Source organism: Bos indicus x Bos taurus, chromosome 7, assembly GCF_003369695.1.
Source record: "Bos indicus x Bos taurus breed Angus x Brahman F1 hybrid chromosome 7, Bos_hybrid_MaternalHap_v2.0, whole genome shotgun sequence".
Taxonomy (NCBI): Eukaryota; Metazoa; Chordata; class Mammalia; order Artiodactyla; family Bovidae; genus Bos; species Bos indicus x Bos taurus.
In genome coordinates, this window is record NC_040082.1 from 22,813,291 (window position 1) to 22,957,469 (window position 144,179).

At 37.6% G+C, this 144,179-nt stretch overlaps 1 protein-coding gene across 3 annotated transcripts; it reads left to right on the plus strand.

Moving 5' to 3' along the window:
- The first annotated feature begins 40,596 nt into the window (after positions 1–40,596).
- TMEM161B (transmembrane protein 161B) lies at positions 40,597–119,067 on the plus strand. 3 transcript variants are annotated; one of them, XM_027545654.1, is made up of 12 exons: positions 40,597–40,737; positions 65,013–65,116; positions 79,501–79,584; positions 81,685–81,782; positions 85,211–85,367; positions 107,781–107,932; positions 108,353–108,413; positions 108,916–109,056; positions 111,760–111,873; positions 115,077–115,251; positions 116,503–116,599; positions 117,777–119,067. In XM_027545654.1, the coding sequence occupies exons 1-12, from the start codon at positions 40,735–40,737 to the stop codon at positions 118,052–118,054; spliced, it is 1,464 nt and encodes a 487-aa protein (XP_027401455.1). In that variant the 5' UTR covers positions 40,597–40,734; the 3' UTR covers positions 118,055–119,067. The 3 variants fall into 3 exon arrangements, with proteins under 3 accessions (XP_027401455.1, XP_027401457.1, XP_027401458.1); XM_027545656.1 differs by lacking the exons at positions 40,597–40,737; positions 81,685–81,782 and adding an exon at positions 75,762–75,827 and having other exon boundaries at positions 65,044–65,116; XM_027545657.1 differs by lacking the exons at positions 40,597–40,737; positions 65,013–65,116; positions 79,501–79,584; positions 81,685–81,782 and having other exon boundaries at positions 85,287–85,367; positions 107,819–107,932.
- Positions 119,068–144,179: the final 25,112 nt, after the last annotated feature.

Below are 144,179 nucleotides of genomic sequence, written 5' to 3' on the forward strand. Positions count from 1 at the left end.
TGTGATTTTTTTTTTTCTTCTTCTTCTCTGTTTCTTTCTCTTCTTCTTTTATATAACATTGTATATCTGAAATTCCAAACTTTACTCTAGATTTTCAATTTATGCTTTTTGGTATTTGATATCAATTTTGTACCTGTATTTTCTTTATAATTTTTGTGACATTGTTCGTATTTGTTTGTTTGTTTTCTCTCTTTATTTTTCTTCTTTTTTTTTTTTTTTAACATTGTATTTTTGAAATTCCAAACTCTACTCTAGATTTTTAATTTTTGCTTTCTGGTATTAGTTATCAATTTTGTACCTGTACTTTCTTTATAATTTTCGCGACCTTGTTTGTTTTTGTTTGTTCATTTTTTCTCTCTTTCTTTTCCTTCTTCTTTTCTTTAACATCGTATTTTTGAAATTCCAAACTCTACTCTAGATTTTTAATTTTTGCTCTCTGGTATTAGTTATCAATTTTGTACCTGTACTTTCTTTATAATTTTCACGACCTTGTTTGTTTTTGTTTGTTCGTTCTTTCTCTCTTTCTTTTCCTTCTTCTTTTCTTTAACATCGTATTTTTGAAATTCCAAACTCTACTCTAGATTTTTAATTTTCACTTTTATGTATTTGTTACCAATTTTGTACCTTTAAGGACCCAATCTTCAGGACCCATTTTTCACTAGGGAGTGAGATTACTGGCTTGACTGCTCTCTCTCCCTTTGGACCCTCCTTTTTCTCCACCAGGTCGCCTGTGTCTCCTCCCTAACCCCTCTCTACGCTACCCAACTCTGTGAATTTCTGTGTGTTCCAGACGGTGGAGAACACTTAGGGAACTGATTACTGGCTGGATCTGTCTCGCTCCTTTTCATTCCCCCCTTTTATCCTTCTGGCCACCTCTGTTACCTTCCTCCTTCTTCTCTTCTCTGTATAACCCCGTGAACATCTCTGAGTGGTCCAGTTGTGGAGTGCACATAAGGAAGTGACTACTGGCTAGCCCACTCTCTCCACTATTGATTCACCTCATCTCATTTGGGTCACCTCTAACTCCCTCCTCCCTCTTCTCTTCTCCATGTAACCCTGTGAACCTCTCTGAGTGACCCTCACTGTAGAGAAACTTATCATCTTTAATGTAGATGTTTTATCAATGGTGCTGTATAGAAGGAGAAGTTTTGAAACTACTGTAAAAATAAGACCGATAATCGGAAGCAGGAGACTTAAGTCCAAACCCTGACTCCAGGGAACTCCTGACTCCAAGGAACATTCATTGACAGGAGCTCATCAAATGCCTCCATACCGACACTGAAACCAAGCACCACACAAGGGCCAATAAGTTCCAGGGCAAGACATACCAAGCAAATTCTCCAGCAACAAAGGAACACAGTCCTGAGCTTCAAGATACAGGCTGCCCAAAGTCACCCCAAAACTATAGACATCTCATAACTCATTACTGGACATTTCATTGCACTCCAGAGAGAAGAAATACAGCTCCACCCACCAGAACACCGACACAAGCTTCCCTAACCAGGAAACCTTGACAAGCCACCTGTACAAACCCACACACAGTGAGGAAACGCCATAATAAAGAGAACTCCACAAACTGCCAGAATACAGAAAGGACACCCCAAACTCAGCAATTTAAACAAGATGAAGAGACAGAGGAATACTCAGCAGATAAAGGAACAGGATAAATGCCCACCAAACCAAACAAAAGAGGAAGAGATAGGGAATCTACCTGATAAAGAATTCCGAATAATGATAGTGAAATTGATCCAAAATCTTGAAACTAAAATGGAATCTCAGATAAATAGCCGGGAGACAAGGATTGAGAAGATGCAAGAAAGGTTTAACAAGGACCTAGAAGAAATAAAAAAGAGTCAATATATAATGAATAATGCAATAAGTGAAATTAAAAACACTCTGGAGGCAACAAATAGTAGAATAACAGAGGCAGAAGACAGGATTAGTGAATTAGAAGATAGAATGGTAGAAATAAATGAATCAGAGAGGATAAAAGAAAAACGAATTAAAAGAAATGAGGACAATCTCAGAGACCTCCAGGACAATATTAAACGCTACAACATTCGAATCATAGGGGTTCCAGAAGAAGAAGACAAAAAGAAAGACCATGAGAAAATACTTGAGGAGATAATAGTGGAAAACTTCCCTAAAATGGGGAAGGAAATAATCACCCAAGTCCAAGAAACCCAGAGAGTACCAAACAGGATAAACCCAAGGAGAAACACCCCAAGACACATATTAATCAAATTAACAAAGATCAAACACAAAGAACAAATATTAAAAGCAGCAAGGGAAAAACAACAAATAACACACAAGGGAATTCCCATAAGGATAACAGCTGATCTTTCAATAGAAACTCTTCAAGCCAGGAGGGAATGGCAAGACATACTTAAAATGATGAAAGAAAATAACCTACAGCCCAGATTATTGTACCCAGCAAGGATCTCATTCAAGTATGAAGGAGAAATCAAAAGCTTTTCAGACAAGCAAAAGCTGAGAGAATTCTGCACCACCAAACCAGCTCTCCAACAAATACTAAAGGATATTCTCTAGACAGGAAACACAAAAACGGTGTATAAACTCGAACCCCAAACAATCAAGTAAATGGCAACGGGAACATACTTATCAGTAATTACCTTAAATGTAAATGGGTTGAATGCCCCAACCAAAAGACAAAGACTGGCTGAATGGATACAAAAACAAGACCCCTACATATGTTGTCTACAAGAGACCCACCTCAAAACAGGGGACACATACAGACTGAAAGTGAAGGGCTGGAAAAAGATTTTCCATGCAAATAGGGACCAAAAGAAAGCAGGAGTAGCAATACTCATATCAGATAAAATAGACTTTAAAACAAAGGCGGTGAAAAGAGACAAAGAAGGTCACTACATAATGATCAAAGGATCAATCCAAGAAGAAGATATAACAATTATAAACATATATGCACCCAACATGGGAGCACCACAGTACGTAAGACAAATGCTAACAAGTATGAAAGGAGAAATTAACAATAACACAATAATAGTGGGAGACTTTAATACCCCACTTACACCTATGGATAGATCAACTAAACAGAAAATTAACAAGGAAACACAAACTTTAAACGATACAATAGACCAGTTAGACCTAATTGATATCTATAGGTCATTTCATCCCAAAACAATGAATTTCACCTTTTTCTCAAGCGCACATGGAACCTTCTCCAGGATAGATCACATCCTGGGCCATAAAGCTAGCCTTGGTAAATTCAAAAAAATAGAAATCATTCCAAGCATTTTTTCTGACCACAATGCAGTAAGATTAGATCTCAATTACAGGAGAAAAACTATTAAAAATTCCAACATATGGAGGCTGAACAACACGCTGCTGAATAACCAACAAATCACAGAAGAAATCAAAAAAGAAATCAAAATTTGCATAGAAACGAATGAAAATGAAAACACAACAACCCAAAACCTGTGGGACACGGTAAAAGCAGTCCTAAGGGGAAAGTTCATAGCAATACAGGCACACCTCAAGAAACAAGAAAAAAGTCAAATAAATAACCTAACTCTACACCTAAAGCAACTAGAAAAGGAAGAAATGAAGAACCCCAGGGTTAGTAGAAGGAAAGAAATCTTAAAAATTAGAGCAGAAATAAATGCAAAAGAAACAAAAGAGACCATAGCAAAAATCAACAAAACCAAAAGCTGGTTCTTTGAACGGATAAATAAAATTGACAAACCATTAGCCAGACTCATCAAGAAACAAAGGGAGAAAAATCAAATCAACAAAATTAGAAACGAAAATGGAGAGATCACAACAGACAACACAGAAATACAAAGGATCATAAGAGACTACTATCAACAATTATATGCCAATAAAATGGACAACGTGGAAGAAATGGACAAATTCTTAGAAAAGTACAACTTTCCAAAACTCGACCAGGAAGAAATAGAAAATCTTAACAGACCCATCACAAGCATGGAAATTGAAACTGTAATCAAAAATCTTCCAGCAAACAAAAGCCCCGGTCCAGATGGCTTCACAGCTGAATTCTACCAAAAATTTAGAGAAGAGCTAACACCTATCCTGCTCAAACTCTTCCAGAAAATTGCAGAGGAAGGTAAACTTCCAAACTCATTCTATGAGGCCACCATCACCCTAATACCAAAACCTGACAAAGATCCCACAAAAAAAGAAAACTACAGGCCAATATCACTGATGAACATAGATGCAAAAATCCTTAACAAAATTCTAGCAATCAGAATCCAACAACACATTAAAAAGATCATACACCATGATCAAGTGGGCTTTATCCCAGGGATGCAAGGATTCTTCAATATCCGCAAATCAATCAATGTAATACACCACATTAACAAATTGAAAAATAAAAACCATATGATTATCTCAATAGATGCAGAGAAAGCCTTTGACAAAATTCAACATCCATTTATGATAAAAACTCTCCAGAAAGCAGGAATAGAAGGAACATACCTCAACATAATAAAAGCTATATATGACAAACCCACTGCAAACATTATCCTCAATGGTGAAAAATTGAAAGCATTTCCTCTAAAGTCAGGAACAAGACAAGGGTGCCCACTTTCACCATTACTATTCAACATAGTTTTGGAAGTTTTGGCCACAGCAATCAGAGCAGAAAAAGAAATAAAAGGAATCCAAATTGGAAAAGAAGAAGTAAAACTCTCACTATTTGCAGATGACATGATCCTCTACATAGAAAACCCTAAAGAGTCCACCAGAAAATTACTAGAAATAATCAATGACTACAGTAAAGTTGCAGGATATAAAATCAACACACAGAAATCCCTTGCATTCTTATACACTAATAATGAGAAAACAGAAAGAGAAATTAAGGAAACAATTCCATTCACCATTGCAACGGAAAGAATAAAATACTTAGGAATATATCTACCTAAAGAAACTAAAGACCTATATATAGAAAACTATAAAACACTGGTGAAAGAAATCAAAGAGGACACTAATAGATGGAGAAATATACCATGTTCATGGATTGGAAGAATCAATATAGTGAAAATGAGTATACTACCCAAAGCAATTTATAGATTCAACGCAATCCCTATCAAGCTACCAACAGTATTCTTCACAGAGCTAGAACAAATAATTTCACAATTTGTATGGAAATACAAAAAACCTCGAATAGCCAAAGCGATCTTGAGAAAGAAGAATGGAACTGGAGGAATCAACTTACCTGACTTCAGGCTCTACTACAAAGCCACAGTTATCAAGACAGTATGGTACTGGCACAAAGACAGAAATATTGATCAATGGAATAAAATAGAAAGCCCAGAGATAAATCCACGCACATATGGACACCTTATCTTCGACAAAGGAGGCAAGAATATACAATGGATTAAAGACAATCTCTTTAACAAGTGGTGCTGGGAAATCTGGTCAACCACTTGTAAAAGAATGAAACTGGACCACTTTCTAACACCATACACAAAAATAAACTCAAAATGGATTAAAGATCTAAACGTAAGACCAGAAACTATAAAACTCCTAGAGGAGAACATAGGCAAAACACTCTCCGACATACATCACAGCAGGATCCTCTATGACCCACCTCCCAGAATATTGGAAATAAAAGCAAAAATAAACAAATGGGACCTAATTAACCTTAAAAGCTTCTGCACATCAAAGGAAACTATTAGCAAGGTGAAAAGACAGTCTTCAGAATGGGAGAAAATAATAGCAAATGAAGCAACCGACAAACAACTAATCTCAAAAATATACAAGCAACTCCTACAGCTCAACTCCAGAAAAATAAACGACCCAATCAAAAAATGGGCCAAAGAACTAAATAGATATTTCTCCAAAAAAGACATACAGATGGCTAACAAACACATGAAAAGATGCTCAACATCACTCATTATCAGAGAAATGCAAATCAAAACCACTATGAGGTACCATTTCACACCAGTCAGAATGGCTGCGATCCAAAAGTCTACAAATAATAAATGCTGGAGAGGGTGTGGAGAAAAGGGAACCCTCTTACACTGTTGGTGGGAATGCAAACTAGTACAGCCACTATGGAGAACAGTGTGGAGATTCCTTAAAAAACTGGAAATAGAACTGCCTTATGATCCAGCAATCCCACTGCTGGGCATACACACTGAGGAAACCAGAAGGGAAAGAGACACGTGTACCCCAATGTTCATCGCAGCACTGTTTGTAATAGCCAAGACGTGGAAGCAACCTAGATGTCCATCAGCAGATGAATGGATAAGAAAGCTGTGGTACATATACACAATGGAGTATTACTCAGCCATTAAAAAGAATACATTTGAATCAGTTCTAATGAGGTGGATGAAACTGGAGCCTATTATACAGAGTGAAGTAAGCCAGAAGGAAAAACATAAATACAGTATACTAACGCATATATATGGAATTTAGAAAGATGGTAACAATAACCCGGTGTACGAGACAGCAAAAGAGACACTGATGTATAGAACAGTCTTATGGACTCTGTGGGAGAGGGAGAGGGTGGGAAGATGTGGGAGAATGGCAGTGAAACATGTAAAATATCATGTAGGAAACGAGTTGCCAGTCCAGGTTCGATGCATGATGCTGGATGCTTGGGGCTGGTGCACTGGGACGGCCCAGAGGGATGGTATGGGGAGGGAGGAGGGAGGAGGGTTCGGGATGGGGAACACATGTATACCTGTGGCGGATTCATTTTGATATTTGGCAAAACTAATACAATTATGTAAAGTTTAAAAATAAAATAAAATTGGAAGAATAAAAAAAAAAAAGATTGCTGGGAGAAATATCAATAACCTCAGATATGCAGATGACACCACCCTTATGGCAGAAAGTGAAGAGGAACTCAAAAGCCTCTTGATGAAAGTGAAAGAGGAGAGTGAAAAAGTGGGCTTAAAGCTCAACATTCAGAAAACGAAGATCATGGCATCCGGTCCCACCACTTCATGGGAAATAGATGGGGAAACAGTGGAAACAGTGTCAGACTTTATTTTTCTGGGCTCCAAAATCACTGCAGATGGTGACTGCAGTCATGAAATTAAAAGCTGCTTACTCCTTGGAAGGAAAGTTATGACCAACCTAGATAACATATTGAAAAGCAGAGACACTACTTTGCCAACAAAGGTCCATCTAGTCAAGGCTATGGTTTTTCCAGTCATGTATGGATGTGAGAGTTGGACTGTGAAGAAAGCTGAGCGCAGAAATTCTTCTGAACTTCTAATGCTTTTGATCTGTAGTGTTGGTGAAGACTCTTGAGAGTCCCTTGGACTGCAAGGAGGTCCAACCAGTCCATTCTAAAGGACATCAGTCCTGGGTGTTCTTTGGAAGGAATGACGCTAAAGCTGAAACTCCAGTACTTTGGCCACCTCATGTGAAGAGTTGACTCATTGGAAAAGACTCTGATGCTAGGAGGGATTGGGGTCAGGAGGAGAAGGGAACAACAGAGGATGAGATGGCTGGATGGCACCACTGACTCGATGGACGTGAGTCTGAGTGAACTCCAGGAGCTGGTGATGGACAGGGAGGCCTGGCATGCTATGATTCATGGGGTTGCAAAGAGTTGGACACGACTGAGCAACTGAACTGAACTGAACTGAACTGAAGAGAAAATGTAGGGGGAAAGCACTATAGAACTACCCTAGGCAGTTAATAGAAATATTATGTTATTTTCTGGATTCTGTTATGTTTTTGAAACTATCATCCGTTAAAGATTTGTGCCTATGCATACTTAATTGCCCAGTCGCGTCTGACTCTTTGTGACCCTTTGGACTGTATCCTGCCAGGCTCCTCTGTCCAAAGGATTTTTCAGGCCAGAATACTGGAGTGGGTTGCTTTTCCTTCTCCAAGGGATCTTCCCAATGCAGGGATCAAAACTGTATTTCCTGTGCCTCCTTCATTGCAGATGGATTCTTTAACCACTAAGCCACCAGAGAAGCCCATGCTTTTGTAAATTTGTAAAATCCAAAAATTTACATTCTAAATCTTTTCTCATTCTAAATACACATTCACTTTCTGACTCAATTTTTAAATTTAGAATTTAAAATTATTTTAAAGAGCATCCCCAGATTGTATAAGCTTCTGGCTCTACAAAAAACCCTGTATCTTTCCCTATTTGAGTTGTAAGAGGAAGTGTGAGAGAAGGGCAGGATCAAGGGCAGGATACAGATGCTGCTTAATTCTACACTTTAAGACCAAATATATGTTAAATAAAGGTTAAAATAAAAATATCTAGGAGCAGAATAAAAAGTAAGATGTATACTATCTAAACTACCAAAATAAGAAAAAAGCAAGCTTCATTAATTCCACAAAAGGCAAAAAAGAAAAAAAAGTACTATAAATAAAATGGCAGGAATAAACACAATCACAATAACGATAAGTACGTTGAACCCCTATAATAAAATAAAGTGTTTGTCTTTAATTGGGCTTTAAAAAATCTAATCATATGCTTTTTAAGAGTAAAGGGAAATAGAATTTTAAATTATATTAGAACAAACTTGTATCAGAACTACCTAGAAACAATATCAGAATCACCTAGAGATGCCATTTCATTAGAATCAGGGAGGTAGACTGTGGGATAAGGGGTTTCTCTATTTAGTACCCTAGAAAGTCACGCACTATTGTTTGCATATCTGAGCACTGACACTTGTCATTGCTTCTAGAGAAAGAGTATGGAAGAACAGGATAGAAGGTACATTGTCTTCTGCTCTTCAGCATTTGCATTTTTGTACCCCTTTGAATTTAGTTTCTTCATTAATTTGTTTTGATTTTCTTATCAATTGAATGTATTGTTTACCCAAATAATATATTTAATAGAATATTTAGGTTAAATCATCACACATTAAGAATTGTGTGATTTATGACAGACGTGCGATCAGTGGAGGAAAGGATAATCTTTTCAATAAATGGTTCTGGATCAATTGAATATGTAAAAATTTTAACCCTGACCCCTTCTTCTCATTATACACAATATTAACTCAAAATGGGCTAAAGATCTAAAGTGAAGGGTAAAGCAATGAAACTTCTAGAAGAAAACATGGGGAACTATCTTCATGAATTTAAGATAGGCAATGTTTTCTTAAATACAAAAGAACAAACCGTGAAAAAAAGAAACTGATAAAATAGACTTCATTAAGTGAATAACTTTCATTTATCAAAAGATATTTTTAAGAGAATTAGAAAATAATACACAGAATAAGAAAATAAAAATATGAAACAACTATTGACAAAGATTGTACACCCAAAATATATAAGGCACCACTATATATCAATAAGAGAGAGAAAAACTACTCAGTTTTTTGAAAACAGGCAAAAGATTTGAATATACATTTCATAAATCTAGATATATAAATGATCAATAAGCATATGACAATGATTCTGTATCATTATTTATGGGGGAAATGTAGATTAAAACCATAATCAGATACCACTACACCCTAAAATTTTTGAAAACAGATAGTACTACTTCTTGTCCAGTGCTGGTATAAATTAGGACAACTCCTTTGCTACCATTTCCATCTTTCCTACACCCACCAGCAAACGTTTCAGTTCAGTTCAGTTCAGTCGCTCAGTCATGTCCAACTCTTTGAGACCCCATGAATCACAGCACGCCAGGCCTCCCTGTCCATCACCAACTCCCGGAGTTCACTCAGACTCACGTCCATCCAGTCAGTGATGCCATCCACCCATCTCATCCTCTGTCGTCCCCTTCTCCTCCTGCCCCCAATCCCTCCCAGCATAAGAGTCTTTTCCAATGATCCTGCCACAAACTCTTTGCTCATCACAAGGAGACAGATTTTCTCCCACGTAGTTTTTCCTTTCTAGTTCAACTGGCAAATATCAAGCACATAATAATAGTTAATGTATAAATGTGTACCAGCCTCCTTCCTTATCTATTCGTCTTACCTTTACTTTTTGTATATTACTTGGTTCCTTGTTATAAGACAAAGGTACATGTATTTCCTCACTTATTAGTGACCAGGGTCTCAATCTAACATGCACAGCTTAACAGGTAAACAGTTTATGCACTGGTGATGAATTACCGGAGAGAGGACACGTGGAGAGCTTCTTAAAGAAAACTTAGGAAAACTTCTTTAAGAAAACTTAAAATTTTTATACTACCCTCAAGGTGCTCTGTATATACTAATCACTCTATAAGTGAGGGATGAATTTAGCATGATTATGGTCAAAAAAAAGCTAAAGATCTGGGTATTTTAAAAATTTATTTATTTTTTAATTGAAGGATAATTGCTTTACAGAATTTTGTTGTTTTCTGTCAAAACTCAACACGAATCAGCCATAGGTATATATATATATCCCCTCCCTTTTGAACCTCCCTCCCATCTCCCTCTCCACCCCACCCCTCCAGGTTGATACAGAGCCCCTGTTTGAGTTTCCTGAGCCATACAGCAAATTCCCGTTGGCTATCTATTTTACATGTGGTAAAGACCAGGATATTTAAGAAAGTGGAGTTGTCATCACATGCTAGGCATGACAGGACTCTCCTATGTTGTCTGTGTCATTTTCATTGTATTATATCATACTGTGATGTATTTTCTTTCTTCTATTGTAGATGCTCAGAGTAACAAATGAAAAAATGTGCTCTTCCAACCTTTTCTCTTCATACCATCCTACAGTCAAATCAGAGCTTTTAGGAGCTAGTGTTACCTCTCTCGGTGCTTGCAAAATTCACTTTCAGGAAAAAGAATTGATAGGGAATTAACTTTTTTTCCACAGTTAACTGCTTGAAGGAATTACTGTTTAAAATGCAAACAAATGAATTTCTAATGGTGGAATTTTAAGTTCTGACAAGGTGGCAGAGAAATGGAGGTTGGTTTTTTAGGCTAGTAACCACTCTAACCTTTCCTCTGCTCCTTATAACTCTAACACATAATAATCTCTTTTCCAATAAAGCTTGCTCTGTTTTCAACAGACTACAAAGTATAGCTATCTGATCCACCCTTAGTCCCATGTAACTTTGATCTATTTTCTTTCAGAGGTACCGCCTTCTCAAAAAGCCAGGAGGAACTGGCAAGGAGTTGAAAAGAATTCTTTTCTTTTCCCTCCCAAGCTAAAATGACCTAAGTTGCAAGGACTGGGTGATCTCAATTTCTCTGGAAAGAACAAGTGTTGTTTTTCATGGTTGTTAGTAAACAAAGAACAGAACACATCATTTGCAACACTTACCTAAAACAACCCCTCAGTTTATGACCTAGTCTCCAAATGAATGACCGCTTACAAAGACCTATCTGTAGGTGGGGACCCTGAATATAATAAAATGCAAACATTCACAACTTCTGTAAGCAGTATTTGCTAAACAAAATCCAACCATTGCTGCCTTTGCACTGAGTGTCAATATTTCCATTGTCAAGTAAGTGGACACCATTTCAATTGCTTATAACATACGGTGTTGAAAAGTTATAAACCTGCAGCTTTAACATTTTAAAGTCAGTGCTTCAAAGTATGGAAGGTTTATAATCCAAAGAGATTGGTAGTATTATTATACATATTATGTTAATATCTTGCCCTTATTTGAAGTACAAGGAGGTAATCAATGCAAAAAACTCAAAGAGATGGTAGGCTCAACTTTTTTTTGGTGCGTTAACTATGCCCTAGTAAAAGATAGCTATAGAACTCTTTGAAATTCTCATAATCCAAACCCTGCTTTGTCTTTTCGTATAAATAGTATACTACCAAAGAAGCACCGTGATATGAGGATTAATATGAGTGTCCTTATACCTCAGTCAAAACAGGACAATCAAAAAAGTTTAGAGACTCTGCCCTCAATTTCTGTGTTTGATATATCTTGTTTTTACACAGACACTTGGGATTTGTTATCTATAAAAAAAGAATGAATTTATCCAAGGAAGTAGTAGCCATGGCCTAAAGGAACTAGCATGACAAAATGACTAAGCATGTTAATAACAACAGTAATAAAGATTGCACTTGCTGTACAGTGCTCATTTATTCCTTGCGATACCCTTCACGGTAATTATTATTCCCAGTTTAGAGAGGACAGCGAGGCGATGTAATTTTAACCTCACACAGTCAGGAACTGCCAGAATCTGAGCCTAGGCGCTCTGGCTCTGGAGCAATATTTACACCCACCTGAGTTCATTCAATGAGTCAGTTACTCGGTTTTTTAATCAAATATCTACCAAATATGCAGTGTGTTCTTGGGCTCCAAGGCATACATAAATGAGTTAAAGTAGATATGGTGTGTGCTCTTACAGAATGTACAGCAGTAAGCCAAACATCAGTCAACTAGTTAACAAACCAATGTAAAACTGCAGTGTGACAGGTACGCAAAGGAGGCAATGGGTGAGGCCGAGCGAATCAGGGAGGTGGCGGAGTTTTGACTTCCGCACCAGATACGAAGGATAGGTAGACGTGAACTAGACAAAGAGGAAAAGGAAGAGACTTCAAGGTAGAGGAAACACCACAGGCAAATCCCCTGCTGTGAGTGGGAACAGGAAAAGAATAATTGAAGGCAGGCCAGTGATGGGCAATCAAAGAGAGCGAGAGTGAGAAGAGTTCAAGGCAACACTCAGTCAATAGGACCGGATCAGCCAGGAGTTCGGTAGGGCTATGTTAGGCTGTATCTCTGCCCTATGATCTTTTCTGAGTCCTAAAAGATTTTAAATAAAGGAAGAGGTGGTGGTGGAATTACTTGAATAGATGTGTGTTTTAAAAGGGCCACTCTAACGCTAATATTGGAGAAGGCGATGGCACCCCACTCCAGTACTCTTGCCTGGAAAATCCCATGGATTGAGGAGCCTGGTAGGCTGCAGTCCATGGGGTTGCTAAGAGTCGGACACGACTGAGTGACTTCACTTTCACTTTTCCCTTTCATGCATTGGAGAAGGAAATGGCAACCCACTCCAGTGTTCTTGCCTGGAGAATCCCAGGGACGGGGGAGCCTGGTGGGCTGCCGTCTATGGGGTCGCACAGAGGGACACGACTGAAGCGACTTAGCAGCAGCAACGCTAATATTGATAATGGGATAGAAGAGGACTTTGTGGTGATAAAGAGAAATGGAAAGAGCCAAGCTGTAGTAGACAGAAAAATCAATAGGCCTGTCTTGAAAAATTATCTAAGTCAATTTGGTCACGTACGTTATTTCTTTCTTTTTGACAGTTAGAAGTAGTCACCAATTTTTGATGTAAGTGAAGAGGGTGGTTACTCTGACATATAGCTCTGCTACTCAGTTACAGTGAAAGCAAGTATTTGACCAAATTCTATCATATAAACAGACCTTTTAAAATAAATAGTTATTAGCAAGGAGGCTTAGGTACAATAGTTCATCCAGTCTCTTCTATAAATTCAGTTAGGTTCCACCTTTCTCTTATGTCCTTTTATGTATCAGTAGTATGATGTACTGTATCACTGCATAACACATTACCCCAAAACTTCCTGACCTAAAGTAACAATAAATATTTATTAACTCATAGTTTCTTTAGATCAGGGATAAATCAAGTTGGCTGGGTAGTTTTGTTTTGGGGTCTCTCATGAGTCCAGATGCTGGCTGGGGCCCTTGTTAGCTGAAGGCTTGACTAGACCTGAAGGATCTGCTTCCACAATGGCTCACCCTACAGCTGGCAAGATAGTGTTGACCACCAGCAGAGGACCAAGCTCCTCCCCATGTGGGTGGCTCTGTAAGTTTCACAGCATGGTGCCTGTCTTCCTCAAGAATAGATAATCCAAGAGAGAAAAAGGCAGAGTCTGCAATATCTTTTAAGACTTAGCCTTGGAAGGCACTATCTTCCTTTCCAGAATATCTTAATCACACAGGTCATCTCTCTTCAGTGTGAGGGTGGAGAGAACTATACAAAGGGATAAATACTAACAATCACTAATATTAAGGGCATTAAGGATCAATTTGAAGACTGTCTACCACAAATGAGGGCTTCCCCAGTGGCTCAGCAATAAAGAATCTTCCTATCATCTCCTGCAGGAGATGCAGGAGACGTGGGTTCTATCCCTGGATCAGGAAGATCCCCTGGAAAAGCAAACGGCAACCCACTCCAGTATTCTTACTGGGAAAGTCCTACGGACAGAGGAGGTGGGCTACAGTCCACGGGGTCACAAAGAGTCAGACACAACTGAGCATGCATGTATCACATATGACTACAACATGCATGAAAAGTTCTCTTAAGGTAGATGCAGTAATATTTGGAGGCAGGATGCAGACAACCAGAATCCAATGAATCAATAGCTAGATACAGGTTGGTACCTTTCCTAGAGATACAGATTATGGTGCTTGCTAGATTGTTATACTCCATTCAGCAAAGGTGGAATGTCTAAAATACATGAGCCAAACCATATACCTTGAACAACACTAATTTCACCAGTGAAAACTGTTAATATTTCACTATGCTAATTAGCAAAATTCTGGTGTTGGTCAAGGTAAGTATGATGAAAGCACTTGCAGTAGCTTCCTCTGGAGTGTGGCTTTGTGGGTAAATATCAGCTGACCATACCTGGGAGTGTGAATTCCTAATTATGGCAAGCAATAGCGCTTATGACATAGCCTAAATCAACACACATATATATTCACACATAGTGTCACATTATCCGCGCTCAATTACTTTAAAGTAAATTACAAACATCATGATACCATCCGGGATTTAGATGGTATAGCCCATGAAAAGAGTAACTATCCTGGCCCATGACAGTTCCTGAATGATACTGCTCATACTGGATACAGTAACTTAAAATGGAAATGACTGGTCATTAGTGATGCATTTCTGAGATTAGAGTATGTTGCATAAAGCACCTATATTGATTTTTAATTTTGAAGACAAAAGGCATTTAAGATTATATTGTAGGGTTATCTGGGGAATTACAGGAGTTATTACAGGGTTATTTGGGGAATTATGTAAGTTAACAGTTTCAAAGTCCTTAAGACATGTGCCTGGGCATGTAGTAAAACTTAGTAATTGGACAATGATGACGGTGGTGGTGATCGTCTAACAACGTCAGATAGATAAATGCCTCTTCATGATTATGAGGTATACTGTACGCTGGGGTAGATTCCCCTGACACCATATTACTCTTCAGGACTGAAGGACTTGTCTGTCTAGCTGCTGGGAATGCTGTGGCTCATCGCTCTCAAGATGTCAGCTCTATCGAGAAACTGTCTTACCCAAGGTCACACGCACTTCCTGGGGGCAGTCTTTTATCCAGTGTCTGATCATTGGAGGGTATACCAGGGCCCAGCATGCTTGCCTCAACTTGGAACACTGCTGAGGGTCACCCTAGCTTCAAAGCCACCCATAGCTTTCGTTTAGGAATTATTATAACCTTTCACAGCCCAGCTTCCCCCTCTATCCAATTCTGCATATCACCAGAAGTGTTATTGCCAAGAGAACCTCCTGATAAATCTTCCTGCATGCAAATCTGTCTCAGGGCCTGCTTCCCAGGGAACATGACTAAAAGCATTGATGGTTATTTAATGAATTAAAATACTGCATAAGCAAATGTATCCTTTTTTATTGGTTGATAATCTTTAGCCCAAGGTGTAAGTTTGAGATATGTGCTGAGCTTAGTAGCTTGGTCGTGTCTGACTCTTTGTGACCCCATGGACTGTAGCCCACCAGGCTCTACTGTCCATGGGGATTCTCTAGGCTAGAATACTGGAGTGGGTTGCCATGCCCTCCTCCAGGGGATCTTCCCAACCCAGGGATTGAACCCAGGTCTCCTGCATTGCAGGCAGATTCTTTACCGTCTGAGCCACCAGGGAAGCACAAGAATACTTGATGGGTAGCCTATCCCTTCTCCAGGGGAACTTCCCGACCCAAGAATCTAACGGGTCTCCTGCATTGCAGGCGGATTCTTCACCAGCTGAGTAGGTATGTATAATTTAAAACATTGTTCATTTAGATTTGAAATTTGTGATCTTAGGTTGGTAGTGTTAGTCACTCAATCGTGTCTGATGCCATGCAACACCATGAACTGTAGCCCACCAGGCTCCTCTGTCCATGAAATTCTCCAGGCAAGAATACTGAAGTGAGTTGCCATTCCCTTCTCCAGCGGATCTTCCCAAGCCAGAGATCGAACCCAAGTCTTCCACATTGCAGGCAGATTCTTTACCATCTGAGCCATTAAGTTGGTGGTAGAGACTAATAGAATAAGTTTTTAATTAAAAGCCTAATTATATTAAATATTATTAGAAAAGCTGTAACTTATAACTATTATCCGACGTATGGAAAACAGAAAAGGCCATGACAACCTTTGATATAGGCAAAGCTAGTATACAGATTCAACTTTTTAGTTTAGGCTAGGGAATGCTGCAGTAGTAAACTATGCCAGAATCTCAGAGGCATTTCACATAAAAGTTTCTTACTTGGGCAAATCTGCTAAGAGTCCAGGAGTTTCTCTAGGGCAGTGCTTTATGCAGTGGCTCAACATTCCAGACTGCTTCCTTTCTCTGGTAACTCCTTCTTAATGATGCCTCAGGGTTCTTTGTGCCAGGAATGACAGCATGGTGAATCATGTGCTGACTTGTAAATGTTTTGGTCTAGAAGTAACGTACCACCTCTGGCCACTGTTCATTGATAGAACTAGTCACACAGTTCCGCCTCACTTGCAGAACTAAGAAATATAAACTCTTACATATCCAGAAAAAAAATTGAAAATATTGAACACTGGTAATTTTAGCCACAAGAACACACTTACACTATGTGAGAGAGACTAACATTTTAGTATCCATAAGGATCATTGTATAAGAGACATTTAGTCTTTTTTATTGTTTTTATGTTATATTAAAACGTATTTGTATGTAAACAAATAATTATACATGTACATGCTGTCACAGCATACATAATTTTTAGGTCCTTTAAAAAATTTTGTTTATACTTTTTGTTCATTTTTTTTTAATTGGAGTATAGTTGCTCCTCAATGTTGTGTTAGTTTCTTCTGTACAACGAAGTGAATCTATTTGTGTACGTATATCCTCTCCCTCGTGAGTCTCCCTGTCACTCACTCCCCCATTCCACCCCTCCAGGTCATCACAAAGCACCGAGCTGAGTTCCCTGGGATAGACATCAGCTCCCCACTAGCTCTCTTTTCCCCCTGGTCGTGTATATATGTCGATGCTCCTCTCCCAGTTTGGCCCACCCTCCCCTTCCCCACTGTGCCCACAAGTCCATTCTCTACATCTGGTCTCTATACCCGCCCTGCAAGGAGATTCATTTGTACCATTTTCCCACATATGTGCATTAATATACGATATATATTTTTCTTTTTCTGACTTACTTCATTCTGTTTGACAGACATCCACAAGAAATTCACTCTTGGGACAAACTCTCTGTGTAGATCTTATCCTAGGAGAGGAATTAATTTTAAGTTTCTGTGTTTATTTGATTGGAATTCTGTGTACAATTTGATTGGAAGTAAATTTAGTTCAGTATTAACAGAATTAGCAGCTAAAGTAGAACCCAGCAAGGTGTAAACGGTCTCTCAAATCATAAGATAAATAGTTTAAATACAGATCACATTTGAGTGAGCTGTGAAAATTTATGTAAAAATATTTTTTCAGAGGCTTCCTTAAAAACGAGATAGTAAAATTTTAAAATAAGAATGAAATATAAATAAAAGTGAGCTTTACTTGAATTTACTTTCATGTTCGACCATTTATTCTTTCAAATAAAAAGAATAAAAGTACTATTAAGAAAATAAATAATTAATTTACTTAATACCATGGGGTCAAAAAGTCAGACAGACTGAGCGACTGAACTGAACAGAAATACACCTCACACCTTTATTTCTATGCTGCTAAGTTGCTTCATTCGTGTCCAACTCTGTGCGACCCCATAGACGGCAGCCCACCAGGCTCCCCCATCCCTGGGATTCTCCAGGCAAGAACACTGGAGTGGGTTGCCATTTCCTTCTCCAATGCAGGAAGGTGAAAAGTGAAAGTGAAGTTGCTCAGTCATGTCTGACTCTTCGCGACCCCATGGACTGCAGCCCACGAGCCTCCTCTGTCCATGGGATTTTCCAGGCAAGAGTACTGGAGTGGTTATTTCTATGGCACGAGTCAATAAAAAAAAAAATTTCACATGAAAACCATTTCATATTATTGGTTATGAGACAGTCCAAAGCTAAACATAAAAAATCAGTTTAAACAAAAAGTGGAAAATGAAACAAATTTTCTTGCTTTCTAGAACTGTGAAGATAAACATAATTCTCTTTTCAGTGTATAGTTGTATCAAATTTTATCATGTGTAATAGATTAGCATAGTGATCACCACAATTAGGATATGAAATTCTTAAAATTATTCTGCTTCCCCAAAGTAACTTCCTCATGCTACCCCTTTATAGTCATACCCTCCCCCAACCCTAAATCCTGGCACCACTTACTTGTTCTCCATCACTGCACTTTTGCCATCTTGAGAATGTTATATAAATGGGGTCATACCATATGTAACTTTTTGAGACTGATTTCTCATCAGCACAATGGCCTTGAGATCCCTGAAAATTGTTGCATGTACCAAATTTGTTCTTTTTATAGCTGAATAGTGTTCCATGATATGGATGTACCATAGTTTATTAATTCACCCATTGCAGAGTATTGGGTGGTTTCCAGTTTTTAGCTGTAACAAATAAGACTGATTTGAACATTTATGTACAGATTTTTGAGTGAATGTAAGTTTTCATTTCTCTAGAGTAATATCCAGTAATTGGATTACTGGGTTTTATGATAAGTATATATTTAACTTTGTAAAAAAACTGCCAACTGTTTCTAGAGTGGCTGTCCCATTTTACATTTCCCTCAGCAAAGTATGAGAGACATAGTTAGTCCATGTCTTGTCAGCACTTGGTATAATCAGTATTTTTTATTTTAGCCATTCTAATAGGTATGTAGCATTAGTTCATTGTGGTGTTAATATGCATTTTCCTACTGGCCAATGATGTTGAACTACAATAATGTCTTACAGAAAGTTTTGCATTTTTGTAATTTTTTTTAAACATCTAAACTAATTCTCATAGGAAAGTGTGATGTATTTCAAGTGATAAGAGGCTGATATAAAGTAAATCTGGAAAAATCAGTCAAATGTAATTACCCCAATGCAGAATCAAAACAATTTAAAACTCAAAAGGAACATGGAGATAATTTAGTCAAACTTCTCCATTTTACAGAGAACTGTCCCAGAAAGGTTAAATGACTTCTCACACAGTTGGAATTTTACCAAAAGCCACACTTCTGATACTTGAATCTCTTCCATAATGTCCAGTCAAGTAGGTGACAATGTATGCTTGAATCCTGCAAGTGACTGGAAATTCACTCATTTTTTGCCCCATTCCGTTAGTAAGTGTTTCTTGACATTGAGCTGAAATGGCCTATAAACAAATAAAGAAGTTTGTTCCTTTTTGACATTGACCCGAAATGGCTCACTATAGCTCTTGTCAGTGGGTCTAGTTTCATCCTCTGAGACATTCCTAAGGAAGTATGAACCCTTTTCCTTATGACAGTACTTCAGGTACTTGAAGACAGCCATCATGCTCTCACACATAAACTCCAGGCCAAACATTCACATTTTCCTCCAGTCCTTCTTAGATGAGCTTGTTTACCAACCTTGCTTGTGTGGAAACTGGTCCTAGATCTCCTAGGGTGAAAAATACTGAACAAAACGTTTCTAGTCACACAGCCAGAATTATATAGGCATTTTCCAATTATATGAATTCGCTACAGGACTTAATAAATTTTTCTTGCTTTTCACTTAGTGTATTTCCTTCCATCATTAGAAATATTTGTAAGTGTAGTTTTAAAATTTTAGGCTAAATATTTTTATTTTTAAACGGTTTCTTTTTTGGATGTGTTACATTCATAGGGCACAAAATTCAAAAATTTAAGGAGGTTTATGGGCTTCTCAGGTGGTGCTAGTGGTAAAGAACTCATTTGCCAGTGCAGGAGACATAAAAGATGCAGATTCAATCCCTGGGTCTGGAAGATCCCCTGGAGGAGGGCACGACAATGTACTCCAGCGTTCTTGCCTGGAGAATCCCATGGACAGAGGAGCCTGGTGGGCTACAGTCCATAGGGTCACAAAGAGTTGGACATGACTGAAGCGACTTAGCACACAAGAAGGTTTGCAATGAAAAGTCATGATCCCTAGCCTCCTAGTTGAATATAATGTAATATTGATATTATATAAAACAACATAATATCAATATTATATTCTCATAAGACACATGATTCTAATTATGACATTCCATTTTAAGACTATACATTAAAATTTTTTATCTTAATTTTTTATTAATATTATTGTGGGCTTCCTTATGTATATTTTATGTATATATTTCATATTATTTCTTAAAGTAGACTCCTAGAAGAAAATAGCTGCATTACATAGTATGACTTGTCTTACTATAACTTTCCACAGAGTTGCCATTTTATATACTTAAAATGTTTATAAATGTACACCAGCAGTTTATGTGTCCATTTCACCACACCTTTACAAGCATGGAATGCTATCATTTATTGATTTTTTCAAATTTGTTGTCCTGATTTGCTTTTAATTGAGAATGAATTTTTTAATGTTTTTATATCTCTATTGACTTCCTAGTGGTAAACATATCCTAGTGATAAAGAACCTGCCTGCTAATGCAGGAAACATAAGACATGCAGGTTTGATAATTGGGTTGGGAAAATCTCTAGCAGTAGGAAATGGCAACCCACTCCAGTATTCTTGCCTGGAGAATCCCATGGACAGAGAAGCCTGGTGGGCCACAGTCCATTGGTTCACAAAAAGTCACGCACGACGGAAGCGACTCAGCATGCATGCACACATTTCTATTGGCTATTTGTATTTCCTCCTTAGGGTATTTAAGTCATCGCTAATTTTTAGAAGATAAACTTGTATGAGGTAGAATGAGTATCAGCCCATTGATACTTAAAAAATACTGTTTCGTCCATCGTATTAAACTATTAGATGTGTTTTACAGGTGCTAATGCCAGTCTATCCCAAACAATTAAATGTAGTTAACTTAAAAACTTTTTTTCCTAAATATCAGGCCTTACAATGCACATTTATATTGTAATATATCTTATCTCTTTACAAGTCTGTTTCGCCTACCAGATTTCAAACTAGTGTAATCCGAGGGCAATACCCTAATCAGCTTTCTAAAGCCTGACGGAGACATATACAGAGAATAGACATTCCCTAAATGTATTTACTTGGCTGCACTGGATCTTAGCTGTGGCATGCAGGATCTTTAGTTGCAGCCATGCAGGATCTTTCAGTTGTAGCATGTGAACTCTCAGTTATGGCATGTGGGATCTAGTTCCTTGGCCAGGGATCGAACCTGGGCCCTCTGTATGGGAGCACTGAGTCTTAGCTACTGGACAGCTTAGCCATTGAGTCTTAGCCACTTCACACACTAGAAGTCCCAGATGTTTCCTAATTTTATGATATCTAAATGAGTAAATTAACTTAAAATTTTTCTGTTAGTTTGCTGGGTCTGTATGGTTACAGATTCCCCCAATTTTTAAAATTCTAATTATGACTATCTAGAATTTAGCCCAGAGTCAACATCAAGCTGTTCTAAAGTTTGTTAAATCCCCTACCCTTCCCAACTTTGAATCGGATAAAAATTTGATAAGTATGGGTTTTCTCAAGTCAGTGAAATACAGTGTTGAGCCATAAAGGGACAGTAGTTCTATACTGAAAACCTCTGAGAGGCTGAGTGCCTCCAGGAGTCAGTGCCCTTTGGGTATTAGCCACTATCTGAAGGCGCTATCTTGTAGCCCTGCTTCCTCCCCAATTTACTTGTGAGTTTATGATGAAAAATGTCAATAATGTTTGTTGGGTACAGATAAATATTGTGTACTGCATTTTATTGGTGCACGGGTCTAGAAACCCTGTCAGGAAGAAAATAAAATTAGAGAAAGTCTGGTTGATAAACCCATACTGTATTTGATTGACTGTGGCTTTCTCTTATGGGCTTCCCTGATAGCTCAGTTGGTAAAGAATCCACCTATGATGTAGGCGACCCCAGTTTGATTCCTGGGTCGGGAAGATCCACTGGAGAAGGGATAGGCTACCCACTCCAGTATTCTATTCTTGGGCTTCCCCTGTGGTTCAGCTAGTAAAGAATCCACCTGCAATGAGGGAGACCTGGGTTCAGTTCCTGGGTTGGGAAGATCCCCTGGAGAAGGGAAAGGCTATCCACTTCAGTATTCTGGCCTTTGCGATCCCATGGACTGCATAGATCCAAAAGATCGCATAGATCGCAAAGAGTTGGACAAGTCTGACTCAGCGACTTTCACTTTCACTTTTTTCTCTTATAGATGCTCCTGGAGCATCCTGTTAATTCCTTTTAGATTCTTGCCTAAGATCAGAGTACTCCTGGTGGAGGGTTAGAGGTGTTAGAGACTCTCAACTGAATGAATAAAATCCCAATCAGGTCAAGATTGAAGGCAGGGTTTCCAAATGAAGTGGATTTCCATTCTATATCCCTGGAACTCCTTTAGTTGTCCATGATCTTTTCTCTATTTCTGAGGGTTTGAGACTGCCAGCGACTATTGAAAAGTACCTTTTCCTATGAATAGTTTGTACATGATTATGAAAAGTATTGGCATACAGACAGCTGTAATTCCTGCAACAGATCAAGAGAGTGGGAAGCATTTGTCAGTCCAACAAACTGTCTGAGGACATGAAATACTCTTTGAATATTAGAATATTCTGCCACATGGTTTTCTGGTCTATTCAAGCATGGTAACCCTGTCAGGTCTCTTCCAAACTCTGACACACACTGTCAAAGCAGACTGTGGGATCTGTGATTTGCTAACTCCATCCTGCCTCATGTATTTCCTCCAAGGAGTCCGTTAGACCTTCACCCTCCAGCATCCATTTCACAACCCCCTATTCCCTCCAATCCAGGGAAGACTAATATTGAGATTCCCTTTAAACTCTTTGTATTAACTTCATAGGGTTGCTGTACCAGATTACCACACACTGATGGCTTAAAACCATAGAAACGTATTCTCTTACCGTTCTGAGGCCAGAAATCTGAAACTAAAGTGTCAGCAGGGATGCACTTTTGGAGGACTTAGAAGAGAATCTGCTTTTTGCCCCTCCCAGTGCCTGGGAGGCGCCAGCACTTTTTCACTTGTGGCTGTGTTACTCCCATCTCAGCCTCGCTGTCACATGGCCGCCTCTTCCCTGTGTCTCCTTTTCAGTCTGTCACATAAAGATGCTTGTCATTGAAGTTACAGCCGATCAGACAGTCCAGGGTGACTGATCTCTTCATCTCCAGATCCTTCACTTAATTACATCTGCAAAGACCCTTTTTCTAAATAAGGTAACATTCACACCGTTCCAGGGCTTGAGACATGGGCATTATCTTTTTGGGTGCTACTATTCAACCCACTGGAGAAGGCAATGGCACCCCACTCCAGTACTCTTGCCTGGGAAATCCCATGGACGGAGGAGCCTGGTAGGCTGCAATCCATGGGGTCTCGAAGAGTCAGACACGACTGAGGGACTTCACTTTCACTTTCATGCATTGGAGAAGGAAATGGCAACCCACTCCAGTGTTCTTGCCTGGAGAATCCCAGGGACAGGGGAGCCTGGTGGGCTGCCGTCTATGGGGTCGCACAGAGTCGGACACGATTAAAGTGACTTAGCAGCAGCAGCAGCATTCAACCCACTACATCTTGCTTAAGGATACAATTTTTTTCTTCTTAAGTTTTACCTCTGGAAGTTTTGAGGAAATTCAAGAAATCTGTTCTTTCTTCATCACCTTAGCTTTGAAGACTGTGCCTTCACATTGTGCTCTTCTTTGGAAAATTCAATCTACTCCTTTGTTTCAGCTTTTTTTTTTTTTTTAATTCCCCCTTCCCTGGGCAAATGAATATTACACTAACGGGAAGAAACAGCCCCCCAAATTCCAGGTTTTAGATTTCCACGTGTCACCCTTAAAGCAGACATTTGCCCATGTCATTCTAGCAATATTCTGTTTTCCATAATTCCTCAAAGATGGGAAAAATTCTCAGGTCTTATTTGTACCCCTCGCCCTTCCATCCCCCAAATCTGCAGTACAAGCACTTCATATTAGATGATGGATTCTAAATTGGCACTGTTAGGTACTTTATTACGATTCCTTCTGTTTGGGAAGAGTACTGTTTCCTGTCACTATGTATACTACTCTTTTGAGTAATATTAGTAAGTTCCTATTTACTTGAGTCACTACTAGGAGCCTGGCTCAGTGTTTTGAATGCATTACTTCCATTACTCAGAACAATCCTATGAGAAAGAAATACTTTTCTCCATTTTACAGATGGGGACAAGGAGACCCAGGTTAATATAACTGAGTATTGAAACAGAAAATTATATCCAAGTTTGCCTGACCTCACAAATACACAGAGTTTTGTCTACTATGTCAACCTGCTTCTCAAGTTTCCTTTGTAGAGAATGAAGAAAACAATATTTAGGAAGTCTGCTTTCTCTCTCAGCTCTAACCTTACAACAGAAGCTGTAAGTGGGCTTTCCCTTTCTTGATCTTCTGCCTTTGAATAGAATTTTAAAAAGCCCCTTCTTTGCCTTCTCTTAGCAATTTTTTTTTTGTTGTTTTGCAAGTCTCACTTCATTTGGGAGCTTCAGGTTTCTTGACACTATATTTTAAGGCCCATGTTACCTTCTTATAATTATCCTTGGTATGTGGTTGTTCACTCCCAAGGTTTCTGTCACTTCCAATTAGCCAAACAATTCTTCCTTGTTGGTCAGAATTAGGCTCCCCAGTTGTTCTGCTGGGACATCAAATCATGAGAAAGGCAAATCAAAAAGTTGTCAGATGTTTTACTTTTAGGCAATGAAACTTTCAGGTATCCAGCTATTTGAATTTTCTTTTGGATTGTTGCATTGCTGCAGGTATTGACAAATAGTATACTGTAGGGTATGGTGGTACCAATAATGAATTCTTTATGAATAACTGCACGTGGCAGTACATGTTTGGAATCACTGTTGAACCTCTTAAATAAAACACTCTAAAGCAGTTCTGAGATTCCCATTGTCTGTGTGTATACCTAGTCATTCTAACATATTCCCCATTCAAGTTCATCACATAGAGAAATATTATTTTATTTCTAGTAAACTAGTTCTTGTATCTCATTTTGAGTGTAATCCCAAACCAGAAAGCGAGAGGCTAAGGAATATGACCTCTCTGAAGTAAAACAGATGTCAGGAAGTCTATGAATTGAGGTCTTAAACAGAGTTCTGTGAATTTTGATGACAAAAATATTATAACTTAATTTTTGCACACCTCTAAGTGAAATTTAGCATTTCTTTCAATTGTGAACATAGGCAACAAACCAGTGTTATCAGAAGTAACAATGATTTTTTTTACCAATAAAAATCACAAATATTTCCCCATTGCATTACTATAGCTGTAAACATCTCAAGAAGTAATTAACATTCAGTACTTTAAAACTGGGTATTATTTGACCCTCTGCTAGATTTTGTTTTTCAATGTGTTAATAAAGAAGCACATTTACAGGACATTTTTGTTGAATAACTTGATTACTATATTTTATATGATTGGGCAGAAGCATAGCAGCTGCGACAGAGAAGCTCTATACAGTCAGCAAAAACAAACTGGGAGCTGACTGTGGCTCAGATCATGAACTCCTTATTGCCAAATTCAGACTGAAATTGAAGAAAGTGGAGAAAACCACTACACCATTCAGGTATGACCTAAACCAAATCCCTTATGACTATACAGTGGAAGTGAGAAAGATTTAAGGGACTAGATCTGACAGACAGAGTGCCTGGTGAACTATGGACGGAGATTCATGACATTGTACAGGAGACAGTAATCAAGACCATCCCCAAGAAAAAGAAATCAAAAAAAGCAAAATAGCTGTCTGAGGAGGCCTTACAAATAGCTGTGAAAAGAAGAGAAGCAAAAAGCAAAGGAGAAAAGGAAAGATATACCCATTTGAATGCAGAGTTCCAAAGAACAGCACGGAGAGATAAGAAAGGCTTCCTCAGGATCAGTGCAAAGAAACAGAGGAAAACAATAGAGTGGGAAAGACTACAGAGATCTTCAAGATAATTAGAGATACCAAGGGAACATTTCATGCAAAGATGGGCTCAATAAAGGACAGAAATGGTATGGACCTAACAGAAGCAGAAGATATTAAGAAGAGGTGGCAAGAATACACAGAAGAACTGTACAAAAAAGATCTTCATGACCCAGATAATCACAATGGTGTGATCATTCTCCTAGAGCCAGACATCCTGGAATGTGAAGTCAAGTGGGCCTTAGAAAGCATCACTTTGAACAAAGCTAGTGGAGGTGATGGAATTCCAGTTGAGCTACTTCAAATCCTGGAAGATGATGCCATGAAAGAGCTGCACTCAATATGCCAGCAAATTTGGAAAACTCAGCAGTGGCCACAGGACTGGAAAAGGTCAGTTTTCACTCCAATCCCAAAGAAAGGCAATGTCAAAGATTGCTCAAACTTCTGCACAATTGCACTCATCTCAAATGCTAGTAAAGTAATGCTCAAAATTCTCCAAGCCAGCCTTCAGCAATATGTGAACCGTGAACTTCCAGATGTTCAAGGTGGTTTTAGAAAAGGCAGAGGAACCAGAGATCAAATTGCCAATATCCATTGGATCATCGAGAAAGCAAGAGAGTTCCAGAAAAACATCTATTTCTGCTTTATTGACTATGCCAAAGCCTTTGACTGTATGGATCACAGTAAACTGTGGAAAATTCTGAAAGAGATGGGAATACCAGACCACCTGACCTGCCTCTTGAGAAACCTATATGCAGGTCAGGAAGCAACAGTTAGAACTGGACATGGAATAACAGACTGGTTCCAAATAGGAAAAGGGGTACGTCAAGGCTGTATATTGCCACACTGCTTATTTAACTTATATGCAGAGTACATCATGAGAAACGCAGGACTGGAAGAAGCACAAGCTGGAATCAAGATTGCCAGGAGAAATATCAATAACCTCAGATATGCAGATGACACCACCCTTATGGCAGAAAGTGATGAAGAACTAAAGAGCCTCTTGATGAAAGTGAAAGAGGAGAGTGAAAAAGTTGGCTTAAAGCTCAACATTCAGAAAACTAAGATCCTGGCATCCAGTCCCATCACTTCATGGGAAATAGATGGGGAAACAGTGGAAACAGTGTCAGACTTTATTTTTCTGGGCTCCAAAATCACTGCAGATGGTGACTGCAGCCATGAAATTAAAATATGCTTACTCCTTGGAAGGAAAGTTATGACCAACCTAGATAGCATATTCAAAAGCAGAGACATTACTTTGCCAACAAAGGTCCATCTAGTCAAGGCTATGGTTTTTCTGGTAGTCATGTATGGATGTGAGAGTTGGACTATAAAGAAAGCTGAGTACCAAAGAATTGATGCTTTTGAACTGTGGTGTTGGAGAAGACTCTTGAGAGTCCCTTGGACTGCAAGGAGATCCAACCAGTGCATTCTAAAGGACATCAGTCCTGGGTGTTCATTGGAAGGACTGATGTTGAAGCTGAAACTCCAATACTTTGGCCACCTCATGCCAAGAGCTGACTCATTGGAAAAGACCCTGATGCTGGGAAAGATTGAGGGAAGGAGGAGAAGGGGACAACAGAGGATGAGATGGCTGGATGGCATCACCAACTCAATCGACATGGTTTTGGGTGAACTCCCAGAGTTAGTGATGGACAGGGAGGCCTGGAGTGCTGCGGTTCATGGGGTCACAAAGAGTCGGACACGACTGAGCAACTGAACTGAACTGAACTGAACTTATATTATAAGGAAGAATTATACAATACCCTCCATCTAGGTTAAAGGGAAAAAAGATATTTTAAAAATGATGAACATATATTTTATTTTCCAAACTAGGACACTTTTGAGAGTGAAAGAGGGCTATTAGTTATTACACCAGGAAAATAGGCAAACAGGTCTGTTATGAGTAAATCAGCATGTATAATCACACTACTTTTATATTCCTTGTATTCCCCTGCCTTAGTCCATTCCTTTCTTTCTGTAGCAAGAGACGATCACTACCTTGATTTTGTGGTTATCATTCTGTTGCTTTATAGATTTACTTCTTATGCTAGTACTCAAAATATTATTTACTTTTATTGATTCTTTCATTTATAGAAGTGAAAGCCTACTGTACTATTCTTTTGTGAGTTGCTTTTTTATTCAACACTGTTAGACAGTCATCCATGTCCATGGATTTGTGATACATTTTCCTCACTGTTGTAGTCTACTGTATATGTAATATATTTAACCACTCTACTACTGATAGACAGTTGGGTTGTTTACATTTTTTACTGTTATAATACTGTTAGGAATTTTCTTGCTCATATACCCTGATACACATTTCTCCTGAGTCATAAAAAACACTTGTTTTTTTAATGTTTACTGGATAATGCCAAATTGTTTTCCAAATGGATATACCAATTTGTTCTCCAACCAGTAATGTATAAATGTTCTGTTAATATTGTCAGACTTTAAAATTTTTATGTGGTGGGTGTGAAATAATAATGAGCATGTGGCTGAGCATGTCTTCAGGTTTCCTCCTTTATGAGTTATGTTTATAGTGTGGTAGTTAAGAGCATTATCTATTTTTTTAAAATTTACATTGTAATAATTCTTTACACAATTTGAGTATTAATTCCTTTCCTAGTAATATGGGTTATAAAGATGACAAAGCCTATGTCTTGTCTTCTACTCTACTTAGGATGTCTTAAAATGTTTTTTTATTGTGGAAAACTTTAAGCATATATAATAGTATAAAAGTATGTAGAACAATCATCTCTGATTTATCTACCACCCTGCATCAATAGTTATCAACTGATAACCAATTCAGCTTCATTTATACTACTACTCACTTTCTCTCTAACATTTTAAAGTATATCCCAAATATTATACTGTTACATCTCTAAATATTTCCATATACATCTCTAAAAAATAGGGATCTTTAAAAATTACTATAACACAAAAAATTTACAATACTTCCCTAGTATCATCTAGTATTCACTAAGCCTCCAAATTTCCAGTTATCTTAAGTGTGTGTGTGTGTGTGTGTTAAACTTTGTTTGAATCATGATCCAGATAAAGTCCTGTGGTAGCAGGCTTCGAAAATGGTACCCAATGATTCCTTCAATGTAGAAGGCATGGTGGCTTCTGTCTCTTTCTTTTGGATTTCTTGCTTAATGGGGAGCCAGGCTGTTCTGTGGAGAGGTATATGGTGAGAAACTGAGGCATTTTGCCAAATAACTAATAAAGAACTGAAGCATCCTACCAATGAGAATAAGCCATTGTGGACATCTAGCATTATTTAAGCCATTAAATGATTGTTGCCCCAGCTGACAGCTGGACTGTTACATCATAAGAGACAGTGAGCCAGAACCACTCAGCTAAGCCACTCCTGGATTTCTGACCCTCAGACACTGTATGAGACAGAAATGTTTTTTGCTTTAAAAGTTATGTTTTGTGGATAGTTTGGCTATAAAGTGATACAAAACTAACAAAGATTTGGGTACCTGAAAGTGAAGTTCCGACATAACAAAAACCTAAGATATAATAGTGACTGGGACTTCTATGGTTCGATGGTTAAGACCCTGCGCTTCCACTGCAAGGGACATAGGTTTGATCCCTGGTTGGAGAAATATGATCCTGCATGCCATTGGTGGAGACGAAAAAAAAAGGGAGTGGATTTAAAGTACAGTGGGCAAAAGGTGGAGGGACTTGGAAAGCATTAGTGAAAGTTTGAAGAGGTTTGAAGAAATTATTTATAAGTGCATAATAACTTTGAGGAGGCTGCAGATGAGGTCTTAACAAATTAAAAAAATCTTATTGGAAATTAGAGCAAAGTGGCAGAAGGTTTAGCAGATTTGTCATCTGTGGTTATGTGCAAAATAGAAAATATGCCTAATGAACAGGGTGACTTGGTTAAGGCAATTTCCAGCCAGAGTAGTGTTTAAGATGTTACTTGGTTTTTCATTGTTGCTTTTAGTAAAATGTGAGAGGGGAGAGATAAGTTAAAGGAAGACCGTTAAACAAAAAGGAGCCAGAACTTTGGGGATTTGAAGATTCCCAGTCTCTGTAGGTGACAAATGATGTTAAAATTAGTAAATGGCTCAGAACAAGAACAAATGCAAAGCACTAACAGGAAAATATGAAGTTGGGGATGTAGTTTTAAAGCCCTTTAAGAGCTCAGAAAGATCTAGTGTGGGGCTTCAGTGTTTTATTCAACATAAAGAGTGTGCCTGACAAAATCTCTCAAATTACAGGGCTTCTAAGAATTTTAAGGGTGTGGTGCATCAAAAGCCCAAAGTAGAGAAGGGTTTATATGGAAGATATTTACGGGCATTGTTTTGTCTAATGGCGAGAATTCAAATAAAATTCACAGAAGATCCACAATGTTTATAAAGGGATTATATCAGCAGAATATAATGTTTTAAAAGAGACTTTTAAAAGAGAACTATATTAGTAGGCTGTTTGCCAGCCTGAACTGGAAAGGATAGAGCACCAAATTAAGAGACTTTCGGACATACAAGCTTCTACAGGCACACAAGTATATAGCTGTAAATATGGAAAACCGAGGATAATTCAGTGGGTGGATCTGAGGACCAGAAAGTAGTTAAGAGCCCTGAAGATTTACTCTGACATTTTGAATCTTAATCAGGAAACTGCCAACCTGTTCCCCGGTGGATTTCAGAATTTCTGTGAATCTGTGGACCTAACTTCTGCACCTAACTTCCCTCCTTTTAAACACACATCTGTAGTGGTTACCCTATTTTATGTTAAGTTGTGGAGGCAGATACTGTGTGTCTTATTCCCTGATGGCTCAGATGGTAAAGAATCTGCCTGTAATGCAGGAGACTTGGGTTCGATCCCTGGGTCAGGAAGATCCCCTGGAGAAGGCAGTCTACTCCAGTATTCTTGCCTGGAGAATCCCATGGACAGAGGAGCCTTGGCGGGCTAGTCCATGGGGTTGCAAAGAGTTGGATATGACTAAGGAACTAACACTTTCACTTTCAGATCAAAAGGAACTCTAAAGATCAGTGTTCAATGAAGTGTACCTGAAAATCCTCATCCACACCTAGACTTTACCTTTCTAGACTTTGAGTTAATGCTGTCATAGGATGAAAGTTTGGGGGAGCTCTGGTGGAGGTTGAGTGTATTTGGCATACTGGAAGAATGTGACTCTTTGGAGGTCAAATTTGGTAGACAGCTTCTAGGTAGGCATGCTGTTGCATAATTTCCTCCCACACTGTTTCAGGGATCATCTGACAAGAATGGTACACCATTCTGAGTGATTTTTAGCTTGTCTTGGATCACTCTCTCTTGGATTACTTGCTTTGGGGACGGCCAGGTGCCATATTATAAGAACACTCAGGTAGCCTTGTGAATGAACCATCTTGGAGGTGAATCCTCTATGAACAGTCTTCAGAAGACTGCAGCCCAGTTAACAGCTTGACTGCAAACTCATGAGACCCTGGGTCATGAGACCCAGCTAAACCACTCCTGGCTTCCTAATCCTCAGACTCTGTGATACATCTTTTCAGTTTTAAGCTGTTAAATCTTGGGGTAACTTGGTACACAGCAATAGTTAACTAACACAAGTTCACACATCGCTTCATATGTCTTTTAGGGTGTGTCTCTTTTAATCTACATTTTTTTTCCATCTTCTCTCCCTCTGGCAACATATTTGTTGAAGTTAGTTTGTCCCCTGACTTCTATAGATGAAATTTTTCTGATTGCACATTCACTGTGTTTAACATTCTCTGTATTTCCTAATGATCAGGTTTGATTTTTTGGGGCAAAAATTCTTAATAGGTGATGGTGTGTTTTTCCATTAAGAGGGTTATAGTTTCTTTATTTGTCACGTTAGTAGCTGTTGATATATTGATACAATGAATAAACCTGTTTATTCATTAGGAATCTTAAAATGTTACAATTTTATCATTCATTCTTCACTTATTAATATATTTATGTAGAAAAACTTCCCCTCATTTACTATTTGCTTACCTGTGGTACAGTTCATATAGGAAAGATAGGACAAATAATTGACTTTTTAAAAATTTGTTTTCAAAATAATGAATGATTCTATAACATCCTTCAATGTTGACCAATTAGATGCTTTTTGTTGGTTTTATTATTAAGAACTCATGAATTTGAGGACATTAGATAATTACAGATATTCCAATCCACTGCATTTGGTATGTTCCAGTGTGCACTCGAGGGGATTTCAGGATTCCTATAAACCTGCGTGTCCTTATTGATACTCATTCATTCCATCTCTGGCCAGAGGAATGCTTTTCAGTTGGCTCCTGAATCGTTTGATGTGATCCTGGTAGACTATGACAGTTTCCTTCCTAAATAGAACAACAAAATGTTTCAGGCTCATTGTGTACATTTCCTATACCTAACTGAAATTAACTACTACTCCAAGGGCTTATGAGGTCTTCTGAACAGAGTTTTAAAAATGTTCAGTTCAGTTCAGTTGCTCTGTTGTGTCCGACTCTTTGCGACCCCATGAATCGCAGCACGCCAGGCCTCCCTGTCCATCACCATCTCCCGGATTTCACTCAAACTCACGTCCATCGAGTCGGTGATGCCATCCAGCCATCTCATCCTCTGTCGTCCCCTTTTCCTCCTGCCCCCAATCCCTCCCAGCATCAGAGTCTTTTCCAATGAGTCAACTCTTCGCATGAGGTAGCCAAAGTACTGGAGTTTCAGCTTTAGCATCAGTCCTTCCAAAGAACACCCAGGACTGATCTCCTTTAGAATGGACTGGTTGGATCTCCTTGCAGTGCAAGGGACTCTCAAGAGTCTTCTCCAACACCACAGTTCAAAAGCATCAATTCTTTGGCGCTCAGCTTTCTTCACAGTCCAACTCTCGCATCCATACATGACCACTGGAAAAACCATAGCCTTGACTAAAAGGACCTTTGTTGGCAAAGTAATGTATCTGAATGTAATTTTTTAAAATAGATTTTGCATTTACCTAGTATAAAGGCACGGCTTTTGAACTGTGGTGTTAGAGAAGACTCTTGAGAGTCCCTTGGACTGCAATATCAAACCAGTCAATCCTAAAGAAAATCAGTCCTGAATATTCATTGGAAGGACTGATGCTGAAGCTGAAACTCCAATACTTTGGCCACCTGATGAGAAGAACTGACTCATTGGAAAAGACACTGATGCTGGGAAAGATTGAAGGTGTGAGGAGAAGGGGACGACAGAGGATGAGATGGTTCGATGCCATCACATACTCAAAGGACATGAGTTTGAGTAAACTCTGGGAGTTAGCGATGGACAGGGAAGCCTGGCGTGCTGCAGTCCATGGGGTCACAAAGAGTTGGACACGACTGAAGGGCATGGTGCTTTCCTGGTGGCTCAGTGGTAAAGAACCCACGTGCCAATGCAGGAGATGGTTTGATCTCTGGGTTGGGAAGATCCCTTGAAGAAGAAAATGGCAAGCCATCCAAAATTCTTGCCTGGGAAATTCCATGGACAGAGGAGCGTGGCAGGCTGCAGTCCATGGAGTCAGACACGACTTAGCGACTGAGCACATACACACACACCACAAGGGCATACAGATATCTCACCATCTTGTCTTCTAAAGGTTTAATAGGTTTTCTTTTCACATTTAAATCTTTTAACTCACCTGGAACCGATTTTTTCTGTATAGTGTTAAGTGTGTGCACGTGCTCAGTCGTGTTTGACACTTTGGGACCCCATGGACTGTAGCCTGTCAGGCTCCTCTGTCCATGGGATTATCCAGGCAAGAATAAGGGAGCGGGTTGCCATTTCCTCCTCCAAGGGATCTTCCTGACCCATAGACTGAAGCCATACTTTCTATGTCTCTTGCATTGGCAGGCAGATTCTTTTCCACTGATTCTTTGTTGTGCTTTACAGATACTATGTTTTGTTTTGTTTTTTTTTTTTACAAATGGAAGGTTTGTGTCAATGTTGCATTGAGCAAGTCTCTTGGTACCATTATTCCAAAAGCATTTGCTCACTTCATGTCTGTGTGTCAAATTTGAGAATTCTCAAAATATTTCAAACCCTCCACCAGCCAAATGATTACAACTCACTGAAGACTCAGATGAAGATTAGCATTTTTTGGCAATAGAGTATTTTTAAAGGGATAGTAATATTCCTTTAAATATTAATAATGCTTATTAATATTATGACTAAATATAAATAATCTAAGGACTGTAGATTATTTTTTAAGACATAATGCTATTTCACACTTAATACAGTATAGTGTAAACATAAATTTTAAGCCACTGAGAAACAAATAATGTGACTCATTTTATTGTGGTATTTGCTTTATTGCGACCTGGAACCGAACCCACAATATCTTCAAGGTATACCTGTGGTCCTTCTTCTGAGAACTCAAAAAGCTGGACAAAATATAAAACACATATCTGAAGGCATCAGAGAGAGCTAATGAGGTAGTAGAAAATCCAGAGAAAGAAAATCCCAGAGTTGTTGAACCCAGCATTTATAATAGCTTATCTGGGGTACCTGCTGATTCTTGAGAAGATGGTTGAGAAGCTGAACAGAGCTTCTGATTAACTCAGTGAGTTACACAAAGACTGGATTTCAGAGACTGCCCTGGTTAACTCTACAGGCTTCAAGTTGCAATCTCAAACGTCTATACTGAGGCAAAAGTTTGAACTAGAAGCAGACCTTCCAATCGTCTAACCACACTAGGGTGATTCTGGATTACTAGTGGCCAGAACCTCTGCCAGGAGACATAAATCCTTCCTATCAACATCCTAAACCTCAAAGTATAGTTTCCTTCACTAGTTCTGGCATTTAAACAAAAATAACATAACATAAATTAACAAAACTTTATAAACAAAAAGATATAAAATAAACAAAAATACATAAAAGTAAATAAGATAATATGATAACACACACAATGAAGAAATAAGAAGTTTCTGGTAACAGCAGATCCCAATGCCACTCAACGTGAGTTTTAAAGTAGTTATGCTTAATATGTTTGAGAAAATAAAAGACCAGAATGAGATAGATTACTGGATAGCTAACAGGAAAACTATAAAACAGAACCAAAGAGAAATGCTTGAACTGATAACAACCAAAAACATAATAACTGAAGTCAATGTTTCAATAAATTAAGTTTAATAGTTTAGAGACTATTAGAGAAGAATGAAATGACAGGTAAGAATTATCTAAAATGAACCACAGTGACAAATAAGTGGAACATAAGGGATAAACTGAAATGATCGAATATATTATACATTTAAGTGGAGTACCAGGAGAGGAGAGGGCAAAGAAGTAGGGCAGAAACAATAACCGATGAGAGCTGACAACTTTCCAAAGCAGGAAAGACATGAGACCCCAGTTTCAAAAAGCACTACAAACTCAAAAAGAAAACAAATTCTATTTAAAAAAAATACAAAAACATTTGCTGCTAAGTCACTTCAGTTGTGTCCGACTCTGTGGGACCCCATAGACAGCAGCCCACCAGGCTCCCCCATCCCTGGGATTCTCCAGGCAAGAACACTGGAGCGGGTTGCCATTTCCTTCTCCTGCATGAAAGTGAAAAGTGAAAGTGAAAGTGAAGTCGTGTCCGACTCTTCATGACCCCATGGAATGCAGCCCACCAGGCTCCTCCACCCATGGGATTTTCCAGGCAAGAGTACTGGAGTGGGGTGCCATCGCCTTCTCCGACAAAAACGTTTAGTTACATTGTAATAAAACTGCTTCAATTTTAAGATGGACATCTTATAAACAGCCAAAGGGAAAAAGATTAAAAGGGCAAAAATAAAACCAACATTATTTCTCAAAAAAATTTTTTGGAAGCCAAAAGCAATGGAATATATCTTTGAAATGATAAAATACAGTAGCTGCTAATTCAGCAAAAATGTTATTTGAAAATGAGGTGAAATAAATAAGTTTCAGGATACAAAAACGGAATTTATCTCCAGCCCATGTACAAAGGAGATACTAAAACTTGTTCTTCAGGAAGAAGAAATAAGATGCCAGATAGAAGCTTAGAAACTCAAGGAGTCATAAAGTACAACAAAGTAAATATTTGAGTAAATATAAACACATATTAATCATATAATGCCTTAAGGAAATATATATTAAGTAGACACAATGTATATAACATGCAGTGAGGCAGTAAATGATGTGTTCTTGAGTCCTTACATTGTCTAGGAAGATGTGTCATATAAATTACTAAATAATACATAAGCTTATGGTGTGGAAGAAATGGAATAACAAAAGATAATCTAAAAGAAGGCAAAAAAAGGAGAAACTCAATAAAAGAGAGATGGGACAAATAGCAAATAATGATACATTTAATTCCATGTATATTAATAGTATTGCATATAAGTCAACTAAACCCTTTAATTACAAAAATATTATCAAATTAGATTTAAAAAATAAATTTGTGCATATAACGCAAGTAAAAATGTAAAAACACTTAGAATAAAATCTAAATTATGGTTGCTTTCAATTGCTTTTAACTTTGCTCTTTCCTACCTGCAAACTTACTCTTCTTGTAGTCACTATGCTTCAACCAGGCAGGCCTTTTTTTGATCCCTAAGATATTCCAAGATAGTTCATGCCTCTGGGTTTTGCATTTTTGTCCCCTCTGCAAGCATTTGTTTCCCCAATTTCTGCAAAGCTGGATTCTCCTGTCAAATAGAAGTTTAAATAACAGTCTTTTAGAGGTTTTCTTTAGTCACCTATTCTAAATTATTCACCCATTTTAACTCCCTACCTAGCACGATCTTATTGGAGAAGGCAATGGCACCCACTCCAGTACTCTTGCCGGGAAAATCCCATGGATGGAGGAGCCTGGTAGGCTGCAGTCCATGGGGTTGCTAAGAGTCGGACACGACTGAGCGACTTCAATTTCTTTCTTTCTATAGCTCCTTTCCTTGCAGTCAATTGATCACCTGGAGAGGCTGCTAAGGAGGGACTGCTCTGATTCAATGGAGAAGGAAATGGCAACCCACTCCAGTATTCTTGCCTGGAGAATCCCAGGGACGGGGGAGCCTCGTGGGCTGCCGTCTATGGGGTCCCACAGAGTCGGACACGACTGAAGTGACTTAGCAGCAGCAGCACAATCTTATAGTTTATTTATGGTCTATTATCACTAAAATGTAGTAGGGAACATGTCTGCTCTATTTACCACAGTTTCCCCAAGTCTAGAACAGTGACTGGGACACAGTAGATACTCAATAAATATTTAAAGAATGAATAAAATGAGTTTAGGTTTTAAACCTTTCTTACAGTTTTATTGGTCTTGGTGGTGGCTGTTCAAAGAGTGAAAGTGTTAGTCACTCAGTCGTGTCCGACTCTCTGCGACCCCATGAACCAGAGCCTGTCAGGCTCCTCTGTCCATGGAATTCTCCAGGCAAGAGTACTGGAGTGGGTTGCCATTTACTTCTCCAGGGAATCTTCCTGACCCAGGAATCGAACCTCAGTCTCCTGCATTGCAGGCGGATTCTTCACCATCTGAGCCACCAGGGAAGCCCCTGGCTGTTTAAAGACTTTCCTGATCCCAAAAGTACCAAATGATATCAAGATCCCATTTATGTATGGTAGTGACCCCTGAAAGTACGCACTATGTAATGTGTAAAATTTGTAGGAGTTTTTCCACCAGTAAGTCAGACATGTAGTATAGTCTTAGATATAACTATAAAAACAAGTAAATAAAAGCTTCAAAGGAAGGCTACTGAACTACTAAAAAGTTGCAATACACTTCTGAAGAACATGTTTGTTTGTATGTTTTTCCCACATTAGAAAGCTGAGAGTAATATAGGTGAATGTTATAAAACATAAGTTTTTTATGGGGGAAGGGGGAGAGGCCCCTTTCATCCACTCCTAAGTAAAAACTTGAATTAAAAAAAAATTACCTTCTTACAGTTGTTTTAGAGTGGTTATTCCAGTAATGATGATTTATATATTTTGGTTACTTCCTTTTTTACTCTTTGTTTTATACTCAGTTTTTCACATCAAAGCAATCACACCGGTCACATTTTCCATTAGAAAGACTAGCTTAATGGCTTTTAAAAAATAGCTAGATAATACACCACTAAGTGCATATGACAGAACTGACCAATCTCTAATTGTTACAGATTGTTCCTACTTTTTAAAAATCATGATTAGTATTCCTACAACTAACATTTTTGTTCATAAATCATTTTAAGCGCAGTTTAACTGAAGTGATTTTGGTCTACAACATTCATTTAAATGGTATTTCTCAAGGGGAAGAGGGTGGGCAACACAAAACGGTCCCAGGCCTTTATCTCTAATTAGGAAAACAGTATACGTTGCAGGGAGGTGTGGAGATTACAAAGGCACTGACTGCATAAGCATAAGTCATTACATTTATTAAAGAAAAAGCAGCAGAAATTTCTTACAGGAGCTAATCTGGAAAACATTTTGCAAAGAGTATGGAGCTGGACTTTGAAAAAAGGATAGGTCTTAATGTTTGGAAATGTTCCAGACAGGTGGAGGTGTTGGAGGAGATAACTATTTGTTGGTGTTCTTAAATATCGGAGAACAGTCCTTACTCAGGACAACTCATCACAAAGCCTGAATAGTGAGCAACTTTGATTTTTTATCAAAGATTGGACTCCTAACTTCCTTGCCAGAAATGACCAAATTTCTTCTTAATCTCCATCATCCACATCTTTGTTCCTCTTTCATCCTTCCCTTTTTTGTTCCTCTGTCAAAGACTCATCTATTTTAAGTAACGGAAGTAGGTAAATTCCTCTTCTCCAAGGCTTGCAACCTTACGCAACATTATAACTGTTGCAACCTTAAAACATGCATGCCTTTTAATCTTATAAAAAAAAACACTGCTTGTAACAGATTTTTCACACTAAGAGAATTAGGAACATTCAAGGATATTAACTAAGAGTTATTTATCAACTTGCTCTACACCAAATAAGGAACATAGAGTCACATGATCTATTAAAAATGATTAGCAGATAATGAATAATGACTGTGATTTTCTTTCCTGGTTTTATTCTGGCAGCAATAAATTCCACCCTAATAATTTCAGTCTTATTGCCACATAGGTGATGCTTTGTGAACCTCAACGAGGCTGCCAGGTCTAGCACAGTAAAACTCACGGCGTCAGAAATGAGAGTAAGACTTCATGGGATGTGTTGTCAGTGATAGACTTATAGCCATTTCCCTTCTCCACCTTTCCCTCCCTAAGGATAGCAGCTGCTTTCCACAGACACCCCAGTCGACAGACTCCAATTCCTCTCTCCCACAGTTACCATCTGCAGATCCCCAGGGGCTTGTCTGTTTACAACCTTGTCCCAAACAGCAGAAGAGGAACCCTCCGAGAAGTTCTGGATTCGTCCTCAATAGGACCTGTTTCACAAAATATTTCCCAGCCACCTTCACCTGTTTCCAATGTTAGTACTTAGGATTTCTGTATCTTGTCACACTATACATTCCCCAATAAATAAAATTTAAAGTGAAAACTAATATAAAGCAACTGCCCTGTGCATGTTTCTTTCAGATGGCTCAGAACTCTCAAGATTCCCAGGATCTTTCGACCATGTTTAGGTTGGGTATCATGTTCTTCAGGGACTTTGGTAAGAGGGTGAAACTTAACGTCTCTAACTACCCTTGCCAACCCAACTTTGAGTTCTTCTGAAGCCTCCTAGATTCCTGTTCCAATTCCAGCTTTTCCAACAAAACTAGACCCTAAGGCAAAAAGACATCCCATAGATGAAACTGCAGATACAGTCAGGACTTAAGCAAGGACCCCTAAGTGGTGAGATGAATTTCTGGGTTAACAGTACTCCTCTGTAAGTCTGTCACTAACCAAACAAAAGGAGAGAGTTGACAGGTACACTTAACAACACAACATTTTGAAGGTATATGGAAGTTGTCTTTGGGGGAGGGGGGAACACAATATTACATGGAATTCGAAAGTTTGGTGATGGATATTTTTTAATCTAAAAGGAAATCGTCCATATTGGAATATATTAAATAGGCAGAATTCTCTTGCCAGTTTCTCTGCTCTTGGTAGATGTAGTTCTGACTTCGGCTGGTATCTGAACAGTGCAGAAACGTCTCACGATCAAATTCCACTGCCCTGAGGAAGGATAGAGATGGAGGACCCACAAAGCAGAGAGCAGAGTCGACACAGAGACGGGTCTGTAAGGATTCGGAGTCTCCCAGAAAGGACGGCCAGAAAAATGAGAAGGTAGAAAGAGAAAGAAAGGGCGTGGCTGAACTAAGGCACTTTCCACGTCGTCTCAGCAAGAGCGCGGCTTAACCGGGGTTTTCTTCCGAGCGAAATCCGGTGGGTCTGGAGTCGACTCTCCCCGTGTCCACGAACCTGTATCTCCATCACCTAGTAGGGCCCACACCACCCAATCTACCTCCGGATCCTCGCAGGCGCCGCACAAGCGCGCCGCCCACCCACCTACCTGCGCTGCGCCTGCGCCTCCCCCAACCCCGTGCTCTCAAGGTCAGCACCGCCCCCGGCCTCTAACCTAGCACCCACGGAAGTGGCAATAGAGGACGTCCTGCGTCGCCTCACATCTGCGTGGCGTGGGGTCGCCGGCGTTCGGCAGAGGGGAGGGACTTCCTGTCCCGCCGAGCAGAACTTCCGGCCGAGCCGGAAGATTCTCTCCCTCGCGGTGTCGAGTGGCTCCCGGCTGCAGGGTTGGGAGGGGAGGTCCAGGACGACCCCGGTGTACTCCTGGGCGTCGGGTCCACGATCTTTCCTTGGCGCCATGGTGAGTCCTCCTGTGAGGGCTAGAGTGAGAGCAGTGCGGGGGAAGACGGGGCCAGGAGGTCCTGTGCAGGGAAGCCGGCCGGGTGGCCAGCTGAGGATGGAGCGGGCGGGAGCAATGAGATGAGCGGTAGGGCAGAACCTTACCACCTTCTCCGGGGCGCTGGGGCCCCCGAGGAAGCGACGTCAGCCCAGCCCAGCCGCTGGATCTGTCCAGGAGTTCGAAATAGGTGGTCAGAATATTCATGGCCCCGTTCACTGTGGACGGCCGTGGGGTCAGGTGGTCCCAGAGTTGACCTTGCCCGGTTGATCACCTCCTCCCTCCTCTCAGCTGTAGGGCAGTGGCCAAGAACTTCAGATCTCAGAAATCCTCCTGGCCTTTCCGGGTGGACCCAATACCTCCCCTTCTTATAAAGGATCAACACGTGTCACTAAAGAAACGGCCAAGTCAGTTTATCTTTCAGACTTGGCCCTTGGGAAATTGGAAAAGGTCTCAAAGATAAAAAAAAGGTCTGGACTGAATAAGGAGGGTCTTGATTGGAAAGGAATGTTGCAGGGGCGTGGGCGAGGGAACTGTTGGAGTAGGGAGAGTACCCTGACCATAAGATCTGTAAGAGCCTCAAATATTAGGCAAAAGGGGTTTTCTTTTATGAGGAGGAGGAAACAAGGCTAGAAAGAACTGAGTGTGGGGAAGTGAGATGAAAGGGTAGTATGATTGGACTATATATCAGAGAAAGTTTTACCCCCTAGACCAGACTTCTGAGGAAAAACTGTTGGAGGTGTATCCTGTTTCAGAGTTTGGGTAATATCTTGCTCCAGTTGCTCTATGGGGACAAGCGGTTCAGCTAGTCATTTTTAAAGCAAAGAATGGTAATTTGCAGGTGCTATGTCTGGCCTTGTTACAGGGCTTCCCAAGTGGCTCAGTGGTAAAAGAATCTTCTTGGCAGTGCAGGGAATGCAGGTTGGATCCCTAGGTCAGGAAGATCCCCTGGAGGAGGAAATGGCAACCCACTCCAGTATTGCCTGGAAAATCACATGTATAGAGGAGCCCTGTGGGCTCTAGTCCGTGGAACCGCAAAGACTCAAATGCCACGGAGCACACAGGCAGCCAATTCCTGCATCTTGCTTCCCTAAGTCTTATGGAGACTGTTGGTTCTTTGCAGTAAGCTGTTACCAGAAAGGTGGCGGTGGAAGGATTTCTTAACCTTTGTTGTTTTTCAGTATCACAGGGGTCGGGTTCAAAATTGTCACGTTACTTCAAATCCTCGTCTGGAGGACGTTCTGCCTTGGAATTTGGAGTTTGCCGTATTTTTTTTCAGGGTCAAATGTTGACACTGTTCAGTTGTGTATGATAATTCACTTTTGAATGACTTACAGAAATGTAATGGATTGTGAAACAAAGGAACTTCAAAATAATGTGGTTCCTAATTATATCAGCCAACCTCTTGACTCTTGAGGCAGTAGTGGGTGTGTATTCTTTAAACCTCAGTGAATAGTATAATTTGTAATTATTAAGAGTTTTTTCTTTTTTCTTCCCTTTGTACAGTGAAATTAGACAAAGATAAGGAACAGAAGGACTAGAATGACCCAAAGATAATGACTAGCCTAACCACCTTCCTCTCTCTCCCCAACCCCCAATTTTACAGAGGGAAAAATCTGAGGTTTAGAAAGAGGCAGTGATTTACCTAAAGTAGCAGTAGTTTGGCACTTTTTCATTTTTTAACATATCAAGTAGGTAATACTTAGAATCTTTTGTCAGTATGTTTGGCCAAATCACAGAATGGAAAGCAGAGCCTTTTTTATTTTACATCTTGATTTTTTTGTTTTAATCAATATAAACTCATGATCCAGATCAAAAATACTGAGTATTGACTCGTAATTTTTTTTTCATGTTGTGAAAATGAATTGTTGTTCAGTCGCCTCATATGTCCAACTCTTTGTGACCCCCAGGGACTGCAGCATACTAGGTCTCTCTGTCCTTCACCATCTCTCAAAGTTTGCCCAAGTTCATGTTGATTGCATCGGTGATGCCATCCAGCCGTCTCATCCTCTGATAGCCTCTTCTCTTGCCCTCAGTCTTAGCATCAGGGCCTTTTCCAGTCAGCTATTCACATCAAATGACCAAAATACTGGAGTTTCAACTTCAGCATCAGTCCTTCCAATGAGTATTCAAGGTTGATCTCTCTTAAGATTGACTGATTTGATCTCCTTTCTGTCCAAGGGACTCTCAGGAGCCTTTTTCCAACACCATAGTTTGAAGGCATCAGTTCTTCAGTGTTCCACTTTCTTTACAGTCCAGCTCTCACAACTGAACGTGACCGTTAGGAGACCATAGCCTTGGCTGTATGGACCTTTGTTGGCAGAGTAATGCCTCTGCTTTTCAACACACTGTCTAGGCGAGTAGGCCTGTTGCAGCTTTCTTGCCAAGAAGCAAACATCTTCTGACTGCATGGCCGCAGTTAGCATCCACAGTGATTTTAGAGCCCAAGAAGAGTAAATCTGTCACTAGGAGTAGTGTGTAGTGTAGTGTGTAGTGTTAGTCGCTCAGCCATGTCCAACTCTTTGCAACCCCATAGACTGGCCTGCCAGGGTCCTCTGTCTAAGAGATTCTCCAGGCAAGAGTACTAAAGTGGGTTGCCATTCCCTACTCCAGAGGATCTTCCCGACCCAGAGATTGAACCCCGGTCTGCTGCATTCTGGGCAGATTCTTTACTGTCTGAGCTACAGAGAAGTCCTGTAATCTGTCATTGCTTCCACCTTTTCCCCTTCTATTTGCCATGAAATAATGGGGCCAGATGCCATGATCTTAGTTTTTTTAATGTTTAGTTTTAAGCTGGCTCTTTCACTCTCCTTCACCCTCATCAAGAGGCTCTTTAGTTGCTGTTCACTTTCTGCCATTAGGGTGGTATCATCCATATATCTGAGGTTGTTGATGTTTCTCCTGCCTATCTTAATTCCAGCTTGTAACTCACTAATCATGATGTGTTCTGCTGCTGCTGCTAAGTCGCTTCAGTCATGTCCGACTCTGTGCAATCCCATAGACGGCAGCTCACCAGGCTCCCCTGTCCCTGGGATTCTCCAGGCAAGAGTACTGGAGTGGGTTGCCATTTCCTTCTCCAATGCATGAAAGTGAAAAGTGAAAGTGAAGTCGCTGTCGCGTCCGACTCTTAGCGACCCCATGGACTGCAGCCCACCAGGCTCCTCTGTCCATGGGATTTTCCAGGCAAGAGTACTGGAGTGGGGTGCCATCAGCATATAGATTAACCAAGCAGCTGACAGCAGACAGCCCCATCGTACTCCTTTATCAGTCTTGAACCAGTCAGTTGTTCTATATAGCGTTCTGACTTGCTTCTTGACCCGCATACAGGTTTCTCAGGAGACAGGTAAGATGGTCTGGTATTCCCATCTCTTTAAGAGCTTTCCACAGTTCTTTATGATCCACACAGTCAATGGCTTTGGCGTGGTCGATAAAACAGAGGTAGATGTTTTTCTGAAATTCTCTAGCTTTCTCTGTGATCCAGTGAATGTTGGAATTTGATCTCTGGTTCCTCTTCCTTTTCTAAACCCAGCTTGGGTATCTGGAAGTTCTTGGTTTGCATAATGGTGAAGAGTCCATAGAAAATTTACTAAAGGAATGAAGCTATGTTTTTACTATACTTTTTGAATATTACAGACCAACTTTAATTAAATAGATTTTTACACCATTTAGGTTGATTGTGGGGGAAAAGTAGATCAAACTCCTAGAATTGTAGGAATCCTCATGGCTTATTTTATCTATGTAGCATCCTGTTGTAACTTTACTGCTGGGATTCTGCTCAGTATGTTGGTTGTTAAAAAAAAAAGTTGTGAATCTCTGCCTTAATTGGAGTTAATGAGAGTTTTCTTTTTGGGAAATGGAGAAGGCTGTTGGGAAGAGATAATGTTTTAAAAGTTACAAATACATGACTAACACAGGGGAAAGAAATTCTGATGGGGGGATGGACACACATAATAGGTGGCTTCAACTGAGTTTTGAAAAGTTAAATTAGGACACTGAGTTCAGTTCAGTTACTCAGTCGTGTCTGACTCTTTGTGACTCCATGAACCATAGCACTCCAGGCCTCCTTGCTGCTGCTGCTGCTGCTGCTGCTAAGTCGCTTCAGTCGTGTCCGACTCTGTTCGATGCCATAGATGGCAGCCCACCAGGCTCCCCCGTCCCTGGGATTCTCCAGGCAAGAAGAACACTGGAGTGGGTTGCCATTTCCTTCTCCAGCGCATGAAAGTGAGAAGTGAAAGTGAAGTCGCTCAGACGTGTCTGACTCTTAGCGACCCCATGGACTGCAGCCCACCAGGCTCCTCCGTCCACCGTCCATGGGATTCTCCAGGCAAGAACACTGGAGTGGGGTGCCATTACCTTCTCCGGCCTTCTCCCTATCTATCACCAACTCCCAGAGTTTACCCAAACTCATGTCCATTGAGTCAGTGATGCCATCCAACCATCTCATCCTCTGTCGTCTCCTCCTCCTGCCCTCAATCTTTCCCAGCATCAGGGTCTTTTCCAATGAGTCAGCTCTTCACATCAGGTGACCAAAGTATTGGAGTTTCAGCTTCAACATCAGTCCTTCCAATGAACAGCCAGGACTATTCTCCTTTAGGATGGACTGGTTGAATCTCCTTGCTGTCCAAGGGACTCTCAAGAGTCTTCTCCAACACCACAGTTCAAAAGCGTCAATTCTTTTGTGCTCAGCTTTCTTTATAGTCCAACTCTCACATCCATACATGACTACCAGAAAAACCATAGCCTTGACTAGACAGACCTTTGTTGGCAAAGTAATGTCTCTGCTTTTGAATATGCTGTCTAGGTTGGTCATAACTTTCCTTCCAAGGAGTAAGGACACTAATTCTTAATAATTAGGACACTAACTCTCAATTTAAGTTCACATAGGATTCACCTGTGATGCTTGATATAAATGCTTATCTGGGCTGCCTTATTGAGGGAGTGGAGTCTCATAATTTAATTTTTAATGAGTTTTACAATTAAGTCTCAAACTTGTGGTCCTGAAAGCACTTTGAAGGAACTCTAATGCAGCCATTAGAAACTTTGATAGGGATATTGAGGTTTTTGTGCTGAGTGATAATCATACGTGTGGTTTGTTGATGTGTTAGATTACTTTAATGGATTTTGGATTGTTGAACTATCCTCAAATACTTGGAATAAATTCCACTTTGTTGCAGTGTATAATTCTTCTCATACATTGTGGATTTTGATTTCTTGGTCTTTTGTTTAGGGTTTTTGCATCTATGTTCATGAGAGATATTGGTCTGTAGCTTTTTGTTTTTCCTTGTAATCCTTTGCTTGATTTTAGTATTGGGGTACTGCTCTTAGAATGAGTTAGGAAGTGTTCTCTCTGCTTCTATCCTCTGATGAAAGAGATCGTAGAGACTTGGTATAATTTCTTCCTTAAATGTTTGATAAAAGCAGCAGTGTACCCTACTGGGCCTGATGCTTTTTGTTTAGGAAGGTTATTATTGATTTAGTTTCTTAGTAGATATAGGCCTGTTCACATTGTCTGTTTCTTGTATAAGTTTGGACAAATTGTATCTTTCAGAAATTGGTTCATTTCATCTAGGTTATAAAATTTGTGAGCATAAACTTGTTCATAGTGCTTCTTTATTATCCTTTTAAATGTCTGTGGATCTATAGTGATATCCCCCCTGTCATTTCTGATATTAATAATTTATGTCCTCTGTTTTTTCCTTACTTGATAGGGCTAGAAATTTACTGATTTTATAGATCTTTTCAAAGAACCAGCTTTTGGTTTCATTGATTTTTCTCTGTTGATTTCTTCTTTTCAGTTCCATTGAAGATAATTCATACTATTTCTTTTCTTTTGCGTACTTTGGATCTAATTTGCCCTTTTTCTTGCTTCATAAGGTGATGCCTTAAGTGATTTAAAATCCCTTCTAATACATGTATTCAGTGCTATAAATTTCCCTTTAAGCACAGCTTTTGCTGCATCCCATAAAATTTGATAAGTTGTGTTTTCATTTTCATTTAGTTCATATATTTTCTCTTGATTTCTTCTTTGATTCATGTGTTACCTAGAAATGTGTTGTTGGGGCTCTGTGTGTTTTGAGATTTTCTAGTTATTTTCTCTTATTGGAGCAGACATTGTATGATTTCTATCCTTTTACATTTGTTAAATGTTTTATGGCTCAGAATGTGCAATTTGAAGGGTGGTTTCTGGTCAGGTTTCATCAGTTTGCCACATGGTGGCAGAGATTTGGGTCTCTTCTCAATTCTCCGACTTTTCCTCCACTTCACTCCTTTCCAAAAGAGGCTTAGTTCAAATAATAGTAGATACTGTTCTCTTGATTAGCATTTAGTTGGTTGAAGGTTGATTCTTGAGACTGATTTATGCTTTGGTCTCTGTCCACTTTTTAGATAATTTGTTTGCTCTGGGATAAAAACTTAAAGCAAATATAGTTGATTTTAGAAACTCAGAACATATTCTAAAGTGTTCGTTTTTTAAGAGAGAATTTATTATTTTCCTGTTATGATTTTTGAACACCAACTTGCCCTGTTCTTGTTTACTCACTCAGTCATGTCTGACTCTTTGCAACCCATGGACTGCAGCACACCAGGCTTTCCTGTCTTTTGTCCTCTCCCAAGCTTGCTCAAACTCATATCCTTTAAGTCGGTGATGCCATCCAACCATCTCATCCACTGTCATCCCCTTGTCCTCCTGCCTTCAATCTTTCCCAGCATCAGGGTCTCTTCTAATGAGTTAGGTCTTCGCTTCAGGTGGCTAAAGTATTGGAGTTTCAGTTTCAGCATCAGTCCTTCCAATGATTATTCAGGACTGATTTCCTTTAAGATTGACTGGTTTGATCTTGCAGTCCAAGGAACTCTCAAAAGTCTTCTCCAGCCCTACAGTTCAAAAGCATCAATTCTTCAGTGCTCAGCCTTCTTTGTGGTCCAATTCTCACATCCATGCATGACTACTGGAAAAACTATAGCTAGAGGAACTTTGAAGAAATAAACCTGATTTGTAAATTTCGCTGCTACTCTTTGTATACTACCTACTCTTGAGTTACAGGAAAAGAAAATTTCTAGAGTCCCGGTAAAATGAACATTCTCTTGGTTTTAACTGAAATGATTGTCCCTTTTGTTTCACCGAACACTTAAAATTCATGCTCTTACCTCAAAAGTATTTGTTTAATCATTCCTTCATTGTCTGTTAAGCAGTATCTGTATGTCACATGCTGTTCCTGGCAACAGAGACATAACTTTATAAAACAGAGACTTTCTTGTCTTTATGGATCTTAGGTTATATTGAGAGTCTGATGATAATCAGTTGAGATATAATGTTCGTTAGTCGTGGTAAATACAATAAGAAAAGATAGAACAGAGTTAAGGGAATGATCGGGGTGGTGATTTTAGATAGGGCCTGCAGGGAAAGCACAGTGAGAAGGTGGCACTGGGACACCTTTGAGTTCAATATACCTGCTGTCTTTGAAAATCTGTTTATGATTGCACCCAAAGAAGTGTTGTAGTATTAGGTGCAAAGTTCATAGTGTCTTTAACTATAGTGTGAATCTTTCAGTAAAGTCATGTATGATTACCTTTCCATATAGTGAACAGAAAAATGATAGAAATCTGTTTTAAATATCTTACGTTAGTAGGTGATACTACATTTTACTTAATAGATTGCATTTTTTATGCCACATACTTTTAGTCTTTTACGTTATTACAGATCTTGAGAGAATACAACTTGTTCACTCATAAGTATTCTGAGCTTACAGAGTATCTTTTACTTACATTAAATAGACTTAGTAATTCTGTTGTTAGATTAAATATATTTTGTGTTTTGACCATAAACAAAAAATTTAGAAAAACCTGAAATAATTTCAGCTTTTGATACTTCAGTATTGAAGTTCAGAGTCTTGATAGCTGATTATAGTGTTTTATTTATTTTTTAAAAGTTGTGTTAAAACCAACTGCTCAAACATTCATATCTTTAAAAGTGACTTTGGGAAGAGTACAATAAGTGTATGGCATTGAAAGTCTACTTGAACCAGAACTAAATGACCTCTATAGTTTGTTTCAAGGTCTGTGACTCTCAATATGTGGATTTGTGAATATTATTGATGTACTTTTAGTTGAATGTACATTGAGGGGATCAAGGAGGGAATATTCAATTTGTATGGAGTTTAAGAAGGATTTAACAAAGGATTGATTAGTCTTGGTCTTTAAGTGTAAGTAGAAGTATGTTTGAAGAAGGCAATGGCACCCCACTCCAGTACTCTTGCCTGGAAAATCCCATGGATGGAGGACCCTGGTGGGCCGAAGTCCATGGGGTCGCTAAGAGTCGGACAGGACTGAGCGACTTCACTTTCACTTTTCACTTTTATGCATTGGAGAAGGAAATGGCAACCCACTCCAGTGTTCTTGCCTGGAGAATCCCAGGAACGGGGGAGCCTGGTGGGCTTCTGTCTATTGGGGTCGCACAGAGTCGGACATGACTGAAGCGACTTAGCAGCAGCAGAAGTATGTTGGGTGGATAAGAAAGTGAATTTTAAGTACTTTTCCTTAATAGCAGTAGTAGCTACATTTATTTAGAGTTAATATTTATCTGCTCTACTTAACTAAACACTTATGAAGTAATCACTCTTGGGCTCCTACTATTTTTTTTAATCTCTATATTTTACCTACTTTTTTTTTTTAACCTCTGTTTTACAGATACAGAAATGGAGGCACAGTGAGATTAGAATAGCTCACCCAAAATTGTATATCCAGCGGTGGTGAAATTTGACTTCTAAATCAGGCTATTTGACCACTGTACTGTTGTGCCAATCTTACTGTTTACCTTTGATAAATTTTAGCTTAATGAAAGGATTGAATTTCAAAAACATTCTCCTATAGAAGTAATACTATAATTAGTAATTATATTTCTAGAAAATCCTTCTAACCTATTTACTATCCAGTATCACATCTCATGGTATTAGAGAAATTAATTATTACTGTCATGAAAGCTGTAATGATTGGCATTTCTAACTCAGATGCTAAATACATCTGACTCTGCTGTAGTAAGTCACAATGAGGATTCCTTCATATTCCTTTTATCTTAACTGGCACTCCTTCACACTAGAGCATGAATTTCCCTTAGGCCTGGGGATGAACTTCCAGTAACACTGATAAAGTGAGGAACAATTAGAGAACTGGGGATAAGGACCTTTGGTGAATTGGGATTTCTTCAGTGTAAGCCTGCAGTGTTTCTTCCAGGTGTATCTCGTGTGTCACAGCCCACTTTTCCTGAGGGCTCTCAGGACTGGCTTGCTCCTTTTCTTTTCACTTGGATTACCTGCTGCTTACACCTAGAACTGGGTTTCCCCCCAGAGTTGCAGAGAAGAACGTAGTCTTGTAGAGTATCTTGCCTTCCTTCCCAGACGTTCAGCACACTCTAGTAAACGTTTTTATTGCTAGTAGAATTTGCAGAAGTCACCTCCCCATGTAACTTCGGACTAACCATAAACTAGTTAGCTAGCTAGCTATTTATTACAAAGATTCTTTAGGGGAAAAAATGGAAGTCCTTGATGATAGTGATCAATCTTTGCAATAAGTTCTTGGGAGTAAGGAGGTTTGAATTGTGAAGGGGTGACATGGAAATACTTAGGGGCCTTGGGAGACTTTTCTCCAACAATAGAAATTACTTATGAAGAAGAAAGTTCAATAAGCTCCATAGTATAAATATATGATTATAGACTGCCATCAGTTAATGTCACAGATAAGGCACTTCAAAGGCTATGGCTGTTTTTCCTTTTTAAATAACCTTAATACTTTTAATCTTTTTGATAAGTAATACAACCCTTTGAAATAGCAGTCTTGAATTGCTTATTTTTATGTATAGTTTTTAATGTCTGCCCTTTACACAGTGGTTTGCTGATTGTTGTTATCTTTGACCTGTTGATTGCCACTGTTTGCCTTCATGCAGTGATCTGCTTAGAAAAAGCAGTGCTGGAGTTTCTGCTTTCTTTTCCTAAAAGGAAAAGTCATAGTGAGGATTCTGCTCAACCAGAACTTCATTAACTTGAGTGTTTGTTAAGTATTTTTAAGTATTTTTCTCATTTCGGAAGATTTTGGCTATTTTTATGGTGAGTATAAATGACTGACTAGAAAACAGTTCTAGTTCTTTATGGTTTATGGGCATACGTATGTAAGTGTTCCATGATTACAATCATTTGCTTCTGGTTACAGGCTTGTTTAAAAGAGAAGCCATGCCTTTTTTTCCTCAAAAGTTTTGCTTTTATTAATAGCTAATTCATTAGTAGAATTTTACTTCCATTTAAGTTCGTGCCTGCTGCCTTCCTGCTCTGTTCCCTATTTTCTTAATTAACATTAAGACAGTGAAGCCTCACTGTATCATTTATTCCCAGACAGTTTCGTTGTTTGGATAGGTCAGTTGTTTCATGTTGAATATACTAATCTTTCCCTAATCCAATTTTTAAGACAGAAAGGAAGTTGAAAGGAATCTAGAATAGCTGCAATTAGAATTAAATGTCAAAGAAATAAATTTTCAGTCAGGAGGGACAGAAAAGAAAGCTTTGGTTAAAATTTGTTGTAGTATATGTAGTAAGTTTAACTGTGATATTTGTTCTTTAAAACTATTTTTTTATTTGAACTAACACTTATTTTTGATTTTGATAGTTTCTCAGTCATTCCCATCAGAAGTTGTTAAGATCATCATAGTTCCTAAAAATGTTTTCAGGTCATAAAGAAAACATTTAATAAAAGAGAATTGACCACATAGCTGAGATAAATTTAAAAAAAAGAGAGAGACTGAACTTTTGACATTCACAAGTCTCGTAAGAGAAATACTGCAAACCACTTGTTGAGATAAGAATGTTGGGCAGTGGGCTAGGTGTACGTCTTTACATTAACTTGGATGGAGCTCTGATTTCCTTTCAGCGCTCTTACAAATAGTAGCTCATTTAATTCTTAATGAGGAAAGAATAGTTATTCTTTCCCATTGGGAATGACTGCCTATCACAGGGTTTGATGGTGACTTAGTAATGGTAAATATGTAACTGCAAACAATCTGTTGTTTATTTAATTGAAGTAATTGCAGTCATCATCAGTAAGCTCTTTCAGTATTTTGGAGATCATTTGCCAACTTGTCTTTTTGTAGATAAGGAATGAGTCCCAGAGAAGGTTTGTCTTGTTGCTGTGCTATCACCACTTAGTGACAGAACTATCTTGATTGTGATGTTTTATTACTCAACATATTAAAATATTCACAATGAAACCATTTTCTAACAGTTAACATTAAAGATGTTTTAAGTTTTCTTGACTGTTTTTTCTGCTTAAAACTTAGAGATAAGCTGAAATTTTTATTTTAAATTTGTTTAATAAAGCTTTATTAGTGTATTTACAAAAGTTTGAAAGGAAGTATTTGCAACACATATTGCATTAAATTGAGAGGATTATCTTGTAAAACTTGCTACAAATCTTACTCTGAGGTATGCAGAAAACATGATATCTTTCAATCTTAAATAATTTTCTTCTTTATTGAAAATAAAGTTCAGTATTTGGCACGTATAGGAACATATGAATGTAGTGAAGAACTGTGGGCAAATTATGCTTTATCCTCTTATTTCATCTAAAAAGTAAATATTCTACTTTCTTTCCTAGGATTGGAGTTTGGGGCTGAAGAAGTGAAAATGAGATAAATGTAGTTCTAGAAGGGGAGAGACTGTTAGAAGGGGACAGCTGAGCACGATAAAGGCTGTTTTGGAATTACGCGTATGTTTTTTTGTAGCAAGGAAGGTTTTATGGAGGAAATGAATGTGAGGAATGAGAAATAATTAGTTTGAATAAGCAAGATGATTTGTAAATGTCAAATGTAAATTTATTAGTTTTGACTAATAGCTCTTTTGAATATAGATTATAGGGATATTGTTTATATTGTCAGAAAATATTCTTACAGTTATGGAAGAGTTAGCAGAATTTAGGGATGTCTTCTTCTATTGAACCTTTTGTTTGTTACTTATCAGTATTATAATAAAACATTTATGCCTTCTTTGGCTAGAGATAAAGTTGTTAACATCTTTAAAAATACTTCATTTTTCATCAACATTTTAATGACTATATGGCATTACTTTATATGAAATATTGCATAATTTATTCAACCTACTATAACTGGAAAATGATCTTTTAAGATAAACAACTGTTAATTTAAACTCTAATACATTAAGATGTTTTCTAAATTATGTTTAATTAGAGTGTCCTCTGTTCTTGTGAAAAAGTATTTTTATCCTTGCCCTCTCTTTGTTGTTGATCTTCCACTTTGCCTTATCAGTTTATATCTTGGGGAAATATCTGAAGTTTTTTTCTAAGTTTAATCAAATTCTGAAAAATGGCTTTATATCATCACCTTTAGCAGAAAGTCTGGAGCTGCTGTTGTTGAATATAGTTATGTGAAATTCATGCATTCTACTATGTGGTTCTCACTAAGATATTTAGGGTGATATTTACCTAGGCATTTTATTGGTTTGTGGGTTTTGACCTTAGTTTTAAAGTACATTAGACATCTTATTCTGAATTGGGAGACAAAAATTTCTGCTTCTACTTTTTTACTTTAAGGAAATTTAAAAGATATTTTGTGGCACAAAACATTGATGTTTTGCAAACTGAACTTACTCTGTAAATGTTTAAATTTGAAAACCTGTGTTGAGTCCAAATCACAGTTGTTGATAACTGTGGTTTTCAACTCCCTTTCTGTCATTTTACCTTTACCTATATATTATGTATATATAATTCTGTTTGTAGTAACAGTTTGAACTATATGAAATTGCTGTTTTGTAGGTCAAAACAGCTAAGTATCTGATTTCATATGATTCAATCAATAAATCTGTATTAAATATCAATAGGTGACTTTATTCAGATTCTTCAGCCACTTTTTAAAGTCTCTGAACCTTCCCCGCAGTCACATTGCCAAGATCCTGACCTTGGTGTGGTCATTTTTCAAGATCTCTCAAATTTTGTCCACTTTGGTGATTTTCTTTGGCTCTTTTGACCAGCTACTTAATTATCCTGCAGATTTAACCTTTAACTCCAGATCTTTTATTTCTCTGATGTTGTACCTAAAGCTTCATCTTTTAGACAAAGTTGTTTGGCAATTATTCATTCAATTCTCCCATTACATTTCTGTCAAAATTCTCAAGACTTTTGAATTTCTCACAAAATTCCCTCCCTTCTTTTGTTTTATAGATCAGCTCCCCATCCCATCATGGTTTTTAGGGAATGATCTAAGGACTTTGAAATGATATATAGTGAGTTTTCCAAAATGACTATATCCAGTGGAAAGCAGGGCATCAGGAATTCTTGACCTGGTTTCCACCCCCTCCCCCAAGTTATGTAAACTCTAAAGACCTTGGTTTTTAAATTTAATACATCTCTTTACTTTTTTGTGTGCTTCTATTAGGTAAAACAAGGTCTCATGAAGTTTTACTTTCAGCTTAGGCCTTTGGTCTCACCTATTTCTGATTCTTAAACAGTATTCACAGTTAACTCTTGATTAGAATATTTAGCAGTCCCCTTATATTGGTTCCTTCCCTCTTGCCTTATGCATGTATATTAGCAGTCCCCTTATATTGGTTCCTTCCCTCTTGCCTTATGCATGTATATTTCCCCCACTACATATATATATATATATATATATATATATATATATATATGAGCCATTCTTGTAACTGTCAGATTCTCCTCTTATTGCTTAATTTCTCCAAAGAATAATTATGCCCATTATTTGCATTTTATCCTTATGTAACCACTTAAGTGTAATCTTTACCTGCTTGCAGAGATGATTATTAATCTCATGCCTATTTCCTTTTTTTTCCCCTCTAAAAATGTTAATTTTGCTCTTGTTTTTGAAGTTGTTTTAGTTTAGGCTTTCATGATGTTTGTTGGACTCTTTCAGTGGATTTGTAATTTAGCTCTTTGCCTCCAGTTACTTTTACTCAACGTCTTTACTTTTCCATGGTAGTAGCAGATTTATTCTTCCAAAATATATTAGATTTAGTTGCTTCCAGGCTCAGGATCCGGGACTTCTAAGTACCTACAGGAGAATCCTTTGTGTGCAGCCCATACCACAATCTAGCCATGTGTAGCTCAGCTCATGCCATGTACATTCTTGGTACAAATTTGTTGTTGTTGTTTAGTCACTCAGTCATGTCCAACTCTTTGAGACCCCACAGACTGCAGCACACCAGGCTTCCCCTGTCCTTCATTATCTCTCGGAGCTTGCTCAAATTCATGTCCATCGAGTCTGTGATGCCGTCCAAACATCTCGTCCTTGGTTGTCCCCTTCTCCTCCTGCCTTCAATCTTTCTTAGCATCAGGGTCTTTTCCAATGAGTTGGCTCTTCACATTAGGTGCCAGAGTATTGGAACTTCAGCTTCAGCGTCAGTCCTTTCAATGAATATTCAGGATTGATTTCCTATAGGATTGACTGGTTTGGTCTTCTTGCAGTCCAAGGAACTCTCAAAAGTCTCCTCCAGCACCACAGTTCAAAAGCATCAGTTCGTCGGCGCTCAGCCTTCTTTATGATCCAACTCTCATATCCGTACATGACTACTGGAAAAACCATAGCTTTGACTAGACGGACCTTTGTCAGCAAGTAATGTCTCTACTTTTTAATACACTGTCTAAGTTTGTCATTGCTTTTCTTCCAAGAGCAAGCATCTTTTAATTTCATGGCTGCAGTCACCATCTGCAGTGATTTTGGATCCTAAAAAATAAAGTCTGTCACTGTTTCCATTGTTTCCCTACCTGTTTACCATGGAGTGATGGGACCGGATGCCATGATCTTTGTTTTTTGAATGTTGAGTTTTAAGCCAACTTTTTCGCTCTCCTCTTTCACTTTCATCAAGAGGCTCTTTATTTCCTTTTCTCTTTCTGCCATAAGGGTATCACCTGCATATCTGAGGTTATTGATCTTTCTCCTGGCAATCTTGATTCCAGCTTGTGCTTCATCCAGCCTGGCATTTTGCATCATGTACTCTGCATATAAGTTAAATAAGCAGAGTGACAATATACAACCTTGACATACTCCTTTCCCAATTTGGAACCTGTCCGTTGTTCCATATCTGGTTTTAACTGTTGTTTCTTGACCTGCATACAGGCTTCTCAGGAGGCAGGTAAGGTAGTCTTGTATTCCATCTCTGGAAGAATTTTCCACAGTTTGTTGTGATCCACACAATCATAGGCTTTAACGTAGTCAATGAAGCAGAAGTAGATGTTCTTCTGGGATTCTCTTTGCTTTTTCTGTGATCCAGCAGATGTTGGCAATTTGATCTCTGGTTTCTCTGTCTTTTCTAAATCCAGCTTGAACATCTGGAAGTTTTCAGTTCCCACACTGTTCAAGTCTAGCTTAGAGGATTTTGAGTATTACTTTGCTTGCATGGGAAATGAGTGCAATTGTGTGGTCGTTTGAACATTCTTTGGCATTGCCCTTCTTTGAGATTGAAATGAAAACTGACCTTTTCCAGGCTTGTGGCCACTGCTAATTTTTTCAAATTTGCTGGCATATTGAGTGCAACACTTTAACAGCATCGTGTTTTAGGATTTGAAATAGCTCAGCTGGAATTCCATCACCTCTGCTAGCTTTGGTACAGATAGATGTATCTGAACTTGTATTTCTTTTCTTTCTGACAGTGGATACTACAAGTCTTTCCTACCTCCCATGTAGATTTATTCACCCCCTTCGTTGGAATGTATCCATATAATACTGGGCACTGACCTCTACCATATCACTTATCACATATTATTTGTAGGTGGCAGTGAAGGGTGGTTAACATTTTAAGAGTTTGATAAGATCAACATGTGATGGAAGAAGTTGTCCTCTCACCTTGAACTTAAATATGGATTGTTTGCAAGACTTAAGCTAGACTAGATTGTGGCCAAATCAATCATATTCACATGTCAAAAGATAAAGACAAATTTTTAGATAGGGTTTTGTCTAAAGAAGTAGGATTGGAAAGTAGTTTTGTCATTTGAAAGTCTAGAAAAACATGCTTTAAGAATCAGAATTGAACATAACTTACCCAGAACTGTTTAGGGTTGAGAGTATCTTATGCTCTAGACAACTGTTGTGTGTTTGTCAGACTTTATCCCTGCCTGAGTGAAGTGTCCCTCAGTGCTGCCTTTTGCTCTCAATCACTCCTTCCCAAGCAGCCTGCCTGTTATTTGACTTCCAGTGTATCATTAAGACAGTAATGGAATGGCGCAGTTAGTGAACTTGAACATCTGATCCACTTGGTAACTTATGTTTCACTGTATATTAATTGTTAGAACTCTTACAAACCTGATTATTGCCAGTCTGTCTGATGTAGATCGATTGTGCCAGAGAAACATGTTTTGTGTGTGTTCTGAATGGCTGAGGGCACAGCCTCAGTGGGAGGCCTATGGGAAGCTTGTCAATCCACTTCCTTGAGTTTCCTTCAGTCTGCACCTTTCCTGTCAGTGAGTCCAGGGTTCTACCAGTCACCAAAACTAAAATATTTTTGTAAATACCCTTTGAAACATTCCTGTTTTATTCTGTAGTTGTTTTCCTTTTTCATGTTTGGTCATACTCAAAGTTGATTGGTTTCCTACTAACATACTTTTTAATTTTGTTCTTTCCTTCCTAGTTTCAACTGTTTCTACCTTATTAGTCTTAGGGTTGCTCAATATATTGTTATGTCTAATTTTCCTTCTATGTTACTTGAATTGTTTTATTCTCCTACCCTTGATTGTTTAAAAGCCTTCCAGTGCGATATTTGCAAATACCTCAGATCAATGCATCCTCTTGATTTTAAAGATTTTTAACAATCTAAAATTCTGTCTTCATCTGATTTCTCACAGTTCTTTGTAACATATTGATGTCTGCTTTGGTTGAACTAAGTTCTTAGTGGTCCCATGGTTACTCTCTTCCCATTTGTCATTTAACCTGGAATTCCCTTTCTTGGTTTCATTTTAATCATCTACTCTGAAACTTTTCTGTACAATTTTTTGAATTTATATAACCCTGAACCCTTGTTCATAGTACTATGCAATTTTATGTTCCAAAATTGTCTTTAATATATTTGTTGTTACACTACCCTTAATGGCAGAAAGTGAAGAGGAACTAAATTAGCCTCTTGATGAAAGTGAAAGTGGAGAGTGAAAAAGTTGGCTTAAAGCTCAATATTCAGAAAACGAAGATCATGGCATCCGGTCCCATCACTTCATGGGAAATAGATGGGGAAACAGTGGAAACAGTGTCACACTTTACTTTTTGGGGCTCCAAAAATCGCTGCAGATGTGACTGCAGCCATGAAATTAAAAGATGCTTACTCCTTGGAAGGAAAGTTATGACCAACCTAGATAGCATATTGAAAAGCAGAGACATTACTTTGCCAACAAAGGTCCATCTAGTCAAGGCTATGGTTTTTCCTCTGGTCATGTATGGATGTGAGAATTGGACTGTGAAGAAAGCTGAGCGCTGAAGAATGGATGCTTTTGAACTGTGGTGTTGGAGAAGACTCTTGAGAGTCCCTTGGACTGCAAGGAGATCCAACCAGTCCATTCTGAAGGAGATCAGCCCTGGGATTTCTTTGGAAGGAATGATGCTAAAGCTGAAACTCCAGTACTTTGGCCACCTCAGGCAAAGGGTTGACTCATTGGAAAAGACTCTGATGCTGGGAGGGATTGGGGGCAGGAGAAGGGGACGACAGAGGATGAGATGGCTGGATGGCATCACCAACTCGATGGATGTGACTTAAGGTGAACTCCGGGAGTTGGTGATGGACAGGGAGGCCTGGCGTGCTGTGATTCATGGGGTCGCAGAGTCGGACACAACTGAGCAACTGAACTGAACTGAACTGAATATGATAATCTTGGGTTTTAAGTTCTGTCAAGACGGTTTGTTTTGTAGTAGTGTCATTCATTCATTCAGCCATGCTGTGTTCCTTAGAATTATTCTAAATGTCATTGCTCTGAGTATTTGAGATACTTTTCTGTCAGAGGGACAGAAAAGTCCTCTGGCAAGTTTCTAATACTAGCCGGCAAGATATTGGATTAGGCAGACAGCCTGTATTTGTTAATTAAAGTTTTGTTTGCTTTTCCTGTTTATAGATATAAATAATTTCTGTAGTGATGTAATTTGAATTTATAGATTTTTAACATTGTTGGATTGAGACCCTAACTCACTTGTTACATGATGAATAGTGGTTGCTGCCTTTAGTGCAGGCCCTTCTTTCATACCTGAGCAGCTGTCTTAGTGCCACTGGCCTAGCCCTCATCTAGTGTTTACAAGGAATCCAGAGTGACTTTTCTTAGGTTCTGATGTGGTCGTATGACTTTTCATGGGTTTCTTTATTGTTTTCAGGTTGAACTTAAGTCTGTAGGTTTTGCCCTTCAGTATCTGGTTTTGGCCTACTTGTCATCCTGTGTGAAGCAGATAGCACTGGTGGTTCACCAAGCTGAGTCCACGGAGTCTTAACTTAGCCTTTACTTTCCATGACACCCTTTCACAGCTCTTGTCCCTTAGTATGCACGCTGCATTCTGGTAGAATCCTCTGCCTGTGCTCTCATCACTTTGTATTAAGAGTTTGAGCAAACTCCAGGAGATAGTGAAGGATAGAGAAGCTTGGCGTGCTGCAGTCCACGGAATTGCAGAGTCAGACACGACTGAGCAACTGACCAACAGCTATTTACTCTCCTGTTGGCCTGACTTCTCACTGGTGACAGGGACTGTGCTGTTTCTCCCTATTGTGTGCAAGTGGTTCAGTGCATGTAGTTTATTGCCCAGTAAATGTTCATTGAATGCCCTGAAACAGAGGAAAAAACATTAGGTTGGATTAGGAATCTGGGTTCTAGATAAGTTTGTGACTGGGTAGTTCTATGGGGTTTGCTATTTGGACCCTGATAACCTCATTTGTAAATTGTTGGGAGATGGTTTGCTTAAATGCTCAATGTGTGAATTCTAAGTTTTATGTAAATCTAGATTGAAATAATGAAGTTCACACCTTCTTTTGTAGTATAAATTATTTGGGTGTCTCTAAGAAGTCTGTCTCAATATGTCTAGCTATCACTAAAATATGTAAAAAGTTAAAAAACCAAAAATGGGAAGGTCATTGGGTAATAGCCTCTTTTTTTTTTTTTTTTTCCCTGTCTCATTTATTGGAGGGTGAGTGATAATTAAAACCATTTGGGGTGGTTTGAGTTCAAGTATGTTGCTGATATGCCTTCTGATTGTAAACAGTGTATACTTTGCTTTCAGTCTGTTTGTCAACAGGAGAGCAAGTTTAGTGAAATGAAACAAAATATCAACTCCACTGAGGTTGACATAATATTGTTCCAAGTTTGAATTTTAAAATTACAATATGTTTTTCTTTAGGTTGGGGGTTTTATTGTCAGTATTGTCAAGCAAGATAAAATACTGGTATTTGATATATTTTATTTCTCAGAGAATTGGCTAATTTTCCTTGGTAAGAATTTTTTTAACCTACCCAGAAATGATTACTAACAAAAATTGAAATGATCATTCTTCTATAAACTAAAGGCAAATAACTTTTTCTTGCTCTTCATGGCCTCAGGTTAATAGATGTGGAAAGGTTGAAACCTAAGTTGCCCCAATGTTTCACCCTTCTTGGGAGCTTACGAGCTATTTCATAAATGACTTTTCCCAGTTCCAGTTATCAAGAGAATTGGAGCCTAGGGCAACCAATCTGGACAGAAGCCATCTCTTTGGTCAAGTTATTGTTTTGAGGCCCTAATAAAACCATTAAGGCCACTTGGCCAATGACCCATAAGGTCGTGCGCTTGAAACTTCAGCCATGATGGACTTTATTGTATCGGTGCATATCTACTCAGTTTAGTAGTTTTTTTGTGTGAAGTTTATGTTTGTTTATGGTTAAATTTACTTAAGCATTAGCTTTTAACTAAAAATAATGAAAGATATTCAGGGAATTTGGTTTTTACACTAAACATTTCAAAAATTCTGTTTTGTACAAACTTAGATATACATGGGCACTTAAGCTGGTCAGTGAAGGCAGGTTATTAGAATTTGTTTTTCAATTTCACATAATTGTGTCTCAATTAATGAGTTGAATGTATTTTAATATGTTGATCCCTGACATGTACACTGTGATTGTCAGTTGTATAGCAATGTCTCAAAAGTTGATCTAAGTTTAGTACTAACAACATATTAAGTTGATAATATATAATTCTGTAAAATGGTTGTCATTTTGAAAATGTATTCCAAGGACTCTTTTCCAAATAAATATGAAAAGGATTAACTTTGGGGACATATTCCCCACATAATTTAAAAATTATTTCTCAAAAAAATTAGGTGGATTCTTCTATTGGGAAAAAACAACATTTTCTTTTAATCCACATATACAGTTACCCAGTGGCACCCCACTCCAGTACTCTTGCCTGGAAGATCCCATGGGTGGAGGAGCCTGGTAGGCTGCAGTCCATGGGGTCGCTAAGAGTCGGATACGACTGAGCAACTTCACTTTCACTTTTCACTTTCATGCACTGGAGAAGGAAATGGCAACCCACTCCAGTGTTCTTGCCTGGAGAATCCCAGGGACGGGGGAGCCTGGTGGGCTTCTGTCTATTGGGGTCGCACAGAGTCGGACACGACTGAAGCGACTTAGCAGCAGTAGCAGCAGCAACAGCTGATTCATTCTTGGAAGGGTTTATTGACTTCTGTTAGAAAGTTGGAAGAAAACTTATATATTTCACAGTAAACAGATGAGGTTTTGAGAAAGTACTTTCAACTTTATTTTAAAAAGATGGAAATGGCATAGTAAGATAAGTGAATAGAGTAAAGTTACATTTTTTAATGTTTTTTAGTCAAACATTAGCTACAACATTGAGAATGATGTTTGCCTTTCATGAGGTTGATCTCTTTAGTTCCTCATTTGCTTCAGTATACCATCATCCTGTGAATTCTTCAACAATATCTTTAGCATACATTTTTCTTCTTACAACCAGAGATACCATTGTAATTTAAATCATTACCTTTTTTGGTGTGGATCATTGCAGAAGCCTAGTTGCTATTATGCTAGTCAATCCGGTTTGCTGATTTTTATTTGTTTTGGTCTTCACATGGTTTACATTCTTTAGTCCTGGTTTTATCAGCAGTATTTTATTATGCTCAGTGATTTGGAATAAGAGGAGAGAATTTGATAAGATGACTTTTTTCCCCAGTTCATCACAGTCCATCATATATATATACACACACACACACACACACACACACACACACACACATATCTTGCAGATCAGTCTTTCTGAAATGCCATTTAATACCTGTAACATTTATTAGATATGACTAAGATACGGTTTCTGCTATTAAGGAGCTTGCTGCTGCTGCTGCTAAGTTGCTTCAGTCGTGTCTGACTCTGTGCGACCCCACAGATGGCAGCCCACCAGGCTCCGCCGTCCCTGGGATTCTCCAGGCAAGAGTACTGGAGTGGATTGCCATTGCCTTCTCCATTAAGGAGCTTACACTCTAATAAATTGTTACATATGTTTGTGAGAGATTGTACTAGATGACCTTGAAGATTCTCTGATACTATCAGATTTCTTTCAAGGCTAGATGGAGGTTCACTTTGTCCACAAAACTTTCCCTGATTCCGACTAAAAAAATTATCTTTTGCTTTTACGTCTGTAATCTCAAATAGACTAACCTTCTGACACACTTGCTAATATATTTCTTGGCCTTGTTCTGCCTGAAAGCGTTCTTTGTAATGGCATTCACTGTATGGAGATTGCAGAACTTCTATCACAAACTATATAGAAAATAAGATAGTAAAAGCAAGTGATAGGAAATATGAAAGAAAAAAAGACAAAAATGTAACCTTTGATATTAGGAGAATATAAAAATGGTCTGAACCTTAACCCAATTGGTAGAATTTAAGGCATTAAAATATCCACATTGAAACCAGAATTGAGGCAGGTTTCAAAGGCATTTTAAAAACAGTCCTGTTTAAGAGCCATTTTGCTCCCTTTTTTAAAGAACTCTGTGTACATACGAAAGAAGGCATTTGTTCCTTTAGTAATTGACTTGTAAGAACTCTATATAATACCTAACAAGTAAATAATACCTTTGGGCTTCCCAAGTAGCTCAGTGGTAAAGAATCCGCCTGCCACTGCAGGACACACTAGTTTGATCTCTGGGTCGGGAAAGTCCCCTGGGGAGGAAATGGCAACCCACTCTGATATTCTGGCCTGGGAAATCCCATGGACAGAGGATCCTGGTGCACTACAGTCCAGGGAGTTGCGAAAGAGTCTAAGCAACAATAAATTATCCCTTTATGATATGAGTTACAAATGTCTTTTCCAGTTATTTTGACATTACTTACACTGTTTCTCTATGAATACATTTGATTTGATTTTTCTTAAAACCTCATGTTTTTAGAGCACTTTTAGGTTTGCAGCAAGATGGATCAGAGTAGAGAGTTCCATATCTCCTGTCCTGGCACGTGCACGACCTCCCACACTTTCAGCATCCGCATCATGATAGTCCATTTGTTACAGTGATGGACGGTTGATGGAACAGTTTGTTAAAATCACTGAAATCTAATTTTTTCAAAATTTTTAGTGTTCTTTTATCACTTAGGAGATTAATGTTATTTTTTTTGGTATGATTCCATTTATTTTGTTTTCTCAATTTATTTCTTATAGAAGTAATGGTTATTTTTTGAAAAGCCTTCTTTTCTTGAAATTAAAAAAAAAAACAAACTTATCCCTTAATAGGAATGATAATTAGGACAATAACAAGTATTGGCTGCATTCTCTGAAACAGGCACAATTATTAACCACAGCTTGATTAGTAGGTTGGTTGAATTATTAGCTTCATTTTATAGAAGAGAAAATAAAGAATAAGGGGAAATTATTGTTATTTTTTTAGGAAGGTGAAAGGTATTAAAATACTAATAGGAAGGATTTAAATAGAGAAGAGATCTGATGCGAAGAGCCAACTCATTGGAAAGGACCCTGATGCTGGGAAGGATTGAAGACAAAAGGAGAAGGGGGCGGCAGAGAATGAGATGGTTAGATAGCATCACTGACTCTATGGACATGAGTCTGAACAAACTCCGGGAGATAGTGAAGGAGAGAGGAGCCTTGTGTGCTGCAGTCCGTGGGGTGGCAAAGAGTTGATCATGATTTAGCAACCGAACAGCAACAGGAGCTGTTCAGTGGTTGAGGTTCCTGAAAATCCGTGAGAGGATGGGCTCTGAAGCACCGAGGGATTTGCTTTACACCGAAGATACTCTGTTGTTATATTTCTAGAGGGTGTATAAGAAGACAGGTGCAGATACCAGTGATTGTGAGCTTGTTGGTGTCAAATGAGAGTTCTCATTTGATGCTGTTGTTTTGTTCTCTGTGAACGGGAACCTGTCCTCTACTGAATCGAGAGAAGTTCGGAGGGAGTGGATAAATTAGGAGCTTGGGATTAGCAGATGCAAATTGCTATATGTAAAATAGGTAAAAACAAGGTCCTACGGTATAGCAGAGGGAACTGTATTCAATATCTTGTAATAACCTGTAATGGAAAAGAATATGTGTGGAAAGTACATGTATATGTATGTGTGTGAAACTGAATCACTTTGCTAGGATTGAATTTTTTTTTTTTTTAAGAAGGAAGAAGTTTGAGGGAGGTTGGAGGTGTGGGGAGATGGGAGAAGGTTTGAATTAGGTATTGCAGAGAACAAGAGAGGGATTGATGAGAACAAACTGGGCATGTTTGGACCTTGTTAAAACCCACCCATTGAAAGTTTGTGATGATAAGATGAATTAAATTTTTTTTTCTAGTGACTTTCCACCATCACATTTAGTGTAGTTAATGCTCTTGAGTTGTTCATTGCCACCCTAGAATTAAAAAACAGGCATACTGCTTTTAGAGCTAGCCAAGCTGGTGTTGTAAGTGTGTTGAATAGAGTAAATCTGGAAAAGGATGGGGGAAAAAAATCACTATTTTCCGCTTCATTTTGGTACACTCAGGTAATGGAGAAGATTTCTTGGAAATAGATTTTGAATGTGTATGTTCCCTAATTTAACTTTTGTTAATATGGATGTGACCCTTGGATAACTTGTAGAGGATTATGAGGTGAGATCCCATATGGCAGAATAATAGGTGTTTTGATAGTAAACCCATTTTTCTTACAAAGTATAATTTTCGAAATGTATAGAAAGCTTTTCAGTGGTGTCCTTAAATCTAAATTCATTCATTGTTAAACTCATCTGTTTGTTTCTTTACACAGGGTGTGATAGGTATACAGCTGGTTGTTACCATGGTGATGGCTAGTGCCATGCAGAAGATTCTACCTCACTATTCTCTTGCTCGGTGGCTACTCTGTAATGGCAGGTAAGGCAAGGACAGGCTGATTCTGACTAGTACTTTCTTCTCTGTTTACCAGGCTGATTAACCTCCTAGAAGTTAAGTGCTAATTCCAGTTTTCTAAAAACATGAAAAAGGAAAATTACAAGAAAAATCCAGCTTCCTTATTTCTCTTACTTGAGATAGTAGTAGTTTGTTGAGTACAAAGATAATAGGATGATCATTGTCATGAATTTAGTCTCTTCTTTCTCTATCCCTTTTTGAACATGGCCACTGGAATTAGCACATGACTTTTCTAGTTACCTTTTTTAAAAAAAGTTGGTCAATAAGAGGAAGTGACTATAAATTGAAGTGCTTAAATTTTCACCATTGTTGGAAAAAATGACTCAAAGCACCTGCCCTATTACTGGTGACTTAGTTGAGAGTATTATGAGAGTTAGGAGTTCTTTGTTTTACTGTTAATAAATAATTTTAAACTTTAATTTAGCAAAGAGGGGGTGAAGTTGTTTTGTAGGCTTTTAATTTTGTTTAGTGCACTATAAGCTTACTACTACTACTGGCCCCTGATGGAGAAGAACTAAGTTACCTTGCTGAAAGTTAAAGAATAAAATAAACAGTCCAGAAGTTAAATACAGATATCAGGAGGCAAAAGCAGTAAAACCCTGCATACAGAAATACATGTCACAATCTTGTGTAATTATGAAAGGCAGATTACAGGTTTGGTACCATGACTATAGTTTTTTTACTACAGTTATTTGTCTCTAATAAATAGATTTTATTATTGATTTGTGTATCAGTTTTCTATTGTTTAGACCTTTTAAGTTAGAACCCTGGAGAAGGGAAAGGCTACCCACTCCAGTATTCTGGCCTGGAGAACTCCATGGACTGCATAGTCCATGGGGTCGCAAAAAGTCAGACATGACTGAGCGACTTTCCCTTCACTTTAAGTTAGAAAGCAATGGACAGCTATTATCTTCCTAATGATTTCATATACTGCAAGACCAATAATAAGCCATTCTATCCACAAAGCTTAATTTATTTTTCAGTTTTAAGTATATTCTTTGTGCTTTATGCTTGTTCTGTATCAGTGTTTAAATATAGGAAAATACTATTTAGATTGTCCAAAAAGGTTTTTTGAACACTGATATGTGCACACACACATGTGTATGGAAAGCGTGAGAGAACAGTGGTTTAAAAATATATATTTTTTATTAGCAAAGTAAATAATGACTAAAGTTTTAGCAAAGTTAAAACTTCATCAAAGATATTTATAAGTGAAAAAAGTAAATCATCAGTGACTGGTTTTTAACCATGTAGGTTTATACTCTGTGTAGTCTTGCTTACTTGTTTTGCTTAGCAACAACCCTTTTTTGTAGATCATGAAAGGGTGAATATCTGCTGGGCAAATACCATTAATTCTAAATAAATAGAATCTGAATTAATAAACTAGATAAAATACATATTAAGGTAGCTTATTTTCTATTGAGAATTGCACATTTCTGGTTTTGTTTCCAGTGAGTCTCCAGGGAGCCTTCCTATCCTTTTTGGCTTTAAAGATCTTGGCAGTCTTATCCCTTTTTAGGGAGTTTCTATTTTCTAATAGGTAATCTGCAGCCCATTTGTTTCTATAAAACTAAGACTTCCAGAGATTGAAAACTGATTCTCTTTGTTAATTTTGAAACAATATATTATATTTAAAATTGCTTCTCTTTTGACAATTTATCTGTCATGTAAGTATACATATTGCTAATTTGAAGAGGAGCTCAACCTTCAAAAATAAACATGAAGTTGATAAATTTTGTGATCTTGATTTGCTTTTGTAAATAGATTAACTTTAGTGTTAATGCTGTCCCTAATTCCAAATCAGGTTCCAAGGAATACCAATCAGGATTTTCTAGCGATTCTTTTCTGCTACTTTGATTTCCTCTTTGTTTGTTTTGCTCTTTATTCTTAAGATCATCTATTGATATTTTTCTTTAAAATTTTTAAGTCATGAAGCTATATTCTGACTGTTGTTGCCTAATTCTGTTGAATAAGAATGTTGATTTTATCATTTTGAAATAATTACTGTTTTACAAACCTTTTGTGACATGAAATGACACCTTTTTAATATTAAGAAAATCTAAAATATCTTCTAAATTGCTCATGTAAAAATATTGATGAGAAATGACAGTTTATATTTTAAACCATGTGTTGTTGCTGAGTTGAAGAAAGAGAAAGGGAAGAAGATCTGAGGGCGTTCTTTGTCGTTTGTAAAATGCTTGAAGAAATTTAAAGGGAGAAGCTTATGAGAGAACTTTCAAAATTACAGATAGTGTAGGATGGTTTGGGAGTGGCTGTAGTGAAGAGATTTAAGTGAATAGATGGTGTAGATACCACGATAGTTTAATCACAAGTATGACAGAAGAAACTTTAGTTTTGGTATCTGTTGACTTAATATTTTATCATATATTCAGATTGTAAGTATTCATGTTTTTCTTAAAAGTTATGGCTTCTCTTTTTATCACGTTAATTAGCTTCTGTCCATATCTCTCATCAACTTCTGTCTCTTTTAGAATGGAAGGTGTGAAGTGGCACCTGTTTCTATTATGTTGACTTAACAAGTAAGCCTGCTAATTTCCTGAAGTCAGCATCTTGAAGAAATTCGCAGTTTTTGCTTATATATTAGCCTGTTGATTTTTTTATATTAAAAAATTGACTAGTTTTCTGACTCTTGGTTGAATAACATTTTTATTTTGTAATTAATATTGTAGATATCTAGGTGTTTTTTTATTAAGTACATAATCTTTAGCCTGGTTCATTTCCGTTAATATTACCTTTACAACGTTAAAGAAACTTTGTATTGGTAGAATTTTTATTTCTGTTACCCCATTTGCATCTGTACACTCTGAACTTGGAAGAAGACATGTATTGGGGTATTTTATGACCTCCGAAATCTCAGTGTCTGAACTTAATAAAAGTTTGTCAGTCACAGACAGGACAGGAATCAAGGTCAAATTAGGGTACCTGAGAGGGGTAGGGCAACTCTCTGTGTAGCTCCTTCACAAAATGATGATTCAAGTGTTACTTAGGGATTCTAGGCTCCTGCTTCTGTTTGTGGCTCGTCTGTTCCTTCTGCTACTTTGGAGTCCTTTTTGTTAGATGCTGTGCCAGTTGAAAAGACCCTGATGGGAAAGATTGAAGGCGAGAGGAGAAGGGGACGACAGAGCATGAGATGGCTGGATGGCGTCACTGACTCAATGGACATGAGTTTGAGTAAACTCCAGGAGTTGGTGATGGACAGGGAGGCCTGGCATGCTGCAGTCCATGGGGTCACAAAGAGTCGGACACGACTGAGCAACTGAACTGAACTGAACTGTGCCAGTTGGCAAGTAAAGAGAGAATGGGCTCTGGTTTTTTCAGGAGATTCTAGGGTCCAGGCTTAGAAGTAGATACATCATTTCTGCCCACATTGTATAGTCTGGAGCCCTGTGACTGGTTCAGACCAAAAGTGCATGGCAGGCTGGGAAATATACTTTTCCTTGTGCTTGGGAAGTAAAAGCAGGATTGGTGAGTGCCTAGTCCTTATGTTGTAGGTAATATTGTCTCCATTTTTAGATGAGAAATTGTAGCTTTACTCATGTTCACGTACTGAAAAGTGAAACAGATCCAGCCTCTTACCCTGGAAATCTGACTCATCGTCTAGTAATTATTTGATGTATGGTTATTCATCAAACTCCAGACCCTTGTCCTGGAATGTACTTAAACCGAATTTTGAATTTGGTGGAGGTAAACTTTTCTACAATCACTGTGACTTCTGCTGGTGGTTTACAGAGTAATTTATTTCAGGTTTTCTTTTTTCTACCTTTTTTCCTAGTGTGCTTAGCCTTCTAGAAGATATCCTCAGATTATAGGAAGTGTATGGTTTCTCTTTACTTACTCTTCTGGCTTCTCTAGGACTATAGTCATCTTTTATTCTAAATTTAAAGGCACATCAGGATTTTTCTAATTACCAAAAGCATGCTAAGTGTGAAGTAGAGTTTAAGAAATATCATCTGTTAAAATTATACCTCTCCTCACCATTTGAGATTAAATGTGTTCCACATTACTAAGTCATAATTATTTTGTATTCCATCCTTCTACTTTTTTATAGTAGAAAAATGTTTTTCTCCTAGAAAATGTTATTCTCCTTTTTTTACATGCCTTTTTATTAGACTGTTGAGGCATTCCTGCTTTAATAAGAATTTATGAAACAAGATCTTGCTGTTACCTGTGAGCAAATTACTAACCTTGAAGAACTCAGATGTGGCGTCTAGTGCTCAGGTTGCCCTTCCCATCTCTTCCTCTCCAAAGGAAAGAAGGATTGTGGGAAGTTGGTTTCTCTGTACCTTTACTCTGATCATTTGTTATAACCATTGCTCAGATCACCTACAGATGTTAGTTCTTTATCGTGTCCAGCATACCACTGCTTCGTAGCCAGAGTATTCTCTACTTTCTGTTGTAATTAAAGTTCCTTTTTGTTTTGAAGTTTGCTTGGCCCCTCTTTTCATGGAGAGGTAAGTGGTAGGTTACATTCTTTGTACATTTGAATAGTGGGTTTTGCATGAGGAGCAAGATTTGGCTTTTTGTCCTTTATAGCTTCCTTGCTGAACCTGCTTTCTGTGATTGTTCAGCTTAAACCTTATGCATTTTTCTCTCCCCCTTCATCCCCCTAGGCTCTCACTTTGGTCTGATACTTCCCTTCATATGTCCCTGACTCAAAATATATTATGGTTGGATTTATTCTGATTTTGTCTCATCCTGTATTGGGTAAAGAGGATGTGACAACACCCTGTTCATTTGTTTTTAATTCTTTTTGCCTGTTCTTTTTCGCATGTTGCCTGATCCAAGAATTTGCAAATTCCCTTTGGTGAGAGAAACCTACTATTCAAATGCACAGTAGGTGGGACCTATGACCTAAGGGAAAGGTTCAAACCTTCAGCTACTACCCTTACGGAATGCCTGAGTCCTTGCTCTCCTGCCTTAGCTGTCTTAATCCGTTCCAGAATGTCATGATATTCTAGTAAAGTTTCCAATAAGTAACAAGAGAATGTATTAATATATATGTAATAAACAATATTTTAGTTACTTGTACTGAAAGATTTCCTAGGTTTTAGGTGGTGTTTGTTTTCTCTCAAGTTTTTTTTCATGTCTAAATTATTACTTTGAGATTTAGAATAGAGACCAAAACTGTGTTATGACCTATCTTGTGAAAGAGTTTTGTATGATTATTTATGTATTAAAGCTGTTTTTAGCTTTCTCTCAGTACCCAGCTTTTCCATATTTGTTCATGTTATGATTTTCATTTTAAACTTCTGAAATTTTTACTTCTAAAATTTTTTTAAGTAGTTCACTTTAAATAGCATTACTGTTTAATTTTTTTTTTTTTAATGAATCTAGGTCAATGCATTCTGTATTTTGTAGTATTTTTTTTTTTAGTGGTCTTTGAAACTGCCTGATTTGTTTGTAGCCTGATATTATTTTATAAAAGAGGTTTATGTAAGAAAATTACTGAAAAATTATTTCAGTGATTTAGTGGAGTTTAACACAGTTGGCTTTGTTATCTGAGACACTGTTTACTGAATTAAAGTGAAAGTAGCCAAAGTAAATGTCAGAAGATACAGTTTAACTTAAATGCAAAAGGTTCAGTTTTGTTGTAAATTCTATTAATACTTACTTTTTAAAAAAATTATTATTATTAGCATAATACGTGCTTGTGATGTAGAAAAAGACAATAAATTAATAAGGAAAAAATAAGAGATAACAAACTGTATTCCTTTCAGCTAAAGACAGTCTCTGTGTAAATTTTGTTGTATTTCCTTCTAATCTTTTCATATTTCCCCCTCATGGATGTGATTATTTTATGTGTAATTTTACATCATGCTTCTTTTAATTAACATGAAGCATTTGTCTTTAATTGTATTTTTGTAACCATTATTCTTAATATCACGTATAAGACTAATAAACTTTTATATCTGTCTTCTAAGCCCATATTTGAAAGGCCTAGTGCATCAGGCCAATTATTGCAAAATTCAGGCTCAGATTGAAGAAAGTAGGGAAAACCACTAGGTCATTCAGGTATGACCTAAATCAAATCCCTTATGATTTATATTTTTATTTTCTAGTGTTCCCCTTACAAATTGTTGATATGGAGATGATCTGTGATGTATATGTGAAAATAAATCTTGAATAATGTTGATAATGCCATTTATCATGTTTTAAAAATAGTCCACAGAAATGTTGTTGCCTTACGACATTTAACCTCTCATACAGAGAGTGACTATATGCAGCTTTTTTTAGTTGGATGCCACATCCAAAGACTCATGGCAATATGTTACGTGACAGGTTAAAGCAAAATAAAACAAACAAGAAAACCTGTGAATTTACTTTGGAACTATATATGGTGTTATATATTTACAGGAATTTGATATTTGGAGAGAAGAAAGTACATTCAGCCCTTTGTATCTGCATATCCATGAATTCAACCAAAGGATGGAAAATATTTGAAAAAAAAAAAAATTCTGTGAAGTTCCAGAAAACAAACTTGAATTTTCCATTCTTCTTCAATTATTTACATAGCACTTACATTATACCTGGGCTTCCGTGGTGGCTCAGACAGTAAAGAATCTGACTGCAATGCATGAGACATGGGTTTGATCCCTGGGTCAGGAAGATCCCCTGGAGAAGGAAGTGGCCACCCATTTCAGTATTCTTGCCTGGAGAATCCCATGGACAGAGGGGCCTGGTGGGCTCCAGTCCATGGGATCGCAAAAAATTGAACGCGACTGAGTGACTAACACTATGATTATACAGTGGAGGTGAGGAATAGATTCAAGGGATTACATCTGGTAGACAGAGTGCCTGCAGAACTATGGACGGAGTTTCATAACATTGTACAGGAAGTGGTGGCCAAAACCATCCCAAAGAAAAAGAAATGCAAGAAGGCAAAGTGGTTGTCTCTGGAGGGCTTACAAATAGCTAAGAAAAGAGAAGCGAAAGGCAAAGGAGAAAAGGAAAGATACACTCATCTTAATGCAAGTTTTAGAGAATAGCAAGAAGAGATCAGAAAGCCATCTTAAGTGAATAATGCAGATAAATAGAGGTAAACAATAGAATGGGGAAGACTCTAGAGATCTCTTTAAGAAAATTGGAGATACCAAGGGAAGACATTTCATGCAAAGATAGGCACAGTAAAGGACAAAAACCGGCAAGGACCTAACAGAAGCAGAAGAGATTGAGAGGTGGCAAGAATACACAGAAGAACTATACAAAAAAGATCTTAGTGACCCAGATAACCACGATGGGGTGATTGCTCACCTAGAGCCAGACATCCTGGAGTGCGAAGTCAAGTGGGCCTTAGGAAGTGTTACTATGAACAAAGCTAGCAGAGGTGATGGAATTCCAGCTGAGCTATTCCAAATCCTGAAAGATGATGTTGTACTTAATATGCCAGCAAATTTGGAAAACTCAGCAGTGGCCACAGAACTGGAAAAGGTCTGTTTTCATTCCAATCCCAAAGAAAGGCAATGCCAAAGAATGTTCAAATTACCATACAGTTGCACTCATTTCACATACTAGCAAGATTATGCTCAAAATCCTTCAAGCTAGGCTTCAGCAGTGCATGAACTGAGAACTTCCAGATGCACAACCTGGATTTAGAAAAGGCAAAGGAACCAGAGATCAAAGCGGCAATATATGCCGTATCGTAGAAAAAGCAAGGGAATTCCAAAAAAGCATCTGCTTCTCCTTTGACTGTGTGGATGACAACAAACTGTGGAATATTCTTAATAAGATGGGGATGCCAGGCCACCTTACCTGACTCCTGAGAAATCTGTATGCAGGACAAGAAGTAACGAAAAACTGGACATGGAACAACGGACTGGTTCAAAATTGGGAAAGGAGTACATCAAGGCTGTATATTGTCACCCTGCTTATTTAAGTTGTATGCAGAATTCAGTTCAGTTCAGTTGCTCAGTCGTGTTGACTCTTTGTGATCCCATGGACTGCAGCACACCAGGCCACCCTGTCCATCACCAACTCCTGGAGTTTACTCAAACTCATGTCTGTTGAGTCGGTGATACATGAAATGCTGGGGTGTATGACTCACAAGCTGGAATCAAGATTCCTGAGAGAAATATCAACAACCTCAGATATGCAGATGATACCTCTCTAATGGCAGAAAGTGAAGAGGAACTAAAGAGCCTCTTGATGAAAGTGAAAGAGGAGAGTGAAAAAGCTGCCTTAAAAGTCAACATTCGAAAAACTAAGATCATGGCATCTGGTCTCATCACTCATGCCACATAAAAGGGGAAATATTGGAAGCAGTGACATTTTATTTTCTTGGGTTTCAAAATCACTGCGGACAATAGAGACTGCAGCCATGAAATTAAAAGATACTTGCTCCTTGGAAGAAAAACTATGACAAAACTAGATAATATATTAAAAAGGAAAAACATTACTTTGCCAACAAAGGTCCATATAGCCAAAACTATGGTTTTTCCAGTAATCACATCCAGTGTGGATATGAATTGTACCATAAAGAAAGCTGAGCACCAAAGAATTGATGCTTTTGAACCTTGGTGTTGGAGAAGACTCCTGCAAGTCCCTTGGATTGCAAAGAGATCAAACCAGTCAATCCTAAAGGAAATCAACCCTGAATATTCATTGGAAGGACTGGTGTTGAAGCTGAAGCTCCACTACTTTGGCCACCTGATGCGAAGAGGAAAAGACCCTAATGCTAGAAAAGATTCAGGGAGAGAGGAGAAGGGGGCAACAGGACAAGATGGTTGGATGGCGTCACTGACTCAGTGGACATGATATTGAGCCAACTCAGGGAGATGATGAGGAACAGGGAAGCCTGGCATGCTGCAGTTCATGGGATCACAAAGAGTCTGACACGACTTCCCGACTGATGAATGACGACAAATTGCATCATGGGAAGCAGGTTCCAAGTCATTTTGCAAAGGAAAAGACCAAAAATTTAGGTCAAAACTTTAAGTATGCTAGATAGGAATCATATGAAATCAAATTCTATGAAGCAGTGGCTATTGAAGAAAAGTGTGTAACTATACTTTTATTAATAGGTTTTCCTTTGTTTTCACATCCTTCGATGGCTCCTCCATGCAGCCTGGAAGTCTTGTGTGTTGTACTTCTCAGCCAGCTTTTTCAGCCCCAGACCTCTCTTCATTTACACATTCCTGCCTCAGCCTCACTCTAAGCTCTTAAAGCAGGAACCTCTCTCTCTCTCATCTTCATGCCGTCAAAGCCCTAGCCCTAGGTGCATGTGCATCCTCTCTTTGTTTTTTATTTTTGTTCTCCCTCTCATCTTCATGCCACTTATGTTTTTTGTTTTTTACTGTTTACATATTTTAATTTTGGCCTATGGAGGATATCTCTTGCTATCAAGACCCAATAGCTTCATTTGTGGGCTGTACCCCATCCCCTCTAACCTTCACTCAGACTTGGCTTCTTTGGCCATTTCCCATCTCTGTGCCATTAATTGCTTTATATCTGTAGGACTATTCCTATTAATGCACACACACATTTTTAAAATGTTTCCCATTAAAAATAATAACAACAAATAAACAAATAAAAGAGTCACAACTCTGCCTCCCTTCCTTTTTAAATGGCAAAGCCCCTCCCATATCCATTCCTTAGGTTTGGGTTATTTCCCTGTTTTTACTTCAGTGCTGAATTTGTACATACTTGTTCTCATAAACTCAGTTTTCCCACTTCCTTATTAACTGTTTAGCCTTCTACTATGTTTTATGTTACTGTTAGGTGATCTTATTAATGCCTATGGATTTAAATACCAAAATTACAGGTATTTAGAAAAATGGATTCACACAATTAAATCTGAGAATATTTTAGAAGAAAATAGATCCTAGAAAATGTAGGGGTCTTAAAATATTTCATTATTGTAGGACTGTAAATGTAACTTAAGTTTTCCTGTAGTACTAAGATTCTTTCACTGAGAATTATTTCCTCAAAGAAATAAACAACTAATTTTAGTCTTTATAAATGAGTTATTGCTTATGTGTTCTCCTAAATGTTATATACTCAGTCCTCATTATTTGTAGATTCTGTACTTGTGATTTGCCTAATTGCTAAAATTTATTTGTAATCCCAAAAGTTGTACTTGTGGTGCTTTTGAAGTCATTTATAGAAATATATACAGAGTGGTACAAAATTTGAGTAGCTTGTTCCCAGCTGAGGCCTAGGTTCCCAGCTGAAGCCTTCTTGTTGTACGTCTCATAATGTAATCAGGTGTCCTTTTGTGGTCTAACTAGTCCATCTTTATACATTTTTGCTTTTTTGGTGACTTTGCTATTCAAAATGGCCCCCAAGTATAGTTCTGCAGTGCTTGCTATCTAGTGTTCCTAAGCTCAAGAAGGTTATGATGTGCCCTATGGAGAAAATTCACTAGTATTCACAGATACCAGGAAAATACTATACTTAAGATTACAGTTATTAGATAAGTTTTGTTCACACCTGAGTTTTATTACTGTTGACCATGAATTTAATATTAGTGAATCAATAGTATATATTAAGGTATCTTTAAACAGAAACACACATAAAACAAGGGTTTGTATTGATTGATTGAAGATGTTGTGACTTGGAGGCTCATGGGAACCTAACCGTGTATTTCCCCTAGGAGCAATGGTTCAGTGTTCGTGGCGACTTTATAGAGCATAACTATCGCGAATAATGAGAATCGACTGTAAGTTAAAATTCTGGACTTTGAGTGAAATTTCAGGAAGTGCCTCCTTATCCATGTTAAGTATAGTTTAGGGCATTTTGGGTTGGGATATATATATTTTATTTTAAAACCCTTAAGAGGAGAACTGCATTCATTCATTGATCCTTTTTGAGCACTTACTATATGCCAGTAACTGTACTAGTTTTGAAGTATACAGGAACAAGTAAGTCACAAAATCTTTACTCCACAGATCTATCAGCTAGAGGAATATTCCGTTTTACCCCAATCAGTCTGGTACCAACTGCAGTTCAATTTTGACACTAGCTACCTGGAGTTAGCTCAGATTCCATTGGTTAAAGGCAAAATCCTCCATAAGAATGCACAGGCTTTGGATGCCAGCTGCAAGTTCTTGGAATCCCTGAGCCATACTTTTGAAAACCAGCATTTCCATGACCCCGTCAGGTTCAGTAATTCTGTATAACAATTAGAACCAAAGAAAGTGCAGTGGTTACAGTTATATTAATATAAAGATTACACATTGGACGAGGTTTGGGAAGGAGCACAGCGTTTCCATGTCCTCTCCCTGCGGAATCAGGACATGTTACCCTCCAGGTACTTCAGTATGTTTAACAGCTAGGAAGCTCCTCGGAGCTTCGGTGTCTAGAGATTTTATGGAGTTTCATTACATAGGCGCGATTTTAATCATTGGCCGCATGATTGAAACTTAATCTTCAACACCCTTCCCATTCCTGGAGGTCAGCTGGCTGGAAGTTCCAGTTCTAATTGGGTGGTATTTCTGGTGACCCACCTCCATCCTGAAGCTATAAGTAGGGCAGTAACCAGATGTATTCTTTATTATACCACAGAGAGATCGCCTTATAAAGCATCAAAGTAAATTAGAAGTTTGCCAATAGCAGCACAGGTATTTCAAGCAGAGGGAAGGATATATGCAAAAATGCCAAGGGATGAAAGAATTTGTGGAATAAATGTCACTTAGTCTAGGTAGAAGGTCATGTTCAAAAGGGTGGTTCTTTTTGTAATTGGAGGATAATTGCTCTACAATATCATGTTAGTTTCTGCCTACATCAACATTAATCAGCCATAGGTGTACTTATGTCCCCTCCCTCTGGATCCTCCCATCCCCAAAAAGGGAATTCTTGAGTCTGATGAAGTAGACAGTAGATTGTGAAAGGCTATTAAAATAAGAGGTCACAAATCTATATATGGCATTGTAATGTGTATTTTAGCTTTAATGCAAATGTTTAAACATATACAAAGAACAGACAGAATGATACCATGAATATATAACAAATATAATGAGCTCCCGTGTAGTCATTACAATAGCTGGTGGCCAGTTTGTTTCATCTGTACTCCCTTCCTCTCTTCCCCCAACATTATTTTGTAGCAAATATTATTATTTCATTCATAGATATTTCAGTGTATATCTCTAAAATATATGAACTTTTAAAAAGTTACTGTAATCCCATTATCACAGCTAAAAAATTTTTAACAGTTTCTTTATATCACTAAATATTTGGTCATTACTCACATTACCAGTTCAGCAATATTTTTAAAACAGAAAATCAGCAGTAGCATTTTTTTAAAATTGAGGTATTTCACTTTAAAAATCTAGATTTTTGTGGTTGAAAAATTGGAAGATCTTTCAATATGAAGTGTCTTGTTTCTTTTTCACAACAGGATATTGGTTGGTATCTTTGCTTTGCTGTCTTACTCACTTGTTTATTCTGTGAGGAGTCTTGGAAAGGATTTATGCAGGCATATATGCCTTGATAGGATTTGCATTATGGAAAAAAATAAATGTGGGATTAGAATGCGTTTAGGAGAGTCTAGGGGAAAAGAAGAGTTTTGCCATAGTCAGATAGAAAGGAAGATATGCTGAACTGAGGTCCTTTCAGGAAGTAGGCAAGTTTGGAACTTTTAAGAGTTAAAGAACAGAATTAATGCTAATATATGGAGAGGGCATGTTGAAGGTAAAACCCAAATATCAAACTTAGGTGGCTGACAGGAAGTTCAGGTGAGACAGGAAATTGTGAATAAGAAGGTGGGTGCTTGGGAAGGAATAAATGACTTGTCTAGATATTTTGACTGGGTAGTGGAGGTAAATACAATCACATGTTTTTGGAGCCCTAACCAAAAAGTCATGTATGGATGCGAGAGTTGGACTGTGAAGAAAGCTGAGCGCCGAAGAATTGATGCTTTTGAGCTGTGGTGTTGGAGAAGACTCTTGAGAGTCCCTTGGACCGCAAGGAGATCCAACCAGTCCATTCTAAAGGAGATCAGCCCTGGGATTTCTTTGGAAGGACTGATGCTAAAGCTGAAACTCCAGTACTTTGGCCACCTCATGCGAAGAGTTGACTCATTGGAAAAGACTCTGATGCTGGGAGGGATTGGGGGTAGGAGGGAGATGGCTGGATGGCATCACCGACTCAATGGATGTGAGTTTGAGTGAACTCCAGGAGATGGTGATGGACAGGAAGGCCTGGCGTGCTGCGATTCATGGGGTTGCAAAGAGTCTGACATGACTGAGCAACTGAACTGAACTGAACTGAACCAAAGAGGGTTAGATGTGGTTAAGAGTAAAGGGTTTTGTTAATACAGCAATTCACTCTAATTCTTACATCAAGTTTGAAAATTCTCCAGCTAAATTAAGGAAGGAAAGAAAAGCAAAGACTACTTGTAGTTTTGGGGGCATTCAGAGGACTCTTTTTAAGACAAATAACAATTCCTTATTAAATTAAAAGAAATTAAAAGACGCTTACTCCTTGGAAGGAAAGTTATGACCAACCTAGATAGCATATTCAAAAGCAGAGACATTACTTTGCCAACAAAGGTTCGTCTAGTCAAGGCTTTGGTTTTTCCTGTGGTCATGTATGGATGTGAGAGTTGGCCTGTGAAGAAGGCTGAGCACCGAAGAATTGATGCTTTTGAACTGTGGTGTTGGAGAAGACTCTTGAGAGTCCCTTGGACTGCAAGGAGATCCAACCAGTCCATTCTGAAGGAGATCAGCCCTGGGATTTCTTTGGAAGGAATGATGCTAAAGCTGAAACTCCAGTACTTTGGCCACCTCATGCGAAGAGTTGACTCATTGGAAAAGACTCTGATGCTGGGAGGGATTAGGGGCAGGAGGAAAAGGGGACGACAGAGGATGAGATGGCTGGATGGCATCACTGACTCCATGGACGTGAGTCTCCATGACTCCGGGAGTTGGTGATGGACAGGGAGGCCTGGCGTGCTGCGATTCATGGGGTCGCAAAGAGTTGGACATGACTGAGCGACTGAACTGAACTGAACATTTCCTTCTGTGTAAATGAAGGATGGGTAGAGAGAATTTGAATGTGTTCCTGCAAGCTTGCCTGCAAAGTTCACACCCTTTATTGTTAAAGTAAGACAGTTGGATCTTAATATATATTCATAGTGTATCAGTTGTAAGAGAAATACCTACAAACAACATTGTAGAGTCTGGCATCTAGTAAGTGCTTGGTGGGTGTTTGTTGAATTTGAATCTAAACCTTTTAAGGCTTAAGCAGTCGGATCTGTTCAGGTTAGAGTTTTTCACCTGATATTTCCCTGCAGTGTCTTCCCAATTAGGAAACTCAATAAATGTTTGTAGAGTAAGTGAATAATTCTGGAGGTTTTAATTCTTTATTTAAAAAGAATTAAATTTTTTTCTTAGTTTGAGATGGTATCAACATCCTACGGAAGAAGAATTAAGAATTCTTGCAGGAAAGCAGCAAAAAGGGAAAAGCAGAAAAGATAGGTAAGTTATATTGTTCAGTTTGTAAAGTGTTAAATATTTTACAGAATTTATGGTAATGTATTTTGATACTTTGGTTAAAGTAACATATACTGATTATGCTATAAACAATTGGAAAATCTGAAATCAAAATCCATGATCTAAAATAATATTGAATTGCCCTTTAAGAGCACCCAATATGTAGTAATCTAATATATAAACACAAAAATGATAATTTTACTTGAAATTGTTAGTGGGGGGTTGAGAGACCCATAACCTATGTCTTTGCAACTCATTTAAAGATACCAGTTGGTTTGGGTTCTTTTCCAGATTTTGCTACCACCCAGAAATTGGGCAAATTCAGTTGCTTTTTACCTCTTTTCTCTCTTTTTTTTTTTTTAAAATAAAAGGGGTGAACACTGTAACTTCTTAGATCCTGTACAGGCTCTTAAATATTATATTTAAAGTTTATGAAGAAAATTGCCTATTAATAAACCTCACTGAATAGACTCCAGCAGCCTCATCTGTGAAGGAGAAGGACCAAACAGTAATTTTGAAAGATTCTTCCAGCTTTAAAATTTTATGTCCTTATTTATATTGAATCTTCATAGAAAGTATATGTCAGTTAGCCTCTCTAAATGGGCCTTAGTTTCCTTAACTGGGGAGAACGTCTTAGGATCTGAATCTGTGATTCTAATATATTTTAAAATGTTGGTGACAACATTATCACCAATTCCTCGTGTATATCATAAAAATTATATTAATGTGGGTGAATAGATTTATAGAGACTGAAAAGTTTTTTTGAACATTAATGATTATTTGAAATTGGAAGTTTGAAAAGTCTTGTCTTTTCTGATTTGGCCACGATTTTCTTTTTCACTTATCATTACAAATACACCTTGAAGGTCATTGGAATATTAAGTGTAAATCCTCCTTCTTTGTATTCCAGTGGTTACATTCTTTAATAAAATATTTCTGTCAAATATTAAAAATTTCAAAGCACTTTTATGCAGTCTTGTTTAATCCATGCAATAACCCTAAATATTCATTATTAATTTATATTTTGCTAGTAAGGAAGGTGTTGCTTAGAGGTGTTAAATGAATTGCTCGAGTTCACATAGCTATTAGAGTCAGAATTTTAATCCAGGTCAATTTTTAGTTTCTACATTTCCTTTTAACTACTCTGCATTTGCCTCTCACAACTACCATGGTCAACATTTGTGAGCTTAGGTAGTATAGTATTTATTTTATAAACATTTGAATTTTTATTATATGCCTTGTACCCAATAATTTTGTTATTTTTATAATAATTTTTATATTTTGAAAATGCTTTACATTTACAAAAAGATACATTAACAGCACTATCCTGTTTTAGTAGCAGTAGTTATTATTTGATTTATTGACATGAATTAAAATTTTTATTGAGGTTTTCTCAGTTTATACTTATTAAAGGATAAATACAAAGTCATTTCTTGGTGTTATAATTATTGTTACTGAAACTTAGTTTATTGCTTTTGATTTATGTTTGATTGTGTTTAAAAATTAAATTTGGAAATAAAACACATGCACCTGAAGAATTCTCTTGTTTTCCTCCACCCGTGATTCTTTGTAAGAGCAGCTCTGAACTGGCCTTGCACGTTTCTGAATTTCTCATGCAAATAAATCTTCATATATATTTTCAGTTCTGATTTGTTTATAGCTACAGGTCTGTGTATATGTTTGTATGTGTGTATGTGTATAATTTCAGAGTGAAATGCATTTTGTCTTCATTTCCTTTTACTTGTGTGCCTCAGGAACGAGATGTTAGGGCTGTCTTTAAATCCCAGAAGAGAGCAGGAAAAAGGGGTGAGATGGTAAGCTAGCAGTCAAGGTTTTGTTTCTGTCACTAGTATAGGTAACTCTTCTGGTAATCTGTGTGTTCTCTTAATAATTTACATCCATGTTTTGTAGTTCCCCTTTTGAAATCTACTTTTTAGTGCCTTACCTCCTTTTTGATAAAATATGAGAACTTCTGCCTCTCTTTCGCTGTGAAATATATAACCTCATTTGTAGTTAGTTTGATACAAACACTTGAATAACAGTGAGGGTAACCTGTTTTTTGTGTCACTTGTCTGATTTTTATAGGAAATATAATGGTCACATTGAAAGTAAGCCACTAACCATTCCAAAGGATATTGATCTCCATCTAGAAACAAAGTCAGTTACAGAAGTGGATACTTTAGGTAAGGGAAATCTGGGTAAAGTGTTCTGTAAATCTCAGTTTTATATTATGCTAGTGAAAGTACTTGAATTTATCTTTTGTTGTTAGATTCTTTTGTTTTCCTAATCATTAAGTCCATTATACAGACTGAAATCTTTTTCAGAGCTAAGAAGCTCAAAATGACTTCATCTGAATTGAATTTGTTTTTCTATCCACCTAACTTATAGTAAGCCTTATTTTTCCCCATTTTTCAGAAGAGGCCGTCTTATGCAAGTTTGTTACACAGTTTTTGTAAATGCTGAGGTTACCGTTTTTACTATCTCAAATTCTAAGTTGCCATCTGTATCAGTTTTCATGTTTTATAATGTTGCTTGTAGAAAGGCATCTGTATGTTTGTATTAAACTACCTATATTTAAAGCAATTCAACCTTATGTTACACTTAGTAGAAAGGAAAATGGTTTTAGGATGATGAATTGGATTAGAAATAGAAAACTTTACTTATTCAAGATTTTATTGGATATCTCTGAATAAGTTACTCAATTTTCCCCCTGTATATTAGTGTTTAAAATTATGTAATAACTATAATGATTTTAAATTTAAAGTGAAATTTATATGAAATTATTCAAATCCTATAAGAGAAAAGCATCTAAGGTGATATGTTTAGAACACTAGTTTTCAGACCTGGCTGTATATCAGAACCACTTAAGCAGCTCTTTAAAGATAAAGATTCTCTTATACCTACCCTTGATGATTCAGTAAATCTACAATGGTTTCTGGGACTCTGGGAATTTGTGTTGTTTTAAGTATTCCACATGGTTCTGATTTTTTGACTAGGTTTAAGAACTACAGTTTTATATGATAAGAAATTAAAATGACATTTAAACATAATTTTGGTAATGCTGTATATCTTTATGTAATTTGGTCCTTCTTGGATTAAATCACACCACCACAGAAAAATCTTAATAGAGTCACTTCACATCTCATAAAGAATTACTTTGTGAAACAAGGTGCCTTCATTACATTTGAAAGTTGATGCTTCATTTACAGGATTGTATGTATGTGTGTATATATATGTATGGAAAGGGTTTCCTACAAAGTGTCAGTGATGAACAATATACGTTAGTTGTCTAGTGTTATTCAGACTATTGAGACTGGTTACCTCATCCCCCTTTTTTTCTTTTTAACTGTTTTTCATGCAATATTTAAAACATGTAAAAGCACTTGAACTTTTTGATTAGTTATCCCATTTGTTTTGTTAATCTGATAGGTGTGGGTACTTGGACAAGAATACTTATACACGTTTCCTGATTTCTAAAACAGAATTTTGCTGTTCTTACTAATAACTGATGTGTAATGGATAATTATCAGCTAATCAACCTTAATAATAGTTTAAATTGACTACTTATCAGACATTGTTACAAGTGCTTTATTTGTATTATGTTGCCCTCACAGTTCTATGAGGTATGTAACTATTACTGACTTTTTTTTCAACTTGTTAGATAGAGGAGTTAAATAACTCTGAATGTGGTAGAGACATTTAGCGAGAATTAGGCTACTTAATGAACTTAAAAAATTGAAGTTAGGGGTAATGTGCCTTCAGCTTATTCAGTATTTTGTTTTACAATTTTGAGCAATAATTGCAAATCGTACTTGTTAAATAACTGATCATGTAACATCAAGATTATTCTAGTTAATCAGTAATAGAGATGTTATTTATGTTTATATTTATATAATCATTTGTGAATGCATGCTCTGTGTCTCTGTTTAGGTAAAAGTAGAGGGTTTTCTACCTGCCTTTTAGGTGCTCTCAGGAGGCTAATACAAATCACTGGAATTGATGAATTCTCGGTTTTTAGTGCAATATTCTATTGAGAGAATATATGTATATACATGTATATAATTACATTATTGAATACAGAAAGAAGAATGTAATACTTGAGTTATATACATAACCAAGAATATATATAATTTGTTCTTTTATTGAATGTATGTATTATTGATAGCCCAATAACTATCTTAAAAGTCTTTCAGTTTGTGTTAGCTATCTGTTAGACAAATCTCTTAAAGGACATAAGAACATTTGAATGTCACCTGTCTGTTTGCTATGAATGAGTTCCCTGGGGGAAGCCTGTGTGAATGTGGGCAGGCATGGAGAATTAGAACATTTACTTTAACTTTTGTTAGTAAAAACTGAAATAACTTTATCTTTAGATAAACAGGTCTTTGTCTGTTCCATTTCTCTGCCGTCTTTCCAGAAAGTTATTTAAGAAGTTCAACTGAATGACTACAGGGGAGGAGAGGGTTCTACAGAGTAGGATTTCTTCAAGTACTTTAGGGTAAATCTTTCAGACTGATGTTCAGAAGTTATTAGGTCTATTACAACAAAAAACCTAAAGCAGTTAAAATAGCTTGAAGGCAAAGTAAGTGTGTTAAATTGACATGAATAAAGAATATACCTAATTATGAAAGGAACTGGAAGTTTTGCTGTCACCTCATGAAGATGTAAGTTTGGTTAGTTTATTTTTATATTTTAAATAACTCTTATTTTGAGTGGTACTTTATTTTTAAAAGTCTTTTTTTTTTTTTTTTTGTAAATTCGGATTTTAAAATATCCTCAGGTGTTACATATTACAACTAAAATTTTCCCGGAGTAATGTAGATCATTTTATTATGTGCCAGTGAGAACATAGGAAATGGTGTTCTGGTACATGATATATTTCCACATTTCTAGAAGGTCTTTTGCAAAATGATATTGATCTTTGAGACTATTCTCTGGCAGAAATAAACCAGAATATCCAAGAAAAGGGAATGGAATTACACTTTGAGACAGTGTTAATTTTAATGTCAACCCTTAAGGTTGGAATAGTTTGTTGAAGGAGTATGGTTTTATGGAGAGTTGACAGGCATTTCTTGAACTTTTCTTCTAGAGAATAAAAAGTGTATTTACTTAATTTATTATTTTAGCCTGCAGTAACTCACAAAATTATTAATCCTCCATTAGTAAGGTTAGTAAAATGTGACATGAAGTCCAACTCTCTTGTTTCATAGAAATGAATATAAGTAAATCTGTATAATACTCTATCAAGTTATATTCTAAAGCTAAAATATTATTGCTCAGATTCTTTTTTTTTTCAAGTAATAATTTATAATTTCTGTGAAAGCTAATCATTTAAAAAAATACCAACTCATTTTGCAATCATATTTTTAACAACCATTTAAATAATTTTTGGTAATCATTTCAGTTTTATTATTTAATTTACAATGTATTAAAGTTTAGTTTTGGATGGCAGTATTCTCAATCTATTTCTCACATTTTTAGATTCTCATATTTGCACATGGCAAATCATCAAACAATAAAATCTCACATTTGAAGTTAATTATAGATAAATCTTCCTAAAGCTGTTTTTCAGTTTAAGTAAAACTTTCTTTCTTAAACCTTTATTTTTCAGCATTGCATTACTTTCCAGAATACCAGTGGCTGGTGGATTTCACAGTGGCTGCTACAGTTGTCTATCTAGTAACTGAAGTCTACTACAGTTTTGTGAAGCCCACACAAGAAATGAATATCAGCTTAGTCTGGTGCCTGCTTGTTTTGTCTTTTGCAATGTATCCTTCAAAACATCATTAATATTAATTTATGAATTTGTTTTCCTTTTACAGCTAACACGATTAGATCTTGTCTCTGATTTAGAAAGGATTTTAGATCATTAGAGAATGTTTCTTTGTTGAAATCCTCTTTATATACTTGGAAAAAAAAATTTTTAATGGAGGTAGATAGTTTAAAAGGTGAAATACAAGGAAAGAAAGCAGTTCCCTCCCTTTCCTTTCCTGTCTGACTCATGTCACAGAGGGAGCCCCTTTCACCTCTTTTAGGTAGTTCTTTGCAGCTTTCCTTTTTTTTTTTTTTCTTGCTGTTTATTTATTTATTTATTTATTTTTTTCTAAACACACACGCAAGAAAACAAAGAAATTGTTTGGAGAAAAAAGAAATAGAACATTGTTTTCTGATGATGCAATCATCTATATAGAAAATCTTAAAGGATTAACAAAAAACTTCTGTAGCTAATAAACAAATATGGCAAGACAGAAGGGTATAAGGTTAATATACAAAAGTCAACTGCTTTTCTACATGCCAGCAATGAAAGAGTAGAATTTGAAATTAAAAACACAATGTCATTTACATTAGCATCCAAAAATGAAATACTTAGGTATAAATCTAACAATGTATGTATGAGTCAACATGAAGAAATTATAAAACTCTGAAGAACAAAATTAAAGAACTGAATAAATTGAGAGACACTCCATGTTCACGAACAGAAAGACTCAGTACTGTCATGATGTCAGATCTTCCAAACTTGATCTACAGATTTAATTCAATTCCAATCAAAATCCCAGCAAGATAATTTTGTAGATATTGACAAACTGATTTTATTTTTTTTTTTTAATTTTTCAGCACTTTATTATTTTTTTTATTTGATAAATTTAATGCCTTTTATTGCTATACCTCATTTTACTGTGCTTTGCTTTAGTGAACTTTATAGATACATGTTTTTTTTTTTTTTTTTTTCCTTGTTAATTTTCTGTTTAGTTGATCTATCCATAAGTGTGAGTGGGGTATTAAAGTCTCCCACTATTATTGTGTTATTGTTAATTTCTCCTTTCATACTTGTTAGGATTTGTCTTACATACTGCGGTGCTCCCATGTTGGGTGGATATATATTTATAATTGTTATATCTTCTTCTTGGATTGATCCTTTGATCATTATGTAGTGACCTTCTTTGTCTCTTTTCACAGCCTTTGTTTTAAAGTCTAATTTATCTGATACGAGTATTGTGACTCCTGCTTTCTTTTGGTCCCAATTTGCATGGAAAATCTTTTTCCAGCCCTTCACTTTCAGTCTGTATGTGTCCCCTGTTTTGAGGTGGGTCTCTTGTAGACAACATATGTAGGGGTCTTGTTTTTGTATCCATTCAGCCAGTCTTTGTCTTTTGGTTGGGGCATTCAACCCATTTACGTTTAAGGTAATTACTAATAAGTATGATCCCGTTGCCATTTACTTTATTGTTTTGGGTTCGAGTTTATACACCATTTTTGTGTTTCCTGTCTAGAGAATATCCTTTAGTATTTGTTGAAGAGCTGGTTTGGTGGTGCAGAATTCTCTCAGCTTTTGCTTGTCTGAAAAGCTTTTGATTTCTCCTTCATACTTGAATGAGATCCTTGCTGGGTACAATAATCTGGGCTGTAGGTTATTTTCTTTCATCATTTTAAGTATGTCTTGCCATTCCCTCCTGGCTTGAAGAGTTTCTATTGAAAGATCAGCTGTTATCCTTATGGGAATTCCCTTGTGTGTTATTTGTTGTTTTTCCCTTGCTGCTTTTAATATTGTTCTTTGTGTTTGATCTTTGTTAATTTGATTAATATGTGTCTTGGGGTGTTTCTCCTTGGGTTTATCCTGTTTGGGACTCTCTGGGTTTCTTGGACTTGGGTGATTATTTCCTTCCCCATTTTAGGGAAGTTTTCAACTATTATCTCCTCAAGTATTTTCTCATGGTCTTTCTTTTTGTCTTCTTCTTCTGGAACCCCTATGATTTGAATGTTGTAGCGTTTAATATTGTCCTGGAGGTCTCTGAGATTGTCCTCATTTCTTTTAATTCGTTTTTCTTTTATCCTCTCTGATTCATTTATTTCTACCATTCTATCTTCAAATTCACTAATCCTATCTTCTGCCTCTGTTATTCTACTATTTGTTGCCTCCAGAGTGTTTTTAATTTCATTTATTGCATTATTCATTATATATTGACTCTTTTTTATTTCTTCTAGGTCCTTGTTAAACCTTTCTTGCATCTTCTCAATCCTTGTCTCCAGGCTATTTATCTGTGATTCCATTTTAATTTCAAGATTTTGGATCAATTTCACTATCATTATTTGGAATTCTTTATCAGGTAGATTCCCTATCTCTTCCTCTTTTGTTTGGTTTGGTGGGCATTTATCCTGTTCCTTTATCTGCTGGGATTTCCTCTGTCTCTTCATCTTGTTTAAATTGCTGAGTTTGGGAGTCCTTTCTGTATTCTGGCAGTTTGTGGAGTTCTCTCTATTGTGGCGTTTCCTCGCTGTGTGTAGGTATGTAGAGGTGGCTTGTCAAGGTTTCCTGGTTAGGGAAGTTTGTGTCGGTGTTCTGGTGGGTGGAGCTGTATTTCTTCTCTTTGTTCAGTCGCGCTATGGGGAGGGAGGGAGGGATGCTGCAAACAAATGACACTGGCGTGCGCTCGCAGTGCCTCAGCCACACTGGGTCTGCCCCCGCTCATGGCGCGTGTAGCCTCCCTGCCCACACTGCTCAGGCTCTAGGTTGTTCCGCCGGGAACAATCCGAGGCTGGCCCTGGGTTGCATGCACCTCCCAGGTCCAAGCCGCTCAGGTTCAAGCACTCAGGTAGTCCTCAGAGGCGCAGACTCAGTTGGGGCTGCGTTTTGTGCTCTTCCCAGGTCCGAGCAGCTCAGGTGATGAGGTGTTTGGCGAGCGCCAATGCTGCGACTTATCGCCTCCCCGCCACTTGGTTATCTGGGTGTAAAACCGGTGCACCTTCTCAGGCAGATGTTGACCGTCCAGACCCCCAATAAGTTTTAGTTAGCAAAGAAGCCAGTTTTATAGATAATGTCTCTCTGGGGCTGCGATTGCCCCCTTCCGGCTCTGGCTGCCTGTCACCGGAGGGGGAAGGTTTGCAGCCGGCTACCTCTGTTTAGTCCTTTGTTCCGTGCGCGGGCTGGCGGTGTCTTAGGTTAGGGCTGGCTTTTCGCATGGTAGATATCCCACAGTCTGGTTTGCTAGCCCAAATTATTTCGCTCAGATAGTGCTCAGGGTATTCAGGCCAGATTCTTACTCTCAGCGATGCAGCCCGCGCCGCGCCTCCCTGCCCAGCCCCCGCTTGCTAATGGCGGATGCAGGCGTCTGCGCTGCTTCTCCGCTGGAGGAGTTACCGTAGGGCTCGCAATCTGCGAGTTTTAATTGTTTATTTATTTCTTCTCCCTGTTATGTCGTCCTCTGTGCTTCCAAAGCTCGGCACGGATTCGGCAGTGAGAAGGTTTCCTGGTGTTTGGAAACCTCTCTCTTTTTAAGACTCCCTTCCAGGGACGGAACTCCGTCCCTCCCTCTTTTGTCTCTTTTATTGTCTTTAATATTTTTTCCTACCTCCTTTCGAGGAGTTGGGTTGCTTTTCTGGGTGCCTGATTTCCTCTGCCGGCATTCAGAAGTTGTTTTGTGGAATTTACTCGACGTTTAAATGCTCTTTTGATGAATTTGTGGGGGAGAAAGTGTTTTCCCCATCCTACTCCTCCGCCATCTTGGCGCCTTCCCTCTGCAGCTTTCCTTCAGTTCAGTTCAGTCGCTCAGTCATGTCCGACTCTTCGCGACCCCATGAATCACAGCACGCCAGGCCTCCCTGTCCATCACCAACTCTCGGAGTTCACTCATGCTCACATCCATTGAGTCAATGATGCCATCCAGCCATCTCATCCTCTGTTGTCCCCTTCTCCTCCTGCCCCTAATCCCTCCCAGCATCAGAGTCTTTTCCAATGAGTCAACCCTTCGCATGAGGCGGCCAGAGTACTGGAGTTTCAGCTTTAGCATCATTCCTTCCAGAGAAATCCCAGGGCTGATCTCCTTCAGAATGGACTGGTTGGATCTCCTTGCAGTCCAAGGGACTCTCAAGAGTCTTCTCCAACACCACAGTTCAAAAGCATTAATTCTTCGGCGCTCAGCCTTCTTCACAGTCCAACTCTCACATCCATACATGACCACAGGAAAAACCATAGCCTTGACTAGACGAACCTTTGTTGGCAAAGTAATGTCTCTGCTTTTGAATATGCTATCTAGGTTGGTCATAACTTTCCTTCCAAGGAGTAAGCGTCTTAATTTCATGGCTGCAGTCACCATCTGCAGTGATTTTGGAGCCCAGGAAAATAAAGCCTGACACTGTTTCCACTGTTTCCCCATCTATTTCCCATGAAGTGATGGGACCGGATGCCATTCCTTACTCATGTTTAAATAATACATGATAATGGTGTTTTTTAGATTTTAGATATTATTGCACCTTTGTCCTCCTTCCCTTTCCTTCTTTTCTTTCTAAATATGGAGATAATTTTTTTTTGAGAAATCATAAAATATACTCTATTTGGAGTTTGAAATTTTGCCCAATAATTATTTTAAATGCATGAACCTATGTGCACACTCACACACACACACACACACACAGAGAGAAGTTACCATTCTGATAGTGGTGCTTGGGAAAGTTGTTGCTTGTGCTTGGCAGATTCATATAGAAGAAGAAATTAGGAAGTCAAATGAACAAAATAGAGGGAAAATATGGTCATTTCTTGACTCTGGGATTGTTGAAGTTAGTGTCTAAGAATATTTTGTGTGATTGGACCTCTTATTACCCTCCTCAAACAGTTTTCTATTTTTATTGTATAGAAGCTAAACTCTCTGTAGAATTCTAAACCTTAGTAGTTCAGATACATCTCTTCTTTTTTTTAAACTGAAGTATAGCTGATATGCAGTACTAGTTTCATATTTATAGCATAGTGATTTGGTATTTTTACAGATTATACTCCATTAAAAGTTGTTATAAGGTACTGGCTATGATTCCCTGTGCCATGTGATATATCCTTAGGTTAGTTAGATTAGTGTTAGTCACTCGGTCTTGTCTGACTGTTGGCGACTCCATGGACTGTAGCCCATGAGGCTCCTGTGTTGATGGAATTCTCCAGGCAAGAATACTGGAGTGGATTGCCATTCCCCTCTCCAGTGGATCTTCCCAACCCACGGATTGAACTCAGGTCTCTTGCATTGCAAGCAGATTCTTTACTCTCTGAGCCACCAAAGAAACCCAAAGGATGAAACACATCCCTGAGTGGGCTTGAACCGCGTTTGGTTAACAGCTATATCCTTGTTGCATATCTATTTTATTCATAGTAGTTTGCTTGTATCTCCTAATCCCATACCTCTAATTTTCTCCCTCTCCCTTCTCCCCTTTCATAACCACTATTTTGTTTTCTCTATGTGGGGTTTTTTTTTTTTTTGGCCATGCCGCATGGCATGCAGGGTCTTAGTTCCCTGACCAGGACTCCCTACAATGTAAAAAAGAAACTCTAGTTAGTGAGATGTTGGATTTCTTTGAATGATTCTTTAACTTTTATCTCTCCCTTTCCATTTATTTTATACAGTTTTCTTGATTTTTCTCTTACTTTTCTCTTTTAACCCTTTTGTTAAATTTTTATATCAACTTTTTTAAAAAAATTAAGACTTCTTTGAAAGCTCCATTTTCATAGCAGTTGTGTGTCATGGTTGTGTAATATCTTTTTAAGAACATTAATAGCTTTTATGCTTAAATTTGCACCTTGCATTATTTATTTTCTGAGTCTCCCTCTTCCTCCCTTTTTGTTTTAATCACTGTCATGTTCAAGATTGTTCTGGAATGTCTTATGGTCTTTGAGTATCCGTTTATATTTGGAAGGAGGGGTTAAAAATTGGAAGTTTCTTGCAGATGGCTGGAGCTTGTTGATTGGTAGGCTTTTTAGTGGCTAATTGAGTGAAGATCTGGCCATGTCCCATATGTGGGATCTAAGCCTGACATCTAGTGTTATGAGAGCTGATTGGGGAAGGCTCAGAGACTCAACATTTTCAGTGTGCAGGCATTGATTTAAATACATGTCTGGGTCCTCCCCCTGCCCCTGTTCTCAGCTCTTCGTTGTCACCTGAAGTTTTACCTAATACCCCCAAGCCCAGTCTTTTCTGGTTTAATATCTTTAAAATTTAATTCTTCTGGGTTCTGCCAGAACTGGGGGAAAGCCATCACCTTAATCTCTGTAAGTCGGCAAAACAGAAGATCTAGAAAGTCTAATTATACTAATACAGTCATTCAACCAACCATCTTGTTTTCCTACGTTTTGCAAGCCTACCTTTAGAGGTCCCTGCTGTCTCTAGTTCCTGACTTTTGTACCATGGTTTATAAATGAATTGGCTTTCTTCTCACTGGGTTCCTTGCCTTGTAGATCTCACATAGAGAAAATTGAAGCCTAAATTAATTACTACTTGTCCATTTACTTAATGCCTTCCAAAATTTGTTGTAATTTTTTTCTACTGTCATTTCTTTTCCTAGTCTTTGTTTTGGGGAGTTCTGCTTTCTTCCTTGTGTGGTTTATTTAGTCAGAGTTGGGGAGTAAGAGAATTAATAGATGTTTTCCATTTTTTATTTCAGCCAGTGACCACTGAACTGTCTTTTAAACTTGTTAGGGGATACCATTTGAAATAAATGATGCGATTTGATATTTAGCACCACTGTGCTATCCTTCTGTTGACTCTTTCGGGTTGATTTAGGTATAATTTAGAGTAGAATAGCCAGAACAAAGCCTTAAGAGTTGACATCTTCACAAGATTTATATTGTACTGGGTATAAATACTGATCATGTGTGTTAGTTGAATAAGACCCCCAGATATTCAGTGGTATACTTATTGAAGAACAGATTAAATATTTAGCTCTATAGTATTAAATAAGTGAAAAATCATTTAGTCAGAATGAACAGCATCCTTAGACATCGTCATATTAAACGTACTAAAACTATTATAACTTGATAATTAGCACTAGCTGAATATGTCATTACTTTTTTCGTACTGTGAGTTTTTATATTCTCTGAAATATTGTTTATTATGATATATTCTTGGTTTTGTTTCATTCTCTTTGTTTTGTAGCTATGACAAATTTATGGTAAAATGCGTATCTTGATACCCAGTTTTATTTAATGTGATACAGCCTTTAATGTCTACTTACCAGAGAAATTAGAAAAATGTACTTCTTAATAGCTATTCAAAGTATTGTTTATGTGAATACATTTTTTACCTTTCATTTCACTCAGTAATGCCCGATAATGTGAGAGCAAAGGTCCTAAGCAGTCTTCAGCACTGAACTGGCTCTCCTCAGTGTGAAGTAGTGCACTTGCAGAAGGCACCACACAATAGCATCCCTGCAGGGATCTGGTCGCTGGCCGTCTCTCCATCTCAGGGAGGACAGAAAGTGGTGAAGGGCTTTATAATCCAAGCTATTTTCTGCCAACTTTGACCCTCCTCAAAGCGGGTAGGGAAGAAGAAGGAAAGTAGAATTGTGTATATGCTTGGGTACATGATTTTCTTTCGAACGTGTAGCATGTGAGAAAATGACCTGCTACCTTCAATGGCATGCAGGAAACCAGAATTAAATGCCTGATATCCAGATTAACTCCAAAGAAGAGTCTGTTAATAGCCTTTTATCTTAGTTATAACATATCTGGTATGCCTTTCACACCCTATGAACAGTCTAGCTGCAGTGACCTCTGTCTGGCTTCTCTTTATTTTCTTATTGTATGTGCCTACTTATTAGTCAAACACATGTCTCCATTGATTACATAGGACAATGGCTCCACTTAATTCCAGAGTCACACATACATCAGTCGATTCAGAAATTCTCTGCAGTTGTTACTGATGAAATAGCCTTTGTTAAAATGGTCCGCAAATTAGACACATATAACTTAAATAATTGGTTCACTTCAAAGTGAGGAAGAAAACTGTCTTACTTTTGTGTTCCTTTTCCTTCTCATCAGTTTTTATTTGACATTCTTGTGTTGAACAACAATTACAGTATTTACAGAATCTTGAAAGTTTTGAAAAACAATAGAATGATTTTTTTAAAACATGTGACACTCAAATCTTGAACCCTGGAACTTAAAACTGGTTCATCTCTTGTCATCAGCTCTGCTTCCTTCTTCAGCTGAGATGTACACGCATCTAAGCTATCACACCTACTTCCAGTCTTACTCCAAAACCCATATTAATTCTCAGCTCTACTCTCTTGCCAGTTTGTAATTCTAACCACACTTTGTCCAAGTCTGCATGTTCTGCTTCCATTTATGCCAGGTTTATGTTGTGTAGAAGGTAAGGGGTAAAGAAAGCCTTACAATGAGGATGGAGTAGGTGTAGTGATTGTCTTTCCTGTGTGATGACCCATGAAGTTTTAGTTGCTGGAGAAGTGTCCACTGATTTCATAATACGAAGCATATATTTTCATTTAAGAATAAAAGTATAAAGGTAAACATGGTGCTTGCAGAATTCAGAGATCCTTTGGTAGAAATAAAACTTTTAAAAATTAAAATATTGTACAATTGATGGATTTTTTTTTAACCTTTTCTTATGAATAAGCTGTATTGCAGAGTAATACTGAGTCAATTACTTGAATTTAAGTGAGAAGAAAGCTGTTCTACAAAGAATGGAAAAGCTGCTCAGTCGTCCTATTATATTTGGTTAAAGACCTGGATCGTTAGTCACATTTCCACAGTGCTTGTATTTCACAGTGTGGATGGTTTAAGGTACAAAACCCCATGACATATATTTTTAAGACTATGTTTTAAAATTTAATTTGCCTTGGTTGCCACACATGCAGATTTTATACAAATCAAAAAGTTGTGAATGGTTTAAATTGAAGTAAATTCTTAGGTTTTCCGTGTTAAATATCCAGTTCTGTATGTAGATTTGTAAAGGTCTACAAATTAAATGCTGTACTTGTTTGCTATAGGAAATAGACAACTATAGCAAAGTAGCATGACTTGGTCGCAGCTTCTAAATTCCTTAAACGATTCTAAATTATTCTTTACAAAAATGTTCTGCTTTAGGTTAATAGGAAAAATGAAATGCTAAACCCTGCAGTGAACTGTGTAAGATATCATGTTTCCCAGTGAAAAAGGAACAGACTCAGGGCTGTTGAATCTGAGCCAAGGTACTTGTTTTGTCTTGAAAATTTGGAAAATCCATAGTATGTCAAAACCTGATTCTTTAACAAACTTTTGGAGATCTTCTATGACATTAATACTGTCAAATTATTCACCTTTCAGGTCAGAAACCTAGCATTATATAGGGAACTTAAGTGACAAGTAGGACTGTTTTTTTGTTTATTAATTTATAGTCAAGTATGACTTTTTTTCTTTCAGCTAAGAAATGGTAATTTTTCTTATGAATCTAAAAATATAAGGCTAACTTTCATTGTTTTGCTTTATTTTAATCAGAAGATTAGTTAATAGGTTTTTGTTGTTTGCTTTTATTTTTTTTTTAATAAAGCCAATATCTTTATGCTTTCAAAAATCTGGTCATCATTTTTCCACAGTCTGATTAAGTTGAGGCTGGCTGTAAACTATTTTATAGGATGGGTTTAAAGTTGCATAATAATTTTTGGCTTTTATTTATCTGAGAGAATTTTAGGTTTGTTTCTTTTCTCTTTAACTAAAATAAAGTAATTGAAGTTTTGTCTCTAAGAAAATATGAAAAAATGTTTTAGTTAAAAATTTATCAAATTTTGTTGGTTTTTTTAAACATTTGAAGATAGGATCAGATTATTATAAGAGGATTTTATTTGGTAGCTCTTAAGGATTATTACTTTATTTAATTTAGTTTTTAGTATCTATTCTATAGCAGAACCTTAGAGTTTCTAGATTTCTCTGCAGCAAGAATGCAAAGTATGATGTGATTTTTGAGTATTTTGTTTGCCTTTTCTTATGGAAAACTAGATGTGATAACTTTCATCATTTGAATAGGAAAAAACATTAGGTTATTGTTAGTGTTCCCCAAGAATATAATCTTTCACAGATTAGGAAAACTTTCCGTTTACATGCAACTTGTTTACAGTGGAAATGTGATCTGTTTTTAAAAGGTAGTCATACATTTTGTGAAAAGGTAATCATACATTTTGTGAAGAACTTTTGAGAAACATCTGTGAAAACCTCTCTGTTTATTCCTTAGGATACTGTGCAATAGATTTGTGTATTGGCAAAAAAACTAGCAACATTTCGTATCAGAATATGATTTCTTTGTATTTCTTTCCTTCTCAAAAGAGCATCTAAACATATTGTTGAATAACAATATGAGGTTAGGGTGTAGAATACATTTTCTTAATCCGAGAATTGGGTCTTGAAGGTGTAAATTAAGTTAAAACATGGTAGTACTTTAACACATCTATGTTATTAAAGCTGTTATCCTAGATGAGAGAAATTTGCCATTTTTAAAACAAAAAATTAAGCCTGTTCGCTATTTGAAAGCTCTTATCTCCAGCTCAAAGATAAGTATATTTAAAATACTTCCTACTAAGTAAATCTGCCGACCTGTCCTTATTCTGTTCTTATTTTTGTATTGGCAACTATAAATTATGGCCTAATTACAGTATGAAAAGTGTTGACATTAAATTAGAACTTTAAAAATGTCAAGCACATGATAGCAAAAATATATTCCATCCCTAACTGGACATGGAACAACAGACTGGTTCCAAATAGGAAAAGGAGTGCATCAAGGCTGTATACTGTCACTCTGCTTATTTAACTTCTATGCAGAGTACATCATGAGAAACGCTGGGCTGGAAGAAGCACAAGCTGGAATCAAGATTGCTGGGAGAAATATCAATAACCTCAGATATGCAGATGACACCACCCTTATGGCAGAAAGTGAAGAGGAACTAAAAAGCCTCTTGATGAAAGTGAAAGTGGAGAGTGAAAAAGTTGGCTTAAAGCTCAACATTCAGAAAACTAAGATCATGGCATCTGGTCCCATCACTTCATGGCAAATAGATGGGGAAACAGTGGAAACAGTGTCAGGCTTTATTTTCCTGGGCTCCAAAATCACTGCAGATGGTGATTGCAGCCATGAAGTTCAAAGACGCTTACTCCTTGGAAGGAAAGTTATGACCAACCTAGATAGCGTATTCAAAAGCAGAGACATTACTTTGCCAACAAAGGTCCATCTAGTCAAGACTATGATTTTTCCAGTAGTCATGTATGGATGTGAGAGTTGGACTGTGAAGAAGGCTGAGTGCTGAAGAATTGCTGCTTTTGAGCTGTGGCGTTGGAGAAGACTCTTGAGAGTCGCTTGGACTGCAAGGAGATCCAACCAGTCCATTCTGAAGGAGATCAGCCCTGGGATTTCTTTGGAAGGAATGATGCTAAAGCTGAAACTCCAGTACTTTGGCCACCTCATGCGAAGAGTTGACTCGTTAGAAAAGACTCTGATGCTGGGAGGGATTGGAGGCAGGAGAAGAAGGGGACAATAGAGGATGAGATGGCTGGGTAGCATCACCGACTCGATGGACGTGAGTTTGAGTGAACTCTGGGAGTTGGTGATGGACAGGGAGGCCTGGCATGCTGCGATTCATGGGGTTGCAATGAGTCGGACACGAGTGAGCGACTGATCTGAGCTGAATGGGACCGGATGCCATGATCTTAGTTTTCTGAATGTTGAGCTCTAAGCCAACTTTTTCACTCTCCTCTTTCACTTTCATCAGGAGGCTTTTTAGTTCCTCTTCACTTTCTGCCATCAGGGTGGTGTCATCTGCATATCTGAGGTTATTGATATTTCTCCCAGCAATCTTGATTCCAGCTTGTGCTTCTTCCAGCCCAGCATTTCTCATGGTGTACTCTGCATAGAAGTTAAATAATCAGGGTGACGATATACAGCCTTGACGTTCTCCTTTTCCTATTTGGAACCAGTCTGTTGTTCCATGTCCAGTTCTAACTGTTGCTTCCTGACCTGCATATACGTTTCTCAAGAGGCAGGTCTGGTATTCCCATCTCTTTCAGAATTTTCCACAGTTTATTGTGATCTGCACAGTCAAAGGCTTTGGCATAGTCAATAAAGCAGAAATAGATGTTTTTCTTCATGACAAATAGATGTGGAAACAGTGGCTGACTTTATTTTTCTGGGCTCCAAAATCACTGCAGATGGTGACTGCAGCCATGAAATTAAAAGATACTTACACCTTGGAAGGAAAGTTATGACCAACCTAGACAGCATATTCAGAAGCAGAGCCATTACTTTGTCAACAAAGGTCCGTCTAGTCAAGGCTGTGGTTTTTCCAGTGGTCATGTATGGATGTGAGAGTTGGACTGTGAAGAAAGCTGAGCGCTGAAGAATTGCTGCTTTTGAACTGTGGTGTTGGAGGAGACTCTTGAGAGTCCCTTGGACTGCAAAGAGATCCAACCAGTCCATCCTAAGGGAAATCAGTCCTGAATATTCATTGGAAGGACTGATGTTGAAGCTGAAACTCCAGTACTTTGGCCACCTGATGCGAAGAGCTGACTCATTTGAAAAGACCCTGATGCTGGGAAAGATTGAGGGCAGGAGGAGAAGGGGATGACAGAGAATGAGATGGTTGGATGGCATCACAGACTCAATGGACGTGGGTTTGGGTGAACTCCAGGAGTTGGTGATGGACAGGCCTGGTGTGCTGCGATTCATGGGGTCGCAAAGAGCTGGACATGACTGAGCGACTGAACTGAACTGAACACTCTGTTTATTTCAGAAATGAAGATCTTATAAAGCAAAATAAGCTAGCATTTAAAGGAGGTGTTCTATTCAGGTAGAACTGAGGGGTTAATTAAGAGGCTTTTTAGTTCCTCTTCCAGAGAAGGCAATGGCACCCCACTCCAATACTCTTGCCTGGAAAATCCCATGGGCGCAGGAGCCTGTTAGGCTGCAGTCCATGGGGTCACAACGAGTTGGACACCACTGAGCGACTTCACTTTCACTTTTCACTTTCCTGCATTGGAGAAGAAAATGGCAACCCACTCCAGTGTTCTTGCCTGGAGAATCCCAGGGACGGAGGAGCCTGGTGGGCTGCTGTCTATGGGGTCGCACAGAGTTGGACACGACTGAAGCGACTTAGCAGCAGCAGCAGCAGCTTAGTTCCTCTTCACTTTCTGCCGTTAGAGTGGTATCATCTGCATATCTGATATTATTGATATTTCTCGGCAATCTGATTCCGGGTTGTGCTTCTTCCAGCCTGGGATTTTGCATGATGTACTCTGCATATAAGTTGAATAAGCAAAATGGCCATACACAGCCTTGTCATACTACTTTCCCAATTTTGAACCAGTCTCCTGTTCTATGTCCAGTTCTAAGTGTTGCTTTTTGACAGGTTTCTTAGGAAACAGGTAATTTGGACTGATACTCCCATCTCTAAGAACTTTCTGCAATTTATTGTGATCACACAGTCAAAGGCTTTACACTTAAGAGATTGTAAATATACTGTTCTGATTTAAGTGGAGGCTTGTGAACTATTGAATGAAAGCTTGAACCTTTGGCCCTAGCCAGAGCGTGGTATTTTACATCAGAATATTTGTTTGAGTGTTTACATTATGGGTTATGGAAAGGTTTTGTTCCAGTATGGCGTTCAATAAGTAATTGGTTTGAAGATTTTTCTAGTATGAATTCTGGGTGTAGGCATTATAACATTTTAGGTCTTTGTGGTATAGTGTTACATTAACATATTAATGATATATGATTATACTTCCCACCTGAATTTGATTGCATCTAATTTTGTTTTTTCTTCCTTTAGTGTTGATATACCTTGTAAGTTATTTAATGATTCTGTGGTATCAAAATTTGGCAGTAGGTGTAATCTTTGAGAAATTTCCTTTTGGTCATTTGATACCATTTCTGGCTGAAGATGTTATTTTGCTTTTTAGTGTAAGTGAAGGAGTTTGAAATTGTCTTCTCTATAGACTCTTGTATCCATTTTCAGTAAAAATGAAGCAGTGTTTTTCCAACCTAGACTTGGGGTCCCCCAGGCAATGAGAGAAATCATAGCTAAGTCTCAGAAGCATTTCTTTTGTGGTGTTTGGAGTTTTTATGTTGTGTTTTTAAATATTGCTCCTTTTTCCTTATTATCTCCTAATATGTAAGCCCTTCTTCAGATTGCCAGTGAAGAGATGGACCCATAGTGTTTGGTACTAATAAAATGAACCACTAGCTTTGTTTGTGTTATTTTTAAGTTGTGGCAAAGAGATAGATAAGGAGCATGGGATTCAGAATATCCTGGAGAGAAAAGTTTGAGCACCTGTTTTCTAGGATGTCTTTACCACTTTTTTTACAATTAGTTATTTGACTGGGTCAGGTCTTAGTTGCAGCACACAGGATCTTAGTTTCTTGACGCAGGATCCTTCATGCAGTGTGGCTCCAGAATGTTTAGGCTCAGTAGTTGCGGCAGGCAGGCTCTGCTCTTGGCACGTGGGATCTTGCTTCCCCAACCAGGCATTGCAAGGTAGATCCTTAACCCCTGGACCACCAGGGAAGTCCCGTGTCACCACTTTTAAACCGTGTTTCATGTTTCATAAAACTCCATCTTGCATGTTAAAAGTTAGATGAAGTTAAAGACTTGTGAAATTGTTCTTATCTTGCTGTCTTAGAAAACTTGGTACTTTACTTCGTTATAAGAAAAGCTACAGTTTGCATGAGGAATAGAGCCAGTAGTCCTCTGTTCAAAAATCAGATATTTTCCCTTTGTCATTTGCATTCATATTTTTTACACTTAACCTGGCTTCAGCTCTTACTGAAGTGATTTATATCACTTCTTAATCATAAGTAAAATTAAGTTGTGCTTTAAAATTACATAATTTTAAAAATAATTGTGTATGGACTCTTATAATGCTGTTCTCTCCTCTGAGGAGTTCAGAATATTAACCAGGGAAGTCTTAACTTTGTAGTTTTTCTTTATTAATTGAATTACCAAAAAAAATCAATCATAATGTAAATTTAAACTGCAGTGTTTATTACTTTAGTTAATTAGAAAATTTGGAGTAGGAAACTATTCCAAGAGCTTAGATTATGCAAGAGGGCTTAGAGTTATGCCTTGTAACCTTTTTTTCTGTCTGCACTGGCAGCTAACTCCTCTCAGAAGCACCTTTCATTACATACAATATATCTTCACCCAGGTTAATGGGATGGGTTTGCACTGAGGGTGAGGCAGGCCCTGCCTTTATTTCCTCTAGCTGGAACTGGCGTTTACTGTCATTTTCTTCCTGGATACCTAATCTTCCTAATTTTTTTTTCCCCTCTAGAGTCTTTCCAGTTTAAGCAACTGTAGACTATCAATGTCTTTCATTTAAGAGCATAACTGCAAGAACTCTGAAATGAATGATATTCTAATTGAAAAGGAGAAAAAATAGTAATAGGATGTGTATGCAATGATTAAGTTATAGAGAAGTTTTAAAAGTTCACTTAATCTTTAAATGACATGGAAACTAAATGTGCTTTGTTAAATACCCATTAATCATTTTAATTGAAATTAACATCCTATCAATTTGACAACCTTGCTTAGGCTTAATGTAACAAAATCATGCCAACTTCTACAGTGATGCAGTATACTCTTAGTGCTTATAAATGATTTAGTAGCTGTTAGCCAAAATAGGAAGTGGATTGACAACTATGTTTAGGGAAAACTTAGAGAATAATGTTAGATGATTTAAGAAAGCATTTTGAAGGAATAGCACATGGAAGTACCACAGAATTCTACATTACAAAGTAAGAACTAGAGTGTAAATATCACTCTTTAAATTCTTACTGTAATTTGCAAAGATTGTTAGTTTTGCAGATATATAAGACTTGTAAATTTATTTCCCTTATTAGAAAATAATTTGGCTCCCCTTTTCTCCTAATGTTCAGTATCATAGAAAAACTGACATCTGTTATTATGAGGTTTAAGCTCTTCAGTACAGTTTGAGATATCTGTTTATTGGTTTATAACCAAGAGTCCTGCAGAGTTAAATTGAGCAAGACTGTGTCAGGGTGCTGAGTATTTGGTTAGGGAACTAATGTAAACCAGTGGCATTTGCTTGTTTATTAGTTTTAATTTTTACTTTAAAGAAGTAATTGGCTCAAATACTTGACCATTATACATATATATAACCTGAGTTATGGTGAACATAAGACATTTAGAATGAAAGTAATGTGCCTGGTAAATGTCTTCAGAAGGTGTATGCTGGAGCTCTACAGTATATGTATTTCTGATTATATATGTCCTAAAACATGTATTTGTTATTACAAAGTTGAGATCTTTTTAATCAAAAAGTGCAGAGCTTGTCATCTAGCTTTTCATGCTTGGTTTTCTCTTGTCTGGAAAGGAAATCAGGTATTTCATAGAATGTAGCACTATAACTAATATCTTTATAATAGCCTGTAAGGAAATATATTAAAAAGTTGAAATAAGGACTTCTTGGTTGCCCAGTGGCATAGACTCTGCACTTCCACTGCAGAGGGCGCAAGTTCAATCTCTGGTCCAGAAAGTTCCACATGCCATGTGGTATGGCCAAAAACGAGTTCAGGTAAATTGCTAAGACAGCAGTTTTTAGATGGTACCTCCAACTTGCATGTAGATTGTATTCTGAAATGCTTGGAAATAAAATAATCTTTTAAGCAAAATAATGCTAAAAGGCATTTCCTCCCAGATTAGCCCATGAAAGTTCATTTGATCTGTAACTAGCACATACGGCCACATTATTTTTCAAAGAAAATAATGCTTTTGCTAATAAGTAGTTAGGAAAATAAATATGAGCAAGTGTTTATCTTGAATCATGGTATTTGAGAAAAAGTAACAGGTTCATGTGAAAGGAAGATTAGCTAGAGTGGAATTAACCAAGGTGTGAACAGTGAAAGTTGAGAGAGGGGATAATAACTGCCGGAAAAGTGACTAGGGTGGTTATTAGTGATACTTCCCATCACACACTTCTGAAGGGCTGATTGCCCCAGGAATAGAAAAATGAGCTATTCTTGTACTTCATTTTTTTTTTTTTTGACATTTAAAAGGGGGAGCTGTCTTCTAAATAAGCTTTAAGAATACAAAGCCCAAGCCTTTTAATTTAGAACATCCTTTAAATTTATAACCCCGAGTGGTAAATAATTCATATTTTTGTTATTACCATGGATGAAAACAGATCTTAGAGTAAAACGTCTTCTTTCTTGTTTTTCACTTTGAGTATATTATCCCAGAGAGTTACTGCTCTTGATTGTTGTTATTGTTCAATCTCTAAGTCGTGTCTGACTCTTGGCGACTCATGGACTATATAGCACACGAGACTCTTCTGTCCTTCACTTTCTCCCAGTGTTTGCTCAGACTCATGTCCATTGAGTCAGTGATGCCATCCAACTGTCTCATCTTCTTTCACCCCCTTCTCTTGTCCTCAATTTTTCCCAGCACAGGGTCTTTTCCAGTGAGTCGGCTCTTCGCATCAGGTGGCCAGAGTAGTGGAGCTTCAGCTTCAGCACCAGTCCTTCCAGTGAATATTCAGGGTGGATTTCCTTTGGGATTGACAGGTTTTGATCTTTTTGCAGTGCTAGGAACTCTCGAGTCTTCTACAGTACCACAATTCGAAAGCATCAATTCTTTCACATTCAGCCAACTCTCACATCTGCATATGACTATTAGAAGAACCATAAGTTTCACTGTACTGACCTTTGTAGGCAAAGTGATATCTCTGCTTCGTGACTGCAGTCACAATCTGCAGTAATTTTGGAGCCCAAGAAAATAAAATCTGTCACTGTTTTCACTTTTTCTCCATCTGCCATTAAGTGTTCGGACTGGCTTGCTAGCATGCGTAATGAGCACAATTGTGTGGTAGTTTGAAGATTCTTTGACATTGCCCTTCTTTGGGACTGGGATGAAAACTGACCTTTCCCAGTCCTGTGGCCACTGCTCAGTTTTCCAAATATGCTGACATTCTGAGCGCAGCATGTTAACATTATCATCTTTTAGGATTTTGAATAGCTCAGTTGGAATTCTGTCACCTCCACTAGCTTTTTTCGTAGTAATGCTTCCTAAGGCCCACTTTGACTTCACACTCCAGAATGTCCTAGATGAGTGGCCACTTGGTGGTTATCCGGGTTATTAAGACCTTTTTAGTACAGTTCTTTGTATTATTGCCACCTCTTCTTGATCTCTTCTGCTTCCATTAGCTCCTTACCTTTTCTGTCCTTTATCATGTCCATCCTTGGATGAAATAAGTGTTCCCTGTGCTGTGTGCTTAGTTGCTCAGTCGTGTCTGACTCTGTGACCTTGTGGACTGTAGCCCGCCAGGTGCCTCTATCCATGGGATTCGCCAAGCAAGAATATTGGAGTGGGTTACCATCCCCTCCTCCAGGGGATCTTCCCACCCCAGGGATTGAACCCAGGTCTCCTGCATTGCAGGTGGATTCTTTACTGTGTAAGCCATCAGGGAAGCCCTCTAAGAGCTGTAATAATGGTAGTTATTATAGAGGGGCTAATACATATTCTTATGTTCACCATAACTCAGGTTATATATATGTATAATGGTCAAGTGTTTGAACCCTGGATATCTCCAATTTAAAGGTCTATTAAAGGTCTATTTAAAGGTCTATTAAAGCATAGAATTAATACTGTTTCAGCTTACCTGGATTACCATGTAAAACATTATGGCAAAATTTGTTATTGTTTAGGTACCTACTTTATTTTGGGGGGCTCCAAAATCACTGCAGATGGTGACTGCAGCCATGAAATTAAAAGATACTTACTTCTTGGAAGAAAAGTTATAGCCAACCTAGACGGACTATTAAAAAGCAGAGACATTACTTTGCCAACAGAGGTGTGTCTAGTCGAGGCTATGGTTTTTCCAGTGGTCATGTATGGATGTGAGAGTTGGACTGTGAAGAAAGCTGAGCACCAAAGAATTGATGCTTTTGAACTGTGGTGTTGGAGAAGACTCTTGAGAGTCCCTTGGACTGCAAAGAGATCCAAGCAGTCCATTCTGAAGGAGATCAACCCTGGGATTTCTTTGGAAGGAATGATGCTAAAGCTGAAACTCCAGTACTTTGGCCACCTCATGCGAAGACTCATTTGAGTCATTTGACTCATTTGAAAAGACCCTGATGCTGGGAAAGATTGAAGGCGGGAGGAGAATGGGATGACAGAGGATGAGATGGTTGTATGGCATCACTGACTCAATGGACATGAGTTTGAATAAACTCTGGGAGTTGGTGATGGACAGGGAGGCCTGGCGTGCTGCAGTCCATGGGTTCACAAAGAGTCAGACACGACTGAGCAACTGAACTGAACTGAAGTACCTACTCTGTGCCAGTCACTTTTTGGTGCTCCATCTGAGCAGTGAACAAGAGACAAGAATTATTGATAGGAAGTTTACATTCTAGCAGAGATTTATTTCAACTTGCATTTGGAAGATCAAAAAAATCACCTGTCTTTATTACCTTCAAGTTGGCTTACTTAGGGTAGATGCCTATAGCTGTAGCAGCTGGGACTCTATTTACATTTATATCCAGTATCGTAGGTAGGATCCTAATAGAGAATGCATAGTAACTATATTAGCATATTTTGAATAGAATCAAAGGACAGCTTCCTTTTAAAGTGGAAGGACAAGGGTCCTTATCCTTGCTTATCTGTTCCTGAATAAGAATTCTTCTGACTATGAGAATGTTTGAACAAACCATTTACTGCTGCCAAGGCAGCTCTATTTTAAAATGATTTCATGTGTTATTGCTAAACTATCTTGTATCCTAGGTGCTTTAAGCATTTCCGTAGACACAGTATACAAAATTGTTAGCTTAATGTACTCTGGATCCAGACAACTTAGATTTAAATCCCAGCTGCCTCTAATCTAGCTTTATGATCTTGGTCAAGTGTGTGCATGCATGCACAGTCCATGGGATCACAAAGAGTCGGACCTGACTGATGTGACTTTGCATGCATGCATGCACGCACTTGCCCAAGATCACGCAGCTAATCCCTTATCAGTCACATCATTTGCAAATATTTTCCCCCAATCTGTGTGTTGTCTTTTTGTTTTGTTTATTGTTTCCTTTGCTGTGCAAAAGCTTTTCAGTTTTAAGTAGGTCCTATTTATTTTTGCTTTTATTTTCATTATTCTGGAAGATGGATTTAAAAAGATTTTGCTGTGATTTATGTCTGAGAGTGTTCTGCCTATGTTTTCCTCTAGTAGTTTTATAGTGCCCAACTAACGTTTAGGTCTTTAATCCATTTTGAGCTTATTTTTGTGTATGCAGTTAAGGAATGTTTTTATTTCATTCTTTTACATGTTGCTGTCCAGTTTTCCCAGCACCATTTATTGAAGAGACTGTCTTTCCATATTTGTATAGTCTTGCCTCCTTTGTCATAGATTAGTTGGTGGTTTTGGTGCATGGGCTTATTTCTGGGTGTTCTGTCTGTTCCACTGACCCCGTATTTCTATTTTTGTGCCAGTACCATACTGTTTTGATGATTGTAGCTTTGTGGTATAGTCTGAAGTCAGGGAGTCTGATTGCTCCAGCTCTGTTTTCCTTTTCAAGATTGCTTTGACTATTCAGGGTCTTCTTTGTCTCCATACAGATTTTGAGATTTTTTTGTTGTAGTTCTCAAGAAGATGTGGTGTGTGTACACACACACACACACACACACACACACACACACACACACACACAATGGAATATTACTCAGCCCTTAAAAAGAATGAAATAAGACCATTTGCAGCAACATGCATGGACCTAGAGAGTGTCATACTGAGTGATGTAAGATGGAGAAGGAGAAATATCATATGACATCCTTTATATGTGGAATCTAAAAAGAAATTATATAAATGAACTTACTTACAAAACAGAAAGAGACTCATGGACTTAGAAAACAAACTCATGGTTGCTGGGGGGAGGACATAGTTAAGGACTTTGGAAAGGTAACACACACTGCTCTATTTAAAATGGATAACCAGCAAAAACCTCTTGTGTAGCTCATGGAACTCTGCTCAGTGTTACATGCCAGCCTGGATGGGAAGGTGAATGGATACATGTATGTGTGTGGCTGAATCCCTTCACTGCTCACCCTAAACTATCACAACATTGTTTATTTGTGATAATGCTATAATTAATTGGGGTTAACTGCTATACCCCAATACAAAATGTTTTTGGTGTTAAAAAATAAAAATGAATGCTAGCGTGGATTCCCACGCCCTCTTCCAGGGAATCTTCCCGACCCAGGGATCAAACCCTTGTCTCTTATGTCTCCTGTATTGGCGGGCGGGTTCCTTACCACTGGCACCACCTGAGAAGTCTGAACCTGCCTATGCCACAGTTTTTTTTAAATCTGGAAAAGTAGTGATAATAGTTGGCTAATGTAGGGATGAAATGAAATAATTGCTGATGCTTAGCACTTGGCAAGTACTAAATGACAGCTATTATTATTTTCCATGCTTGACATATAATTTACGTAAAAGTTGCTTTTCTAGATTTTTTGGCAAACAACTTATTTTGTTGGGTGGGTTTATGCTTTCCAGGAGAACAATTTGATATAACAGAAATCTGGATTCTAGCTATGGATCATCCACTGATTGATCTTGATTTGATTAATTCTTAAGAGGGGGTCAGCTGGATGGCATCACTGACTCAATGGACGTGAGTCTGAGTGAACTCTGGGAGTTGGTGATGGACAGGGAGGCCTGGCGTGCTGCGATTCATGGGGTTGCAAAGAGTCGGACACGACTGAGCGACTGATCTGATCTGATCTGATCAGATAAAATAATGTAGTATTTTCATATAAAATTTAAATATTTTAAAATAGGTGAGCATGTTGAGTCTTTGGTTGATTTTGAGTACTCAACAGAAACCTGTTTTTTGTTTCATCGTAGTGTGAAATGGTGATCCCAGATGCTCAGTTTTTGTACCGAAGCTTACCAATGACTGTTACAAAAATTTTTGTAATTCTCAAAGTTTAAATTAGTGGATGATTTACAGATGATTCCTGTGATGTGTGTTCTAAATTCAAACTACTTGACAATCACGCCCAATAAAAATAAGTTCCCCAAGATGCTTTTCATGTCACCAAGACCCTATTTCATAAAATTATTGTAATAACCTCCTAATGAATTTGAGTTAGAGAAACTGGAAATACATTATTTTCTTAATTACAGTGTAGTATGTATATGTGCGTGTTTTATTTTAAAATGTTACAAACGTCGCTTAGATTTGCTTTGTTTTTATGTCCTATTTTCTGAAAGACTATTCAGATTTTCATTAGTTTTTCACTTCCTTCCAAAAGACACCTTGTAGAGAAAAATTGTAGAATCAAAATGAATGTTGTAGTCAAATTTTAGTGGAGTTCAGGTCCTGTAAAGATGGTTGTGTTTAACTTCCACAAAGTTATTTGTTGTTTTTCCTGAACTTTTCCTTTTGCAGCAAAGTTCTATTTTCATTAACTACACACTATTTTAAAGTAGAAGATGGTGGTGAAAGATCAGTCTGTGTTACCTTTGGATTTTTTTTCTTTGTGAAAGCAATGGCTGTCTTGATTGTAACAGAAAACTATCTGGAATTCGGACTTGAAACAGGTAATAATTATATAAGTTCTTAAAATTAGGTTTATATTCTGAAATGTTCTAAATAATTAACCTTTATTATTCTTAAGATTCTTTTTTTAGCTAAGTTTTTTCTCGCTTTTTCCAAAAATGCTCTCCCGTCCTTATTTTTTCCTTAAACTTAAATAAGTGTTTCTAATGTTAATGTTTACTCACATAGATAAAGATGCAGATTATAATGTAAATTATATGGAATGTATATATATATCAAAGGGATGTTTTCAAAGGCTATTTCTCCTAATAACTAAATTTTATTGCATTATGACATACTAATTAGCACATGAAAGAGCTAAGCTTGTCACTTCAGAATTTAAGATACTCTAGCATTTTATTTCCAAAGAAAGATTCTGTATTTTACTCCTATGATAAGAGTAAATTTTCTTCCCCCTACAGGGTTTACAAATTTTTCAGACAGTGCGATGCAGTTTCTTGAAAAGCAAGGTTTAGAATCTCAGTAAGTTTTTTTTTAATTAAGTATTATTCAAGTTAAATTTTTCCATTTTTAGTAAAATAGCACTTACTGTAAGTAGTTCTTTGTTTTTAATCAGTGAAAAGAGTTCTTTTTTAAGTAGGACTGTCTCTTTTAGCAATATCCTTACTCATATTTTTTACATTTGTATAAACTTAGTATCTTTTATAGAATTTGGATTTGAATTTGCTCTTATTTAACTTAATTCCTCTTCCATCAGACAGTAAACGAAATTCATGAGTCACATGTTATTTTTTTGTTGAATATGTAGGTAAGATTGTTAAAACTGTTGCTTAAGAGATGTCTGATTAAGTTCATAATTCACTAAAATCCCTTATAGTGGTAGAATAAGAACTGTCTTTCTGTGGGAGTTTACTTTGTATTATTTGTATTATTGTGATTTATAAAGTAATTAATTAGAAGAAAAGAAACTTCTAGAAGGTTCACTTCAAAAACTTACCAGCTTTTTAAAAAATTTTAATTTTAGGGGTCCTGTTTCAAAACTTACTTTCAAATTTTTCCTGGCTATTTTCTGTTCATTCATTGGGGCTTTTTTGACATTTCCTGGATTACGGCTGGCTCAAATGCATCTGGATGCCCTGAATTTGGCAACAGAAAAAATTACACAGTAAGCGGAAAATGTACATAAGCACATGCAGATAAATATATGTTTTCCATCTTAATGAAGGTATATTATTGTAATGAAATCATAAATTATTGTATTGAAAATTAATAACCATTTGATGTCACACTGCTTCCTCTTTCTACTATAAGCAAATTTCTTCCATTCTTTTCTAAACTTTTAAGTCCTGTGTAAGAAAAAACACTAATTATTAAATTTCTTTTCTTCCTGTTAAAATGGAAATATCAATATTTATGTTCTTTTGAACTCAGAGTTCAATGTTTATGATATTGTAATCTCTACCACTGATGTGAGGATTTATGGGAATTTCTTTCAATTAGAATTTTCAAGCTAAAAGTACTTATTTAAATTTCATATAAATGATTTGATTTAACTTAATTTTGTATTTAAAGCATTTTATTTTAAAATGTTTTGAAATTAAATCTGTGTACATAAGAAATGTTTGTTTTCCTTATATTACTGACCTATTTGTAAGCTTATTTTACTTTGGGATTACTAATACTGTATAGTGTTAAATTACAGTTTACTATTTTAGTTTTCAAATAGAGAAATTGTATTTGAATCTCTATGTATAAGTCAGAGCCCACTTACTATATTCTTTGTGATTGTCAGAGATTCTTTTCTTGGTGTAGACACCTAGGCAGAGGAACAGATTTTTATCTTCATCATTTCATATCCAGATCCAAATTTCCAAGTCCTCTTTTTGTTTTGCAGTAGAAGCCCAAGTTGAGAATATTCCATTTTGATATATGTATTTATATGTATTATATGTATATATGTATATATATGTATTAATGACTATTAAGTTTCTCTTAATAGTCATATTTCCTAACATTTCTGCTCTTTAAAAACCTACATTTAATGATGCTAATTCTCTGTCTTTTCACGTTCTTCTCTCTCCTACCTCTGTCATTTTCCTTTATTTTAATTTTGAAAATGTTTTTGTGTTTTTCCTCTACTCCCTTTTTTCCTGCATATGCTTTGTGTGTGTTTACTTATTCTCACCTCCTAGTACACACTCCTTCATTCCTCTCTTTTCCGCTCCTTTTACTCAGCACGCTCTTGGCTACATCCTGCTTTTCTCCCACCATCCGTCTCTCTAATGGCTTCTTTTAAAACAAAACCTGGTTCTCCCCCTCCTCTCTACACACACACACTTCAGTCCACTAACCCCAGTGTTATGATTTAAATAAGCTGAAAGGGTGGGTGGAGGGGAGCCCTTCACCAGCTACTGAAACCGCTGTGGGCTGCTCCTTGATACTAGAGTGTTCCCTAGCAACACTGCATACCTAATACTGCTGCTTTCTTCCCCCGCACCCGATGGTTTACCCAGGCTGTGGGATGAAAGAATCACTTTATAAAAACATTTAAAGCATTTAGTGGTAGTTTGGGATTGGAGACACTGAGGGTTGGGGGGGTGGGGGGCACATTTTCTTTTCCTTCTCAGAAAAATGTAGCTTCTTACGATTTTTCCCTTTGGGAATCTGGAGTTTTATTTTCCATGTATTACAAACGGCCCCCTCACACACACACACACATTGTGTTGTAGCACTCTGCCCGGATCCAGGGTGTGGCAAGCTAGTTTTGTAGTGAGAGCAGCAGACTGGCGCAAAGAGCTGCATTCTCCTCACCCCCGTGGCCAGGCAATAGTACTTGCTTTAGGGCCAGAGCTTAGAACCAGAGTTCCACCTCTGCCCAGTCAGGTAGGTCTTCATGGTTTCCTGAGCCAGCCGTTTACTCACAGAAATCACTATCACTTACACTGCAGTGGTATTTTAAAGTGTGTGTGTGTGTGTGTATTTTAAACCCTCCAGTTTAGTCTCTTTTCCTCGCATGGTTTGTAATGAAAACAGTACATGGTAATAAAATAGTCTGAAGAACGTCTTTCTGAAACAAGGACAGTCTTTATCAGTCACCTGTCTCTGTAGGGTACAGATTTGGGGCAAGAGTTAACAATGACGTTACATCTCACACCTGAAACCTTTTGCTGTATTGGGTATATTGCCTTGTAGGAGTAATGTGAATTTCTCCTGGTTTGTATAGGATAGGGAAATTCATTTCAGATAACGTTCATAATTCTTCAAGAAGAAATAAAAATGTGAATCATTTAGGATTTTAACAATTAATTAAAACATTATACATGATCATTACAAATGCAGTGGCTTCCACCTGCCATGTCCCATCTGGTATTTTGGACCTCGTAATAGGTCTCTTATTTGTAAGTAATCAGAAGCCACTTTGTGTCTGCTGGACTGAAAAATATCAAAAGATGACTCCTGTCCTGAAAATCCATTGGATTCATTGATTGTTTAGAGAATTGTTCAAGTTCCGGTGTATTAAATCAGGGGTACAGTAGGAGATTGTTAAAGAACCCTAGAGTGGGAGTGAACAGATTTAGATTTTAGTGCTTAATCTCTTTCTCACCTGTAATATTACCATGTGCAAATCATTTAACTTTCCTCAATCTAAACATTCTCATCTGAAACATTAAAATAATGAGTTGTTTTTATAAGGGCTCAAATTAGTGTTGAGTGATAATGATTAATATAAAATAATGGTGGCAACAATACCTTAATATAGAATACTGAAAATAAAGTTCCTACCTTCATTTTTTAAGTCCCAAGTTTCTGTAGTTGATTAGTGTATTTTGCTTCTGGGTTTTTATGTTTATTTCTTACATACTTTCAGAACATTACTTCATATCAACTTCTTGGCACCTCTGTTTATGGTTCTGCTCTGGGTAAAACCTATCACCAAAGACTACATTATGAACCCACCATTGGGTAAAGAAAGTGTCCCTTTGTAAGTATGGGTATTTGGGGGCTAATTTTTGTTTTATTATGTAATCAAAACTTCTCTAAAATGTTTTTTACTATGTTCATGTTTTTAATTATAATATTAAGTTTGTATTTTTAAAACAATATTATTATCTTGTACAGTTGTAAGTTTTTCTGCTTTTTCACTTGATATCCAGTTGATATCTGAGATTTTTCTTTTTTTTTGATAGCACTTGTTTTTAAGACACTTTGTACATTTCTGTTATTTTTCTTAATTGTGAAAATTAGGACAAATTTTATAAATGAAAGTTCATCTATTCAGCCCCTTAAGAGTTATTAATATTTTCCATATTCAGTTTTTTGTTTTATTTTTTGATAAAGTATCTTTTCAAGTAAATCAGAAGCATAACATTTTTACCCTTAAGAACTTCAGTATGCCTCTCTAAAAAATAAAGATATTTTCCTACATGACAGTATTGTCATACCTATCAAAATTAAAAATAAAGCTTTAACATTATTATCTAATAGTAAGTCCTATTCCCCAATTAAACAACTGTACTTTAACAGAAGAAGAAGAAGGAAACAAACAGTTTGTTAAAAGGCATTAGTAACTGTACTTGATATGTTAGCTCATTAGCCTAATGGAACTATATTAGAGTAATAAAAAGATACAGGCAGAGCTGGTTCAAACCCCAGTTCTGATCCTCACTAAAGCTGTCACTTGAGGGAGATTATTTAACTTCACTGAGCCTCTGTTTCCCTGTCTGGGAAATGAAGATAATAGTATCTACCTCGCAAGGTTATCATTGGAATTAAATGAACACATGTAATGCAACTGGCTAGAAGTAAGTGCTTAATAAATGTTCCTTCCACTGCTTTGCCTTATCAAAATTAAAATAGAAAAACTTGACTAGTCATTGATTCCACAGTATGCATTTTACATTATGTATTTCTTATAGATCCTGGTACAGATTTGTATTGGAATAAGTGTAGAATCAGTGATGACCATGATTTGTTTTTTTTTAACACTTAACCTTATTGAACTAAGAAAGTATACTTTGAAGTCATTACATTTTTTCCCCACATAAGTAAGCTTTAATGGTAATTTCAACTTGACAGGTTTGCTCTGAGAATTTAAAAGTTAATCCTAAGGATTGTAGGGTTCTAGACTAAGGTAGAGAATCTGCCTGCAGTGCAATGTGGGTGACCCAGGTTTGATCCCTGGGTCACGAAAATCCCTTGGGGAAAGGAATGGCAACCCACTCCAGTATTCTTGCTTGGTAAATGAAGGAAACAAAATTATAGTCTTATCTGTGCTCCATTTTATTCCTTTTTTATTTGTTAGATCATTACATTAAGCGATTAGACAGCAGTGGTTTTTAATTTTTGTTTAAAATCCAAAGCCCATGTTGTAGATTGAGAAAGAATGGCTGCCCATTAACACAGGTCCTTCGTCTGTCACATGGAGTAAATGGTTGGTGAAAGGCTTTTATTTGTAGTGACAAGCAAAAATGGTTAGAATGTAGTTTCAACCCAGAAATGTATTTAAACTCATCCATCCATGTGTTCTGCTTGGGCATCAAGAAATGAAATGCAGGCAGAGTCCATGCGTGCTTATAACCTCTTAAGAAAACCAAAAGAGAACATGTACAGTGGTACCTAGAATGGCTTCAAGAATTTGGAGAAATTTCTTCTGCCTTTTCTTTACCTGCATATTTTGCCCCAGGGACTCTTTCCTGAGATACCCTATCGTATCAACTGACCAAATCCTTATGAAGTTAAGTAAGCAATCTGAACTAGAGGTACTAATCAGATAACTATTAGTGGGACTGTTACCTAAATCCTGAACTCCTCGTAAACAGGGCAGATATTTTTTGATTCACTGCCTCGTACCATTCCCTTCCTTTGTATTACCTGTCATCCTCAAAGTGTATATACTAGCTGTCTACCAGCCAAGCCGCCTGGTTGCATCACACCAGGGAGCACAGTATTGTCTGTAAGCCCCGGAAGGTTCAAGGCTGTGGACGGTCCTAAATCTTTGTATACTCTTATTCTCACATGACTGATGCTTTAATCTTACCGTTCATTATAATGTAAATGTATTGATAAAAGTTGGCCTTTATGCTTCCTAACCAATGTGCATTTCTCATGGCCTTGTAAAAAGGAAACCCCAAAAAAGCATGCATAATAAAGCCTTTGTTCCATCCCTCCATCACCTCTGTTTCATAAGTAGTTCAACCAAGACTGTATCCTTTCCCATCTTCTCTGCCTTTTCTGTTTCCTGTACTGTTCTTCAACTGTATTTCCACAGGCAGCTTTTTCTGTATTGTAGTGTTAGTCCCTTTCGTAGGTGCTTACACTGGATGGAAGACAGGGATGATACCAGAGCCTATTTTGGAGCAAAGTGTTGGTTTTATATCTTTTCCCGCTCATTCTTCTTTATAGCCGTCCAGTCTACCCTCTTAGTCTTTAAGAATTTGGGGGAGACCCTTGTAAGTTCCACATCCTGTCTGGCAGATCACTAGACACATTTCAACAGTCATATGTTTAACTACTTGATGTGTACTAGAAATTTGAAGAGTCAGGCACGGTGTAAGCATTATCTTCAAATTACAATGTTATCTTTTATCAAAGCAGAAACCATGGTCTTTTTAAAATGTTAAACCCCTTAAGGACATCAGAATTTACCTCTTCTTTCTAAAGTCCTTTAAAGAACATCTGATTTTAGTGTATTATATCAGAATTCTTGATCCCAGTCAGAAATTCAGCAGAGTGAAAGATCCTACTCAGGTGTTTATGTGATCAAACAAAACTGTAGCCAGAAACAGATGGGTTGTTAACTTGATAGTTCACGGGCAAGCTCCTGGGGTTTCCTTCCTTCTTTCTTGTAGTCTCCAGTTTAAGAACTCCCAACTTCCCTTTTTGCTTAGAGTCATTCTCCTACCCCCATGCTGGAGGATAGATAGAGAAGGGAATCCCAAGTATTGCTCTACTTTTTTCTTTTAGACTTATCTGGTACTTCTTTGTTCCATGATGCATTTATTTGTTATGCAAGTGAAAGTATCCTGTAAGTCTGTGATAGAATGGGACACTTTTCATGTCTCCAGTTGTAACTAAGTCTAAATTTACTTGTATTAAATATCTTATCCAATGAACATTAACACATATAACTAGCATGCTAGCATTTGTTGGTCTTTGAGAGCACCATATCAACTTTTTGATCTGTAGAATGACAGAAGCTACGTTCGATACTCTGCGACTCTGGTTAATAATCGTGCTCTGTGCTTTGCGGTTGGCCATGATGCGTAGTCACCTGCAAGCTTACTTAAACTTAGCCCAGAAATGTGTGGATCAAATGAAGAAAGAAGCAGGCCGAATAAGCACAGTTGAGCTTCAGAAAATGGTAAGTTTTACACTGTAGTCAAAATGAAAATTAGCAAATACTGATGGCACTAGCAGTAAAGAACCCACCTGCCAATGCAGGAGACCCAGGTTTGAACCTGGGTTGGGAAGATCCCCTGGAGGAGGGCATGACAACCCACTCCAGTGTTCTTGCCTGGAGAATCCCATGGACAGAGGAGCCTGGCAGGCTGCAGTTATGGGGTTGCAAAGGATCAGACACGACTGAAGCAACGAACACCACATGCACAAAAATAAAAGTGCTTGATTTCCTTCAGTAGTACTTTCATTCCATGATATTCTTATTATGAACAGATAGAATAATCTTAAACTGACAGATGTCAGAGACCTTGATCTGATTATAGTGTTAGGTGAGGAAAGGGTCTCAGTGCCCCTTCCTGCCTTAAGTACTTTAAGTATCATACAGTTTGGGTTACAAAGCTGTGGTTTATCTACGTTTGCTAAATGGGACTCCCCTAACTGATCTGAAAGACATCACAGTATATTGTATAGCTTTTGTGACTTAAAGAATAGGAAATACTAGTTTTAGTGACTAAATGTATTCCTTTTAACATTAATCCAAGTACTTGAACATGGAACATAAGTAAACATAAGTTTACTTAATGGAGAGCCCAGAAGAGGAAGGTGCTAGGAATCCATCCACTGTTGTAATGGACTAGGCCCACAACCTGATCAAGTCTTTCTAAAGAAACATGGTGTCAGATCCTCTTGTTTTTTACTCTGGAATTCCATCTTGACTCTATCAAGATTCAAATAACTTTTTATGTTTTACCTTTCATGTATTTTCATACTTTGAATTTTACTTCAGTCTAATGTAAATAGGGATTAATATTTTTATTTATGAGGGGTTTATGTTCATATATGACTCTTATTGTTATTTACTTTGATATTTTAGGTGTCTTCAGAAATTTTAGCATTTTGTTTTATATTTGAAATAAGTGAATATATGCCGTTTGAATTTCAGTGATTTTGTTTCTCCAATTTGTATTAATCACTTAACTATTTTTAAGGGATTTAATGTTTTTTTCACATCTTAAAGAACCTTCAAACTTAGCCTTTCTGAAGTCAGTCTGGGGGCATTTATAATGAAGTACAAATTTATTTCCAGTTAGCTTTCTTCCCATGGAAGGATTATTTATCTTTTAAGCAATTCAGTTTGATGATTCAGTTTGATACAAAAGTTTAACTCACTCATAACATGTCAGCTGTGTTAGAACCTAACATGTTGTTTCAGGTCGCTCGAGTCTTTTATTACCTTTGTGTCATTGCGCTGCAGTATGTGGCTCCTCTGGTCATGCTGCTTCACACAACCCTGCTTTTGAAAACTCTAGGTAAGCATATCCTGGCAGCTGGGACGCTCACTGCTCTACTTTCTACCTGTAATTAATAGTGTTTTCTGTTACCTACAAAGAAATATGCCTCTTAAAATTGATTCTCTCTTTAGAAGTTTTATGAGGAAACATGGGAGCCTTTAAGCTCTAGAAGTTGATTCATTGATTTATCTTCTTGATTTTGAAAACTCAGACCCATATGGTTTTATAATGTTAAAAGAATTGTTTGCTAAAGTTTAATTCTGAGTAACTTGAGTGAACACTTTTTAATCTTAATATTTTGTATTTTAAGATTGTGTTAGTGCATAGCGTTTAAATTATTATGAGGTACTTTTAAATTTATGAATTGTAGGATCTTTTGGTGGGTTCTACTTCAGATAATTTAACGTGGATAGAATAAAGATTTCTTGGTGGCAGAACAAAGTTCTTCTATTAAGTCTGTTCACTAAGCAATCAAGCCCCTCTGTGGTGTTACTCAAGAATTATCTATTACCTGAGTTGATTATTTCTTTGCTTAGATCTGGCAGTCTGCCAATGTAGGGGTTTTAGAAGCCCAAAAGAATTAAAAGCATTGTTGGGTGGACTTACAGATACTATAGAGCTGATGATAGATGTAAATAATCTTTCAGGAATCTATGGAACATAAAAGAGTAGCTCAGTGGTGAATTATGTGACTCATATCCTATCAACATAGGAAAGTATATGACGAAAACACTTCTGGAGCTATTAATAGTCTCTCACATTGGGATCACAGATAGTTTCTGAGAAAGAAATTACTCTGATATTCTAGAGGTAGAAAAGATTCTAAGAAGTTACAGAATCTATTCTGTCACTCCAGTAGAGGTAGTTGATTCATGGGTTATATAGGGAAGAGAATGTTTTTGTTATTTTACCAGATTTTAATGCAGTTAATTAAAAGTAAATTAGTTTTTGGCTTTTATGTGTAGTTCTACTGAGAAGGTTAGATTATAGTCTGGTCAAGTTAAGTGAATTTTCCCTAAATATGTAGAAAGCTTATTATTTTACTTTATTTTCAATACTTTATTTTCAACATAAAATAATTTGTTGTGCCACTTCTTATTCTTAATTTGAAATATAAGTTAAGGAATTTTTTTTTTAATAAGAAGCTTTGGAGTTACTTACTCTTCAAATTTTATTTGCATCTTTAATTTTCTAGGTAATCACTCCTGGGGGATTTATCCAGAATCTGTGTCTGCCTTGCCAGTGGATAATAGTCTACCCTCCAATTCTGTTTACTCTGAATTACCATCTGCTGATGGGAAGGTGAAGGTAACTGTTACCCAAATAACAGTGGCACTGAGCAGCTTAAAAAACATTTTCACTCCTCTGCTTTTTCGAGGACTTCTGTCTTTTCTGACCTGGTGGATTGCTGCTTGTCTCTTTTCTACAAGCCTTTTTGGGCTTTTCTATCACCAGTATCTCACTGTGGCATGAATCTCAGTTAACAAAAACGGATATCAAAGTCACACTTTGAATTCAAATATCGTACCCTTGAAGGGCCAACGAAAACCAGAAGAAAGCAAATACAAAGGAAAGAAACCATATCAGAATATCTTGTTTTAAATACTTCCTCTGTATTCTCAGGGTGGATTAATGGTATTAATATTTTAAATTATAGAATAGGTTGTTAACTGCTATACTATGGTATTGAAATTTTAACTCCTTGCATTAAGGGATGTGAGAGGGCTATCTGCAGGTGTAATACTTCCAATGACCTTGGTTTACAGAAACCTCCATCAGTCTTTGGAACTTCTCATATGACTCCAGTTATTGATTGGTTCTGTTAATGGTATTAAGGTACTGTTGATATTCATAGTAGCTGCCTATAGAACAGTCTTCAAACTGAGCCATGCTTTAGGGGAGGGAAGGGAGTTAAAGTCACTTCTGTTGGTAATATACCACTCTTCAAACAGCAACAATGACAAAATCCAACAGAAAGGAAGAAATAGCTACTGTATATTACAGTAAAGAAAGCTGCATAGAAATTTTAAATTAAATGGAGATGTACATGCTTAATATTTACAAGTACTGCTGCTTGAGAGTAGTGAGAGTATTGCTTTAAAATGCATTCTATCCAACTTGAGAGATCTTTTACATGATTGGCTACATGAACGTTTGAGGTCTTGCCATTAGGTTTGGACCTCCCATATTTTATTTTATTCTATGATCCTAAGTATAGTTCCTTGTAATAGTCTAAAAGTATTTATCAATGTTGATCAGACTTTTAAAAAATTACTTTGTAATCCTGCTGACTACCTGTATGTATTGTACATATATATTATATATTAAATATATAATATATTGAGATTATAAAAGATGAAAATATTGGATTCTTATAATATTTTAAGTTGCTGAATGTATGTTAAAATGTGATTGAATGAGATGCGTTTGTATCTAGAAATTTTCTTTCTTCCTTGAATGAGATTAAAATACATTTTGAAAATTCATCCGAGTAAGCAGTTTATTTGCATTGCCTATGTGTGAGAGTCTAGAGAAGGAAATGGTCTTGCCTGGAGAACGTCCGTAGGGTCGCAAAGAGTCAGACACAACTGAAGCAACTTAGCACACACACGTGTGAGAGTACTTCCGATTTTATAAATACTTAGGTGATTGCTCCCCAACTAAAGTTCTTTTTCTATCATTAAAAAAAAAATTAGAACCTTTCCCACTCTAGACAAATCTGGTATCATTTAAGCCTATGTTATATAGGACTTGTTGTAATTTTGTAGAGATTTCATTTGCACTGTTTTTCCTTTATAGGACAGAAATTGAAGTAATTTGAGAAATTCAAAAATGGGGGGGAAAAGTAAATTTTTTTGAATGCTTTTTTACACGGGGAATGAATATAAGAGATAAACAGATTCCGGCCCCCCTCAAATGAATAGAATTTATTGGTAAATATTCTTGCGTTTAACTGTCTTGTGAGGCTATGTATTATGTTTCAGTGCGATTGTCACTGTTGAAAGCAGTTTTGAGGCTCTTCCTTCTTTTGGCATTGTTTTCAAGGCTTGTGGTTCATATTCATTTGAATAATCTCAGTATAGCAAATTCCTATCTTTTGGTGTAGATTAAATATTTTGAAAATAGCTGATATTTTGAATAAGACTAAGTAATAAAATAAGTGCTTAAGTTGGATAAAGGTCTTTGAAGAATTGTGAATATAGCCTAATGATAGTTCATGTGTGTTTCCAAAAGAAGCATGCCAAATATATCTTGAGATATCAGCATTACTGAAATAAGTATCTTATAACAAGATTACAGTGAAGTATGACATTCATTTTGTATATGAAAGTTCTCACATGTTGGACTTGGAAAAAATCTCTCCTGTTGTTTATAACCATTCTAATTTTAAAAGTTATATTATGAAAGTTACAATTAAAGTTATTTTGATTTTCAAAGATTGTATAGTGGAGTTACATGGAGGAAAGGAATAGAATTCATTATTAGATGGACTGGCATGTATTTCTGAAATACTATTGATTTCACTCTTTTTAAACTTGAATTCTCCCTAAGTATACTATGAATTTATAGAAGCCACTGGTTAATTGAAGTGGTGGCCTTAATTTTTTTAGCCTTTTAAAGCAAATTTTGAGAGAAAGATGATTGTAACTACTAACTGGTTAATTTAAACATGTCTTTGTATCAAGGATTATATTAAATGCAAAAGGGTTTGTACTTTATGTAAACCAAGTAATATTTTGAAGTCGAGATATAATTCATATAAAGTTGTAGTGTAACAGTGGTTTTTTTGATATATGTATATGTTGCAAAGTGACTGCAAGTAATATTTTTGAATATCTCAAATTAGGTCAATAGAACTATTTTTTACATTAGACTCTAATCAGTATAAATGCTTCAGAAATCAGTTATTTTTATTTTATATTTTTGCCAGATTAACTGGGAACCCATAAAATCTTGCTTCCTATGGTCTGTAGAATATTACTTGACAATTTGTTGGTTACTGCCCCCATCCCCTGGCCATTGCACTGTAAAAATTAGAGCTCTGAAAAAAAAAAAAAAAATTAGAGCTCTGTTCTACTCCCATTGATTTGTCCAAAATGAAAAGCATATTCTGCTGCTGCTAAGTCACTTCAATCGAGTCCGACTTTCTGCAACCCCATAGACAGCAACCACCAGGCTCCCCCATCCCTGGGATTCTCCAAGCAAGAACACTGGAGTGGGTTGCCATTTCCTTCTCCAATGAATGAAAGTAAAAAGGGAAAGTGAAATCGCTCAGTCGTGTCGGACTCTTAGCGACCCCATGGACCGCAGCTGACCAGGCTCCTCCGTCCATGGGATTTTCCAGGCAAGAGTACTGGATTGGGGTGTCATCGCCTTCTCCATGAAAAGCATATAGTTCTATCTTAATATTGTATTTATTTTGATAATCTTTGGTTTTTCCCCAGAATTTCAGTTGTTACGCATAAATGGCCAATGCATCCTTGCAGTGTGGACTCACTGTCTTATTGTTTCTGATATAAATATCATTGGTAAAATAGTGACATTTCTTCTTAAGTTATGATTCAGAAGAGATATTCATCTATTAGTGGAATTGATAGGTCCAGGAAGCAATAAGTAGAATTCATTATAAAGTCTGTAATGGGAACTTAACTGGGTAGATTTTATTCTTTCAAGTGAAAGATTAAATTCTCAGTATTGGAAAGCTTGGGGTCTCAACATTCTCTGAATTCATACACACTTTCTGAGCTATCTTATAATTGAAAATGGTCTATCATCGTATATGGCTATTCAGCAAAATAAAACTAAGTGATTTTTGAATGTCGATCATCCTGTGTCTTCATAGAGCTTTAGGTGGCTTAAAGAATCAGATTTAAACACACTGTCCTAGAGCTTGAACCCAGTGTCTCAAATAGTCCTACATTCTCATCATCTAATTCCCATTTGTCTCATTATGTCTGTACTCTGAGTTTATAGCTGAGCTGATTATATGCCATGAAAACTCCAACATGGACATTAAGCATTAAGGATGATCAAAGAGCTGATGTCAACCTTTCCCTTCTTTTTTTTTTAAATCTTTAATGATTCAGAGAGTTGGCATTTTTTCTGTTCTGTTGTTCTGTGTTTTATTTCTTTTAAAACTCCTTGTATGTAGTTATTCCTCCCCTTTCTCCCATTTGGCAGAAAGCTACCCATTTTATTAAATGAAGTAGCATGATTTTGTAGCAAGAATGTTGATCTTAGAATCAGGAAGCATTTCTTTGCATCCCATTTCTACCTGCAATTAGTTTTTTTTTTTTTTTTTTTTTACACTTACTAGACATTCAATCCATACTAATTAAATAAAACTGAATTGTCATCACTGTTGACCTCAGGGGTGTGTGTGTGTGTATGTGTGTGTGTGTGTGTTAGTCTCAGTCTTGTCCTACTTTTTACAACCCTGTGGACTGTAGCCTGCCAGGCTTCTCAGTCGATGGAATCCTCCAGGCAAGAATTCTGGAGTGGATTGCCATGTCCTTCTCCAGGGGATAAAACTCGGGTCTCCTGCATTGCAGACAGATTCTTTATTGTCTGAGCCACCAGGGAGAACCTCAGGTTAATCATATGTTAAATAAAGTAAATAGTTTACATTAAATATATAACTATGTATTTCCAAATCTGATATTAACTTCTGTTTATGTTAGCATGAGAAAAATGAATAACTACTTTTGGCTTCAGGAATGGTTACATATCATATTAGTTAGAAGACATTCATTTATTGTTAGTTGAGAATGACTTTACAGAGAATATTTTCTCCAGGAGTATTTTGGTTTGTACTCATTTAATTCTTTGTTCAATTAATATGAATTCAGTTCAGTTCAGTTGCTCAGTCGTGTCCAACTCTTTGCGACCCCATGAACTGCAGCACACCAGGCCTCCTTGTCCATCACCAACTCCTGGAGTCTACCCAGACTCATGTCCATTGAGTCGGTGATACCATCTAACCATCTCATCCTCTGTCATCCCCTTCTCCTCCTGCCTTCAATCTTTCCCAACATCAGGGTCTTTTCCAGTGAGTCAGCTCTTTGCATCAGGTGGCCAAAGTATTGGAGTTTCAGCTTCAACAGTAGTCCGTCCAGTGAACACCCAGGACTGATTTCCTTTAGGATGGACTAGTAGGATCTCCTTGCAGTCCAAGGGACTCTCAAGAGTTTTCTCCAACACCACAGTTCAAAAGCATCAATTCTTTGGCGCTCAGCTTTCTTTATAGTCCAACTCTCACATCCATACATGACCGCAGGAAAAACCATAGCCTTGACTAGACGGACCTTCGTTGACAAAGTAATGTCTCTGCTTTTTACTCTGTCTAGGTTGGTCATAACTTTCCTTCAAGGAGTAAGCGTCTTTTAATTTCATGGCTGCAGTCACCATCTGCAGTGATTTTGAAGCCCCAAAAAATAAAGTCAGCCACTGTTTCCCCATCTATTTGGCATGAAGTGATGGGACCAGATGCCATGATCTTAGTTTTCTGAATGTTGAGCTTTAAGCCAACTTTTTCACTCTCCTCTTTCACTTTCATCAAGAGGCTCTTTAGTTCCTCTTCACTTGGTGCCATAAGGGTGGTGTCATCTGCATATCTGAGGTTATTGATACTTCTCCTGGCAATCTTGATTCCAGCTTGTGCTTCCTCCAGCCCAGCGTTTCTCATGATGTACTCTGCATATAAGTTGAATAAGCAGGGTGACAATATACAGCCTTGATGTACTCCTTTTCCTATTTGGAACCAGTCTGTTGTTCCATGTCCAGTTCTAACTGTTGCTTCCTGACCTGCATACAGATTTCTCAAGAGGCAGGTCAAGTGGTCTGGTATTCCCATCTCTTTCAGAATTTTCCACAGTTTATTGTGATCCACACAGTGAAAAGCTTGAGTGGGTAGTATTCCAGAAATTGCCCTACATACATCGGTAAATAGCACATCAAAATTCTGCCCTCTAGGAGATTATAAACAAAGAAGAATATGAATCACATGTGGGATAGGTTAGACAGTGAGTGATAGCTCACTGAGCTACTGAGCAGGAGTTTGGTGGAGGGCAGTGGGTAGGGCATCAGGGAAAGGAGAATATGAAGTTGGAGGGTTGGGGTTAAAACTTTAGAGTCTTGAGGGAAAGCCTCACTGAGAAGGAAATTTCTAAATAATGCCTTGAAGGAAATGAGCACCATCATAGTGTTTTTCTTATATTGCTGTGGTTCATTGGTCAACAAAACATCCTGATTACTTGGATTTTTCTAAGGGTGAGGTCACTCAAGAAGTATTTTAAGAAATGAACAATATTGTGTATTCCCCTTTTCAATTGGTGCATAGTACAGGAAGGATTATAACCATTTAATCAAATGCCTCTTGTTTGCTAATGAACTAAAATATGCAATAAGTATAATCTGAGTCTACTTTTTCTGTCAAATACTTTTTAACTTAATTTGGACATTTAAACATTTTATTTCAGTAGAACTTTTTAAAAGACTCAAAGGGTTTCTAAAGAGTTGAAGATGTGTCTGTTTGGTAGACAATATGATGTGCATATGACAGATTTTACCCATAGTTCATAGTGTCAGATACTGTTACACAAAGGTAACATAGCTGATGATGAATTTGGATTAATAGTATCAACAATTTAAATAGAGAGCGCAGTTTGAGTATATTAAGTACCTATTGCTAAAGAATTAAATGTGAGGGAGATATGTTTTTTAAAATAGTACTCTATACAAAACCTGGCTTTAACATCTATTTGGTTTATTTGAAATGTATTCTCTTTCTGAAATTCTACAGTGAAACAATTTGTACTTAATAGAAATTCCAAAAGGCAGAACAAATGAAGCTATGTTAGTTGGCTTACTTTAAATAAGTGGCAATGATAAGATTAGGAATTACTGTAATTGTGTTTGTTTATATGTGTATACTTGTTTCTTTTCTATTTTTAACAATTACTTAAAACATGAAATGCAGTTTTTCCCCACATATTTAAATTTCTGTCATTCTAGTCCATGGTCTGTGTACTTGTTTTGGGTAAGTGACTGATGTCTAAAGTTGATAACCTGTCAACTTAATAGTCTGTTGAAACTGAGTATCCCATCAAAGAAAGAACTGAAGTCTAGTAATAAAAAATTTATTTAAAAAATTTAATAACAATTTTTAATTTAATAGTAAAATTTTCAAAGAGCAACAATGCAACTTTAACTGTTGTCACTAGAGTAACTGGGTATCCACATTAAAATAGTGAATAAAACAGTTTATTCATTTTTAAAATGAACCCATATGTCATACTACACACAAAAATTAAGAGGGACCGTAGTTTTCACTGTAAAAGATATAATCATAAAGTTTTTAAAGGAAATAGAATATTTGATCATTTTAGAAGTAGAGGTTTCTTAGGACACTGTTTTAACCAGAAAGTTTAATGGTAAAATTTCATAGAGATTAAGTTTCTGCTCAATAAAAAATGTGTTAAGAAAATAGGCATGTCATAGTTTGGTAAAATATTTGCAAAACGTTAGACAAAGGACTCATGTTCAAGATAAATGAAGAACTACTAAAAAAAAGAATGGGCAAGAAATATAGATAACTTCACATTTAAACAAAAAGCACATGAAAAAGTACTTAATCTGTAGAAATTTTAATATCATCCCTTGTTATAGTTTCTCACATTTATTGCACTGAGTTCTTAGATCACTAGGTTTTTATCTCAGGCCAAGTTAAAAACTGACTTAATTTTCCCATCCTGAGGAAAGAAGTAGAAATGCAGTTGCATTGCATTGTTGGATTTTACAATAATTTTTTTGATAGCTCTTTCTGCAGAAAAAAGTGTTGAAAGAAAAGTATGGTAGATCTTTACAAGTTACCTGGGTCAGCCACAAAAGGCTTTTCAGTTACATGGTCAAACATATGCAGTAAATTTTATAATAGTTTCCTTTGCCTTTTAAAGTATTGTTTCTGCTTGAGAATATTAAAGTTCTTGGCAGAAGTAGGAGATTTCTGTTTTAGCATTTTAATGGAAGACGGCTCTGATCTTGTCACTTCATTTGAGAATTTGGAAGTATCATTTTTGTACTTACTCAACTGGCTTGCAAAACAAAAATTTTTTATCTGTTATTTTAAAAAATTGAATTTGTCCCACAGCTCATTGATACCCTGTTCATTATTTTTTCTAGTTTTGTTTTTCCCCCTCTGTTCCATTTTGGATAGTTTTTATTGCTATGTCTTGAAGTTCACTTTTATTTTTTTTTCCCCTGCAGTGTCTAATCTGGTATTTAACTCACCCAGTGTATTTTTTATCTCAGGTTCAGATTTTTTTTTTTTAATCTCTAGAGATTCAATTTGGATCTTTATTTTCTCCATGTCTCTCTTTAACATGTTCATATTTACTTTCTTGAACATATAAAATATATTTATAACAGCTGATTTAGTGTCTATGTCTACTAATGTTATCTTCTGTGTCACTCTGGAACTTGTGTCTATTGATTGGTTTTTCTTGTCATTGGGGTTCATATATTCTTGCTTATTTGCATCCTGAAAATCTTGGACTGGAAGCCAGACAATGAATTTTGTCTTGTTGGGTGCTGGATATTTTTATATTCCTTTAAATATTTCTGAGCTTTGTTCTGGAATGTAGCCAAAATCTTGGAAACCTACGAGATAGTTTGATTCTTTTGAGACTTACTTTTAAAATGAGAGCACCCTTTAAGTTAGTGATAATTTTTACCCGTTACTGAGGAAGTACTCTGTTGAGTACTCTACCAATGCCCCACATGTTACAAAGCTTTTTCACTTTGGTCTGATGGAAACAGGAACTACTCCTACCTCTCTCTGAGTCCTAAGGATTTTTCTGCCTGTTCCTTTCTGCTGATTATGCTGCCAGCATTGCGTGATTTCCTCAGAAACATCTATGGATCAGAACTCAGATGAAGATGAGAAAACTCTGCCAGTCTCTAGAGCTCACTCTCTTTGCAGCTCTCCTCTCTGATACTCTGATACTCTTCTACAATTTCTAGCTGCTTCCTCACCGTTGTGGTCTTCCTCTCTAAAATGTCGAACACTAGTCTAATCCTGAGAAGAACATCATAGAAATCCCAAGTGAGAGTTCTACAAAATACCTAGCTAGTATGTCTCAGAACTGTCAAGAATACCAAAACCAGGGAAATCTAGAGAAACTTAGAACCAAGCAAAAACTAAAGAGACATAACAAATGAAATGTGGTATCCTAGCTGGGATCCTGGAAAAGAAAAATGGCAATTGGTAAAAACTAATAGAATCTGAACAAAGGCTAGACTTTACTAGGTAATCACAGTGTACAGTATTGGTTCATTAGTTGTGATAAATGTCCCATACTAATGTAAGATCGTAATAATAGGAGCAACTGTGGTTAGTGTATACAGAGCTCTCTGTGTATTACACTAATGTAAGATGGTAATAATAGGAGCAACTGGGGTTAGTGTATATAGAGCTCTCTGTATCATCTTTGAAATTTTTCTGTAATCTAAAATTGCTCTAAAATTTAAATGTTTGTTTAAAAATAACATTAATATTAAACTCCAGAAATGCCAAGTGAGTAAGATCAGAGCTCCCAGTTGGGTTTCAGAATGTAACTGACGATACAGTATGTTTTTTATGAAGCAGAATTGGTAAAATTTAAAGAACTTTTATTCATTTTAAGATTGTTTCTTGAGTTTGTGATGTTAAAATATCTTTTGCTTTGAAATGATGCTGATAGTGGATTTGGTCTACTTACTATACTACCACAATAAAAAGTTTATTAGTCCCCAAGTCTGAGAGTCATAAACTTCACCAATTCATTTCCTGAAAACTGTTCCAGAAGTTTGCTCCTCCTCCTGGATAGAGCCAAAATACTCTCATTTTATGGTGGTTCTCTTACATCTATCTCTACATACTTGTAAGAGTCTAGATAGGTTTCTGACATTTTCTAGCACTCTTGAGCAAAGGAGATATTTAAAAGCAGAAGAACCAAATAAAAGCCGAGTTCCCACAGTCTCAGCTCTTCTCTAGCAGTAAAAGGAAATACCAGAATCTTCCAAAGTTCAGAATCCAAGAAAAGAGCATTATCAACTCCCTCTCAGTGAGGTAGGAAATGAAGACTCTGGAGAGTACAGCATCTGGAGGCAATGGATTCAGAAGGTGAGTGGTAGAAATCTCCCCGTAATGAAACCCCAGAAGCATTAATTGTGGGTTTTTAGTCTGGGTTTTAGGGTGGAATGAGCTGGTTTGTTTTTTTTTTTTTCTTTTTTTTTTTCCTCCTAGATTACATGAATTGAAAGTTCCACTGACTAATCTTTTGAGTTTATCTGAAAATAATTTAAACCTCCTTATGTGTCAATAGCAAGTTAAACAAGGCAGGGTTTCAAGTGTTCTCATTAATAGTCACGCCTCTATAAACTGAGTGCATGTTTTTTGTGATGTGTGTCTTTCATTCAGTTGTGTATTAGTTTACACAGCAAACATTTAGTGGTTACTGTTTTCCACTGGAATGTGTGATGTGCATTTAAATGAACAGTACAGTCTAGTCTTTGCCTTGAAGTGGCTCCTAATCTAGTTGGAAGACATGATTGCCATACAGGATGGTAAGTGCTTTGTTAAGGATTGGTGTAAGTTTGATTTTTAGGGAAAACTTCATGAAGGACAAAAATCTGCCTTGAAAGAGTTTGTGTGGCTAAATTGCTGAATGTTAAGCAAATCAAAATCTTAAGAGTTATCAATTCTCTTAATGTTAAGAGCAATCAAGGCTGAACTTAGTAGTTGGCATAATATTGAAAGGAAAAGATATATTCTAGAATCAGAGATAGGGATAGCAATATGCAATACTATTTAAACCACTCTTAGAGAAGTCTGGGAATCTGAATTAATTCCTGCTTTGAGCAGGAGTGCTTATAAGATGAAGGGGGGAAAAGTAGATGATATATCTCAGAATCCCTCTCCTGAAACTTACTTTTTTTAATAATTTATCAGTTTTGTTTATTTTGTTTTATTTTTCAATTGAGGTAAAGTTGGTTTATACTATTATGTAAGTTTCGTGTGTGATGACATTTTATTTCAACTTCTGTACTTATTTAGTGCAGCATGCTCACCCCTGGAAGTTCAGTTTCCATCTGGCACCATACAGTGGACCCCCTGTAAGCATTTCACCCTCCCCCAACACCCCTTCCTCATTGGTAATCACTACTTTGTTCTCTGTATCTGTGTGTGTGTTTTATTTGTTTTTTTGATTTTGGTGTTAGTCCACATATGAATGAATTCATAATGTTTGTCTTAATCTGTCTGACCTGTTATAGGTAGCATAAAATAATACCTTCAAGTCACAAATGGCAAGTTTTCATCTTTTCTAATTGCTGAGTAGTGTCCCATTGCATACTTAAATACGACCTCTCTTTTATTCACCCTTCATTGGGCACTTATGCTGTTCTATATCTTGGCTGTTGTAAATAATACTGTGTTGAACATAAGCATGCATATATCTTTCAAATTAATGTTTTTGTATCTCTGTGTAAAAAGCCAGAAATGGAATACCTGGATCATATGGTGGTTCTGTTCTTAATTTTTTGAGGACTCTCCATATTGTTTTCCATAATGGCTACACCAGTTTACCTTCTCACCAACAGTATGTGTTGGTTTCCTTTTCTCCACATCCTCTCCAACGCTTGTTATTTCTTGCCTTTTTGATAATAGTCATTCTAAAAGACATGAGGTGGTATCTCATTGTGGTTTTGATTTTCATTTCTCTGATGATATTGAACATCTTTTCATGTATGTGTTTGGGCATCTGTGTATCTTCTCTGGAAAAATGTCTCTTCAGATCCTCTGCCCATCTTTTAATCAGATTGTTTGGCTTTTTTGTTGTTGAGTTATATCAGTTCTTTATATATTTTGGATAGTAAGCTCTTATTAGATATGTGATTCACAAGTATCTTCTCATCAGGAGGTTGTTTTTCACTTTGTTCATGGTTTCCTTTGCTGTGCAGAACCTTTTTAATCTGATAGAGTCCTATTTATTTTTGCTTTTGTTTCCCTTGCCTGAGGCCAATGTCAGTGAGAGTACTACCTATGTTTTCTTCTAATAATTTTATGCTTTCAGGTCTCAGACTATTTTGCATTAATTTCTGTGTATGATGTAAGCAGTGGTGTAGTTTCATTCTTTTGCAGGCAGCTGTCCAGTTTTCCCCTAACCATGTATGAAGAGGGTATCCTTTCTCCATTGTATCTTCTTTGTTCCTTTGTCCTAAATTAATGGACTGTATGTGTGGGTTTATGTCTGGGCTCTTGAGTCTGTTCTGTTCATGTGTGTGTCCATCCTCCTGCCAGTACCATTCTGTATTGAGTACTGTTGTTGTTGAGTCGCTCAGTTGTGTCCAACTCTTTGCAACCCCATGGACTACAGCCTTCCAGGCTCCTCTGTCCATAGGATTTTCTGGGCAAGATTACTGGAGTGGGTTGCCATTTCCTTGGGATTTTCCTGATCCAGGATTGAAACTGTGTCTCCAAGTCTCCTGCCATGCAGATGGATTCTTTACTGCTGAGCCACCAGGGAAACCAGTTTTTAGTACTATAACTTGGTAATATAATTTGAAATCAATGACTATGATACCTCCAGCTTTATTTTATAATTTTTTTTTCTTCTCAGAAAAGGGGTCTTTTGGGGACTGGCAGTGCAGTGGCTAAGGCTCCCAGCTTCTACTGCAGGGGATGAGAGTTCCATCCTTGGTCAGGGAACTAAAATTCCCATGTGCTGTGGCATGGCAAAAAGAACGAAAAGGAGTCTATTGTGGTCCCATATAAATTTAGATTTTTAAATTTTATTTCCATGAAAAACAGTCAATAAATCTCTTTGTAGTTGCTAAGGAAACAGAGCAAAAAACACTAAATGTACAGGGCATACATTTGTCCAGAGACAAAGCTAGTGGAGCCTAGAGGTGGGCTCTAGGCAGAGCCCTGAACAGAAGAGAGGGGCAATCAAACAGCAGAGCCTCTTTCTGCATTCATTGCCAAGGCAAAAATCATGCGATAGTCTGAGATAAAAACAATTATTTGCTACTAGACAAAAGAGTTGTAGCAGCTTGTTTTCCTGTATCTCTTTAATGTTAACATTCTCTGCAAAATGTGCAGTTGTTTAAGATAGCTGGCTCAGACTCAGACTTCCCTTGGTTGTACAGTACCTGAGGTTGAATGGTGTTGGAGTGGCTGGGACATCCAGTTAAGGGGAAGCAGAATTATAGATACACACCCTTCAGCTTTAGTGGGGGGTGTTTACGTGGCTTTCTGTCTGTTCCCATGCACAGCTATTGCTGGCCATCTCTAGGTCTGGCTTCTAGAATATTCCTAATTCCTACTGTGCTGACTCATCCAGGATGAGATGTCAGCCAGAGGTATGTCATCTGATGGAAATATGATTTTTCTGGATTTGGGGGCATTTGTATTATTTTCAAGCTTGTAATAGTGATTTGATGTGATTTTTCATTCTCAATTACTTCACTTTTTAACCTAATTTTCTATACATAGTTTTATATGTTTCTTAAAGAGAGTCCCTGAAATTGTTTATGCTTCAGAATCCACAAAACTTGAATCTGCCCATGTTAAATTTATCTATGGGACTGCAAACCATTCACTCTTCTGCTCCAGTAGTCAACCAATCAAACAACAATCATTTGTCCATCTGCCTGCTAAAGCATAGACATACAAGGCAAAAATTTTTATTCCACATTTAGACATACAAATCTTTAAAAAGGAAATGCCTGGTTGAAGTAATGTTTTCACCTGATTGACTTTCAGTTATGTGTAGCCAGTTACTCCAAAATTCTTCCTGACTGCCATATAGTTCCTTCTTTGTTTAGTACTGAGAGAGGATGAAGGGTGCAGGAATGGTTCTAGAGAAGAGGGCGCTTTGTTACCCAGGGGGTTAACAGGGCAGGAGGAGGAGGCTGAGTGCTGAGAAAGCCAAGCCCGACCACTGCCCTAGGTATCATCAGTGTGGTAGTTATGAACGGGAACTGTGGACAAAGGAACCATTCCTCACTGAGGAACTTTTAAAAATAGTTTCCCAGAAACCTAGAAGTTGGACTAGTTTTTAGGAAGCTGCTGCAGGAGACCACAGAGCGCAAGGATAACTTAGAATAATAATTCTGTAGCCCCCGCGAGGCCTGGCAGCTTTCCTCAACTTGATTTTTCTCAGATGAGTGAGAAAATGGTTAAATGACTTGGCATGTTGACACTGATTGGATGGATGGAGGCTGAATGTAAGCCTTTAGATTTAGTTGAGTGAGCTTTGAAGCCTCTTTGGAGGTAAGAATATGTAGGTGAAAGGACCTAGGGAAAGAAAGACACATTGATTCCTGTCCCAGCAGTACCAGTTCACATGGCCCAGTTTCCTCATCTGTTTTATGAAGAAAACAATACCTTCCATGCAGGGTTGTTAGGAAAATAAAGATGAAATTATCGGTGATTGACACCTAGGAGATCAGGGCTTCATAGTGTGAGGTACATGAATGACCTTGAGAAGGGAGAGTGCTCAGCAAACTCCTTAAAATTTCATGCCAATGTTTCTGGGTGTGAACATTTTGAGGAGAAAGTAGTTTGTAACTTTTTATCAAATTCTCCGATCTGTGACTACAAATAGGTTAAGAATCCTTGAAGTAGGAGCTCATTTCTGTTTGAGAATGAGTTGCAAAGGGAAAAGTCTGAAATTCTCTAGAATAGTCATCAAAAAGAACTGGAACAGAAGAGAGTGAGGCTTACAGTGGGGGGGAAATCAAGTGGACATTGATTAAAGTAATTCTATATTTGTACTGAGTATTTAATACTGCTCTTAATTTGTAAATATATTTAGTTCTATGATGAAAAGAGTAGAAAATAATTTCCTCTTTTTCCTGCCGTGATAACATGGCTGATATATTTTCAACACGAGTAATTTTAAAAAGCATTGGAGTGGGAGGTTAAAAATTAAGGACAGTCTTGGCCCTGCAACTGAAAAATGATGTGAAAATTGAGCAAGTCATTTGCCTCAGTGTTCCCAAGTGCAAAATAGTAGACATAAACCACTCCCTAACAATAATGCTTAAAATTTGACTAATTCTTGAAAATATGTTGAATTCCTTTGACAGCAGGAGCTATGTAAGATCAAGATGTCATAACACTTTTCTTTTAAAATTTAATTTACTCTTTACACATGTGTTAAATCCCTGGTGGCTCAGATGGTAAGGAGACTGTCTGCAGTGTTGGAGACCCTGGTTCGATCCCTGGGTTGGAAAGATTCCCTGGAGAAGGAAATGGCAACCCACTCCAGTATTCTTGCCTGGAAAATCCCATGGACAGAAGAGCCTGGTGGGCTACAGTCCATGGGGTCGCAGTGTCAGACAAGACTGAGCCACTTCACTTCTTCACTTTACTTACATTATTGTTAAACAATAATAATATCTCAAATTCATTTTAATCATTTATTGAAAAGCTTAAACTATTGGTATCTACACTTTAAAGTCCTGTGATATTAGTGGTAGATATCATAAAAAATCAGGTTTGCTGCATGTCTGGTGATTTTTACACAGCTTTATCATATCAGCAAAGTCCAAAAATCTCCATGCCCCACAGCACACACACACAGTCATTCACCCATCATCTGGCTAATCCTGCTCATCATTATATCCTTAGCATAAAGATCACCTTCTTGGGGGACCTTCCTTCAACCTCTGCAGCTGAACAGCTTCCTCTCTTGCACTTATAATTACTTGTTCAACTCTTATTTTCCCTGCCAGCCTAGAAACATTAAATGGCAGGAAACAGATTTTTTCCTATTACTGCATCCCTACTGCTGCTGCTAAGTCACTTCAGTTGTGTCCGACTCTGTAGATGGCAGCCTACTCGGCTCCCCTGTCCCTAGGATTCTCCAGGCAAGAACTCTGGAGTGGGTTGCCATTTCCTTCTCCAATACATGAAAGTGAGAAGTGCAAGTGAAGTCGCTCAGTCGTGTCTGACACTTCCCGACCCCGTGGACTGCAGCCTACCAGGCTCCTCCATCCATGGGATTTTCCAGGCAAGAGTACTGGAGTGGGGTGCCATTGGCATCTCCCTAGGACTTTGCAAATAGCCTGGTTTATAACAAACCTTTAAAAAAAAAGTTAGTTTTTTCCCGCCTGTGCTGGGTGTTGCCGCATGGGCTTCTCAGGGCAGTGGCTTCTCTTGTTGCGGAGACCCCGCTCGAAGGCTTGGGCTTCAGTAGTTGTGACCCCCAGCCTCTAGAGCACACGCTCAACAGTTGTGGCTCGTGGGCTTGGTTGTCCCCCGGCATATGGGATCTTCCTGGTTTCTTTTAGTGGAGAATGGTATTTGGAAACCATTAGCTTTTGGATTGTCATCGTTCCCAAGCTCTCAGTGGACAAGGGATAGAGCTATGAATATAGGAGTATAAGGACATTAACACTTGAAATCATACATACATACACAATATGGAGTCATTTATTTTCATATCCATCAATATATATCAATATATACTGACAATGGCAGGGCTCCCCCTCTTACCAGCATGGATGCCTACCTTGCTCTGCCCACCTGGTGCCTTCATTTGAGAAGAGGAAGGGATCAAAGGTTACTTTTTAAATGTCTGAATTAAAAACTAACGTAAGATGTTATTAACTTTTATCTCAAGTTTCTCCAGTCTCTTGATGTGTTTTATCTCTTTCCAGACAAATCTGCATTTCTCCGGATATGTGATAGGGAGAGTTCTGCTTCATTGGAAGAAGAATATAATAGAGTCCTTGCTTGATTTATTTTATCCTAAGTTGTCGCGTGTGTTTAGTTCAGTATTTTTGGCAGGAAATGCTTTACTGTAGGACTGTCCCACACACTGCAAGACATTTGGTATCCCTGACTCCCTACTCACTATTGCCACTGAAGGTCCCCTGCTAAAAAACTTGGGGTAATTAAAGAGCAAAAACAAAGAACTCCTACACATTTCCAGCTTCCTCCTAGGAAGGCACCCTTCCCACATTTGAGAACCCCTGGAGCTCTTTGCAACTTGTGTAATAGCTGTTTTCTGCTATATTCTTTCTTTTTCAGGATTTGAAAGAGCTCAACTAACTTACATGGAAACTCAACGTGGAACAGTTCCACTACATCAGTCGGTTTACATTGAGTGTGTTAGCCTTGCCAAATGAATGTTCTTTTTTGATCAAGAAAAATTACATGCTTTTGGGTTGGTAAATGTCCCCTGTTGATTTTTGGAGGGGGCTTCAGAGGCCCAAATCTAAATGCTGCTTTGAAAAGAGGTTTTCTTCTGTTATCGAAATGTCTCTTAAGAAGTATACCAAGCCATAAACACAAAGCTGCCTGAAGCACCTGGGTTATCAATGTTTAAATTAAGGCCGCAATACCATATATAGGGGGCTTCCCAGGTGTTGCAGTGGTAAAGAATCCACCTGCTAATGCAGGAGATGCAAGAGACATGGGTTCAGTCCCCAAGTCAGGAAGATCCCCTGGAGGAGGGCATGGCCACCCACTCCAGTATTCTTGCCTGGAGAATCCCGTGGACAGAGGAGCCTGCTAGGCTACAGTCCATGGACTCAGAGAATGAGACAGGACTGAGCATAGCACAGCTGCTCCTAAGTCAGTCATGTCCGACTCTTTGCAACCCCATGGACTGTAGTCTGCCAGGCTCCTCTGTCCATGGGATTCTCCAGGCAAGAATAATGGAGTTGGTGGTCATGCCCTCCTCCAGGGGATCTTCCCAACCCACGTTTCGAACTTGTGTCTCTTATGTCTCCTGCATTGGAGGTGGGTTCTCAAAGAGTCGGATACGACTGAGTGACTTTCATGTCTTTAACATTAGCACCACCTGAGTAGCCCACAGCACGACACCATATATAAAATGTGTATTATTGGCTTGTTCAGAGAAGGCAATGGCGCCCCACTCCAGTACTCTTGCCTGGAAAATCCCATGGATGGAGGAGCCTGGAAGGCTGCAGTCCATGGGGTCACTGAAGGTCGAACATGACTGAGCGACTTCACTTTCACTTTTCACTTTCATGCACTGGAGAAGGAAATGGCAACCCACTCGTGTTCTTGCCTGGAGAATCCCAGGGATGGGGAAGCCTGTTGAGCTGCCGTCTGTGGGGTCGCACAGAGTCGGACACGACTGAAGTGACTTAGCAATAGCAATTGGCTTGTTAGCTATATAGTTTTCAGAGCAGTGGTAGAGTACTTGGGTTTGGGCAAGTCAAATTCTGGTTAAGAGCCAGAGCTACACTTAACAGACTTATCCGTAGAGAAAGTTCTTTCCTGGGTGGCCCAAGTCTGTCATACCTACTGAGGTGCTAAAGGCCGTACTCCATCTCTGACTGGACACGGAAGGGTCATGTTTTTCTCAGGCTCCACAGGCTGGAACAGGTTCATCCCCCTTCCTCACCACTGGTGTAAACGGTAGCCAACCTGCAGTAGAAAGAAGCTAGGCCCTTCAGCTAGCCATCTTTCCTGCTGTGTCTTAGTTCGTTTGGGCTGCTATACAGAATGCCACAGAGTGGGTGGCAATGTATAAACAACTGATTTATTTCTTATGGTTCTGGAGGTTGGTAGCTTGAGATCAGATACCTACGTGGTCGGGTTCTGATGAGGGCCCTCCCACAGAATTTCAAACAGCCATCTAGAGCTGTGTCCTATCACTGGCTTGCGGGAAAAGGGACGAGAGAGCTCATGGGGATCTTTTTTATAAGGGCATTAATCCCGTTCATGAGGGTTCCACTCTCAGGACCTAATTACCACCTCCCAAAGTTCCCACTTCCTATCACATTGGTGGTTAGGATTTCTGCATAAATTGGGGGACATATTTAGTCCATTGCACATTGGGATTCAAAAGAGTAAAAGCTTGCTTGTGTCTTGCCCTTATGAATTTGAGCTCTTGTTTAGATGGGAAAAAAATTCTAGTTCCACCAACTGCATAAGCAGAGGAAGGAAAAATAAGGTTTAACACATGTTATGTTTGAAAAAAAATCATATTAGACTCGAGAGTAAGTTCCATATGAACACTTGGTGTGATTTAGAAAATTAGTGATGGGGACTTCCCTGGCAGTCCAGTGCTCAAGATTCCACGGTCTGATCACAGAGGGTACCAGTTCAATCCCTGGTCAGGGAACTAAGATAATTTCCAGCCGTCCCAGGACATGGAAGACAGTATTACACTAGTCTGGTGAATGCCCTCACTTAGAAAGTAATGTGTGGATTTATATGGTTTGGAGGTGAACAACTTTGAACTGGGGCTGATGTAATTCTTGAAGGATGTAATCTGAATGGGATCCATTCCAGAATATAAAGACAAAAGTAAACTAGAAAATTGTGTTGACATGACACTTTTAATGCTCTTCAGTTAGTGGTTTAAGCCATAGGGAATTAATTTTACCTCAAAAAGAAACTCATACCCTGTAAAGTACATAACCCATTTCCTTAGCTATCTTACCTCTTACTTTCTCTAACACAGAGCATGTTATTGCAGGATCATGCCCCAAAACTTGCATCAACGGTCTTCTTTGTACCTGTGAATGGCCTCTTTCTGTTCATTTAGGTTCTTGGACAGACGAAACACACACACCCACACACTCTCTCTCTCCCTTTAGGGGAATCTTACCTAAAAATCAAGTCTTTCTTAATCTGAGAATATCTTAGAATTTTGATTACTTGATGCTCTTGAAAAACTGAGAATTTTTTACATCGTGTCCTTATGACCTCTTTTTTTCCCCCCAACTTGGTGAACAACAAAAACAAGGAGAAAAAAACACAGAACAGTTTCACACCTAAAATTGAAGGAGTTGATTACTGTCATTTTGATGATGTGCCTTTTATAAGTTTGCAATGGTTAAGAAAGACTTTATGGTTTTGGAGCATGAGCACTTTAAAGCGATTCAAAATTATTGAAGAGCGACAAATTTTATAAAGTGCTTCAATTTGTTACTGACTACAGCTGCAGTGGAACGATTCGGCAGAGCTTTTAGTCCTATGCACAGCCTCCAAATGCACTCATAATCTTCCCAGGTGTAGCTCCTTTACACGCAGGGGTTCTGAGTGTTCCGCCCAGAGATAGTGTATTGCTAACAGCTTCTGTTCTGGAGACTTGCACACCACAAAAGAAGCGCTCACACATGGGTGTCCTTTTGGCAATGCTGCAAACCAGCCTTCTGTTGTTTGGCTTTGCCAGAATTATAAAATGGTGGTGTAAAAAACTACTGGGATACTGGTGTCTGAATGAGTGTAGGTGTATGAGGAGTGGAAAAACAAGTGGGATAAGAGTGGACAAGGTGGCTGAGACACTGAAAAACGAGAAGATAACCTTTTAGTCCTTTGAGACACATAGAGACTCATGTTTAAACAGCTAATACTTTTGAGAGAGTTGGTAACTTTGTAATAGCAGCTTTGAACCATATTTTTCTGCTTTGCCATTAACTTGCATTATTTTTCTGGACTTTAATTTGCATGTTTAGAGTGTCAGTAAGCCCTGTTTATGTGAACGTAGGAAAGATAAGGCATCATCTTTGAAATTTAAAATGACCAAGTGGTTTGGATATTGACTTGTAGTGTGGGGTTCCAGTAAAGCACACGGATAATTCTGCCCTTTAACATGGGTTTAGGCAGCTGAGATGTCCTGCCTAGTACATTTTCTTCATGTGATGGCTATAAACGGCACAACATTTAATTTCTTTAGAACTAGAGTTGTAGAATTCAACTAGTTCAGTAAGAGCATAATCTTACATCAGAACAAAGCTAAATGCAGAGAAGTCAGTTTAAAAGCGTACCCAATTCAACAGTGGAGTCGGGGGAGGGTGGCCTTTAAATAGGTCTTTAGTATGCAACTATTTGGCAACACTAAGTGTCTGAAAAAACCTTTGTCCACGTGGTAACTTCACACAGGTGATTCTTAACCAAAGCTAAGGGTAGAGTCCACATTTTCAACTCTTCTCTCACCAGTCTGCTTTTTACCATCATGCTCTTGATCCTTCATTCTATTTAAGAGCATGAGGTAGCTCTTTCAGAAAAGGATTTAACATGTTAGAATATAGCTTATAACTAGGAAAATAAGTTTGCTTTCTAGGAAAATAAGTTTATTTTCTGCCTCCTCCTGCTTGCCTCCTTTCCTTAAATGAATTTATACATGTAAAGAACTTAGAATGCTTGACTCTTGTTACCATTCTATTATTTGTTTTCTTATTTCCTCCTCTTCTCTCCTTCTTTACATTTTTTTTCCCCCAAACAGCCATGTGTATCCCTGTCTTTTTGACATGCAACTTTCTCTTATCAGAAAAATTGAATTGATGACAACTCTCAACTCTACTGCAGTGGGGGCAGCAGATACTACATACCATGGCAGGTGTGTGTACCCACCCGCTCTGAATGCCAGTTTGTTGCTGGCAGTGCTTTACTGCGGATTTTCATCCAGTTTCATTTAGCTCTGCCTGATCCCTGTTTGTGTTTTATTTGATTAAAATGCAAGCACCCAGATATTTGTAAACAAATATTAAAACATCCTGGCATTCTGTTTTTATTCAGAAAATTTAAGAGTTGTAAATTGAAACTGCCAAAACTTAGTAAAATAATGAATACTTAGAGATATTCTTATTTCCAAAAAGCAGACAAAAAAGCCTAAGTAAGGGACATTTGAATATTGAATTAGCAGTATATTTTAATTCAGCTCCAAAGCCAAACAGATGTGGTGTGAAGCTCTTTCCCCTTGCCTCGAGAATGTGGTTTTATATACCAAAATGATTATGTATAAATGTCTAGTCAGTAACTTTGATCTAAGGAGGAAAATCTGATCTGCCTGAATTCAGTGCTTCTTTATGAAACTATTACTTCTGAAGTCTGTAAGTCAGGGTTTTGTTTTTTAAGTTAAATATATTGAATGAGTACAAACATTTTATAAGCTCGATTATTATTTTGACTTAAACCCTTTATTCCATGTAAAGCTCTTCCTTTCTTCTTTCTCCTATCAAAATCTCATCCCTCATTTTCTGCTTGATATTGCAATCATCCTGGCTTAGAGCAATCTTTCCTTCCTTTGAATGCCTATTATTGCACTTGCTCAGGTGACCCCTATGATATTTATCACACACTGCAGACTTTTACTCCTAATACATCTTAATACATCTAATTTCCCAAACCTGTCAGTTTTAGAACCTCTGGACACATAGTCTGGACACATAGTTCATTCAGCATTTACTTGATGCATGTTTATCAACTGACCACAGTGTGCAAGAGCTGTGCTAGGCACAGGAGAAGCAGTGGCGAAAACCAGATGTGACCATAGCCTCTACGGAGCTCGTCTATAAAGTGAACAAATGAATGAGGGCCAAAGAATGTGTATCATTTGCATTATCAAGTAAAACGCTGTGGTCATTGTCAAGGTCCTAGATACTTTGGAGGAAGAATTGTAATATTTTGTGTTGCTAAGCAAATTTACATCTGTCTAGTAATGGTATGCCAGTTGTTGGTGTATATGCTTTTGCTACAAGTAGGATTTTTAGCTTCTTTAAGTAGCTTTTGAAAATATGTGTGGTATAAATAGATTTCAATAAATCCAACATTATCTTTTCTAGGCTCTTGACATAGGACCCCCTAGAAATAAATATTCATATCCATTTTGTATTACAAAGCATAAATTTGAAAAAGAGTTACATTTGGCCATTTAAATCATCAAAGCTTGTTTCTTAGAACTTTCTTTCCAATTTATACTGTAAATTAGACTCAGGTTCATGATTAATTGGAATCTGCCAATAAAAAGCAATAAATCAGGTGTAGTAAGAAGTATAAACAATATGAAAAGGCTTCAAAATGTTTAAACATAAACATCCAACTCAATATGGCAGTCTGACCTTCCTAAACCATTAGTAGATTATAGAAAACCATCTTTAAAGGTATAAAGTAAAGAACTTAAGAGTTTTAACTGCAAAAGAGAGATTTTGAAATGTTCTAGAAGTTGAAAAACAGATGCAGGAGTGGCCTGAGGCACCAGGGAGGAAACCTCCATTACCTAGAATATATGCCGAATTGATGCAGCCAAAGATGGGCCAGTCTGCCCTGCGGAACCCTGACAGGCTCAGAACTCAGAACCTGCAGGTGTGAGGGAGGGTGCGAGTAAGATGTATAACTAAAAACAGGCATCTGACTGATTACATAGGATACAATCAAAGCCCCCATTCCCAGGGCACAGAGTACAGGAAATTATCCCATTTTTCAGGCCGTACGATGAAGAACATTCTCAAGAGCAATTGCCAGAATGGCTCTAGGGAAGCTTGTGACACCTCAGACCAAGGCAGTGACACCCCAGAACAAGGCCTGTCAATTGTGGCAGGTGTGACTGTTTCCACAGAGTAGCAGCTTTCCAATCACATTTCACTTATTGAACTCTTAGTGAACAGGATCCTACAAGTGTTCAGAGAGCTACCAGTGAGCCATTTTAGTGTTTCCTACTTATAAACAGAAACAAGTATCTCTAATTGCTTGAGAAAAGCCAGCAATATGAGTGAAAAAAGCCAAGAGAACCAGTCATTTAAAAAAAGGGAAACGGGCAGGGAAATGGCAATGTTATGAAGGAAACAGGTAACTTGGAAGAACAGCCACAAAAACTTACATTCTAATTCATACCACAGAAAGATTAGAAAACATAAAAATCCATAAAATAAGAACAAGATGCTATAAGAGAGAATAGGATGCTATGAAAAAGAAATTATGCATCAACTGAACGCTCTCATTATTTAAAAATGTGATTTTCAGACTAAAAAAATCAATTGGTTGAAAATTATAATTAGTGAATTTTTTTTTTTTTCTTTTTTGGCTGCACAGTATATAGGATCTTAGTTCCCTGACCAGGATCAAACCCATGACCTCTGCAGTGAAAGCTTGCAGTCTTAACCATTGGACCACCAGGGAAGTCCCAAGATTAAGTGAATTTAAAGGAAAGTAAAGCAAGTAGGAAAATACAATGGACATGCAAGGAAGAAAGAATTAATCTCAAAAACCAACTCCCCCAAGATAGGAATTTCAGAAACAAAGGAAAAAAGACAAAAGACAGGAGCTAGAATTGAAGGCATGAGTCAGTTCAGTTCAGTCGCTCAGTCGTGTTCGACTCTTTGTGACCCCATGAACGCAGCACTCCAGGCCTCCCTGTCCATCACCAGCTCCCACAGTTGACCCAAACTCGTGTCCATTGAGTCGATGATGCCATCCAGCCATCTCATCCTCTGTTGTCCCCTTCTCCACCTGCCTTCAATCTTTCCCAGCATCAGGATCTTTTCCAATGAGTCAGCTCTTCCCATCAGGTGGCCAAAGTATTGGAGTCTCAGCTTCAACATCAGTCCTTCCAATGAATATTCAGGACTGGTTTCCTTTAGAATGGACTGGTTGGATCTCCTTGCAGTCCAAGGGACTCTAAAGAGTCTTCTCCAACACCACAGTTCAAAAGCATCAGTTCTTTGGCTCTCAGCTTTCTTTATAGTCCAATTCTCACATCCACACACAACTACTGGAAAAACCATAGCCTTGACTAGACCTTTGTTGGCAAAGCAATGTCTCAGTCTAATTACATGGACCACAGCCTTGTCTAACTCACTGAAACTGTGAGCCAGGCTGTGTAGAGCCACCCAAGATGGATGGGTCATGGTGGAGAGTTCTGACAAAATGTGGTCCACTGGAGAAGGGAATGACAAACTACTTCAGTATTCTTGCCTTGAGAACCCCATGAACAGTATGAGAAGGCCATGAAAGTATCTACTCCATGTTGAGAACAATGAATAAATGCAAACTCATATTTGATACATTAATAATAAACAGTTTCAGACAGGAAAGGACTCAGAAAAATTGTCTCCTGCATTCTTAGGAGGTTAGGAGGCTACTTGAGCAAAATGAGGGGTAAAATGAGGAGGTTACTTTGAGCAAAAAGAAGGAGTGATACAAAAAGAATGACTTGACATCCTATGTGGAAAACATTGGCTACAGCCCACAAAGTAATGAAAGAATTGCTTAGCCTTAGCCTGGCAATTGTGCAGAAAACTTGGAGAGAATTTTGTCAAGATTGGAGTAGAAAAGGAGAGGCTTAGGGAGGGAGGTTTTAGACAGAGTAGATTCTAAAGATATACCATCTTAGATACAGCAAAAATTTTGGAGGCAGTAGATAATTGAAGAAAAAAAGACAATAGAACTTCCAAGATAAAAATAAGATGAAATATCCTTATGGTTGTACAATTAATGTTTACACTGTCACAACGATTTAAAAACTTTATTGATTTTGAATTTTATATTTAACTTATAAAAGGTTTGTAAACAACAAAAAAGCAGAAGGTAATGTCATCCATTTTGGCAAGAGAAATGCAAAATACAAAGAATTCTCTTTGGGTAGTAAAAGACAGGAGGAGAGCTAAAGTGTGAAAACAAAGAATATTATCTGAGGTGCTTGTATCAAGAAATATATGTGAAAATTTAGAATTTAAAAGGCAATGTAAAAACAAATGGGGAAAGGTATGGGAAGTGGTATAGGTAACTCATATCTGCATTTCCCATGATAGATATAGAAACATATTGTTTAACAGTATGGTGGTAATCATCAGAAAAAGAACAACCGGGAACAGTTTAAAACATTTAAAGAGACTCTTGATGGGGGACTATAATGGAAGTAGAGTAAGTTAGGGCAGGAAACTTGTGGCTTTTCATTTTAAGTCATTCTGTACTGTTTTGTAGAAACAGGTATATGCTTTGATTAAAAGTTTAAAGTATTATGGGATTTCCCTGGCAGTCCAGTGATTAAGAATCAGCATTTTCACTGCCTAGGGCCAGAGTTCAAAACCTGATCCGGCAACAAAGATTCTGCAGGCTGCATGGTGGAGCAGAAAAAAAAATTATGTAGACCCAGCTCCCTGACTCTCCGGTCCACGTTATGCTTCCTGCCAATCTATCTACTTACCTACCTACCTATTTGCCATTAGTAGGATAAGTGTAATCCTTGGATTCTTGGAAGCAAGTATCTGCTATTTTTGAGTATTTCTGTAGTTTTCATGTTTGTATATTTCTTTCAACAAGCTATTGTCTAATTGCTGAGAGCTCTGTCTCTAGAATTAAAGTGCCTCTATTTTGAATCTCGGCTTCAACATAGACCAATCATCTGTATCATATGATGCTGAGCAGTAAGTTAGCCTTTACCGGCTTCAATTTCCTCGCCTGTAAAATGGTCATAATAGTCCATATCTCAGAGGGTTTTCCCGGGAGATTGAGATAATCCACACAAGCGCTAAGAACAATGCCAGACGCTATCACCTTCTGATCCTCCCAAGGAAGTTTAGATTTTACTTACCCCATTTCCATCAGTCGGAAGACTTTTAGAAATAATTTTGTAATGAACTGCTTGATAATTTTATTTCAGATTTATGATATGTATTTAGTATTTTATTGTGTTCATTTTATGTTTTTCATTTGAGAGCACTTACCATAAAGGACCCATAATAGGAATCACTAAAAAGCTGCCACTTCTCCTATGGTTCCAAGTAGTCAAATAGACATTAGATAGCTTGGCCTGCACATTTATTCCTTAAAATTTGCAATTTCACTTGT

Excerpts from the sequence above, each read along its gene's own strand:
- TMEM161B (XM_027545654.1), top strand. Across the intron at positions 79,585-81,684 it reads GGGAAAAGCAGAAAAGATAG|GAAATATAATGGTCACATTG; the intron begins GTAAGTTATATT and ends TGATTTTTATAG. Across the intron at positions 116,600-117,776 it reads CCTGCTTTTGAAAACTCTAG|GTAATCACTCCTGGGGGATT; the intron begins GTAAGCATATCC and ends TTAATTTTCTAG.